Here is a 144,179-nt window from a genome sequence, read left to right as displayed (position 1 = left end):
TGAATTCTCCAAATATACTTATTCATCAGTGAAGCAAACCAGTCATGCCAAATACTGCTGATTAATTGGGGAATACTCATTTGATTTTTGTTCTGTCACTAATCTGAGCCTGGGTTCTCTGGAAAAAATATTTTTTAATTAAGTTACTTCTTATTTATTTTATTTATTTATTTTTAATATTTTTTAAAGACGGGATTTCACCATGTTGGTCAGGCTGATCTTGAACTCCCGACCTCAGGTGATCCGCCTGCCTTGGCCTCCAAAGTGCTTGGATTACAGGCGTGAGCCACTACACCCGGCCTATTTTATTTATTTTTAGACGGAGTCTCGCTCTGTTGCCCAGGCTGGAGTGCAATGGCCCAATCTTAGCTCACTGCAATCCACCTCCTGGGTTCAAGCAATTCTTCTGCCTCAGCCTCCTGAGTAGCTGGGACTACAGGTGCTTGCCACCATGCCCAGCTAATTTTTATATTTTTGGTAGAGATAGGGTTTCACCATGTTGGTCAGGCTGGTCTTGAACTCCAGACCTCATGATCCACCTGTCTCAGCCTCCCAAAGTGCTGGTATTACAAGTGTGAGCCACCCTGCCTGGCCTTAAGTTACTTTTTTTAAAAATAAAATATTTTAGAATTGAATCTTCTGAAATATACATGTATACATGTGTATAGCAGCCTAGTTGGTTCTGCTACTGGTCAAATATGAGAACAGTATGCACTGAAGTGTGCATACTGAGTGTGCATCACATTCTGCTGTCCCCTCACTGGGAGAAGCATTTCCGCCCCCTGTGGGGAGTGCAGCAGCATGACTCTGTAGCATAGTGGCCCATACCCCTCTCATTGCCAGTGTGTCGCCAGCTCCTTAGATTCCACTTCTATCTTTACTATTTTCTTTCCTTTTTTTTTTTTTTTTTTTTTTTTTTTCCGAGACAGAGTCTCACTCTGTCACCCAGGCTGGAGTGCAGTGGCACCATCTTGGCTCACTGTAACCTCCGCCTCCCATGTTCAAGCAATTCTCCTGCCTCAGCCTCCCAAGTAGCTGGGATTACAGGTCTGTCACCACACCTGGCTAATTTTTGTATTTTCAGTAAAAAAGGAGTTTTGCTGTGTTGGCCAGGCTGGTCTCAAACTCCTGGCCTCAAGTGATCCACCCGCCTCGGCCTCCCAAAGTGCTGGAGGATTACACGCATAAGCCGCCATGCCCAGCGCCATTTTCATTCTTTCTTTTTGAACGTATCAAATACAAAGCAGAAATTAAAGCGATAATCAGTTGCTCTCAGTGTACGGTACGTACGCCATGGGCAGAGAGAAAGACAGTTGCATCACACTCACCAGCTGCATTTGCCGTATGCCGCTTAGAAGGCTACTATGTGACAAAGTGCGTATTCAGGTGTAGGGTGACCACCAGTATCTGATTTTGTTCATATTTCTACATTCCCTCTAAGGGACTCTGAAATGTGAGCCCTGTTGGCCTGGGGGGATAGCTTTGTGCTATGGTCAAAGGAGGCTGATGTCAAAGGAGATTAATCTGTTGGGCTGTAAAATGCATAAAACAATTATTGTTAGCTGTTATATCTAAGGTACTTATAAACCATGATGAGTGTTTTCTACTTTTTAATAAACTTCACACACAAAGAAATATGTGTCTGCGTTACTCTAGATGTGAAGAATAATAATGTTTCTCGAGAAAGTTATATAATGAGTAATTGGACACTGATAACAAGGAGATATGTACGAACTGCCTTAGTTTGGATATGTGCTTCCATAAGGCTTTGAGAGCATGGTCTTAACATGGGATTGTTTTCGTTTTCCTAATGAATTTTTGCTAAAAGAGTTTTCAGCAGGTCACAGCTGACAGGCTTTGGTTATCATTTTTAGTTCATTCATCCTCACACTTCTCCTCAGCCATAATTAAACTAAGACAGTGAAGGAAAGTCACACTAAAGAATGTGGGTGAGAAACTGAATAAAGGTTTGTCTTCAGCCTAACAATGACCACGTTCTTCTCCTGCAGACGGACAAGGTTGGAAAGGCTTTTAAGTACCTGGAAGCCGTCTTGTCCTTGATTGAGTGTGGAATTGCCATGGAGTCTGAAAGCCAGGCATCTAAGTCGGCTTACTCCGTCTACTCAGAAACTGTAGACCTCATTAAGTAAGTGCCAAGTCATTGTGCTTTCCTCTTAAGTACTTTTCTTTCTTTCTTTCTTTCTTTTTTTTTTTTTTTTGAGACAAGAGTCTCACTCTGCCTCCCAGGCTGGAGTGAAATGGCATGATCTCGACTCACTGCAACCTCTGCCTCCTGAGTTCAAGCAGTTCCCCTGCCTCGGCCTCCTGAGTAGCTGGGATTACAGGTGCCCGCTACCATGCCCGGCTGATTTTTGTATTTTTAGTAGAGACAAGGTTTCACCATGTTGCCCAGTATGGTCTTGATCTGTTGACCTTGTGATCCTCCCACCTTGACCTCCCAAAGTGCTGGGATTACAGGTATGAGCCACTGTGCCCAGCCCCTCTTGAGTACTTTTCTTTCCTCACCTTTATTGTTTTAATCCATTTGAACCTTAGTGTGAAGATGGCTCAATAAAGGAAAGGGTAGCCTTTAAAAAGTTACTGGTCCAAGCCTTAAAAAAGTTACTTGTTCTAAACTAAAATTGTGTTCTAGATGAAGTGCTAGCTCAGAGTAACTGGATCTACCTACATCATTTTGCTAAGTGCACCAAGAAGTGCCAGAGCTTTCAGGGAGAGGTTGGTTTTTCCAGTTGAGCTTTCTTATCAGATGACCTCTCCTCTCAGGTGAAGCCACTACTTTGTTTACTTACCTACACTTCAGCAGGGACTCAGTAAGGACACAACCTCACTTGGTTTCAAGAGGTAGGCAAGCCACAGAAGAGACATGTCCACCCTCATTTTCTCAACGGCCTGGATAGTTGCTCTAAAATCTTGGTTTTTTAAAAATGTTTTTCTTGTGATGCTCTCATCTCTTTACATCTTCAGGAAAAGTCAATATAAAATGGAAACAAGCACAATAAGTTGTAATCTGTCCGCCTTTGTTTAAAACCTGATGCACTTATTTTCCTATAGATTCATAATGTCATTAAAATCCTTCTCAGATGTCACAGCGCCAATACAAGAGAAAATATTTGCTGTTTTATGGTATGTATTTTCCTTTGTCTAAATAGTACCAAATGTGTTTTTGCATCTGTTGATGTTACAAAAAGACTTTGAAATTTGTTTTCTTAATGTGAAAATTATGAAGTCAGTACTTAGTCAAAGGGTTAACTCCCCACTGAGAGTTAATTATTACAAAATGGTATCTGCTGCTGTTTGTCTGACGGCTTGGCAAATGCTTTGGTCTTGTGATATAAATTATATCCTTGTGTTTTCCGCCAGCATTTACTTTTGGGATAGTGTGAGCAAAGCAGTACGATTTTTTACATACTAACACATAGGTGAGGAAAAACCAGTGTGTTCATTAGGCTATAGAAAGTTAGATGGCTGCTTTTCTGTGGTATGATAGTCATGTGCACAGGGTAATATTTTCCTTCTGCCTTTGTTCATAGCATGCGTTGCCAGTCCATTTTGAATATGGCGATGTTTCGTTGTAAAAAAGACATAGCAATAAAGTATTCTCGTACTCTTAATAAACACTTCGAGAGTTCTTCCAAAGTTGCCCAGGCACCTTCTCCATGCATTGCAAGGTAACTGTAAGCCTAATATAAATAATTTCCAAAATAGAGTCATTTCTTTATTCTTGCTTTTTCAACACATATGCTTACGTATGTGACTTTGCCATTTCACCAAAAACTGTTGGCTTCATCTGTGTGCTGATTGCTCCTAAACTTAAATTATTAGCATATTTCTGCCTTTCTGAGAAACAGTTATAAATCAAAATTTTTGCTGAATGGAAAAGATAAAAAGGTAATTGCAAAGAATATAGAATTGAAATTTTTTGAGCTTTGAGGATTTTTTTTTTCTTTTGAGAGAAAGTCTTGTTTTGTCACCCAGGCTGGAGTGCAGTGCTGCCGTCTTGGCTCATTGCAACCTCCACCTCCCAGGTTCAACTGATTATCCTGCCGCAGCTTCCTGAGTAGCTAGGATTACCGGCATGTGCCACCATGTCTGGCTAATTTTTGTATTTTTAGTAGAGACAAGGTTTCACCAGGTTGGCCAGGCTGGTCTCGAACTCCTGACCTCAAGTGATCCACCTACCTCAGCCTCCTAAATTGCTGGCATGCCACAGGCATGAGCCACTGTGCCCGGCCGAGCTTTGAGGAGGATCTTTAGGTAAACCTCAGAACACAAAACAAGAGGCAGAGACAAGAGAATCAGAACTAGAGCCACAGTTCTTTCTTTTTCTGTATGTATGGCATAGCTTCCTGGCATTTCAGTAAACAAGAAACTTCCAGAGCCATATGCCCTTCATCTTCTCCAGGATCCACACCAGTGACAGTAAGAGTGAAAATGATTAGCAAAATTCTTTTCCCCACTTTGTGAACTAAAATTGTTTATGTATGTTGTAAGTTATTAGAAAAAAAGGAATCCTGTACAAGTGTTTTTAAAATGAAGTTGGAATTTTCTTCTCTGTAGTCCTTGCCTAGTATTTTTTAATTTGGTCATACTCCTTGTGAAGTTCCTAGTTCTGATAAGTTTTGCTATTTTAAGAATATCACTTACATGACTGCCCTATTTCTAGCACATTCAAAAGAAGAGACTCCCATATGGCCTCTTAAAAAAGAAAGTCCCGATTAAGAAGCAACTTCTTATTACCTCTGAAGATTTTCATGGCTGCTGCATCTGAGATATTATTTTAAGCTAATAGGTTGTCAGTCACATTTTTTTTAGATAACTCCTTCAGTCATTTGTCCATCCAGTATATACTGAGCACCTTCTTTATACTAAGCCTTGTTTTAGGTTCTGGGGATGCAGCAGAAAGAACCATTGCCCTCATCGAGCTTTCACTCTACTCCTTGCTAAGTCTGTGCAGCCCAAATGGCAGGTGTAACATCATGAGGCTATTGCTGCTGAGCCATCTTTCCATTTAATCCACATTGAGTCACATGTTAACTTGCAGGTCCAGATATTCAGCCAAGAGTGGAGTAAAGAGGAAATTGAGGCTTCTGATGCATGATGCTTACATTAGTTCATTCATTGGTTCAGCAAGTATTTATCAGGAGCCTCCTTTTAGCACCAATTTCGCTAAGTGCTAGTAATGTAAAGATGAATAAGACATAATTTTTGCCGTGGTTCAGGAAAAGGAATAAACAGTAGATACATGCAAGAAAAGAGAGATGTTCAAGTGGTGGCAGAAAGGAAGCTGTGATGTATTCAGGGTATCCACAGTGTCTTAAAGAATGCAAGGTGCAGAGCAGGTGCTCGTCAGTGTTTACTGAGTGGATGAAAGGATGAAGTACAGGTGTGTGCACACACATACGAACACACATATGCGTACGTTACATACGTATGGTATTGTCTTGCCGGGAGATTCCAGGCAGGGGATGTAGACTATGTAAATGGCATGGGAAAGCATATTTGGAATACAGATCAGCCCAGCAGGGTGTCTTGTTGACCTTGTAGGAGTGGTTTTAGCAGTGGTTATCACTTTTGCGGGCGTGTAGTGAAACTTTGTGTCTTGAACTGTAGTTCCAGACACATAAATCTGTGATCCGGGGTCTGCTAGTGACTGACCAGTTATCTCTTCTCTTCTGCCTCCCAGAAGCACAGGCACACCATCCCCTCTTTCCCCAATGCCTTCTCCTGCCAGCTCCGTAGGGTCCCAGTCGAGTGCTGGCAGTGTGGGGAGCAGTGGTGGGATGGCTGCCACCATCAGCACCCCAGTCACCATCCAGAATATGACATCTTCCTACGTCACCATCACGTCCCATGTCCTTACCGCCTTTGACCTTTGGGAACAGGCCGAAGCCCTCACAAGGAAGAATAAGGGTAAATCAATGGCTTTGTGGTGGTAGTTTCTGGGGTATGGGGATTGGGAGGAAATAACATGGGCTTATATTTTAAGTTCAGTTTCTTGGAGAGAAGGAAATATGTACCTGTTTTACTTTAATCATATTTTCTCCATTCTACCTCATAACCTAGTTGCATTTATTCCTTGAGCTCTGTGGCATGAAGCTGAATTTCTGTGGCTAGTTCTTAGCAAAACCAAAATAGAAGTGGCTGTAGCACCTTGCTTCTTCTGAAATTCTGCTGTCATTATTTCAGCCTGAACTAAAATGTTTAGCTGAAAGGCAAATGAAGAAGAGGAGTCACTGGCAGTTCCTAGGCTCAGCACATTGAGATATGAAGTAGCATAACCCAAATGCTGAGATGATTATTTGTTTTTAGTGTATCATAAGAAAGATAGTAGCTACAGTATGAGAGATAAAGCATTGTAAACATTCTTGAGGCTTGTTTGGGGAAGAAGACCTTTGGAGAAATGAAAGGTTTAGGAGAGTTGGAGCCAGCCGGCTATAACCACTTTCTTTCCAAAGCCTCTTAGGACCTTACCTGTCTTATCAAGCTAATAATGCTTTTAACATTTTGTTGTTGTTGTTAATGCATCCTGTGAGGCAAGGTATAAATTTGGTGTTTTCCAAGTGCCAGCCATTGTGCTAAGAGTTACGGATTCAGCTCTAAAGCAAACCTGGTTTGTAGTCTGCTGGAGAATTAGCAAGCGATTACAGTTGACTGTGATTTTTTTGCTGTGATAAATTGCAGAATATTGTGGGGACGTACCTTCTGGAACCTTAATTTTTGTTTCCATTTTAATTTTTGTGTGTGCTTGTGTGTTTACTTGGTTTTTGTTTTGTTTTTGCAGATTTCTTTGCTCAGCTCAGCACAAATGTGTGCACCTTGGCCCTCAACAGCAGTTTGGTGGACCTGGTGCGCTACACACGACAGGGTTTTCAGCAGCTGCAAGAATTAACCAAAACACCTTAATGGAGCCCCAGGTTGAGTCAATGCCTTGGGAACTATTTTTGCACATTGGAAGCCTCAGAAACAGTCCAGACATTTGTCTCATCAGGACACCAAACTCTAAAACAGAAGCACCATGAGATGGCCAGGACATTTGTCCACCTACTCTCAACAACTGTGTGATCATTGGTTGGACACTATGGTTATGCAGAAGCAGAGATGAGGAGGCCGGCCCCAGAGATGATCTTGCCCTTCCTAACTAAAGGACAGAAGTGCAATGTAGCTTAAATGGGTGTATGAATGGTCTAGAAACATTTCTGTTTTTTTTTTTTTTTTTTTTAAACCAGTAGGATCCAAGTTGCAAATGAAATGAGGAGAAGCAGTTTCAACTCTGAAAGTGAATTCACATCATCTCAGTAGCCACACTAGTCCATTCCCAGAAGGAAAATTTTTTTTTAACAATGACTTTTGGTGGAGGGTTTTGTGGATGATTTTTTTTTTTCTTTCAAGTTTTGGGAGAAGTGTTTGTTCAGTAACTTCGAATGGCCATCTGTCAATCATAAGTTGTGAAGGACTCCACTGTGCCCCACTTTCTGCCAGTGAACAGTGGCTTGATAATACCAAGTATTGTTGTAATTTATAAAATCGAAGGCAACCCCCGCTCCCGCCGCCCCACATCCCCCCATTGCCTAGAGTGCTGCACGTTCACCCCAGCTCTGACTTCTCTGTTTCTGTGCTGAAACTCAGCCCACGTCAGAGCGGCGAGGAGGAGCCACAGCACGTGGGGTGCTGCCTCGTGGTCTGCATGGGAGGACTTGGCGCTGCCATTTCCCACCCCTGCTTCAGCAAAAGGGACTCTCTAACAGGGCAGTCACTGTTGACTCTATCTGAATATCCTACCTTGGGGAAGAAGGGAACCAACATTTATACCTGACCAGATGGCTAAAGTGCTTTTAAAGTTTTAAGTAGAGCTGGAATTTGAGGTGCTGATCTGTGGTCTACAGTTATGTGGTACTCATGTTGTCCAACCAACTCAGAGTTTCGTCAGTGAACAAGAAAAATGAAATCTTCTTAGAGAGGCTATATTTTTCTGCTACAAATTATTTTATATTTATAGCAAAACTAAACTTTCAGAGTCCTTGACTGTCTAGGGGAAGTTAACTCCCTAAGAGGATGTAGAGATTTTGGGGTGGTTAATTAGACTTTTGAAAAAATCGTCACCACATGCCTTCACTCCAGAGTGTTCTCAGCTAGATTTGATTTGGTTGAGGAGGAACTGTGGCCCTTCGAAAGTTATTGCCATAGTGTATACATTAAACCAAGTCCATTTTGAATGACCTAAAATAGTCAGAAATCCCATGTGCCCATAGGCACAGTCTTTTTCATTGAAACTTTGAAGGATATTATTGGAAACATTATTTTGAGTGCAGTATTTTTAAAAGCCAATTCTTCTTTATCCCTTTTAGAGGTAGAATTTGCACATGTGTTACAATTGAGGAGCGTCATCTCTGTAACTAGCTTTTCTCCACCTTTGCCCCATTCTGCCCCTCTGCGTGTTTCCTATCAGGCGTGTTTCCCATTTTCCTATTGGTGGAGGAGGGAGAACCATCTTTATTTATAATGAAAACCTCTAAGATCCCTATGATGAATGCAGGAACTCTCTTGGTTGTTGGTAAATATACAAAGGGATATTTGTTTCGAGGGATGGGAGCAATGCTTATCTCACAGTATGAGTGGTCAGTGTGAGGCTGTTCCTTCAGTTTCTTCTCCAGACTGTTCTTTGGTTATCACTAAGTCAGGGGTCTGGTGCCTCATGTTTAGGTGAAAGCCAGAGAATGACAGCTCTAGCAGTATCTGAGCATAAGACCTTGATGTGTGATTCCTGATGACTGGTTTCATTTATTCATGTTCTAAAGCAAAGCCCCGGTCCTTTTTAAACTACTAGTTTAAAAAAACCTGTGTTAAATGAATAATTTCCTGGTAGGTTTTGTGTGTTTGTAGCATTGTGTGTCTATCTCTTATATGTAAGGGACAAGGCACCAGAATCAGGCTTTATTTCGATGTTGAAGATGTTATTTAACATGTTTCTTTTTTCCTTACTCCCTTAGCCATCCCCTCCCCTTTTGTCCCATCATTCCCTAGGACAAGCCACCTGTCAGTTGTGAAGGGTTGTGTTCTTTATGGCAGGTTCTGTCTATGCAGAGTGCGCCAGAGCATGTGCATGTTCTGTTGGCAGCCACAGTGCTCCCTTGACTGAAGACATTTCCAAGTGGATTTCTCAGCCAGCTCTGAAACAGATTGCTTTTTCAGTGGCCTTACTCTTTGTGGATTTTTTTTCCCTGAACTTGATATAAAGATTTTATTTGTCCCTTGAAAAAGTAACAAATGTGCATAGATCAGTTTGTACTACTTTGGTCATTGGATATTTCTGATCCTTTTTGCATTGTACCTAAAAGAGAATAACTAATGGTAACCTCTTTAATAGAGTATGTGAAAGGTAGTGGCTGATGAATCCTTAATGTTCATAGGGTCTTTTTCCTGTTACAATTATATAGAAGTCTAAAGGATTTTAAAAATCATTTGCACTTTTTCACTGCATGCTTACAATTCCCAAAGGCAGAATCTATACTGAGGTAGATCATTTGAAAGGGCTAGATTATAAAATTAAGCCTTTGAATATGCGAAGTTCTTATAACAGTAGTACACACTTCACAGTAAGACAAATGCAAAGCATCTTAAGGAGTGAAAACAGAGTGTAAATCTTGCCTTTGGCACTACAAGGGGGGGGTGTGTGTGTGTGTATGTGTGTGCGCGCGCGCGCGTGCGCGCACAGGTATGTTTTTGTGTCTTTAGTAGAAAATGGAAGAACACTTTTATTTTTTAAAGTGTTGAATGTTTTGTCCTTTCTGTGAATTACTGAACTTAAGAGCCCTGCTAAATAATGGAAAAACACTTTACTAAAATTTACCAAATTATACTGGGTTTGGATTGTGAAAACGTTGGCCACCTAGTAGCAGTGGTGAAGAGTGGGAGGGTCCAGCAAGCATTTATCAGAAATAGAATCACATTAGGAGGAGAATTTGTCCATTATAATTTGATCACAATATTGAATGGGAAAAACATCTAATATTTTGTAACAAAAAGACCTTTATATATCATTTGGACCAACACATGTAGCTATTTCCCCAAGGCATATTGGACCACACTTATTTCCCTTGTCCTGTATCCTTTAATATCAGATCTCAGGATATTTAGAAAGCTAAAGCCCTCTACCCCTTTCTGGCTGAAAATTTGCCTTATTTGGTACCTTACACGTTAATGTTACTAGCATCAGGAGCTTACTGTTTTATTATTCATCTTCAACAATTTTTAGAAGCAAAAAGAAAACCACTGTGTCCTCCACAATGAACAAAACTGTTATCTCTGATACACAAAGGGACACACACACTTAAACAGAAGCAGCAGCTGACTGAATTGTGCCTTTGACTGGATCTGGTTTTGAAATACTGCTGTTTGTTTCTTGCCGTGGCTTCAAGGGATGTTACATGGCTCCTGCACCTTTTACTCCTCTGCGTTAGGCAGTTTGAGTTGTATTTGTGCATCTTAAGGTAGATTAAATAAGGCTTGAGGCTGGCCTTTTGTTTTGTTTTGTTTTAATGTACTTTAAAAAAATCTGCTTGTTTCCTACCACAGATTCTTTATCTTTCCAAACACTACAAGAAAACTTCTAAAACTTTGCCGCTTCATCTATTTACACTCATTGCCACTGACTAGCAGTATTTAAATCTTGCAAGAATATTTTGTGCTTCCTTTAGAAACACAAGAGTATAGATTTTTCTCACTGAAAAGTGAGAGTTACGCATTGCAACCATGGAGGGATGGCAGCATTAATTATAGCAGTACCTTTTTTTCTCCTCCTGTTCTTGACCTGGTTGCCTCTTTTGTTTTGGGTCCCGCTTAGGATTAATGGATGTAAGGTATTTTGTGTCATTCTGTTGGAAGAAGGTGTAGTGGCAGAATAGCCTAGTGTTGGGGGTTTTCCTCCAAACATTGCAAGTGGTATTGCCACCATGTGAACCTCAAATATGCAATCCAGTTGTGTTGGTTTCTCACTGACTTAGAGTGTACATCTCTTTATGAATTGTGAGTGCACTGACCATGTTCTTTAGTTCTTATTTATGGTGAGTTGACAAGTACCAACTATTGCTTTTTAGGTGGCTATAAATTTCTTATTGTCGGGGAAAATCACACTATATTCTGTTCCATTGAGTGTCAGAGATCAGCAGGCATTGTGCTGGGTAGAGAAGTGCCTATACTCCTCCACCTAAGAGAGCAGGAGGGAAATCCTACAGCTCCTTGTGAGCCTGTATATTAATTATGTCGGCCTGGGGAGGACAAGGGAATAAGACCACTCAGTGAGGCTGGCCAAGCTGCACTGGTCGGACCAGGCAGTGGCTGGCCTAAGGAAGACAACTTGCTTTGCTTAAAAGTCAATGTTTAAGCAATGCTTAACACAGGCAGTATTAACTTTACCTTTTGTTCAGGCCATCAACATGTATTGTTAAAATTACTGCACATCCCCCCTCAAATATCAAGTATACACTGTTCGTGTTGGGGTGTCTGTGTGTCTATGTACACATGTGTCCCAAATCTTGTTTTAATTTTTTTTTTTTTTTTCTGAATGTGATCATGTTTTGGATGATACCTGAGCAGGGTTGCCTTTTTTTTATTTATTACCATTATATATTATATTATATTATATATTTTTTGCTTTCTTATAACTTTGGAGGAAAGTCAAATCTTGGTATTATTAGAACTGTTTTAAAAAAGTAAATTGTCCAGGTGATAAATGAAAATCACTGGTCTATCTTTAAAATAATGAGTTTTTCTTTAATTACTGTGGAATCATGTGCCAGCTATCATCAACACAATGATTTTGTACATAGGGTAGGGAAGCAGTGATGCTCTCAATGGGAAGATGTGCAACACAAATTAAGGGGAACTCCATATATTTTACCTACTTCAGCAATGGAACTGCAACTTGGGGCTTTGTGAATAAAATTTAGCTGCCTTGTATAGTCGTTTGAAAGAGAATATGTGATCTGTGAGAAAATTATAGTTTTTTTTAGAAGAAAAATATGCAAAAGATCTTTCCAAAGACAATGTGCCACAGATCTTTTGTTCTCTGTAATGAGGATTTATTGCTGTTTAAACAAAAATGTAATTCATCTTTAAATTCTTTCCTTTTCATAAGAGGATCAAGCTGTAAAAAAAAAAAAAAATAAAAATTTCGAGAAATCATTGTGGTTGAATCCATGCTTTCCCTTTACCTGAATACAGTAATTCTTATTACCGTTATCTATAGCCAAGGAGTTTCATGTTAACAGTATGCCTTTATTCACAATATTTATTGCTGAAATGGAGAAAGAACTGTGTTTGGAAGGCAGCTTATCCTTCTGTTCAGTTTCTCTCTTAAGATCATAATCAGATACAAATTGGCCTAACATCAACTGTATGGCTTCTTATCCTAACATCAACTGGAGCATGTAGCAGTGACCAAATTTGCCTATTTCCAAATTTGCTGGGTAGGCAGGTTTGTAGAATATTGGTATTGAAAGGAATCTAAAGGTTATCTGGCCTTTTCACCCTTTGCCACCATTAAAGAAAAAATACTCTTAGTGATTTCATGAAATCGGAAAGGACCTAGGTGCGGAAACCTGACTTCCTTGTGTTTGAAACTGATTCTCTGGTTTGCTAATTATGTGACTTTTGGTCAAATATCTAACCTCTCTGCGTTTCTCTCTCAGAACTGTTGATACGGTATCCACCCAGTAAGACTGCAAGGATCACATCAGATGATGTATTGAGAGTGCTTAGCATGGTGTCTTGCATAACGTAATCACTAAGAAACCAGTGGCTATTTCATTACGTCCCCTTACTGCACTGCCATATCCCAACTGCTGACCCTCCAGCTGGAACACTCATTGCCTACCTCTTCTTTTTAAATTTTTTGTCAGTCTCCACTTGTAAACAAACATGGACCCAACCCCTGTAAATTTATAGTAAAGTTGAAAAGTCAACAATAACTGTTGTACAAGGCATGCAATAGCAAGTGTGGGGAAAGGGAGTGTTTTAGATCTGATTGAGAAAAACTACAGGGAAAATAATCTAATTTGAACTAGGGCTTGAAAAATGGGTCTCAGTCATCAAGTTTCTTCTGGGTGTTAACCTTTTTCACAAAAACTTTCTATGTCATATCTTGTATAACTTAAAAATATCAGCCAGGTGTGGTGGCTCACGCCTGTAATCCCAGCACTTTGGGAGGCCGAGGCAGGAGGATCATGAGGTCAGGAGATCAAGACTATTCTGGCTAACACTTTGAAACCCCATCTCTATTTAAAAAATACAAAAAATTAGCCAGGTGTGGTGGCATGCGCCTGTAGTCCCAGCTACTCGGGAGGCGGAGGCAGGAGAATCACTTGAACCCGGGAGGCAGAGGTTGCAGTGAGCCAAGCTGCACTCCAGCTGGGTGACAAAGCGAGACTTTGTCTCCAAAGCAAAAAGTAGTAGCAGTAGTCCAGGTATGGTTGTGCCAATTCAAACAACTTCCTTGTTAAACACTGAGATTGTTTCTAATCTGAGGATATTATAAAGAATGTTTCTATGATCATCCCTGGAATAAAATACTTTGGGAAATTTAAATATTTTGAATTTGGGATATTGGAATAAATTCTAAGAAGTGGATTGTATGGTGAAAAGATTCATTTTTCTTTTTTAGGGGGGAAAATAAACATGTCCTGAAAAACAGGAAATACTATGTTTACATATATACCACCTAGATTCAACAATTAACATTTTACCATATTTTTATGTAAATGTGTAAGTGTGCACACTTATGCTGAACAGTGAGTTGCAGACATTTCACCCCTAAAAGTTTTAGCATGCATCTGTCAGGATACTTTCCAATGTAGTCACAGTACCATTACAGCATCTAAAGACACTTCTGAATGCTTAAAGTTCAGTCCATATTCAGATTTCTGCAGCTGCCTTCAAACTTACAACTTTTTTGAACATGGCCTCAGCTGTTTCATGCATTTCTTTTAGTGGTTATATCTCTTTAGTCTTGAGAACAATCCTCCTTTCACCTACCCCAAACTTTTTTTTTTTTTTTTTTTTTGAGGCAGGCTGTCACCCAGGCTGGAGTGCAGTGACACAATCACAGCTCACTCTAGCACTCATCAATCCTCCCACCTCAGCCTCCTGAGTAGTGGGGAGTACAGGCTAATATTTGTGTTTTTTATAGAGACACTTTCACCATGTTGCCCAGGTTGGTCTTCAACTCCTGGGCTGAAGTGATCTGCCCTGCCTAGGCCTCCCAAAATGCTGGGATTACAGGTATGAGCCACCACACCCAGACCCCCTCCCCTTTTTAATGTAATGTCCCCCATCCTCGATTTGTCTGTTTTCCCCCAAATGTTCATTAATTTGTTCCTCTATTGTATTTTCTATAAACCGGAAGTTCATTCTAGAGGTCTGATTATTTTGGGCAGGAATCCTTGGATTGCGTCAGGAGGTAATTAAAATGGTTTTTACTGTGATAATAAATTTGAGTCTTTGGTTAAGATATGATCACCAGAACTCTCCTTTATAAATATGAGCTTTTCCCTGTCTCCACAATCTTTCACTCAAGTGATTTTATTACAGCATGCATTGATGATCCTTGCTAAAAAGATGATTACTTCTTAGGGAGTTAAAAAATAGGAAGAGTACATTTTACAGGCTCTTGTTATTGTCAGATTACCCACAGAAAAGTTTATTACATGTTTTCAGAGTATCTATTTTCCTAATTCTTTACATAACCTGGGTATTATATCTGAAAAAGGGGAGGGGGAAAAATCAGCAAACTTGATAGGTGAGAAATGGTGTCCCTGGTTTGTGTTTATTTTTTATTCCATGGTAGAGTATTTTTCCCTTACATCAAGCTGCCATTTGCAGTGCATGGGCTATGTGACTAATACTGTAGACCCAGTTCAAATGCCCATCTTGGTAGATGTGGGGGAAGATGTTTTCACCAGACATATAGATTGAGTTCACCACTAGGAAGGCTTCTGTTAATAAGGGGATGCTGAGCAGTAAAGAACAGATGATCCACCAGGCTGAAAAATGCATCTTTTTCCTTTTGATTTATGTATCTAGAGGATTTTAACCTTTCGTTAAGTAGTTCTCTCCAAATTAGCTTTTTGATTTTCATTATGCTGGGCTTTAAAAATATATTAAGTAGGTAGACTTCTAGCAATGTCCTTGCAGTTTCTGCTTTTGATGTCTCCATAAGGTGCATAAAGACTGTTTCCCAGATGTTTGTACAAGTCAGTTTTACTACCACTGAATATTGAGGACTACTCTGTGAGGTTAAAGAGGTAATCTCCCTTTGTGTCCTGTTTTTTATTAGCAAGTGTCTAGGCACCTTTGGAGCCTGCATTATTTGAGTAGATTTTGGCTATTTGCCAGGGTTGTTAGGAATGTAAATTGTCACAATCCAGGCTACTTTTAAGTAAGTTATCTAGGTGGGTGCTTAGAACTCTCAAATACATTCCAAATAATTTTGAAGCCCAATGTGTCTTTACCAGAATATAATCGGAGGTTTATCTGCTGTTACTTAGGAAGTGATTAGATAATTGTACTGTCTAGTCTGTTTTGTCTGACGGACAGGACTCTTTCAGTGTTTGTGGTTTTCCAGTAGACCACACTCAGCTGAAAGCAAGACTGTACTGAGACACCAAGGCTCTGATAATAAGGGCCTTTGCCCTTCCAACAGACTGGAGGGCAGGCCTTGAAATACTCTTTGAACACACAATTCTATTTTAGCTTTAAAAAGACCATGTGCCTCCTCTGGGTAAGTGCTTTAAATCACCCTTCTCTATTACTGGGGCCTAGTCCTAACAGTTCATTTACCTTATTTCATGTGTAGGAGGAAGAAGCAATTATAGGTTTTGATATCTCCACTGCTAACTATTCCTGTAAATTATCCTCTAAGGAACACCTACACCCCTTCTCAAAAAAAGTTGCATGAACACATATTTTCTGAAGAGTATTCACACTATTGGATGTGGAAAACCAGTTGTACTCAACTGAATGAACTATAGAAAAATGCCTTTACTTTTCCATCTTTGAACTACAATCTTTGAAGAAACTCCTGTGCAGGTATAACTTGGTACCCAGGTTAGCAACTGAGGAATTCACAATCTCAAGGGAAGAAGCAAGTGATCCTGGTAGAGTGGTTTTAAAGAGGCTCCTAAGCTTACATATACATGGGAATGTAATTTTTTAAATCCTATTTTGAAGCTGATTTACAAACAGACTAGTAAAACAAATGATAGTCAACCCTCCATATCCATGGGTGCTGCATTGGAGTCAACCGGGGTAGAAAATACTCAAGGTGAAAAAGTCCCACGAGCTTCTAAAAGACAAAACGAATTTGCCGTGTGCTGAGTACTACGTTGCATGAACGTGAACGATGTGTAGTCATTGTATTGGGTATCAGAAGTAATGTAGAGATGATTTATAGTATATGGGAGGATGTGCACAGGTTATATGCAAATACTATGCCATTTTATACAGGGGACTTAAGCACCCGTGGATTTTGGTATTTGTGGGGCTCCTGGAACCAACCCTGCACTGATATCAAGGGACAACTATAGAGAAACATACAGAGCAGAAAGTGAAAGGGCAAGTGTACCTCCTCCCCAGGTTCAGCAGCTGGTAAGTTTGTGCATATCTTTCTACAACTTTTTTCTGCATCTTTTTTACACTGTGTATCGGTCCTTTTTCAATGCCCAGCATATTTTGGCTACAAAATACCATGTAACTTGATATACCACCATTTATTTAAACATTTTTTCATTATGGACACAAGTCACTCCTCCTCACAGTGTTCTGTGGTTACAAACAATGTATTGAAGGAATGGTAATACACAGCATCTTTGTGCATTCTTACAAGTATTTTATAGGATAAATTCCTGGAAGGGAAATGTCTGGGTCAAAGCGTAAGCTACATTTAAAATTTTTGATACCTTCCCCACCAACTGCAGACAAGCTTACATTTTTGCCAGTTGAGTGCAGGGTAAAAAACAATCTTACACTACTTCGGTTGCATTTATCTGACAAATGAAGTTAACCATTTTATCACAAGTTTATTGGTCATTTGTGTGACTTTATGGAATGTCTATTCCTGTACTTAGTTCACTTTCTATGAGACTGTCGTCTTTTGCCTACTAGTTTGTAGTGAGACGGTTGTACAAGGTTGATTACCTGGAAACGACTGCATGACTCTTCCTGAGTTTGCTCCACTGTCGAAACCTTGTGAGCTGCTTACAACAGTTCCCACCTTTACCTCTTTTTACAAACCCTACAGGAAAAATGATCAACCCCTGAGTGGGACTCTGTGTGTCACCAACTCAGGATCTTTGGCATTTGAAGCTCTACTAATCTTTTTACTACTTGTCCAAGCAAATGACATTTACTCTGGATGAAGCGGAAGCTGTTTAACAATGGCAGTGTGAAACCCACTGCACGAACATGCATTTCATCACGGATTGTCTTTATGGCCCAGCGAGATCAAATCTAAAATTGCTCGTCAAATGTCAGTTGTGAACTTCACTTTAGTCCTATTAGCCTGATATTTGCTTATCTTGAATGAAGTTTAAAAGAGGAGACTGGTTTCTTGTCCTTGTGAAATTTACTCATACCCAATCAATAGTTTCAGTGATTCCTTTGTGTAAAATTACATGCTTCCATATGTGTATAGGCATTAAAGCATAGGTTAGGGTACCCAGCTCCTGGATGACATGTCTCTTCTCTATCCAAGTTACAGGTAACTTCAGACCTTGTGTTTTTCCATTCAACTTGCCATTGTCTCTGCTTTCAGCCATTCCTCTTAACATAGATGTCACTATCCTAAAGCTAGCACCCTGTGGACACATTGTTCAGATTATTTCAAGCTTGAGAGCATAGCATAAGCCAATTTATCTGTTAGGTCGAAGACAGCACTCCTCTGTACCTTGTTCTGAATTCCCCACAGCAAAAGAGGCAACCAGCATTTTCTCCTTTCATTTCCTATATCCATGACACATTCCCATTCCTATAGCGCAAAACTGACCTAAAAAAGTAAAAATATGGAGAAACTATGTATGAAGCCACATGCACTATGTACTTTCCATTGCTCATATTTTGAAACCTTTCAAATTAGTCATTACGCTTTACAGATGACATGTGAGCCCAAGATAAGTATAGTCATCTGTTGGTATCCACAGGGGATTGGATCCTGGATTTTCCACCAAACCAAAATCCACAGATGCTCAAGTTATAGTATTTGTATATAATCTACACACATTCTCCCCTATACTTTAAATCATCTCTAGATTACTTATAATTCCTAATAAAATATAAATGCTGTAGTAAATTGTTTAGGGAATGACAATATAAAAGTCTGTACCTGTTCAGAACAGATGCAACACCATCCCTTTCGCCACCGCCATGTCCCCAATATTTGCAATCCACAGTGGGTTGAATCTGAATCCATAGATGTAGAACCCATGGACAGAGGGACAACTGTCATCTGTCCATGGTTAGGAAGCCTTGTAAAAGGTGAAGCTCAGATGATGATACAGGTTTGTCTGACTTCAAGTTAACAAGGCGTTTTGCTTGTGAGAATAAACTAGAGAAAACGTGGTTTTACAAACTGCTTTAATGCCATCTGCAGCCAGTCTTACACTGTTACCATTTAACCACTTTTGGATCATACCACAGACAATTAGACTGAGGTTAAAAACTGGATTGTTTTTGCTAGTAGGCCTTACAGGCTTTATAAACTGGAGCTTGAGAAAAAAGTCCTAAAAATCTGCAGTCACCAGCAGCTCTTCTAATAATGAGCACGGTGGAGGATCATCCCACCCAAGGCTGCTTTCCATGTTGCCCTGTGGATTTTCTCCATTTACCAGCACCAGCCAAGGCACTAGTGCACCTCTAGTGACAGCTAAAATTCACAGGTTTTTTTTAACTTATGTGCATGAGGACATGTATTATTTACTAAATAAAAGTTTAATAAAACACCAGAGTAAATGTTAGTGTAACAGACTTTTAAGAAATGAGCACAAAATAAATGTTTTTAAATCATGAATAATGTAAACTAAGCTTTAAAGGGTAAAATCCCAGGAAATAAGAAATGGTAACTGAAAAAGGCAACAGTATAAATAATTCCCCAGGGTCCTCCAAGTTTGAGAGTATAGAGGCAGAAGAATAAAACTTTAATTCTGAAGCTAGTGACCCTGAAAACTGAATGCCTTGGCCCCCTCACGTGCGTTACACTGTCTAAAACACATGGCACTGAATAACCATCCTCTACCTTGCCCAAGTTACGTGAATGTCTGATACTATATTTCTTCATCTGTAAGAAAAAAGGAAGGAGTTGAAATACATCCTAAAGTCTATGAGATAAAGATACTGGTAATCAAATATTTCCCTGTTAAACATGGTGTATTAAAATCTAAAGAGATACACATAACTTATTAAAAGGATCACTGTCCTTCAAAATCATCTTGGTGATCTCTTCACATTTATTACCACAGTTCAAAATAAGTAAGAACAAATTCTTTAAAACTGCCTTCAGAACTATGTGCAAGCACATGTACACCCTAGTTTATGGTTGCTTTTCTGGGAAGAGTTAAAACAATACTATCCACATAAATAATTCATCGGATGTGGCTCCAAAACACAAAAGGACAGGATAAAAATGTGTCCCTATTAGACAATGTCTGCGGATCCAAAAGACAGAGGATAAAAATGTGTCCCTATTAGATAATTTCAGTATCTGCCCCAAATTGTTTTCTTTGGGCAATGATGGCAGCACCATTGGAGTAAGTTTAAAATCTCCACATTAATTCTTTAAAAATCAGTATTCCTGGTGTCATTTTATAGGCTCTGATACATGTTTAAAAATTAGTTATCTTAATCCCCAAACATTTCAACTTTCCTTTCTCATATCCAAGCTTACCCCCTGGACTTGGCTAAATGTTCTCTTATCCTAATCTTTATATCCCCTCGTCCTCCTCTGAATGTGGAGTGGACCATACTTACTTACTAAGGAGTGGAATCACTGTGTATCCAATGTCACATGCACAAATGGCCTCTCCTCCGCCTTACCTCAAATTGACTAAAGCAGTAAGTTAACCATAGATAGTCCCATCCATCAGGCTCTACTATTCTGTGTTCAGGCATAAAATACACACATGTATACGTATGATTTTATAGACATGTTAGGACAGTAAAATGCATTTGTTAGGTAATCTGGAAATCTAAAGTCTAAGAGCTCAGGGAAATTTCACATATATACATTCTTTCCACTTTCTAAAAACTAAGTGACATCACCTGTGTGATAGCTTTAAAGCAAAAACTTCTTACATTAAATAATTAAATGTTTGGTTCTACTACCCTAATTTCCTGAAGCCACATCTTTTTTGACTTACCAAATAAACATTCCTTAAATAAGTAAGGAACCTGGCCAAGGATTTAGTTAGCTCAAGCTTTTTTTTTTTAAAAAAAAAAAAAAAAAAAAAAAACATGCACAGCGTTCTTTCCTTTCAGCAAAGCCCTAGGAGCCTGGGGGCAGCTGAGACCTGGTCTCCTAAAATTTTACGACTCTCCATAGGCATGTTTACAAGGTGTTACCTGAAAATACCAACAAGTCGCCAGACACTACATTTGTGTGCAATTCATTAAAAAGAATTTATATTCATTCCACTAGTAAAAATTATTTATTCCTCTGGCTCCGATTTGAAAGGATGTGGTAGGTTTGAGTAAACAATAACCATCGCTCGCCTTTTTTCCCTCCTTTGTAGGCGTTAGCCACTCTACAGGTCTAAACCCTTGTTATACCCAAAGATCTTAGTGCATAAAGTGGGTAAGATCTAAAGCACACAAATTTAGTTTTGACTATAATGTACCTCTCAGGATTATGTAAAAGCCACAGCCAGCCACCTCAGCTCCTGGGAATTATTAATAGTGGTAATGAGGTAAAACATTTTGGAACTGGACTCATTATGTTCAGTGTGCTAAACAATGCAGGCATGCTGTGAATGAATGTAAATTTTAACAAGCCATTTCTGAGCTTTAGACTTCTCATTAGTGTCCCTTTCCCAAGTGTAATGTGCAGAATGGGCCACTAGAGGGCAACCATTTCCTTTAGGAAAAATACGCGGTTTGAAAGCACTGTACATTCGTTTAACCACAATGACACCATGTCTTACACCCAGGAGAATGGATATAATAAAAGGAAAAGGCAATTATCAAGTGTTGGAGGCAACAAAGAGCAACTGGAAACCTTGTACCTTGCTGGTAGAAGTATATGCTACCGCCACTTTGGATAAGAGTGCAGTTTCCTAAAAAAGTTAAAATCATGTTACAACAAAACCTAGCAATTCCACGTATATGAAACTACCCAAGATAAAGCATATTGTCAATTAAGTCATGTTCATGAACATTCATGGCATCACAAATAGCCAAAAATTGGAAACAATCCAAACCAACATTATTGGTAAATGAATAAACATATGAATATGAGGGAATATTATTCAGCTATAAAAATTCTACACCATGGATGAAGAGAACTTCAAAAATATGCTAAGTGAGAGAAGCCAGATGCAAAAGACAAACTATAATGTTTGATTCAATTTATATGAAATACCCAGAAAAGACAAATTTATAAACAAAGCAGATTAGTGGCTACCTACAGTGAAGACAAAAGAGGGGAGGAGTGGGAACTGACTGCAGAAGGGCTCCTGAGAATTTCAGGGGGACAATGAAAGTGTTCCATATCTGGATTATTAAGATGCTGGTAAAATGCCTTAAGTTTACTAAATCACCATGTACATTTACAGTGGGTGCATTTAATATAAATCATACCTCAATAAAGCTAATTCAAAAAACACACTGATTTAGCACTGCAATAGAATATGTATTGGGAAATAAAACAAGTGAAAGAAAACTAGCACTGTGTATTAGAATGTAATGCAAATAGCCACTATGTCATTCAGTCCTGAGCTCTGGTTTTCAGACAGGAAAAAGGATCACTGCAAACGGACTAGGGACATTTTGGAATTTATGGTCAGGTAAGAATTTTATTACTTTTGGCCAAAGGCCATTACATTTGTTACATTAAACAGAAACATTTGTTTAAAAAGGAAGGTTGTAAAGTTTCAAGCAAAGAGCAATTATTTTCTGACTCTCCATCAGTATTTTGGAGTCATATTTACGAAGGGATTTATATCAATGTGCTAAGGGTCTGATGTTACATAAAATAACTGATAACTTGAGATATTCAGGGCAAACAGAGGCACTTGAAGTGACAGGCATATCTATACCAAGTAATTTTACATTTCCTGAATTATAAACTCCTAGTTTAAATTTACTTAAGAAACTATAGGTATAATAATATATGGGATCAAAAGGCCCATTCTGGCCTGTAATCCCAGCACTTTGGAAGGCTGAGACAGGAGGATTGCTTGAGCCCAGCAGTTCAATACCAGCCTGGGCAACTTAGCAAGACCCGTCTCTACAAAAATATCAAAATTTGCTGGGCAAAGTGGTGCGGGCCTGTAGTGCCTACTAGTCGATAGGCAGAGGTGGGAGAATCACTTGAGCCCGGGAGGTTAAGGCTGCAGTGAGTCATGTTGACGCCACTGCATTCTGACCTGGGCAACAAAGTAAGACCCTGACTCAAAAGGGAAACCTCTGTTAAGGTCTGTGGCAGCTGTCGCCAGCCTTTTTGGCACCAGGGACCAGCTTTGTGGAAGACAATTTTTCCTTGGTTGGGGCGGGGGTGGGGATAGGGGGTTTTGAGATGAAACTATTCCACCTCAGCCCATGAGGCATTAGATTTTCATAAGGAGCACACAATTTAGATCCCTCACATGCTCAGTTCACAATAAAGTTTGCTCCCCATGAGAATCTAATGCCGCCATTGATCTGACAGGATGCGGGCTCAGGCAGTAATGTTCACTGGCCTGCTGCTCACCTCCCGCTGTGCAATCCGGTTCCTAACAGGCCACGGACCACTATTGGTTTGCAGCCTGGGGGCTGGGGCCCCCTGGGTCTATGGAAAGTCTTCAACACATACATTTCAGAGGAGGCTAGTAGTACACAAGAGGAAAATTAGTGAATATCAATTAAGACAAATCTCTGTCTTTTCTTCGGCTTTTAGAATAGTAGTGGTTTGTGGGGTTATGAAAGACAAGATCATCTGAAGGGCTCTCCCATTACTATTAGTTCCTAATTCAGTTATAAACAATATACTTTTAAAAATGCTTTACCGGGCTCTCAAGAAAGCAGGGACACTGAAAGGCCAACATAAGAGATGGAACCTGAGCAGGAGTGGTAACTAAACAGGAAAACCAAAGATGCCCTGAGGACAAATGCCATTGTCAGCACTGGGATTGAGAAACCAAGTTCTGGACCGGAAGCAAAAGGAGGAGCCAAGAAGAAAGCTAAAATGTCCCAGGTCAGTTTTGTTCCCTAGCTTAGAGACGCAAATACAAACCTCTCTGAAGGAGCACATTCCCAATTAAAGAACATCTGGATTCTCACAGGTTGAAATTAAGTATATATTTACAAATAAAAATCACCAAACACAGGAAGAATGGCATACCATAAGAAAAAGTTCAACAGAGACAATAAAGAGATTTAGACCCTCAAAGGACTTAAGATATTGGAATTATTGGCTACAGGATATAAAAATAACTATGTATGAAATGTCCAAAGGGGTAAAAAAAAGATAGAAACCGAAGAAACAGAGGAAGTCTAGCCAGAGCAATTAGGCAAGAGAAATAAAAGGCTTCCAAACTGTCGCTCTCTGATAAGAATATAATCTTACATCTAGAAAAGCCTTGACTCCACCAAAAAAACTCTTAAGATTTGGTAAATGAATTCAATAAAGTTGCAGGACACAAAGTTAACATACAAAAATCAGTATTTCTATACACCAACAATGAACTAGTGGAAAAAGAAATCAAGAAAGCAATCCTATTTACAACAGCTCCCCACAAAAATAAAACACACAGGAATAAACTTAACTGAGGAGGTGAAAGATGTCCATAGGAAAACTGTAAACCACTGATGAAAGAAACTGCAGCGTTCATAAATAAATGGAAAGACATTCCATGTTTATGAATTGGAAAAATTACTATTGTGAAAATGACCATAATTTCAAAAACAATCTACAAATTCAGGGCAATTCCTATCAAAATACCAGTGTGAGTCTTCACAGAAATTAAAAAAAAAAATCTTAAAACACACATGAAAATACAAAAGACTCTGAATAGTCCACGCAATCCTGAGCAAAAAGAATAATGCTGGAGGGATCATACTACTGACTTCAAAAGATGCTATAAAGCTATAGAAACCCCAACAGCATGGTACTGGCATAATAACAGACACACAGACCAATGGAACAGAAAAAAGAACCTAGAAATAAATCCACATATTTATAATCAACTAATTTTCAACAAAGTGCCAAGCACATTCAGTGAGGAACAGATAGTCTCTTCAATAAATGGTGCTGGGAAAACTGGATATCCATATGCAGAAGAATGAAACTAGACCCTTATCTCTTACCATACACAAAAAGCAAATCAAAATGGAGTCAAGACTTAAATGTTCGCTTGAAGCTATGAAGCTACTAAAAAAAAAAAATATTGGGGAAATACTTAAGGACACTGTCGTGGTCAAAGATTTTTTGGGTAGGACTTCAAAAGCACCAGAAACAAATAGACAAATGGAATTACTTTAAGCTAACAAGCTTCTGCACAGCAAAGGAAACAATCAATTCAATGAGGAGACAACACACAGAATGGGAGAAATATGTGCAATCTCTCCAACTGACAAGGGATGAATATCCGGAATACACAAGAAATTCAAACAACTCAATAGCAAAACAAAAAACAAAACTCAGGTTTTATGGGACAATATAGGAAAAAAAAAACACACACACACACAATAATCCACTATAAAAATGGGCAAATGATCTGAATAGACAGTTCTCGAAAGACACACAAATTGCCAGCAGGTATATGAAAAAATGCTCTACATCACCAATCATCAGAGAAATACAAATCAAAACCACAACAATATCTTTCTCCAGTCAGAATGGCTAGTAAGATTAAAAATAACAGATACCGGCGAGGATGCTGAGAAAAAGAAACTCTTATGTATTGTTGGTGGGAATGTAAACTGGTACAGTCACTATGGAAAACAGTATGGCAAGTTCTCAAAAAATTCAAAACAGAAGTACCAATAGATTCAGCAATCTCAGTACTGGGTATCTATCCAAAGGAAAAGAAATCAATACCTCAGAGGGATACCTGCACTTGCCTGTTTACTGCAGCACTATTCACAACAGTGAAGATATAAAATCAACCTAAGTGTTCACCAGTGAATGAATGGATAAAGAAAATGTGGCATATATACACGATGGAAGACTATTCAGCCATAAAAAAAGAATGAAATCATGCCATTTGCAGCAATATAGATGGAACTGGAGGTCACTATGTGAGGTGAAATAAGCCAGGCACAAAAGACAAATATCGCATGTTCTTACTTATATGTAGGATTTAAAAATTTTGATCAAATGGAGGTAGAGAATGGAAAAAGAGAGACTGGGAAGAGTGAGAGTAGGGGAGGGGGAAGGATGAAGAAAAGTAAGTTAAAGAGTACAAACATATAGTTAAATAGAATTAAATTCAATGTTTGATAGCAGAGTCGGGTGACTATAGTTAACAAAAATGTAGTAGGGTGACTACAGTTAGCAAAAATCTAACACTCTAAATACTCTGACTTGATCACGACACATTATACACACGTAATAAAATTTTACGTGTAACCCATCAATTTGTACAAATTATTTTTTAAAGCTGAGCAAACTGGAACTTCCTTGCTCTGATAAGAGTAGCAAAACCAAGAAAGATTCAATATTGTAGCACTGTCAATACTCCCTAATTAATCATTAAATGTGATTCTAGTTGAAAGAGAGAGAAAAAGAGAAAGGGAGAGAAAGAAAGCTGGGCACATTGGCTCATACCTGTAATCCCAGCACTTTGTGAGGCTGAGGCAGGAGGACTGCTTGAGGCCAGGAGTTCAAGACCAGCCAGGCAGCATGGTGAGACTCTTGTCTCTACAAAAAATTTAAAAATTAGCTGGGCCTAATGGTGTGTGCACTTGTAGTCTCAGCTACTTGTGAGGCTGAGGTAGGAGGATCGCTTGAACCCAGGAGGTCAAGGCTGCAGTGAGCCATGTTTACACCACTGTACTCCAGCCTAGGTGACAGAGTGAAACCCTGTCTCAAAACACAAGAAAGAAAAGGAAATTTCCTAGAGCTGTTTGCTTTTTATCCCCAAGGAATTTTACAAACTGATTCTCATACTGAATTTAAAAAGCAGACCAGGCATGGTAGCTCATACTTGTAATGCCAGCACTTTGGGAGGCTGAGGCAGGAGGATTGCTTGAGGCCAGGAGTTCAAGACCAGCCAGGCAACATGGTGACACCCTGTCTCTACAAAAATTTTAAAAATTAGCTGGGCCTAATGGTGTGTACCTGTGATCTCAGCTACCTGGGAGGCTGAGGTGGAAGGACTGCTTGAGCCCAGGAGTTTGAGGCTGCAATGAGCCATGCTTGCACCACTGCACTCCAGCCTGGCTGACAGAGTGAAACCCTGTCTCAAAAAAAAAAAACAAAAAAACAAAAAAACAAAAACAAAAAAAAAAGAAAGGAAAATAAATTTCTTAGAACTGTTTGCTTTTTATCCCCAAGGAATTTTACAAACTGATTCTCATATTGAATTTAAAAGCAGGCCAGGCATGGTGGATCATACCTGTAATCCCAGCACTTTGGGAGGCTGAAGTGAGAGAACTGCTTGAACCTAAGAGTTTAAGACGAGCCTGGGCAACACAGGAAGGTGGGGTGGAAGAGTTAGGGGAGGGGGGCAGGGGGTGGTGAGGGTGGGGGATCACCTGAGTCCAGGGAGGTTGAGGCTGCAGTGAGCCATGATCATGCCACTGCACTCCAGCCTGGGCGAGAGAGCTAGACCCTGTCTCAGAACAACAACAACAAAAAACCAAAAGGCCAACAACATTCCTTAAGAAAAATACAAAGGTAAGAGACTTCCCCTGCCAGGTATCAAGACATATAATCAAGTTAAAGCAATTTAATGTGCTATTTGGCCCTTGCTTAGGCAAATTGACCAATGGAACAGAACAGGAAGTCCCAAAATAAACGTTTGGCTATAATGGCAAATTTCCATGTAAGCAAAGCCTCTGAAGAAAGGATATATTAATAAATGGTGCAGAGAAAACTGATTTTCTACATAGTAAAAAATGAAATTTTTAATCTATATCACACATGCACAAATCAATTCCAGGTGGACTAAAGAGTTAACTATGAGACACTTTTTTGATTTTCAGAAGTGACTCTAAGTAGCTATGACCCTAGGATAGGACAAAATGTAAAACATAAAAAGGACTCACATTTAAATATATTAAAATTAAGTTTTGTTTACAAAAAAACCCAAAGTGAAAAGCCACAAACTGGGTGAAGATATGTGCGAGAACAACAACAATAAACAACAACAAAAATATCGGTATCCTAAATATAAAGAACTCTTAAATTTAAGAGAAAAAATTGAAAAATAAACAAAAGACATCAAGAAATATTTCACAGACGAAAAAGGGATGACAAACATGAAAATGTTTTTAACTTATAATCAGGAAAATGCATTTTTTTCTATTATACTGAAGTGATATCACATTCATAAGGAAAACGCAATTTAAAGCCACAATAAAATGCCATTTTACACCTACCAGATTGGAAAGAATGGGGTCTTACGATAGCAAGTAAATAGGAAACCATACCGTAAAGTGGTGCAGCCAGTTCGGAAAACAACTTGGCATTATCTTGTAAAACTGTTATAAAGCTGATCAGGCACATGACTTATAAACCACCAACTTTGTTTCTAGATTTATACCTTAAAGAAATTTTTGGACATGAGCAGCAAGAAATTGGATATGAATGTTTGTTTCAGCATTGTTTGTAAAAGCAGGAAAAAAAAGTGAAAACGAGACCCAACAAAATAAATTGTGAAAATAAACCTGTTGAATAAAAACATCAAGTTATATAAGACTACATACAGGATACTTTCTTATAAAGCTCATAAAAGTAAACAATATACAGCCATGGGATATATGTATAAAAGCAAAAGGAAAAAAAAAGCAAATAAATGATAGATTCAAGGTAGCAGTTACCCCTAAAGAGTAGGCTGCAGATTGGTATTGAGAAGGAACACAAACGTAGGGTTAATAACAGAAAAGCTCTAGTTCTTAGTGGGTAGCTTCACGGGTATTTTATTGTTATGCCTTCAGGTTGCATATAGTTTTATGTATGTATCAAATATTACATACACAAATGTAGTGACCAGGCCGGGCACGGTGGCTCACACCTGTAATCCCAGCACTTTAGGAGGCCGAGGTGGGCAGATCATTTGAGGTTAGGAGTTTGAGACAAGCCTGGCCAACATGGTGAAACCCCATCTCTACCAAAAATACAAAAATTAGCCAGGTGTGGTTGCACATACCTGTAAACCCAGCTACTTGGGAGGCTGAAGCAAGAGAATCATGGGAACCCAGGAGGCGGAGGTTGCTGTGAGCCAAGATGGCACCACTGCACTCCAGCCTGGGCAACAGAGTGAGGCTCTGTCTCAAACATAAACAAACAAATAAATAAATAAATAAAAGAGGCTGAAGCAGGAGAATCACTTGAACCCGGGAGAAGGAGGTTGCAGTGAGCCGAGAACATGCCACTGCACTCCAGCCTGGGTGACAAAGTGAGATTCTGTCTCCAAAAAAAAAAAAAAAAGGAGAGAGAGAAATGTGGTGACCAGAAAACTTTCATACTGCTAAGAGACTATTAAAAAAAAAAAAGGAAATTATATATTCTTAATGTATGTAAACTGTATTACCTAGTGAAAGCAGAAGTATGTATAACGGATATAGGTGGAGCAGTTGAGTTTTTTAGTCACAAAGAATATTAGTCAATAACTAACTTAGTTGTAGATCTTGGACTAGTTATTTAATGTCTTTAAACCTATTTTTTTTTAACTTTTGAACCTTTTTTTAACTGTAAAGTACTGAATTACTGTAAACATCAGGAATATTATGAAGTGACTGGTACAGGTGATATATTTTTTAAATGATAGCTAATACTCCCCATGACTATTACTCAAATCTAAGAAACCCCTTATATTCTGAAGAGTTTTCCAGGTATACTGAACTTAGCCACAAACCATTAAGGTAATGAAAGAGTGACTTGTCAAAAAACAAACAAAAAAAACAAAACCAGAATTTCTGCATTCAAATAAGGTTACCCTCAAAGAGACTATATACATCTTTCACTAACCTTGCTATTGCTCAGGATGATTTTGAGAAACACTTAATTCAAACTGTTTAGTGTTGCAAACATTTTTACCAGTAGAGGAAAACCTTAACTCTTTGGAGGTGGATTTCACCTATGAAAATAGGAAATATTTTCAATCATGTTTGATGAATAATCAAGTTAAGATTTTGGTCAAAATTAACATATGACTATGATGAGACTAATTATTTTGTGTGATTTACAAATGAACTCTTCAGGCTATTTTCAAAGATGAGTTTCAAAAGAATTTTTAGCAATGGCAACGTTACTTTTAAAAAAAAAAAGCAACAACTTTGCAAAAGCTACAACTTTGCAAGGTTTCTACTTGGAAGGACAACAGTCATCCTAATGTGTAGTCTCATTTCTACATAGTACAAGTCTGAAATTACTGAAGAGACAACTGCTTATGATTAGTGAAACTACTTACCTCAGTTACCCTCAACCTTTAATTTTTCTAAGGGAAAATGAAAAGCTTTCTAAAATTTTCAGTTAAAGATAAAGATCTTTCATATAAGGAGAAAAATACAGCCAACCTACTCAATTTTGTATCTGAGGAATGGAGAATAAAAAATTATACAGTTCTGATAGGATTCCATAACGGCAATCAAATAATGAGAAGCAGTTACACAGATCTTATAGGAAGAAATTTGTGCTAATAGAGATATGCAATATATTTTAATTAAATAAACAGCACTGATGTGACCCCAACTTTTTGATGTCAATAGCTGGTGATATATATTGACCACTTATTACATTGATTTGCTGGAATATTATAACACAAATTTATAAATGGTTTTAAGAAAATATGAAAGATAAGTTTTACAAACACTTGGAATTTTACATGAAGGGGAAAGAGACATAGCCAACAGTATCCCAATAATAACTTTTTTACATATCTGATATGAGAAACCACAGAAACATTTGTAACTGATACAACATGAATTAGATTCTGAAGGCATTCTTTCTTTACCATATAAGACATAGAGAAAAAAAGAAGCAAAGAAAATTATCAAGTTTACCATTTACAAGAATAGTTTATGTAATTTCAAGAAGTCCTTAACAGCACTGTAAGTTCAAAGTTCATTTGGGAATTAAAAAAGAATGAATAAAATACTCCTTAGAGGGAGTACAATGTTTATTCAAACATTTTAGAAATAATTACATAAGAATATAGTGAAATTCGTCAAAAACAATGTCAGGTAACTTGTTTTAAAGTGGCAGTGCAATATCGTAAAGCAATGGCTTTAATGACTAAATGAAAGAATCACAAAGCACCTAGAAATATTTATTGAAGAAATAATACACAACTCATGGTTTCTTTTGTCCATTTACAATTTCAGTATTTTAGCTCTATTTCATATCACTTTTTGGTAGGTGCTTTTAACATATGAGGTTAAAGTGGTAAGTCTCACAATAAAGTAGGCATCTTTGAATATTTGAATATTTCATCTCTTCATTTCTATGAGTATAATAATCTTTCAACTGCATGATTCCTTCAGCCTGATTCTAATTTCACATTTCAATCAATGTGTTTTTGCCCGATAAAAGAGAACTGTGCATATTGACTCTGCTATTTATCTTTTTTTTTGAGATGGAATTTCACTCGTTTCCCTTGGCTGGAGTGCAATGGCATGACCTCAGCACATTGCAACTTCCATCTCCTGGGTTCAAGCAATTTTCCTGCCTCAGCTTCCCAAGTAGCTGGGATTACAGGCATGTGCCAACATGCCCGGCTAATTTCGTATTTTTAGTAGAGATGGGGTTTTGCCATGTTGGTCAGGCTCGTCTCAAACTCTTGACCTCAGGTGATCCGCCCACCTTGGCCTCCCAAAATGTTGGGATTACAGGTGTGAGCCACCGCACCCGGCTGTTTATCTTTTCATACTGCTGTCAGGTCCTTCAAGGCTGTGCTTCTGATTACGTATACACTTTAGTTCTCTTATGAGTATTTCATATTTTATGGATAGGTAGCATACCAACTCAGTATGTTAGATAACCACTGTATGGTAAAAACCAGAAATGAAAATATAATAACCCTTATGCCCTCTAAACTCCTTACATATAACAAAGACAGAAACATGTCAGAGAAAAAACATTTTAAATAATCTCAGGAAATAATAAGATCCTGCCCCCTGAAAATAAATACAACAAACCTATTAGTAACCATAGCTAAACAAGCACTGTAATATACACACTCCATTAGACATGAGAAATAGACAGCTGAAGCCAGGTTTTGACACTTATTCTCCACATCCAGCCAGTTGTCACCAGTCTAGTAAGTGCTACAGGGTTAACTGTCTCTGGACTGACAGAAATATGGTGGTACATACACAAGACAACACTGGTCTGATCAGATCCAGCAATGACATGAACTTGCTCACAGGTGACAGTAGAAAAACTAGCATTTTGGAAAACTTTTAAATCTGCTTCATGAGAGACTTTTACCTGCCAACCTAACCCCTCTTAAAACTTTTTCTTTTTTTGGTTTGCTACACTCAACAGGCACTGGCTTTTGTGATGTGGCTTTCCACCCTACTGTAAAAGTCCAGAATCCTATTTAATAAGACACATGAGCTATTAGTCAATGAACTTCAGGGCTGGATGAATCAAGGAAATATTTTGCATTGCCCCAGCTTCCTTATGAACCAGATAACTGACCAGCAGTGAACCACAATAAATTTGAAGACACAATTAAACAAAAACTTGGGAAGGCCTGGAAGAGAGGTGCCAAACTGCACTGCAAATACAAAATAAAATATTTTAATGTTCTTGATAAATATTTCTAAAAGAAATACATATAGTGAATAGGCCATTTTATAATGCTAGTTAAAACCTTGAAGAGCTGTTAAATCTGTAGGTCCATCAATATTCTGGCTCCAAATCAATATGTAGAAATGTTTTTAATTAAATTTCAATAAATACACCAGAGGGATTTAAATATAATGAGTAAAACAGTAATTTCAACCCCTGTTTTTACCAGCAATATGCTTAACTGGTTAATGATGGGCTTGAACTAATCAATAAACTACAGTCTACAAAAGGGTTTTTGTAAAAATGCATTCATTTCTGTTAATAAATAAATACAGATTCTGTATAGTCAGAGAAACCAGTATGGTGGCATATAGCAAAACAGAGAGATGATAAATCTTGGATTTTGAATCCAAGGTTTATCAAATGATTAAAGAAGAGCATTAGAGTCATGTAATCCGCATCATTCTTTCTCAAGGTCTGTCAACTGGGCACCAGAATAACATCAGATCAAAGCCCTGTTTAGTATTTCCTCTGGTTCACCTTTTGATTATGAAACAAACACTTTTTGCAAAAGATGAAAAAATAAAATTGGAGACTCATTTGGACAGAGTTAGCACAGCTAGGTCTTTTGGTGTCCTAACAATTCAAACTGAAACGAAAGGCTTCTTATAGCACTCCTATAAGCTTCTGAAAATGCAGCCAAGTGGCACTCAAAAAGACAGAACATGTTTTCTGCTTCTGTAAATATACAAGAAATGGAAAAATCACCACCTAGAAAAAAAAGCAAGGCATAAATTCATCAGCACCAAGTAAAAACAATCTTTAAAAGGAGCAAATTTCTTTTGTATCCTTGTGTTGATGAATAGGTACTAACCTCTCCTCTAGGAAAAATCCACTGCCTGAGGTTAACATAAAGATGTTAGGCAAAAGAAAAGGTAAAACTCAACAAATTACACTTTGATTCACCCAAATAAAAAGTATGAGAGAGATTTCAAGATTTTTGGCACTACTTTAAGCATTTTTCAGGATAGGTACGGTTTTAAGTTCTACTGTCTTCCTTCCGTACTCCATTATTTGGAAAAGCAGGAAGTCTCAAATATAACTCTATTACTAATAATTCTTCAGGTATTATTCCAAAAGTTGTACACTTTTGTGTCACAATAGTTAACATTTAATAAGACTCTAGTTGTAGTTAAATGTGTTGAAAGGTGTTCATATCAAAATCTTGGTTATCCTTCATACCTATCAGATATGACTAAATTGTTGGTGGCCAGAACACAAATCACATACAGTCAACCACATTATTGGATCCATGACCTACATCTCGAATTTGGCTAGTTAAACAGGAACACACAGCTACACCTGCTCCAGCTCTGCAGTGAGACACAGATCCAACAAGCTCCCACCTGAAAAGACAGAGAAGAAAAAATGTTATCTTAAAAAAAAGGATAATTTACTTTACTCAAATACTAACCAAAGATAAAAACTCCCTATGTGGGACTGGTTTTGAAGGATAGCAAGCTTCCAGTGGGAGATAAGAGATATCAAAGCATAGTATTAACTACAACTAGCAATATTTTAACATTCTGGAGTAATCTAGTATTATGCCAAAAGATACTGTAAAGCACAGGGACAACATGTAAATTACCTATTCAGCACTGGATCAAATGCTTCCACCGTATTTAAGTATGCGTTGCCATTATGACCGCCAACTGCAAAGATTTTGCCCATCACTGTTGCGATTCCCACTCCACCTCTGGGAGTGGTAAGTGCTGCCACATAATCCCATTTGTTGCTTCGGGGGTCATACCGTTCAACTGAACTCAGAGGAGAATTATCATCAAAACCGCCTATGTAAAGAAATAAGGAGAGAGGGTGGGAGCAATTTACCAATGCAGTTGTGTCCTAGCTAAATCAGAACTCGACTGGCCTTGTCTTCCTGCTCTAGGGTTCTTATGCTCAGAAGAAGGGCAGTGCCACAGCAAGCAGCACCACGTGCTGCAGATGGCTCATTCCTCCCATTGTCAGTGTACAGAGGATCCTTTGGATGTAGACAATTTTCTAAGACCAATGAGCTCCTGTAGAAGTCTAGTAAGAAGCCCACTGACTGGAAGGAGCTATGATTCTCAGCTGAGGAGAAGTCTGTCTCCATTGGTGGTTATTGAGAAGCTGTTGTTAAAGTATTTGTCACTTACAGAATCGAATTGAAAATTTCTCTATTAATTCTTAAACACTCTGCATAAGAGGTAAAGCTTCCATAAAGCAGCCATGAACCAGGTTGCCCAGAAATGGCAGCTTTATGTAGCCACACACAGCAAAGGCCACCCTTTGCCCAAATGTCTCTACAACATGGCTTCAGCCTAAAACATGCTAACTTCTCAGAAGACAGATGAGGTCAAATGCTCACTTGACTCTTTACCTCCCTTACCTTTATGGTTAAAGGGGGAAGATGTACACTTTTTAGGTAGAACCATAGTTTGGTGCCTGCTGTTAATTGGTTTTGCCTGGTTGAATTTCAATTACAAGGTGTTTTAGGGGGTGTTTTTGCTTAAAAAGGCCCCCTTTTCCTAGACAAGCAAGCATTCCGGTCTCTGCCAAGTACACTGCCCCCTTGATCTTTCAAGAGGCCTTGAAGAAAGCATGAGGGTTTTGCAGGTTTCTAGAAATCTGGCCCCAAAATTAGGGCTCAATTTTCTGATTGTAGTAGAGGTAAAGATTCCTAAGGAACAGTCCTTGGTGTTAGCCTTAACAGACAGACAAGGGCTGAGGGATGTGAACTGAGTCTTGTTATCCTTTGGGTGTTTCATGGAATAAGCAGTGAAATTTAGACAAGAAAACAGAAAAGGGAATTCTTCTTTAATGGGGGGAGGTGGTTTTCTCCTAGGGTTATCCCGAGTTGGTGTTTATAAGATAGCACAACTGCTACCCGCTGTTTTTTATGGACTGAATCATTTTGTGATATTTTTTCTGCAACACTGGAGTTTTAGTTTTTTAAAAGATATTTATGCATATGTATATATATTATATATTATATTTCACAATCCTTTTTTTTAAGACACAATCTCTATTGGGTCTGCACCTTCATCCTTGATCTCGTTAGCAATAACATTTTTTGCTGCTAGGTGGGTTAAAGAGTTAACCCTGCATGGGGTTTCATAATAAAAGATTATTAAATTAAAAAAAAAAGCAATATAAACATTGGCATAATCTTTATTTATATGAAATACCTAGGCTGGGCACAGTAGCTTATGCCTGTAATCCCAGCACTTTGGGAAGCCAAGGCAGGCAAATCACTTGAGGTCAGGAATTCAAGACCAGCCTAGCAAACATGATGAAATGCTGTCTTTACTAAAAATACAAAAAGTAGCTGGGCGTGGTGGTACATGCCTGTAATCCCACCTACTCATAGACTGAGGCAGGAGAATCCCTTGAACATGGGACGCAGAGGTTGCAGTGAGCTAAGATCATACCACTGTGCTCCAGCCTGGGTGACAGAGCAAAAATCTGTCTCAAAAAAAGAAAAAAAAAAGAAAGAAATACTGGCCAGGCATAGTGGCTCACACCTGTAATCCCAGCACTTTGGGAGGCTGAGGTGGATAGATAACCTGAGCTCAGGAGTTCAAGATCAGCCTAACCAACATGGAGAAACCCTGCCTCTACTAAAAATACAAAAAATTAGCCAGGCGTGGTGGCATATGCCTGTAATCCCAGCTACTTGAGAGGCTGAGGCAGGAGAATCCCTTGAACCCAGAAGGCAAAGGTTGTGGTGAGCTGAGATCATGCCATTACACTCCAACCTGGGCAACAAAAACAAAACTCTGCCTCCAAAAAAAAAAAACCAGAAATACCTATGGCTTACTTGAAGCATTCAATGTAATTTCCCTTGAAATAAGGTTGAGAAAAACAAATCTTACACTTTTAAAAAATTTTAGCAAAGCACATTCAATTTCTGTCCTTCCATTTACAAACATATACATCATTTAAATGTAATCCCTTACGTTAAATAAATTTGTTATTCCTAGAAAGATAAGGTTGTACATGTTTTAAACATGAAAGATGAAGATTTAAACAAAATTATAAATGTAACCTTAATAATCCAGCTGGGCATGGTGGCCTATGCCTGTAAGCCTAGCACTCTGGGAGGCCAAGGCAGGAGGCCAGTTGTTCATGACCAGCCTGGGCAACACAGCAGGGACCCATCTTTACAAAAAAAAAACAAAAAACAAAATAAAACTGGGTGTGGTAGCACGGGCTTTTAGTCCTAGCTACTTGAGAGGCTGAGGCAGGAAGATCATGTGAGCCCAGGAGTTCAAGGCTGCAGTGAGCTATGATTGTGCCACTGCACTCTAGCCTGGGCAACAGAAAGACACTGTCTCCCTTTAAAAAAAAAAAAAAAAATTCAAAAGCATCACACCAAACATATACAATTCTTATCTGTTAATTATAAACAAAATTTAATAGGAAAGAATTCAAAAGCATATCTTAGGACTGAGTCTACTTAAGGCTAAATGCAACATAATTTTTAGTTACTCTGTTATATGACAGTTGTCATTGTATATAATGATATATTAGAGAAATACCCATCTACTTACCAACTACGTATAAGCAACCATGAAGCTTGCTAACTCCATTGCCTGCTCTTCGTTGACCCATTTCTTTAACTTCTATCCACTTATCCAGATGTGGATCATATCTTTCCACGCTAGATAAAGAAGCCATTCCATCATTGCCACCTACTGCATAAACATGGTTCTGAAATGAAAAGAGTCAAACAAAAGACATGACATTAGATTTTGAATTTACTTCTACATTGTCCTAATGGTAAATTAGAATGTATAAGGCAGTATTTCATAAAATAATATGATATATAATATCTTCATACTGGTGGTAATATATTGGACCTTTCCTTAATGAATGTGATGCAGTGTAATTCAAGGGCAAGTTGCCATATAACTTACTATCAGAGCAACAGAGCCAACTCCTCCACGGGGAGTATTCATTGGTGCCACTGTACTCCATTGATCAGACTCTATGTCATATCTCTCCACATCATTGAAGCAAGTATTGTCATCTAACCCTCCAATTGCATAAATTGGGCCTCCTAAAGAAGCCAAGGCAATTCCTCGCCTGCAAAGACAATAAAACATACTTTAGCAACTGGGTTTGTTTCTAGGAAAAAAGTCACACAAAAAAACGGTGCTAATGCAAATCATTTATCATGTTAATCTTCAAATAGTATATAGTTTGTTTCCATTAAGATTTATCAAAGCTTTTCAATAGATGGCTACGGAATTGCTAAACTGTGCAACCCTACGTGAACACTGTCCCCTAAAGTTGTACAGTGCATAGCCCACACAGACTAAACTCAAAACAATAAAGTATAACCCAATAAAATAGTATAAAAGAGTCCAAAATAAGGCGGGCATAATGGCTCAAGCCTGTAATCCCAACACTTTGGGAGGTTGAGGTGGGCGGATCATGAGGTCAGGAGATCGAGACCATTCTGGCCAACATGGTGAAACCTTGTCTCTACTAAAATACAAAAAATTAGCCAGGCGTGATGGTACGCAACTGTAGTCCCAGCTACTCAGGAGGCTGAGGCAGGGGAATCTCTTGAACCCAGGAGGTGGAGGTTGCTGTGAGCCAAGACTGTGCCTTTCCACTCCAGACTGGTGACAGAGCAAGACTCAGTCTCAAAAAAAAATAGTCCAAAATATTCAATTAGCGCAACACACAGTTGTATAATTGAGAGGTTAATGAGTTGACAGAGAAGTTTTACACTGGAGGTCAGAGGCCAATCTCACTTATAAATCTATGCAATTACAGAGCTCATTTTGTTGCAAGGTTTCATTACACCACACAAAAGAATATCAAATTTTGTACTACAAGTTTTATACGACATTGCTTTATTTCTGAAGGGCATTTACTTTTCTTTGAAAATAAGAGACTTGGCCCATGTTAAAAGCTAATTTATTTAACAGCGATCACAAAAAAAAAATCTCAATTTCTTAAAAAACACACTGCAGCAATCAAAAAGTTGAACTATTATCAAACTATTATTTTGTCACTAGCTTGGATAATTTACAAACCTCTACTACCTTGTGTCTCATCTGAGACATAGCTGGCATTAATGAGTTAACACAGGAAAAGCACGAAGCAGAATGTCTGGCCCATATTTAGTGCTATGAAGTATTAGCTTTTGTTATTATTGGAGAAAGCAACTGCTTCACTGAGATTCTAACTCTAAATTTATCAGAAAGAATCCAACAAAATAATTCTTAAGGGTAAGAATTCATTTACTTCCAGTGTCCTTAACCTCTTTTCTCTTGGATATAAAGCTATGACTTACAAATACTGTGGTTATAAAAATTTTCAGGTGTGTGAAAACAAGTACACGTGTTCTCTAGAATGTAAGGATGTTAGGTCAGGAAAGTAAGTATGCCTAATAATTGTCCCTCTCCTCAAACCACAAAAGCAGACAACATTATTGGCTTATTTCCTACACCTCAAAACTCTCTTAATTTTCATGACAACACAAATTTTAGTCCATTCCTACATCTCTGGCTAGTGCTTTTCAGTTTCCTTTATCAGTGCCTTCTTCATTCCATCATTAAATTATAAAGTTCCCTAAGGATCACTCTACACTTTCTCTCCCTAAGCAATCCCATTATTTTCACAGATTTGTGATAATTCAAGTATTTATTTCCAGACATATACCCAATTTCTACTTCAAATCTGTCCTGCTGGCTCTTCAACCTTAACTTTAATCTGAAATGAAACTCACTGCCCACCTCCCTGTGGTAGGGAGAATTGTAAGATACTCCCTGTGCCTCATGACCTTCATCCCCTGGTGTTACTCTCATAATTATGCTACATTGTATGGCAAAAGGGAGGTGACCTTGCTGGGCCTAATGGAATCACACAAACCTTCGAAAGCAGAGAGTTTTCTCAAGCTGGTAGTCAGAAATTTAAAAAACCAGGTGAATGCAGTATGCTATTGCTTGTTTGAAGGTGGAGGGGAACATGTGGAAAGGATCTGAGAGTGACTTCTAGTCAACAGCCAGTAAAAATGAGAAACTCAGTCCTATAGCCACAAAAAACTGAACTGTATCAATAATCTAAATCGCCTTGAAAGTGGCTTCTTCCCCAGTGCCTTCAGATAAAAGCTTAGCCCAACCTCTTGATTCTGGCCTTGTGGGACCCTAATTAGAAAACCCAGCAAACCTGCATGACTTTTGAACTGTGAGCTAAAAAATGGGTGCTACTTTAAGCTTCTAAACTGGTGGCAATTTGTTACACAGACATAGAAAACTAATACAGCCCCATCACAAAACAAAAATTTTATTCCATTCACCACCTTGTTTTCCAAACTCAGAAATCATACCACTACCCATCCAGTTGCTTAAGGCAGAAACTGAAGAATCATCCTTGCCTCTATCTAATTGTTCTAATTATCATAAAGTCTTACTGACTATATACCTCTGAACTGTCTTTGAAATACATTCTCCTTTCTCTATATCAATTTCTATCAGTTTAGTCCAACCCACCATTATTTCTTTATACCAGGGGATGAAGAACTGAAATAACTCTTTTTGGTCTGTTAGACTGTTTTCACTCTGGTCATCCTCAAATTTCTCCTCCATTTTGTATGCGTAAATTCTCTAAAAAGAGAAATCTGATCCTATAATTCCCCTACTATTGAAATAAAAATATAAAATGTATATTTAATATACATGCATATTAAATATATGTTTAATTCAAAGTCGATCAGATAAAATATCCTTGGCAAACCTGAAAGGCCTTCATCCTTTACTTATTCTTTCTGCCTCATTTCTAGACACTCTTCCCCTTAATCTCTCAACCACACTGGACCTCTTTCATGTTCTTTGCTCTCTTTCATCTCCAGGTTTTTGAAGGCTCTTCATCTCCCTCCACTCACCACTCAGTCCACCTACAATAACTTAATCAGGCTAAATTCGGCAATTCCTTCAGATCTTAAATTAAATGGGACTTCATTAAGATGTTCTGCACTCCTCAAGCACCCTTTACTCACCCCGTGCTAATATTATCGCCCTTATATCATTATTTGTATCTTCTCTTCTACAGTGTAAGCTACACAGAGGCAGACATATAAAGATTAAAAATGTACTTTGGGATTTCATCCCCCATTTTAATCCATGCAGTTACCACGTGGTATAAATCACTCCCTATTAAAGTATTAAACTGTCATTTGTTAGCTTTTTTTCCCCCAGGATTCTTTCTCATGAGGTGAAAAAAAGCTTCAAATGTCTTCACATTTCTATTTAATCTTTCATATTTTAACACATGAAGAAAACCCAGTTGAAAATATTGTTATATTAATCAAAAATAGAAAATTAGAAGCACATATCCCCATGTGTGGCTTATTTTTTAACTGCTCATTTTGATAACAAGTTATTTTTAACTCTTACACAATGGTGCTAGTTTGCCAACCATATAAGCCACAATGTCTGAGGTATGGTTTTACTAGTTCAGGTTTCTTTCTTTCTTTTAATTAAACTGTGGGTGATATATTTATAAATAAATATATATATATAAAAATATAACCTGCAGTTTTTTGTTTTTATTTTTTGAGACAGAGTTTCACTCTTGTCATCTAGGCATGTTATTGGCTCACTGCAACCTCTATCTCCTGGGTTCAAGCAATTCTCATGCCTCAGCCTCTCTAGCAGCTGGGATTACAGGCACCCACCACCACGCCAGCTAATTTTTGTATTTTTAGTAGAGACACGGTTTTGCCATGTTGGGCAGGCTGGTCTCAAACTCCTGACCTCAGGCAATCCACTCACCTCAGTCTCCCAAAGTGCTTGGATTACAGGCATGAGCCACTCACTATGCCTGGCCCACTGGCAGTTTTATTAAAAGAAACTTCAGCAATATTTTCAATATTTACTCAGATAGCCTTCTTCTCTCTTCTTGAATTATATTTTCACTCTGACCCAGAGGCAGAATTATTCTAGTATTCTAGTTATTCTAATATCTAGTTGTATATAAATTATTAAGCTCAGTCTTTGAAATCCTTATGCTATTTACTGAACAATAAATTGAAAAAGAAAAATAATAGTCAATCAAATTTAATCTCCCGTTTGGTGCAAAATGTATGTGATCTTTCTGACATACAATTCCAGTCGCTGGGAGGAATTACAGTATGTTTCATTGCTATTATACTGAATCATAAACAAATATTTATTTGTTCCTACTAAAGCAACATACACCTCTTAAAATATCTAGTTACTCCTGTAAGTTTTCTTGTCTCCAGATCACAACCCTTCAACTATTTTTTCTAGATAACATGGTTTTCAGATGAATTACTAACCTGCTAGTTCTTACATGCATTCCAGATTATCATTCTCACATTTTTAATAATCAATTTTGTGCACCTATTTCTTATGTTCAAATTATAAACACATTACTGTACTAGTAAGTTATATTATAAAACATCCACCCAAAATAAATTTTTAAAAATGTACAGAGTCTAATCTTTTATTTCCATATCCCAACTGGTGTTATATATCCTACTTCAACACCACAGCTGCAGATTTGGAGATACCGGTGTCAAGAACAATACAACTATAAATTCCCTTAATCTAAGGCTTCACTTCTTTTAACGTAGGCAATATATTCACTTTTTTCCTTTCCTGAACTGTGTTTCATAATGGTTAAGGTACTTTTCTCCATAGGAAACAATCATAAGCCTGATTTCCCACCATGCTATGTTGTACTGGTGTAACTGAGTTTTTAAAATACCTAAGGCAGATTTTAACTTCTAACTCTAAGTTTAACATTTTTTAGGTTTTTGCCTAGAGTAGCCTACCCTGTCTTTAGAATCTTGATTTGGTCACACATCTTAGTGATCTTTCCACCTTAGGATACCTAAGTTTGGTATTCAAGTCAGTAATAAAAATGTCAAACAGGTTAGAGTAGCAAGTATGTTACTGAAAATCTCCTCTTTAGAGTGATATATTAATCAACATATATTTCAGTTTATGTTGATGAGAATACAAACATTAGAACACAAATATGTAAATGAGAACATAAATATGTAGATGAGAACTTAAAATATTAACGCTCATCAGGGTAAAAATCAGTGAAGAAAATAGAAATCGAGGACAATTTTCTTAACATGATAAAAATATAGATACCTTAGTTCTAAAGTCAGTATCTTATTTAATAGTGAAACACTACTTTTCTAACAAGATCAGAAACAAGACAACATCTACCATCTCTGCCACTATTCACCGGTATTAGATTATTAGGCAATAAAATCAGACAAGAAAAATCAATTAGAAGCATAAGAATGTATGGGAAATTTGCCCTAAAAAGTCTAAAGATTTATTAACAGTACTGTATCAATGGTAATTTTAATTACTACTATGGCTGTATAACATGTTAATGTTATGGGAAGCTGGGTGCAGGGCAGACGGCAAGGTTTTGCCATCTTGGCACTGGCATTTGGCATTATCTTTGCCACTGGCATTTGGGGTAGAAGATTCTTTATTGTGGGGGCTGTCCTGTGCATTATAGAGTCTTTAGCAGCATCCTTGACTTCTTCCCATAGATGCTAGCAGCAATCTTCCCATCTCCAAGCTGTGACAACCAAAAATATCTCCAGATACTGCCAAGTGTCCCACAGAGGGGACAAAATCATCTTCAGTTGAGAACCACTAGTACACAGGAACTTTACTATTTTTGCACTTCTCTGGATAAACTAAAATTATCTCAAAATAAAATGTTTTTAAAAAAATCAATGTTCGTGTATAAGTGAAAACTGACTACCATATGGTACTCTAAACCATTATTGCATTTTTAATTCTATAAAGAAAATAAAAAGTGGTAACAAAGCATCACCTTGGACATGCTAACAAAATGTGTTTGAGAAGGTATTTAAAGTTTCTAAAATAGAAAAAAAAGTTTAAAATAAGGCCTTTAAATTTTATGAAACTTTATTTCCACCATCAGTTCAAAATAACTTTCCATGCTGATCTACCTCTTTGTGTTCATTGATGCCTTCATCATCCATTTATTAGTGAGAGGATCAAACATCTCCATGCTACCTAAATGTTCATTTCCATCATGTCCACCTACTGCATACACTTTACCTGTCAAATAGAGAAGCATTTTCATTTGACTCCAAATAAATTAATAACATTAATGTTTTATATATATATATATATATATATATATATATATACACACACACACACACACATTATATAATTAAAATGTCACCATAAGTTAATTTTCAACAGCTGCTGCTTTGTCCAACGTTAGGATCAATGTCATTTCAGTAGCTGAATGAAAAATCAATGTAAGCTTGCACTAAACATGCTGTTCTACATGAAGTAATTTATTAGTAAATGCTCTAACACTATACCCCCACTTAGGTTTCCCAACTTTTTATTATTTGGTAGATGAAATCACTAATCTTGCCTTCAAAGAACACTTAATAAAATGGAAAAATGCTCTTTTTAGATTATACTTTAAAATATAAAACTGGTGGCCAGGCATGGTGGCTCACGCCTGTACTCCCAGCACTTTGGGAGGCTGAGGTGGGTGGACCACCTGAGGTCAGGAGTTTGAGACCAACTTGGTGAAACTCCATCTTGACTAAAAATACAAAATATTAGCCTGGCATGGTGGTGGGCACCTGTAATCCCAGCTACTCAGGAGGCTGAGGCAGGAAAATTCCTTGAACCCAGGAGGCAGAGGTTGTAGTGAGCTGAGATTGCACCACTGCCTTCTAGCTCGGGCAACAAGAGTGAAACTTCGCCTCAAAAAAAAAAAAATTATACACACACACAGATAGATAGATAGATAAACTGGTTTGTTGTTTGGTTTTTCTTTTTGAGACAGGGTCGTGCTCTGTGACCCAGGCTGGAGTGCAATGGCGTTATCACTGCTCAATGCAGCCTCAAACTCCTGGGCTCAGGTGATGCTTCTACCTCAGCCTCCCCAGTAGCTGAGACCACAGGCATGCACCATTGTGAATGGCTAAATTTTTAAATTTGTTTGTAGAGACAAGGTCTCCCTACCTTGCCCAGGCTGGTCTTGAACTCACAGGCTCAAATGATCTTCCCACCTCAACCTTCATAAAACTGTTAATATGATCAATTTTTTTACTCAATGAAACAAACAAAAATACACACAGAAAAAGAGGAGACATCATACACCAAAATGTTAACTGGGATTATTTCTGGGTGTTTGTATTACAAGCGGTTTTCAATTTTTATGAAAATGTTTTTATATTGTTAAAAATTCTTTTATACTTTTATAATAAAAAAGTGGCCATTTAGAGTTTTCTGACAATGTATCCATGGTTCTAGAATTAATTAATTTTCAGGAATGAGTAAAAAAATTTCAGTAATAATTATTAATTTTAGATGGGTATTAAAAAGGATGATATATAATTATAATTTTGGTTCAATAAACATTTTTTCTTGGTTTAATTTTTTGGTAAATATAACTGAGAATAATTTAACTCTTTATTTTCTTTCATATTTATCTCCATATCATGCACTTATATGCAACAGATTGCACACTGAGCATCTGTGGGTACAAGGCAAGTAAATAATCACTAACCAAACATTTTATTTAAGAATAATTTATAATTTTGTCATTTTCTTACATAAAAAATAAATTCTCAAAGTTCAGATATTTAAAAAAGAGCGCTGTGATCATGTGATATTTCAGACAAGCATGTACCCACCTTCCACAGAGATTACACCCACATGTCGCCTTCGGCTATTCATTTCTGGCCCAAAGAACCAACTGTTTTTGTTGATAGAATAGCATTCAATACTCCGAAAGGGGTCACCAGATCCACCTCGACCACCTACACAAAACAGCACACCTAAAGGTAAAGGCACAAATAGAGATAAATCATAGCGGCCAAACTAAAAAAACAAGCAAAAAAAAAAAAAAAAAAAGTATAGAAAAGCATTTAGAAAGTTCAAACTTTGGGTAAAAGCAAAGAGACAAAAAAAAATTATTTGGATAATAATCAGTGTTATCATGTTACTAGAAATCTAATGTAATTTTCTTCTTGTCCCCTCAGAGAATAGGGTATATCAGCTATCTCTGCTAGCTAATATTCCACTACAATATGTTGTATACCCTCAACCCACCTTCTAAAATTCCTCTTGCTAAGGTCATAACAAAACCAATCAACCCCTGAGTTAATTTCTTACTGAACAGAATTGCCACACTTGATATGTTGATCACTGACCATTTTTCAGGAAACATCTTACCTCCTTGATTTCTATAATATCAGTCTCCTTTTGTCGCCAACCATTTATTTCCTTCTTTCTACGTTTTCCATGTTCCATTCTGAGCCCACTTCTCACATAACTTTTTGCTCATTCAGGAAAACTTCATCCCTTTGTTTTAGATTCCACCTTTATTGTAATACCTTCCTATATACATTTCCAAGCCACATCTCCACGTGATATCCCACAGACACCTCAAACTCAACAAGTTCAAAAGGATCTCCCCTCCTTGCCTACCTAAACAACCTCTTCCTTCCTTGTGGTGTTCTATCTGTTCCTATTTCCAATGCCACTGGTAACAGTTCATACCCTCATCACCTATTAAACTAACTACTGCAAAATCCTGTCCTCTCTTAATAGTTAGCAGTCTTTTTGCTTTCAGATTCTTACCACTGTAAACTTACGAAAAAGCTCTTTTGATAGCCTTCTATTACCTACACCGGTACTTCTCAAAAACTTTAGAGAATGCCACTGAATTGTGCACTTGAAAAATGGGCAGGTGCAGTAGCTCATGCCTGTAATCCCAGCATTTTGGGAGGCTGCGGCAGGAGGATCATTTGAGGCCAGGAGTTGGAAACCAGCCTGGGCAAGAGAGCATCTCTACAAAAAAATTTGAAATTAGCCAGGTGTGGTGGTACCTGCCTGTGGTCCCAGCTACATGGGAGGCTGAGGCAGGAGGCTCACTTGAGCCCAGGATTTGAATGCTGCAGTAAGCTATGATTGCATCATTGCATTCCAGTCTGAGTAACAGAATGAGATCTTGTCTCTAAAAAGAAATAAGGCAAAAATGCTTAAAACGGCAAATTTTGTTATATATATTTTACCACAATTAAAAAACTTACACACACATACTATAGTGTAATTCTGAATCACCTGGAGGACATAAAATATGGATTGCTGGGCCTGACTTCAGAGTTTCTGATTCAGGAGGTTTGAAATAAGTCCAAGAATTTGCATTTCTTACAAATTCCCAATGCTACTGGTCCAGGGGCGACCACCTCCTTCACACTTTGAGCAACAAAGACTGCTTTACAAGGTAAAACCTTATCACAGCATAAAGGTCTTCCAGGATCTAACCCAATCTCCTCCCCGCTCTCTCTCTCTCTTAAACTTCATGCTCCTGCAACTATGCATATAGTACACATCTTTGGTGTTCCTATAGCACTTCTGGTAATAAGCATTCATTAAACACACAGTATTAAAATGATCTCTTATGCTGACATCTCTTACCAGAGTCTAAGGTAGTTTAAGACTGTGTATTAAACATTTATGCATTAACAAGGACTAGAACCGTACCTGCCATGTACTCGGCATTCAATAATTCCCTGAACTCCCTTTACCCTAACTAGCATTCAGAAGAACATTTATTTATTATTGAAAACTAAGGCTAAGGTTTACTTTCCTATAAAACCTTTTCTGACTCTTTCAAGATAAAAATAACTACTGTTTTCTTTTACATCCCACTATACCTTAAGATGATATAAAAGCACCTGTTAATTCTTTACTGCATTTATTTATTCAAAAGTCCATTTTCCTAGACAAGACAAGTTATTCCAAAATAAGTCTGGCTATCTTCTGTATGTGCCTGCATTTCTTATACCTAACCCACAGCCTTTCAGCAAAAATTAATAAATATTTGCTGAATGACTGCATAAATGAATGCCTGGTAGCTGCTTGTCCTATCTTTTTCAACTAATTCAATATTTTGTTAGATAAATTTAAAGCTGGAAGGGCCATTAGGTGTGGTAGCTCACACCCATAATACCAGCACTTCGGGAGGCTGAAATGGGTGAGTCAGTTCAGCCCAGGTGTTTAAGAACAGCCTGGGACCACAGGCACATGCCACTACATGTGAGACTCACTAAAATATAGTGAGACCTGAGTGGGTCTTAGCTGCTCAAGGGGGCTGAGATAGGAGGACTGCTTGAGCACAGGAGGTTCAAGGCTACAGTGAGCTATGATTGCACCACTGCACTGCAGCCTGGATGATAGAGGGAGACCCTGACTCAATTTTTTTTTTTTTTTTTTTTTTTTTTTTTTTTTGAGACAGAGTCTTGCTCTGTCGCCAGGCTGGAGTGCAATGGTGTGATCTTGGTTCCCTGCAAACTCTGCCTTCCAGGTTCAAGTGATTCCCCCGCCTCAGCCTCCAGAGTCACTGGGACTACAGGTGCGTGCCACCATGCCCGGCTAATATTTTTTGTATTTTAACGGACACGGGACTTCACCATGTTGGTCAGGATGGTCTTAATCTCCTGACCTCATGAGCTACCCACCTTGGTCTCCCAAAATGCTGCGATTACAGGCGTGAGCTACCACGCCCAGCCAAAATTTTTTTTAATAAAAAAATAAAAATAGGCCGGGCGCGGTGGCTCAAGCCTGTAATCCCAGCACTGTGGGAGGCCGAGGCGGGTGGATCACGAGGTCAAGAGATCGAGACCATCCTGGTCAACATGGTGAAATCCCGTCTCTACTAAAAAATACAAAAAATCAGCTGGGCATGGTGGCGCGTGCCTGTAATCCCAGCGACTCAGGAGGCTGGGGCAGGAGAATTGCCTGAACCTGGGAGGCAGAGGTTGCGGTGAGCCGAGATCGGGCCATTGCACTCCAGCCTGGGTAGCAAGAGCGAAACTCCGTCTCAAAAAAAATAAATAAATAAATAAATAAAGTTGGCAGAAACTGTAAAGATCATTTAGTCAAATTGTTTATAAGTAAACTGAGGCCTTAAGAAATGTGTTTATAAGTTAGGCTGGGTGCGGTGGGTCACACATGTAATCCAGCACTTTGGGAGGCTAAGGCGGGTGGATCACTTGCAGTCAGGAGTTCGAGACCAGCCTGGCTGACATGGTGAAACTCTGCCTCTACTAATAATACAAAAAAATTTAGTCTGGTGTAGTGGTGCACACAAGAAATCGCTTGAACCTGGGAGGCAGACGTTGCAGTGAGCCAAGATTGCACCACTGCACCCCAGTTTGGGTGACAGAGTGAGACTGTGTCTCAAAAAAAAAGAAAAAGAAATTTGTTTATAAGTAAACTGAGGCCTTGAGAAATTTGTCCAAAATTACGGATGTTCAATGGCACAGCTAGAATTATAACCCCAGAATGTAACACTAATCTTTGATTAGATTTTCTTTAAGTGAAAACTAGTATTTCATCTATATAGTTCATGTAGGAACACATCATGGAAGGAAAAGAAAATTAAGTAAAAAGACTAGGATGCATATCCTTTCTTTTCTATGTCTATGTGTGGCCTTGAGTATACTTTTAACCTAATTCTTAGTCTCTTCATCCTTAAAATGGAATAAAACTACCTATTTCACAATGAGGATCAAATCCTTTGCTAAAATATAATACATAAAGTTGCTTCAATCATGTAAGAGATCATTTATATGAGCATCTAGTACATTTTGGCATATAACCTAGGCTGTTAAGACATTGTTTGAATTCAATTCTGAATTTGAAATATTTCATCAAATACCTTGACTTTCTAAATTCACAACAAAAAAGCTACCCAACTAAAAAAACTAATTCTTTACATCAACCTATTAAAAATAAGAATAATTAGTTCTTCTTCTACTTCTTCATAAGCAGGTGTATGACTTTCAGCGTTTCTTTTTATTACCTAGATAAAATCTCATTCTACTCAATCAAGTATTGCCTTTTGCTGTTTTTCAGGCTATTTCAAAGACCTCATTATTTGATAATTGTATATTTAGATAGCACCACATAGCGAGGAAGTCTCTATTCAGAGCTCCTCTTCCTAAATTTCTGAACCTCATGTATTCCCTCATGTCTCAAATATATTACACTTTATAAATATTTAAAAGTGATACTTCTTATAGCATAATGTCTCAAGAAAAGAAGTGAACATGAACTATTTTCTTGGGAAAATGAATGCCTCCTAAAATATAAGGGCTTTAGATTCTAAGAGTTTAATATAACTCATTATACAAATATTAGCTATGTTTACTGCCCTTCTTTTTATTTGGTAAAATGAAAAACAAATATTTAGACACACAATGTATTTCAAGCTCCATGCTTGGCCCTAGGGATACAAACCTAAACAAGATGCTCAACTGTCTTTGAGAAACTTAAGACATGTCAAATGAATACATGACAATGCAACATAGTAAACCAGGTTCAGAATCTGGGACAATCTCAAAGGAAGAGATATTTTGGTAGGCTCTTCAGAGTATATAGAACTGATTATGGCTTTTTAAAAAATTGGCCTATTGGTAAAACTAAATAATGTACAATAAAAACTATAAATACATACATACAACTGTATTTGCCAATTATTACTTTAAGGCAATCAGACACTAATTATTTTACAACTACATTTGGGCACACACGAACAACCCTCAAATACAATAAAGATCTTTCCAGGAGAGTTTTTATCATTGTATTACATCAATAAGCAATTTGGTTACCAGCAGTATGCTTCCTTGGGGTAGTCCGAATAGAGTATTCAAAGTCAGGTACTGCTCTGCTACTCAAGTGAAGGTGGTAATTTCTTGCTTCATCCAGTAAATCTCTACATTTTAGATTTTGCTTGACAATCTGTTCTTTTGCCACAACACCCATAAGAAAATCAACCGGCAACAATGGCAGACGAACCTAAGATCATGAACAGTTGCAATATAAAATTTAAGTGAAAATAAGATGATTCATTCTCCACTTTCACTGCAGCATGTTCTCTTTTTAAAACTTACGTTGCTACTTTATGAAATCTAACATGTTCATGAAATTCAATGCGCCAAATTCTAAAGCAATTTCCAGTACTGGTCTACTTGAATGAAATCAGACTATACGTTAAATTACATCCACCCACTTTAAATATAGGTTTAAATAGGCTTTATAATTCAATTGTCTTCATTCAAATTACTTACTTCCAAAAATGGTACTGACATAATCACAAGGTCCTTCTGTTGATAAAGACATAATCAAAACAAAACTGCTGTGCTTTGTTCTTTTGCCTTTTTAAGCTAAGATTAAACATACGGAAATGTGATTTCTTATTTAAAAATGTAAACATTCATATCTGAAACAAGTGCTGTTTTCTTCAAATCAGTAATCTTGGAAGGGAAGACACTAACTCAGGGACTCATCCCCTCTTTCAGTAGAGGCATTCATCATTCCTCTATTAAAGATGCACTGATTTTCCAGTGGATTAAAGGGGATGATGAAACCAGGTAATGCTATTTTGAATAAAAAGCGCGCACACACACACACACACACACACACACACACACACACACACACGGGGTTGAGTCCAGTCACTCCCCAACTGCAAGACTTTGTTGCAGTAGTCCCTCTACCTATTGCCATGGTCCCCCTTGAATAAAGTCTGCCTTATATGTCTTAAAAAGTAACATATATACACAAATAAGATATAGCTGCAAGAAAATAAAACTTTCCATTTGCTTTTGCTGACAAATTTACTTTCAAAATAATTCTAAGAGAGAAGATCTAAATGTGTACTGAACTTTGACACTCATATGAATGCAAAAATATTGTGAGATGCACTTGAAAAATATGTTTTATCATAATCACACTTTGAATAGGTTTACTTCATCTGCCTATAAATATCTAAAATGAGAACACTGGTCATTTTAAGCACTTTCATTCTTCTATTTATTAAAGTTTCTTGTAATGCTACTGAGAAACTTTATGTTATTAAAAATTATGAGAATTATCATTGAGTGCTTTTATCAAGCACAAAGTTTTAAAGCATTTAATTTAGAAAAATAAGTAATAATTCCTCTTTTAAGTAACAAAACATCATTTTACTTCTCAGGAATAAATGGAGAAAGGAAAAAAGGGAGGAAGGAAAGGAGGGAAGAGAGAGAAAGGAAAAGGGAGGAAGACAAAAGAAAAGAAATATCACAAGGGCCTATAATCTTTTCATCCCAGTAACACCTATTAACAGTAAAAAATAATAACAGTAACAATAATCAGATACATTTCTGAGGTTTAAAAAAAAGTCAAAGTATGGTGAGAGAAGAAAATAGAAAGTGATGTCCTATGGCTCTTTGCATAATAAATCTACACACATTAGGACTAACTATACTTTTATTAGCAAAATAATTCATTAAAATTTAGAAACTTCATTATAAAACACTATAAATTATATTTAGAGCTGTTTCCTCAAACCATTTTCTATTAGCATACATAAAATACTCATCATTAGTATCCCAAAGGAATATTTTCAGGTTAAAAAGCAGAGAATGGTATTGCTAATTCAAATGTGACAAATTTAGATTCATCCTGAAACAGAACAGCAAGTTAATAGGAAAGTTAGAGAGCTAAAAGCCATTTTTATCATTGTATTTCATCAATAATTTCTTTTTTTTTTTTTTTTTTTTTGAGACGGAGTTTCGCTCTTGTTGCCCAGGCTGGAGTGCAATGGCGCGATCTCAGCTCATCGCAACCTCCGCCTCCTGGGTTCAGGCAATTCTCCTGCCTCAGCCTCCTGAGTAGCTGGGATTACAGGCACGCGCCACCATGCCCAGCTAATTTTTTGTAGTTTTAGTAGAGACGGGGTTTCACCGTGTTGACCAGGATGGTCTCGATCTCTTGACCTCGTGATCCACCCGCCTCGGCCTCCCAAAGTGCTGGGATTACAGGCGTGAGCCACCGCGCCCGGCTAATAATTTCTATATTCCTTCAAATAATCTACACTTTTCAAAATAAATGAAGCCTCTTGATTTGCTTCTGTATTTCATTTCTATGTGACATCTTATTTCAGCCCCTACCTGTGCAAGTGTTTCATCCAACCATTTGGAATGATGCTGAGGATTGGCAAGAAGCCACTTGATGGCAGCATTATAGACCTGCTTTTCATTTTCAATATTTAGATCACTGGAAGACAAAAGCTTATGGAGGTGCTGGGGTGATACACTTACAAAGTCTTCACACTCCACTACTTCAGTAAAATGCTCACAGGCATACTGATCTGCCATGTCCATTAAGTCTATTCGATTGTGACTTTCTGCAAAGGCTCTTACTGCCAGGCAATTGGAGGGATGAAAATGTAACTTCATGTATTCACAACAAGCTCTAGCCACCAGTTCAACCTGCAGAATACAGGCTGCATATAAGAGAGGTTGGACGTTGTCAACAGTCAAAGTGAGCCGTGAAGAATAGACAAACTTTACCAAGTCTTCTATTGCGTCACCATCAAAATCTCTAATCTCAATCAGCGTTTGCTTGGCTTCGGCCATTTCAGAAAGAAACATGGCTCTAAAGTAGGGAATAACACAAGCCAATACCAGCTTGTGACAAGAGATTAGCTTTGAACCAACCTGTTCAAAAGAAACCAAGAAAGACTCAGTTTAATATCAAAATCAGCTTCAGGTCATCATTGTGTTTGGAGCAGGAACAAAATTTCTAGACAAATTTAGAGTGTTTTTATAAGGCAATCCTTTGGTCATTTACTTTCAATCTAGGCCAATTTCTTAAAGTCAGGCAATTTTCATCTTCCAAATTAACCAAATATCTTTCATATATATACTACATATGTATATATGTGTACATATATACAATATATGTATAAATGTATATGAATATATGTATAAATGTATACAAAATGTATATGTATATACATATTAAATATGTATGTGTATAAAATATATGCATACATATATACATATATGTATAAATATATACATATAAAAATATATGTATATACATGTGTATATACCTATACAAAAAATACATATCTGTATACACATATATACGTGTGTGTGTGTGTGTGTGTGTGTGTGTGTGTGTGTGTGTGTGTGTGTATTTTTTTAGACAAGGTCTTGCTCTTGTCACCCAGGCTGGTGTGCAGTGGCGTGATCTCAGCTCACTGCAACCTCTGTCTCCCGGATTTAAGTGATTCTCCTGCCTTAGCCTATCAAGTAGCTGGGATTACAGGCATGCACCACCAAACCTAGCTAATATTTGTGGGTTTTGTTTTCTCAGTAGAGACAGGGTTTCACCATGTTGGCCAGGCTGGTCTCGAACTCCTGGCCTCAACTGATCCGCCTGCCTTGGCCTCCCAAAGTGCTGAGATTACCAGAGTGAGCCACTGCACTTGGCCTCTTTTATATACATATCTATAACATATATACAACAAATCATGATTTTTCTATATGATATTTCAGGGACATTTTGTAAATTAGTAATAGCAAACATCAGTCAGCACTCCTTACGTGTCAACCACTATTGTAAGAGCTTTTATTTTGGAGATAGGGTCTCATCATGTTGCCCAGGTTGGAGTGCAGTGGCATGATCATGGCTCATTGCAGCCTCAACCTGCTGGGCTCAAGCAATCCTCCAACTCAGCCTCCCATGCAGCTGGGACTACAGGCACGTGCCACCACACCCAGCTAATTTTTGCATCTTTCAGTAGGGACAGGGTTCCGCCATGCTGCCCAGGCTGGTCTCAAACTCCTGATCTCAAGTGATTCACCTACTTTGGCCACCCAAGGTCCTAGGATTACAGGCATGAACCACAGAGCCTGGCCTTCTAAGTGCTTTTCATATACTAACTTAACTGTCCCAACACCCCTATGAGTAAGTACTATTATTTTCCACAATTTATCAATCAGAAAACTGAAGCACAGAGTAAATATATAGTAGTATTTACTATGAGGTCAACTGAGGTTTTTTTTTTTTCATTTTCTATTCACATTATCTTGAAATGATATAGCTCATATACAAGCAATAAAAAAACTGCAATCTCATCATCTTAATTATTGAAAAATCAGATAGCTTCCAACAGTGTGTCATTACAAACAGCACAGTAGTGAACTTCTTTGTAACTCTTTACTCACATTTTCTATTATTCTGACAGATAAATTCTTGTAAGTAGAAATGCTGCTTCAAAGGATACAATGTGAATATATACTGTCAAACTGTCCATTTCTGAGCTTCTTAACAGTATTGGCACCGTATCTTGAGTGTTAAGAAACTTTTTTTTTTTTTTTTTTGTATAGACAGTCTATGTCGCCCAGGCTGGTCTCAAACTCCTGAGCTCATGCAATCCTCCCGCCTAGCCTCCAAAGTGCTTAGATTATGGGCGTGAGCCACTGTGCCTGGCCACAGTTGACAATTTGATGAATAAAAATATCTCATTATTTATCTTTTCTTTTGCTCATAAGATCGAATCATTCACAAATTTTGGGCTACTTGTATTTCTTCTATGAACTACATATTTTTTCTTATTCATTTGTAAGTATTCCTCATACAATCAAAGTGTTAGGCATTTGTCATATATATTTCAAACTTCTCTTTCACAGTTTGCTTTCAATTTTTATTCTCTCCCTATGGATTTTCACATAATTAAATCAAGTCTTCTTATTATTTAAGGTACCCTGCTATAAATGGGAATCATTCTAATATTCTACATTTACTTCACATATTTTTTCTACTACTTTTATGGTTTTATGTTTTACACAAGTTTTTATTTACATCTGGAAGTTTTTGGTACTGAGTGGGCAGATATCTTCTTTTTAATACAGTATTAATCCCATTTTCCCAGCAGCTTATAATAATCAAATACAAGTAACATTATAGTACCATTTTAGTAATTTTCCTGTTTTCATGTAGTGTTTTGATTATATAATAAACTTGTAGTTGTGTCTCATTATTTGAGAACTAATTTTAAAATGAGAATTTCTGGAGTGTTCAAATGTATAGTTTCGCTTATAAAAGTCCCTTGCTCAGTCTTTTTTCACTAATGTAGAGGAAGAACCAGTATCATTTATTTCAGCAAGTACACGATAATCATTTCTGTCTGTTATGCTGCATTAAATTTTTTCACAGAACTCACTAGGCAGGATTTAGATTCTAATGAGACTAAAGTTGTAAACTACAACATAAAGCTTGGCATGTTTTCAAATTCACATTAGCTCTAAAATGGGATCTGAAACCTGATACTAAATAATTTTTAAATAGCCTAAACAGACTCTTAAAAAAAATTATTTCCACATACCACCACTGGGATTCAGTTTCTATGCAAATATTTGCAAGTCTCACATGACTTAAACCTGATCCATTAAATAACTTGCCAACACTCTCTTACATAATAGTATCATAAAATAGGGTTCCACAATTTCTAGATAATCATTATTTTAACACTTGCCATCCAAGCTGTACAAATCAATGGACAGGAAGTTAATTTCACGATGTTCTTTATAAGATTCTGTCCCTTTACAATTCTATTTGAATCTTGATTCAAATAAACTAAAAGGTGGCTATTTAACATATATACCCCTATGTACCCTTTCAGAATAAATATCCATTTTTACTTGGAAAAGATCTTTGAGTCACATGTATAAACAGGAACAGCTAAAAGTTTAGCTTTTTAATGCACTGATTTTCCTTTGATGTTATATGGTTTCATCACATTCCTGAAAGTTTATTTGTACAATTTCTTTCCCTGGCACATAAAAATAATTACCAATTACAAAAATTATTTCATCAGAAATTTGAAAATGAAAGTAATCAAAATCTAAAGACCTGATTTTTAAAATTGGATAAAAATCTGCAAGCTACATAATATTAAACATTACTATACAATTTAGAATTATATAAATACTATATGTCCCTGATACTAGTTAATTTTCTAATTTATAGTCTTTGTTAGATCAGTGAACATGTGACTAATTCAAGATACTATTAAAAAAGAAAAACTTCAGACAATTAAATTTAACAGAGTTTAACTGAGCAAAGAAGGATTCAAGAATTGGGCAGTCCTGGAACCAGAATAGGTTTAAAGAGACTCTGGTGCTGCTGCACAATCAAAAATTATTTATGGACAGAAAAAGGAAGGAGACACACAGAAAATGGAAGTGAGGTACAGCAATAGATGGATCAGTTACAGCTCAGAGTCTGCCTTACTTGAATACAGGTTGAACAACTGGTTGCCTTTCATAGGGTGAAACTCAGTGATTGGCACAAGAGTAGGCTAAAGTCTATTTACACATCCAGTTAGGTTACAGTTTACTGTGTACAGAGAAACCTTTAGGCCAAAAATTATTTATGGGCAGAAAAAAGAAGGTGACACACAGAAAATGCAAGTGAGGTATAGAAACAGATGGATCAGTTACAGCTCAGAGTCTGCCTTACATGAACACAGGTTGAACAAATGGTTGCCTTTAATAGGATGATACTCAGTGACTGGCACAAGAGTAGGCTAAAGTCTGTTTACACATCCAGTTAGGTTACAGTTTACTGTGTACAGAGAAACCTTTAGGCCAAGCTTAAACTATGTAAGGTGGGAGCTTTAGGCTAAACTTAATTTAACAATACTCAGGGAAAAATCATGTCACACTTCAGTATTAAAATATACAGAATATTAACATTCATTCAATGATTCCTTAGGCATTTGTTTAAAAAGCTTAAATACCAACTATTAATCAAAACTTTGAGTAATTTTCCCTAGACTAGCCAATATAAATGAAAATACAATGAAACAAAGGCTTTTGGATTAGTAAAGCATTTGACTAGAAACATATAAAGCATTCCTGACTCCACTAGTGTGGAGTTCATCATGGCTCTTGAGCCACTTGCTTGAGCCCGCTCCCACTCTGTGGAGTATACTTTCATTTCAATAAATCTTTGCTTTTGTTGCTATTTAAAAAAAAAAAAAAAAAAGAATTCATCATGGTTAATATTTTGTAAACTATCTCCTCTTCATTTAAAAAAAAATTTAGTAGAGGGCTGGGCATGGTGGCTTACACCTGTAATCCCAGCACTTTTGGAGGCCGAGGTGAGCAGATCACCTGAGGTCAGGAGTTCAGGACCAGCCTGACCAACATGGAGAAATCCCATCTCTACCAAAAATACAAAAAACTAGCTGGGCGTGGTGGCACATGCCTGTAACCCCAGCTACTCGGGAGGCTGAGGTGGGAGAATCGCTTGAACCTGGGAGGCAGAGGTTGCGATGAGCCGAAATCGTGCCATTGCACTCCAGCCTGGACAACAAGAGCAAAATTCCATCTTAAATAAATAAATGAATAAATAAATTTAGTAGAAAAAGTAAAATTTTATCTTAATATTATTAAGCATTAATGAATACAACAAAATAAATATTATTAAGCACTATATATGCAGGAAAATTTTCCATAAATAGTTGAAAAATGCTCTTTTACTCTAATACACTTTAACACACTTTATAGCAACTTCTGCAAGCATCTTCTTTAATATTTTTTACTCTACATGTACATTATTCATTACCATTTGACATTTACATGCCTTTTTCATCACTGTAAACATTATTGTAGTGGATATGCATTTGCATAAATACTTTCTATTTTTGGATTATTTACTTAAGAGAGGTTCTCAGCACTGGACTTCATGGGTAAGAATAATCTTGATATTTGAAAATTAAAAATAGCCTAATGGCTGGGTGTAGTGGCTCATGCCTATAATCCCAGCACTTTGGGAGGCCAAGGAGGGCAGATCACCTGAGGTCAGGAGTTCAAGACCAGCCTGGTCAACATGGTGAAACCCCATCTCTACAAAAATACAAAAATTAACCAGGCATCATGGCGGCTGCTGGTAATAATTCCAGCTACTTGGGAGGCTGAGGTGGAAGAATCGTTTGAAACTGGGAGGCGGAGGTTGCAGTGAGCTGAGATTGTGCCATTGTACTCCAGCCTAAGTGACAGAGCGAGAGTCTATCTAAAAAAAACAAACAAAAAAGCCTACTGTCTTAGTTTGTTCAGGCTGCTATAACAAAATATCACAAACTGAGTGGCTTATAAACAATACAATTTATTTCTCATAGTTCTTGAGACTGGAAAGTTCAAGATCAAGGCACTGGCAAATCCATGTCTGGTAAGGACTTGCTCTAAGTTCACTGATGGCAACTTTTCTTTGTGTCCTCAGATGGTGGAAAGTGCAGGGCAGCTATCTGTGCCCTTTTTTTTTTTTTTTTTAAGGTCTAAATACAATTTGAATGAGGTACAGATACATGTCCAACTTGTGATCATGAGTTATAACAAATCATATTTAGTTATAATTATGAAAATAGTGAAATCACAATGTAAAGGAAAACTTTTATAAGTAACAACTTCTTCACCTTTAAAGACAGCTTAGGTTTCGATATATCTCAAGATCTGCTTTGTATTTAAAATGAATAGTGAGGCCAGGCACGGTGGCTTATGCCTGTAATCCCAGCACTTTGGGAGGCCAAGGTGGACGGATCACCTGAGGTTGTGAGTTCAAGACAAGCCTGACCAACAGGCAGAAACCCCGTCTCTACTAAAAATACAAAATTAGCCAGGCGTGGTGATGCATGCCCGTAATTCAAGCTACTTGAGAGACTGAGGCAGGAGAATCACTTGAACCTGGGAAGTGGAGGTTGCAGTGGGCCGAGAGCGTGCCACTGCTCTCCAGCCTGGGTAACAAGAGTGAAAGTCCATCTCAGAAAAAAAAAGGAATAGTAAAGAGTGTATATACAATATAAAAATAACATTGTACTTCTTAAAAGTTATATGTAAAGGGAAACATTTTTTAAATTACTAAAGGCCAGGCATCGTGGCTCATGCCTGTAATCCCAGCAGTTTGGAGACTGAGGCAGCAGAGAGATCGCTTGAGTCCAGGAGTTCAAGACCAGCCTTGGCCACATGGCCAAACGCCCCTCTACAAAAAAATGCAAAAATTAACTGCATGTGGTGGCATGCACCTATAGTCTCAGCTATTCAGGGGATGGGGTGGGGTTTGGGTCCAGGAAGTGGAGGCTACAGTGATCCATGATCACATCATTGTACTCCAGAGCAAGACCTTGTCTCAAAATGATAAAATAAAATAAGCCTATAATCTGTCCTTTCCTCTTATACAGGAAAAAAAAATTACTATTCCTTCATTCTTACACTTTTAATTTTATATTTTTCTTTTATTGTAAATATATATATTTTTTTGCTTTTTTCAACTTTTATTTTAGAATTAGGGGTACATGTATAGGGCTGTTACATGGATATACTGTGTCATGCTGAGGTTTGGAGTATGAATGAATCTATAACCCAGGTAGTGAGTTTAATACACAACATAAAATAAACAGTTTATTTCAATTCATACCCCCGCCGCCTTCCCTCCCTCCCTCATCTTGTATACCCCACTATTTTTCCTATTTTCATGACCATGTTTACTCAATGTTTAGTTCCCACTTGTAAGTGAGAAAATGTGGTATTTGGTTTTCTGTTTCATTAGTTCACTTAGGATAATGGTTTCCAGCTGCATGCATGTTGCTGCAAAGGATGTGATTTCTTTTTTATGGCTGTATTATTCTGTAGTGTATATATAACACATTTTCCTTATCCAGTCCACCACTGATGGGCACCTTGGCTGATTCCACGTCTTTGTTATTTGTGAACAGCACTGCAATGGACATACTATGTGTCTTTTTGATAGAATGATTTATTTTCCTCCGGGTATATACCAACTAGGAGGATTGCTAGGTTGAATGGTAATTCAGCTCTCAGTTCTTTGAGAAGTATCCAAACTGCTCTCCTCAGTGGCTGAACTAATTTACATTCCCACCAACAGTGTGTAAGTGTTCCCTTCTCTCCACAGCCTTGCCAACATCTGTTATTTTTTGACTTATTAATAAAAGTCATTCTGACTGATATGAGATGGTATCTCTTTGTGGCTCTGGTTTGCATTCCTCTAATGACTAGTGATGTTCAGTATTTTTTCATATATTTGTTGGCCACCTGTAGGTCTTCTTTTGAGAAGTGTCTGTTCATATCCTTTGCCCACTTTTTACTGTATCTTTTCGTTTAGATATGTTTAGATAAACAAACACTATTGTGTGACAACTGTCTACAATTTTCAGTATGGTAATAGGCTATGGAGATTTGTATTCCATGAACGACGGGCTACAACATGTAGCCGAGGTTATACTACACAAGTAGGTTGCAATAAGCAGCTCTCATATAGTCATGTGTTGCTGAAGGATCGGGATATGTTCTGAGAAATGTCTTAGGTGATTTTATCACTGTGTAAATGTCACAGAATGTACTCACACAAATCTAGATATTTGCTTAGATATATCTAAGGCAAAAACCTAGATATGGCTGCTCCCAGGCTACGAACCTGCATGGTGTGTTACTGTACTGCACACTGTGGGCAACTGCAACACAATGGTAACTATCTGTGTATCTAAACAAATAAACATAGGAAAGGTACAGTAAAAATACGGTGTACAAGATTTTTTCTAATTGTACGCTTGTATAAGGCATTTGCCATGAATGGGATTGCAGGGCTGGAGGTTGCTCTGGGTAAATTACTGAGTGGTGAGTAAATGGGAAAGCCTACGACTTTATTGTACACTACTGTAGACTTTATAAACACTGTACACTTAGGCTACCCTAAATTTAAAAAAAAAAATTTATAATTAACCTTAGCTTACTTGACGTTTTCCATAAACTTATAAATTTTTAAAAAACTTTTTGACTCTTTTGTAATAACAGCCTAAAACACACACATTGCACAGCTCTACAAAAATGTTTTTATATGCTTATTCCAAAAGCCTTTTTCTATTAAAATTTTCTCTTATTTTTAAAACTTTTTGTTAAAAACTAAGACACAAACTCAGACATTAGCCTGCATCTATACCAAGTCAGGATCATACATATCACTGTCTACTGCCTCCAGATCTTGTCCCACTGAAAGGTCTTCGGGGGTAATAATACACATGAAGCTGTCATATCCTGTAATAACAATGCCTTCCTCTTGAATACCTTCTGAAGGACCTGCGTAAGGCTGTTTTATAATGTTTTTTTCTTTTCTTGGTTTTGTTAAGAATCAATTTTCTGCAATTTTTTTCTTTTTTAATCTTTTTTTCTTTAGGAGTACAGGCTAATAAAAACAATAAAAAGTATAGTAAATACATAAACGTGTAACATAATCATTTATTAGCATGAATAAGTATTAGGTACTGTACATAACTATGTGCTATACCTTTTATACAACTGGCAATGTGGTAAGTTTGTTTACACCAGCATCACCACAGGCATGTGAGTAATGCATTGTACTAGAACATTATGATAGCTACAACATCACTAAGTGATAGGAATTTTTCAGCTCCATTATAATCTTATGGGACCACCATTGTATATGGAGTCCATCGTTGACCAAAATGTCCTTATGTGGCACATGACTATACCCCCGAGAAACATGAAAAAGTTAAAATACTGACTTACTAGCTGAGTGAAGGAAAGGATCTTCCTTAAACACAGAGTCTTAAAATGTCTTAATATAGAATGCTTAACTGTTAAATATAGATCACTTTCTCCATTATTATTTTTCTCTTCTATTAGATTATGTCTGTGCTATCTTCTAAATGCCCTCCAAAATAATGTATTGAAACTTAATCCCCACTGTGCTAATATTAAGAGGGGGAGCCTTTGGGAAATGATGAAATCAAAGGGCTCTGTGCTCATGAATGGATTAGTGCCTTAAGAGAGAACTGGAGGTAACTAGCTTAAGCCCATTTTGCCTATCTGCCTTCCATGTGAGAACATAATGTTTATCCCCTCTGAAGGATGCAGCAACAAGGTACCATCTTGAAAGCAGAAAGGGCAGCCCTCACCAGACACCAAGCTTGCTGGCACCTTGATTTTAGACTTCCCAACATTCAGAACTATGAGAAATAATTTTCTATCATGAGCACAGTGGCTCACACTTATAATCCCAGCTTTTTGGGAGGCCCAAGGCAGTAGGATTGTTTGCACCCAAGTTTGAGACCAGCTGGGGCAATATAGCAAGACCCTATCTCTACAAAATATTTTTAATTACTCAGGCATGGTGATACATGCATCTAGTCCCAGCTGTTCAGGCTGCTGTGTCAGCAGGATTGCTTAAGCCCAGGAATCCACCAAAAAATTTTAATACTTCACTGAGAGATAAGAAGAAAGTACTTTCAATTTGTAATGAGAAACAATCAGAACATAGGCTTTTCCATACTGCTTTATCACTTTTCCAATTTTATTAAAACTGGCTGTTAGAACAACATGATCCTATAGATGATGGGCAAAGGTCACTGTAGACTTTTTCATCCAAGGCTAAGTAGACTATATTTCACTATCAGGTGTAAACAGTCCCACTTAACAGATGATAACAATGAAGTAAATATTAAATTACTGGAATAGAGATATACTGTAAAACACTAGTATAGCTGAGTAAACAATCCAAATTCCTGACTTCTAACCTATATTCAGAGTCAGCAAATACATCAAGATATTTAAATTCACAAGTGAAAAGCTTATCTGGTCAACAGCAATTTATTAATTTCACTGATAATATTTGTTGTTGTTCTAGGGTTTCAGAACTCTGAGAAGTTAACTATGAAATAATTAGTATCAACATTAAATTAGTACAATAATTTTACCTTATGCTAGCTTCTCTTCATTTACCCTCTATGTCCTGTCTCCTATACTAAAAAAAGATTGAGACTAAAAGCATTCTGACTGTATCAAATATGTATACCAACAAAATTTGCCTTGTGTGGTTACAGAAACCCCCATTTTTCATAGTACACTGAAGGCGCTAAGAAAGGTAGAAAAAAGGTAAGCTCACCTTTAGTGTGACATCACAGAGTTCTCCATTCTCATAAAATCGAAGAAGAGAACTATGAAAATCTTTCCAAGCTTCATTTGCTTCAAAAGTAAAGGAATCTTCTCCATCACCATCACTAATTGAGGATCTGTTCTTTATTTGCTGATGCTGTTGTTGCCTTTTCCCCTTTGTAATGTGATTCCTAGCTTGTTTTCCATTCACAGAATCTGAAGCCATTTGCAATATTCCTCTTTTAATATAGCTCTCTTCTCAAACATTCCATTTATTCTTTTTCAAAGGGTAGGGAGAAGGCAGAAGGTAGATGTAGCCACTACAGTTCAGACGTTTTACAAAACCCACTCAACTGTCATTGTATAGTTTGCTGTGATTGAAAAATCAACAATAAAACACATAGAGACAAACCAAAAGGAAAAAATTATTGTCAATAACTATAACTTGTTAATACTATACATGCAAAATAACTATATCAATCATTTATAAAATAAAAAACTTTGTTTTTACACTAAATGTCACATAATTCACTTCTGCTAATTATTTTATATCAATAAAGGAACTCCTTTAAAATCCAACAACAATTGACTTTTGAGTGAAATATGATATCTTCAAATAGAAAGGCTGTGAACTAAAATTTTTCTATTTTTTAAATTTTTATTTTAAAGATGGGGTTTCTCCATGTTGCCCAGGCTGGTCTCAAACTCCTAGGCTCATGCAATCTGCCCACCTCAGCCTCCCAAAGTGCTGGGATTACAGGCTTGAGCCACCTCATGTGGCCATGAACTAAAAATGTTAAATTTTGAGGCTTAACTGTTTTTTTTGTTTGTTTGTTTGTTTTAGCAGAACAACATGATCCTATAGATGATAGGCAAAGTTCACTAAAGACTTCTTCATCCAAGGCTAAGTAGACTGTATTTTACTATCAATATAGATAAACAATCCTACTTAACAGATGACAACAATTAAGTAGAGATGAAATTACTGGAATAGATATACACAGTAAAACACTAGTATAGCTGCCTTCCAGCTATATGATTTAGTAATGCAAGGCCAAAACAGAAGGATACTTTGATTGAATTAGGTTCATCCTAGATTCTGAAGTCAGATCATGATTCTACCACATACCAACTGTATGAGCTTTATCAAATGACAACCTGCTTAGATCTCAAACTCTCCTATGAAACAGAGATACCACTTACAGAACTATTTTGAGGATTAGAAATAATGTACTGCCACACATAGAAAATGCTACACTCTTGCAAAGATCTCATTTTATTTCCATTTTCACATAGAACTTATTAGTATTTACACATAAAATCAAACTTTCCTCATCATCAAAGCATATTTGATGAATATCCACACCATCAATGTATCTATGCTACAATTCTACTCTGGTGGCAGGAACAAAGGATTTTAAGTTATTAATAAAACACCTATTCCATCACTTACTGGCCACGTAATATTTTTTAAGACTTTACTAATTCTCAGTTTCTTCATCTATAAACAGGGATACTTATCTATCTCATGGCACTATCCCGAGATTTACATCAAATACAATAATGAATTTACAAGTGCTTGTTTAAAATATTGGTATTAGATTGGAAAACTCTGCTTATTATGTAGTTTCAGAAAACTGTAAATATCCTAACCAGAACTTTAGCTATATTAGGTTCTTTATGGTTAGTCTCATCACTTCTAGCTTTTGAAAGGAAACAAAATGGTCAATGTAAGATTATATAGTTATTAATGCCTTCTTTTGGTTTCTGTGGCAGACATACATGACAGTGATTCTTAATGAGTCACGTCTTCATATAATCCTCTTGCATGCAGGAAGAACCTGTGACTTGCTTCTACTTGACAGAATGTGGGAAAGTGATGAGATGCCACTCTCTTGATTATGTTGCATTATAGAATACTGTGTGAGCAGACTGGAGTGAGAAGCTCTCCTGAAGGCCTTGAAAAGCAAACCACCATGGAGAGAGTCATGTAGCAGGGAACTACAGGCAATCCTTAGGACCTGAGAGGGGATTTCACCTGACAGTCAGTAAAAAGCCAGACCCTCAGTCATACAGCTGCAAGGAAATGAATTCTGCCAATGACCTGAATAAGTATGGAAGCAGATTTCTCCATAATTGAGCCTCTACATAATACAGCCTGGCCAACGGCTTGATTGCAGCCTTATGAGATTCTAAGCAAAGGACCCAACTATGCCGTACCCAGGCTCCTGATGAACAGAAATTGTGAGATAATAAATGCATGTTATTTTAAGCCACTAAATTGTGGTAATTTGTTACATAGAATAAAAAGCAAATACAGACACCTTCTGTCAGGTCTAAAATTTTATCTGAGGAAAGTTTCTATAGATATTCTAACAGGCACCAACCACTGTAACAGCTCTTTTAAATTCACATTCCTGCTGCAAAATCAACAAAGAACAAATGGGACAAATGGAAAACAAATAGCATAATCATGACTTAAAAACTTTTTCTGTCAAGGGCCATAGAGTAGATATTTTTGGCTTTGTGGGCCATAGTCTCTATCACAACTACCGAACTGTATCGTTGTAACACAAAAGCAGTCACAGACAATAGTAAATAAATAAACATAGCCATGTCCCAATAAAACTTTAATTATAAAAAGAAAAACACCTGGTGGCCAGGCGAGGTGGCTCACACCTATAATCCCAGCACAGGTGAGTGGATCACCTGAGGTCAGGAGTTCAAGACCAGCCTGGCCAACGTGGCAAAGCCTTGTCTCTACTAAAAGTACAAAAAATAGCCAGGCATGGTCGTGCATTCCTGTAAACCCAGCTGCCTGGGAGGCTGAGGCATAAGAATCATGTGAACCTGGGAGGCAGATGTTGCAGTGAGCAGAGATCGCGCTACAGCACTCTAGCCTGTCAACAGAGTGAGACTCTGTCTCCAGAAACTAAATTAAATTAAAATTTAAAAAGTAAAAAAACACTTGGTGAGTGTGATTTAATCCCCAAGCTCATAGTTTGCTGATCCTTGAGTAAGATGGTTGATTTAAACTCAACAATATCAATAATCACATTAATATAAATGAACTAATCATTTCCAATTAAAGGTAGAGACTCAGGAATACTACTCAGCAATACAGACAAACTATGGAAACATGTACAACCTGGATAGATCTCAAAGTATGCTCAATTTTAAAAACCTATACAGTATGATTGATCTGTATAACATTCTCAAAATAACAAAATTACAGAGGTAGAGAACAGATTGTTTGCCAGAGGTCAGGGAAGGATGAGAGGGGAGGAGTAGCTGTGGCTATAAATGAGTAGCACAAGAGATACTTGTGATGGAGCTATGCTGTATCTTGTCTGTAGTAGTGATCATATGAATCTACATGTGATAACATACACATACGAATGCATGTAAAACAGGTGAAATTTGAATAGCATAGGCAGAATGTATCAAAGTCAATTTCCTAGTACAAAAGTTATACAACATATTATCATTGAGGGAAAGTGGGTGAAGGATACATAAGGTCTATTATTTCTTACCATTGCCAAGTGAATCTACAATGGTCTCAAATAAACAGTTTTTTAAAAAGAAAGGTTTTCAGATTGGATTTTAAAAAACCCAACTATCAACTGCATACAAGAAAAAAAACCTACTTTAAGTATAAAGACACAAATAGGTTAAAGTAATTGGATGGAAAGAAGATACACCATGCCAACAGTAACAACAACAACAAAATCCTAAAGAATTTTTAAAAACTGAAGAGTAGGCCAGATGTGGTGGCTCATGTCTGTAATCTCAGCACTTTGGGAGCCCGAGGCAGGTGGATCACAAGGTCAGGAGCTCAAGACCAGCCTGGCCAACATGGTGAAACCCCATCTCTACTAAAAATACAAAAATTAGCTGGGCATGGTGACATGTGCCTGTAATCTCAGCTATTCAAGAGGCTGAGGCAGGAGAATTGCTTGAAATGGGACCCAGAGGCGGAGGTTGCAGTGAGCTTAGATTGCATCACTTCACTCCAGCTTGGGCTACAGAGAGAGACTCCATCTCAAAAAAAAAAAAAAAAAAAGAAAAAAAGAAAGAAAGAAAAGGAAAAGAAAATATATCAAACACATAAAACTGCTAGTGATAAAAAAACACTACATAAAAATATCATGTACAAAAGAAAGAAGTTGGACCCTTACTTTACACCATATACAAAAATTAACTTAAAATGGATTAAAGGCCTCAATGTAGCCCTGAAATCATAAACTGACTAGACTTGAAACCGCAAAGCTACTGGAGGAAAACACAGGGGGAAAAGGCTTCACAGCATTGAATTTATCAATGATTTCTTGTATATGACATAAAAGCACAAGCAATAAAAGCAAACACACACAAATGAGACATTAAATTTTAAAACTTTTGTGCAGCAAAACAATCAATCAATAGAGAAGAAAAGGGAACCTACAGAATGGAAGAAAACAGTATTTGCAAATATATACATGATAAGGGGTTAATATCCAGATATACATAGAACTTCTACAACTCAATAATAATAATAAAAAAAAAAGGAACCCAATTTAAAAATGGGCAAAAGGCTGGGTGCAATGGCTGGTGAATGACTGTAGTCCCAGCTACTTGGGAGGCTGAAGTAGGAGGATCACTTGAGCCCAGGAGTTCAAGGTCAGCCTGGGCAACACAGCAAGCACCTGTCTCAAAACAAAAATAACAAAAACCAAAAACAGGCCAGGTGTAGTGGCTCATGCCTGTAATCCCAACATTGGTAGGCTGAGGCTAAAGGATTGTTTGAGCCCAGGAGTTCGAGATCAGCTTGGGCAACACAGACCCTGTCTCTACAAAAAATACAAATATTAGCTGGATGTGGTGGCATGCACCTACAGTCCCAGCTTCTCAGGAGGCTAAGGTGGGAGGATCACTTGAACCCAGGAATTCAAGGCTGCAGTGAGCTGTAATCATGCCACTAAACTCCAGCCTGGGTGAGACTCTGTCTCAAAAAAAAAAAAAAAAAAAAAAAAAAGGCAAATGACTTTAATAGACATTTCTCCAAAGATGATAAACGGCCAAGAAGTACAGCCCTTCTTCAGTATCCTCAGGGGACTGGTTGCAGGATGCCTGCAGATACCAAAATCCATGTATCCTTAAGTCCCATATATAAATTGGTATGCATATAACCTATGTACATCTTCCTACATACTTTAAATTATCCCTGGATTACTTATGATATGTAGGAGATCCATCAGGGCAGTGGAAAATTACAGAAAGATGCAAGCCTTCTTGGAAGGCTGGAAGGTTTTGCAAAAGCCTTGGGAAAAGGTTTATGGCTGAAGGCAGCCTAATCCTCTTACCTTGAGTTAACAACATAGAGCAGATAACAAGGGAATGTAGAGGAGTTTATCTAAATAGCTTGTTTACTCATGTGGTCCTAAGATAGATCTTTGATCATTCTTGGGCACATGACTCTGGCAGAGGTCCCCTGGCCGCACTGACTGGCAAGTCTGTGTCAGTGTACATTTTTCATCCATTGCTTGGTCAAGTCTGCCGGCTGGATTCAACAGTGATACCTAAGACCATGTAAATGCTATGTAAATAGTTGTTATATTGTATTTTTAAAATACGTATTATTTTTATTGGGTTTACAAAACATTTTCAATCCATGTTTGGTTGAATCTGGGGATGCATAACCTGCAGATACTGACTGTAAACTGTATATAAAAAGATGTTCAATATCATTAATCATCAGGGAAATGTATATCAAAATCATGACATATCACCTTACACTTGTTGGGATGGGGAAAGCAAGCAAAGAAAGAAGTGTTGGCAAGGACTTGGAGAAACTGGAAACCCTTTTAACTGTTGGTGGGAATGTAAAATAGCTTCCATAGCTGCTATGGAAACAGTATGGATAGTCCTCAAAAAGTTAGAAACAGAACTACTATAAAATCCAGCAATTCTGCTTCTCGGTATACAGCCAAAAGAAATGAGAACAGGACATCAAAGACATATTTGCACATCTATGGTTACTGTGGCATTATTACAACAACCAAGAGGTAGAAGCAGCCTAAATGTCCATCATCAGATAAATGAAAAAATAAAATGTGGTTTATACATACAATGAAAAACCATTCAGATTCCAAAAAGAAGAAAATCCTCTCATATGCTACAACATGGATGAATCTTAAGGACATTATACAAAGTAAAACAAGCCAGACACAAAAAGACAAGTTCCACTGATTCCACTTATATTAGGTGTCTAAAGCAGTCAAATTCATAGAAAGTAAAATGGTGGTTGCCAAGAGAGGTGGAGAGAAGAGTTACTGTTCAATGGGTATCATTTCAGTTTTGCAAGATAAAGTTCTAGAGCTCTGTTGGACAACAATGTGCATATAGTTAACACTACTGAACTGTACATTTAAAAATTGTTAAGATAGTAAATTTTACATTGTTTTTTTTCACCACAATAAAAAAAGACACTGCATAATGACAGAAGTGTCAATTCACAAAGACACAGTCTAAATGTGCATACACCTAACTTCAAATCTTCAAAATACACAAAGCAAAACCAAAAATAACTAAAGGGAAAAACAGACGAATCCACGATTATAACTGAAGAGATTTCAACATTTCTCTCCAGTTACAGAACTAGTTAACGGAGCATTAGCAATGATATAAAAGAACAGAATATCTTCAACCAAATGGATTTCATGGGTGTTTACAGAATACTTCTTCCAACAACAGCAGAATACACATTCTTTTCAAGTGCACATGAACCAATATAAGCCATATCCTGAGTCAATAAATAACCCTAAACAAATTTAAAAGAAATTACATTGTATACAATGTAGTCTCTGACCATAATGGAATTAAACTAGAAGCAAGTAACAAAGACAACAGAAACCTCTCCAAATGCTTGCAAATTAAATGTACACATCTAAATAATCCATGGAGCAAAGAGAAAGTCTTAAGAAAAATTAGAAATTTCTTTGTTATGTTAGTTCTTAACAAAAATGAAAATATAAAATTTCAAAAATCTGTAGGCTACAGGTGAACATGTGGCTTAGGGAAATATTTAGAAAATTAAGTGCTTACATTAAAAAAAAAGTATTAAATCAATATTCTAAGCCTTTACTTTCAGAAACCAGAACCTAGAAAAAGAAGAACAAAATAAACTCAAAGCAAGCATAAGGAAAAAGGGTGCAAACAAAATAAAATTGCAAACAACAACAACAACAACAAAAATAGATAAAAATCAAAACCAAGAAATATTTTTAAAAGATCAACAGGCTGGGTGCAGGGGCTCACCCCTGCAATCCCACCACATTGGGAGGTCAAGGTGGGTGGATCACCTGAGGTCAGGAGTTCAAGACCAGCCTCGCCAACATAGCAAAACCCTGTCTCTACTAAAATATACAAAAACTATCTAGGCATGGTAGTGGACGTCTGTAATCCCAGCTACTCAGGAGACTCAGGCAGGGAGAACTGCCTGAACCTGGGAGGCGAAAGTTGCAGTGAGTCAAGATCATGCCACTGCACTCCAGCCTGTGCAACAGAGCGAGACTCCATTTCGGGGGGGGGGGGGGGGAAGGTGGAAGATCAACAGAATTGATAAACATCTGGCAAAAAAGTGGGGAGGGGGAGACACACATTACCAAAATCTGGAATATCAGAGACTATCATTACAAACCCCACTGGCATTAAAAAGGTAAATAAGATGAATGCTATGAAAAATTCTACACAAATGTGACAGCTTAGATGAAATGGACCAATTCCTCAAAACCCACAAACTACCAAAACTCACCCAAAAGACAACCTGAGCATTGTTATAACTATTATAGAATTTAAATCAGTTTGAAAAGCAATCCTCGAGCCGAGATGGTTTCACTAAATTCTACCAAACATTTAAAGAAGAAATAATCTCAACTCTATAAAATTTCTTTCAGAAAACAGAAGAGGAGAAAACACTTCTCAACTCATTTTATGACATGATCTGTTACTGTACCAAAAGCAAAGCTAGTACAGAAAAAGAAAACTATAAATCAATATCACTCATAAATACAGAATCAAAAATCCCCAACAATTAGCAAATATAATTAGAAAATATAGAGAATGATCATGACCAAGTAGAATTTATCCTAAGAGTTTATGCAAGGCTGCTTCAATATTCAAAAAAATAGTTTACCATACATATTACCATCATATTAAACCATCACAACAACATACTAAAGAAGAAAAACAACAAAGTATAAGTTATCTCCAGTGTAATAAAGCAATAAAAAGAAATAAAAGGCAAAGTCTAGAAAGAAATAAAACTGTCCCTATCAGCAGGCATAATTGTCTATGTAAACCATTCCCAAAGAACAGCTGTAACTAGTAAGTTGAGCAAGGTCACTAAAAACAAAGTGAACACCCAAAAAATTAATATTTCTACATACTAGCAATGTACAACTGGAAACTGAAACTTTAAAAAGCAAGACCATTTACAGTAACTTAAAATGAAATACGTATAAATCTAACAAAACATGTACAAAATCTGTATGCTGAGAAATGTTGATGAAAGAAATCAAAGAAAACCTAAATAAATGAAGAGATAAAAGAATCATGGGCTGTACGACTCAACATAGTAAACAGGTTGATTCCCTATAAATTGATGTCCAGATTTAAAGCAATTCCAATCAAAATCACAGCAACATTTTTTGTAGGTATAGGCAAGCTAAGTGTAAAATTTATATGAAAAAAAGACACTAAGGAAATCAGAATAAAGTATGAGCTTTCGTTAACACTACTGTACCAATATTAGTTCACTAATTGGAACAAATTACCATACTAATGTAAAATGTACATAATAGGGAAAGAGGATAAGAAAGTATATGGGAATTTTTCTGTAACTCTAAAAGGCCTATTTTTAAAAATTGACAAGATGGTAATAGTGAATGGAGAGGCATCAACAGAAAAGAACAAAGAGTTCAGAAGTAGACCCACACAAATATGACCAATTGTTTTTTGACAAAGTACAAAAGCAATTTAATAGAGAAAAGACAGTTTTTTCAACAGATGATGTTAGAACTGGACATCTACACACACAGAAAAAATGAATCCTTATAGCCGGACTATAAGGATTATAATGGATTATAAGCTATAATCCATTATAAGGACTATAGTTTATATAAACTATAATCCATTATAATGACTGTAAGGATTATATAAACAATAAAATGGTTTGTGCCCAGGAGACTAAGGGAAAAAGATCACCAGAGTTCAAGTCCAGCTGGGCAACACAGCAATACCCTGTGTCTAAAACAAAAAAGAATCTTGTCCTAAGGCTCACATATAATATAAAAATTAACTAAAACATGGATGAGACTATAAGTAAATATAGACAAATACATACACACACACACACACACACACACACACACAAACACACACACGCACATGGCTTTATAAGGTTTTTAAAAAATTTTTTTCAGAGGTGGGGTCTCACTATGTTGCCTAGGCTAGAGTGCAGTGGCTATTTACATGCACAACCATTGCACACTGTAGCCTTAAACTTTGAGACCACTGCCCCTGGCTATAGTTTTACATAGTTTCTGATCCATTTTATACAATATGTAAAATATGTTTTATACTATATACATGTATAACTTACATATAAAACAATAAAACTTTTGAAGAAAACATAGGAGAAAAACTTTATGACTCAGGGTCAGGCTACTAGTTGTTAAATATGAAAGAAAAAATTGCTAAAAGGGACTGTATCAAAATTAAAACCTTTTGCTATGAGAAAGACACCATAAGAAAATAAAAAGACAAGCTCCAAACCAGGAGAAAAATGTTGGCAAATCACACATTTGACAAAAAAAAAAATTGCATCCCAAATATATAAAGAACTTTCAAACTTAGCAGTAAGAAAAATAACTCAACTAAAATATGGACTAAAGACTTTAAGTCACGTCGCCAATGAAGATATGTGGATGGCAAATAAGCACACAAAAAGATGTTCAACATCACTGTCATTAGGGAAATGAAAATTAAAATAATGAATCAGGTGCAGTGGTGTGTGCTTATCGTCTTAGCTATGCAGGATGATTGCTTAACCCCAAGAGTTCGAAGCTGTTCATCTGATCATGCCTGTAAACAGCCACTACGCTCCAGCCTAAGCAACACAGCAAGACCCTGTCACCACCACCCCCCCCCACACACACCCCACAATCATAATGAAATACCACTATACATCTATTAGAATGGCTAAAATAAACAATACTAACAATTCCAAGTACTGGTGAGGATACGAAACACTTGGAATTTCCATATATTGCTGGTGGGAATGCAAAACAGCACCACTGCTCAAATGAATGAATGAATGAATGAATGCACGTGGCAGTTTCTCACATAGTTAAACATACTCTCATACTATGACCCAGAAATCTGACTCCTGGTAATTTAACCTAGAGAAATGAAAGCTCATGTTTGCACAAAAACTTGCACCTGAAAACGTATAGCAGCTCTAGTTACAATTGCTAAAAACTGAAAATAATCCAAATAACCTTCAACAACTGAATGAATAAACAAAATTGTGGGTACAACCATACCATAGAACACTACCCCACAATAAAAAGGAACAAACGTGGTACATGCAACAACTTGGATGAATCTCAACGGATGCTTAGTCTCAAAAGGTTACTACATAGTCTATGATTCCATTCATGTGATATTCTCAAAAGGACAAAATCAATGTGATGAAAAACAGATCAGTGGTTGCCAGGGATGAGGGGCAGGCAGAGTATGACAAAAAGGAGATGGCAAAAAGAGAGTTTTATGGGATGATGAAACTATTTTGCATCTATTTTAAATGTTAATTTAAAATTGATTTGGGTGGTGATTAGACAAATCTACACATTTGTTAAAATTCATGGACTTGTACCCCCAAAATGTCAATTTTGCTATATGATAAAAAATAAAATGGAAAAAAGAAAGTTGCATTCCAATATACTCATGATAAAATTCAAAAGACACAAAGCAATATAATCACAAGCTACTCTATTGCTTAAGAGATAAATCAAGTCCACAAAATAAAATGTAAAGGCAGGCCAGGCACAATGGCATTTGCCTGTAATCCCAGCACTTTGAGAGGACGAGCTGGGAATATCACTTGGGCCCAGCCTTGGCAACACAGTAAGATTCAGTCTCTACAACAAATTTTAAAATTAGGCAGGTGTGGTGTAGTCCCAGCTACCTGCAAGGCTGAAATGGGAGGATCGCTTGAGCCCAGGAGGTTGAGGCTACAGTGAGTTGTGATCATGCCTCTGCATCCCATGCTGGGTGACAGAACAAGATTCTAACTCAAGATAACAAACAAAACACACACACACACGCACACACACACACACACACAAACACTATAGAAAGCAGACACCATCATCAGCATTATGATAGAAAACAATCTGCCAGCCACTATTCTAATTGCAAGTGAATTAAATCATTTAGTCCTCACTACAACTCTACGAAGCAGCTACTTTTATTTTGCCCTTTTCCTCCCACCTCAGCCCCACTGCCCAAGTAGCTGAAACTATAGAGGTGCACCACCATACAAGGCTAATTTTTGTATTTTTTGTAGAGATGGGGTTTTGCCATGTTGCCCAGGCTGGTCTTGAACTTCTAAACTCAAGTCATCTGCCCACTTAGGCCTCCCAAAATGCTGGGACTATAGGCCTGAGCCACTGTGCTCAGGAATCTTCCTTCACTTTTTTTGTCATGCCATATTTTGTGCCCTAACTATCTGAGAAAACTGAGGCACAGTGAGATGGAGTAAAGCCCAAGTAAGTGGTGGAGCCAGTATGTCAACCTAGGCAGCAGGGCTCCCCAGCCTGTGCTATTAACTACCAGACTACTGTTCAGAGCACTTTATAAGTGAAATATAATTACAGAACAAAATATATGAAAAACCAAGGTCCTTATCTTCTCTCTCACTATACTTTTAAATTACCCTACTTTCACAAGTAGCAACACCATTTTTTTCAGTTATCCTACTTCAAAACTTGAGCCATATTTGACTTCTCTCGACTTTCACAACCTATCCACTTCAATTCTCCTGGATTCTATTTGGAAAAATCTCTCCTATTCACCCATCCCTTTTTTCCTATTATTATAGAACTCTATTCTCTTCATTGTACTCTAGTTCAGATGCACATCATGTATTAACCTGGATTACAATGACTTCCCCTAACCAATCACCACATTCCCTCCTTCCCATCACTAAACACCTATCAAAGATTGGATGCTGGTAGATTTATCTAGCTCTAATTATCCTTTCGAAACTGCTTAATATGTAGTTCAGCTTATCCTGGCATTCAAGGTCCTCACTGCTCTGGCTCTAGTCTAACTTTCAGTCTTTTTCTCCATTCAATTTTTTTATATAAGGTATGGAAAGGGGGAAAGAAGATGGAAAAACTACTTACAAAACCACTGTACACTATCTATTTTGCCAGAAATCTTAAATATACTCTCGTCTAAACATCACATTATAGATGGTCCTAGCATCCCTGACTTGCCCAAGGCCACACAGCTAAAAATGTTGGGAGATGGGGTTTCAATCTAGCTGTGATTAAGTCCATTATTTTTCCACCATATCACAGACTTCATTATTCAGTTTTCCTCAAATATATTTGCAAGTGCTCAAGCTATTCCTTGTGAGGGAATGATGTCAAGGCCCAGCTTAAATAATACTTCTTTTATGAAGTCTTCTCTAACTCTCCCAATGGGGTGTGATCTTTCTTGTGAAGCCCCATAGTACTCTGTATTTCTCCAACTTGTTCACTTTCTTCCTTTTGTATTTTAGACTTGCCTGCTTAACACAGTGTACTCTTTTTAAAAGACTGTGTCTTAACAATATCAATGTGTTTGCCTACAATGAGCCAGAGTTCTGAGAGACTGAATTAACATGATCTCTATGAGCTGGTTTTTCCCCCCACAATGTGAAAAACTGGGTCAACTCAGCTCTGTGCTCCTCCCATTTGACAGACAGCTGCATGTACTCATGCATCTTTGGCCACATCCCTGAGATACCAAGTGAAGGTGAAGGCCAGAGTCAATGGATTTGGCCATATTGGGTTCCTGGTCACCAACGTTGCTTTTAACTCTGGAAAAGTAGATATTGTCACCATCAATAAACTCTTCATTGATCTCAATTACATGGTCTACGTGTTCCAGTATGATTCCACCCATGGCAAATTTCATGGCACTGTCAAGGCTAAGAATGGGAAGCTTGTCATCAATGGAAATCCCAGCACCATCTTCCAGGAGCAAGATCCCTCCAAAATCCAATGGGGCAATGCTAATGCTGAGTATGTTATGGAGTCTACTGGTGTCTTCACCACCATGGAAAAGGCTGAGGCTCACTTGCAGAGAGGAGCCAAAACTTCATGATCTCTGTCCCCTCTGCTGATGCCCCTGTGTTCGTGATGGGCATGACCCATGGGAAGTATGACAACAGCCTCAAAATTGTCAATAATGCCTCCTAAACCACCAACTGCTTAGTGCCCCTGGCCAAAGTCAACCATGACAACTTTGGTATCATGGAAGGACACATAACTACAGTCCATGCCATCACTGCCCCCCAGAAGACTGTGGACTGCCCCTCTCCAGACCATTATCCCTGCCTCTACTGGCACTGCCAAGGCTGTGGGCAAGGCCATCTCTGAGCTGAATGGGAAGCTCACTGGCATGGTCTTCCGTGTCACCACTGCCAACGTGTCGGTCGTGGACCTGACCTGCTATCTGGAAAAACCTGCCAAATATGATGACATCAAGAAGGTGGTGAAGCAGATGTGGGAGGGCCCCTCAAGGGCATCCTGGGCTACACTGTGCACCAGGTTGTCTCCTCCAACTTCAACAGCAACACCCACTCTTCCACCTTCAATGTTGGGGCTGGCATTGCCCTTAACAACCACTTTGTCAAGGTCATTTCCTGGTATAACAATTAATTTGGCTACAGTAACAGGGTGATGGACCACATGGCCCACATGGCCTCCAAGGAGTAAGACCCCCAAACCACCAGCCCCAGTGAGAGCATAAGAGGAAGAGAGAGGCCCTCACTGCTGGGAAGTCCTTGCCACACTCCAGCCCCCACTACACTTCGAGTCTCCCCCTTCACAGTTTCCATGCAGACCCCCTGAAGACAGAGGGGTCTAGGGAGCCCCACCTTGTCATGTACCATCAATAAAGTCCCCTGTGCTTGGCCAAAAAATAAAAACAAAAACAAAAAAACCTGGGTCAACTCTTTTTAGTCTAGTGAGTCTTTTTTTTTTTTTTTTTTTTTGAGGCAGGGTTTCACTCTGCCACTCAGGCTGGAGTGCAGTGGTGCAATCTTGGCTTATCACAGCCTTGATCTCCCAGGCTCCAGCAATCCTACAGGCATGTACCACTATGCTGGGCTAATTTTTGTATTTTTTGTAGAGATGGGGTTTTGCCATGTTGCCCAGGCTACTCTCCAACTTTTGGACTCAAGCCATCTTCCCACTTGGGCCTCCCAAAATGCTGAGACTACAGGCCTGAACCATTGCGCCCAGTAGTCTTCTTTTACTTACTTTGTCATACCATATTTTGTACCCTAACTATTTGAGTATTATGACAGTGGGTATCACTAATATCTTATTTTTTAACTTTACTAAGTTAAAGTACATACAATTCAAAATGACCGTCATGTACTTTTTTCCCTTACAACAACCTACTCTAGCTCTATCTAGTGAAAGTTTTGTTACTATTGTCACAAAATGTTTTCCTTTGTCAGAGTACTACTTCTATGAAAAGGGCTTTTCTTTTTTTTAGATGGAGTCTCGCTCTATTGCCCATGCTGAAGTGCAGTGACATGACCTCGGCTCACTGCAACCTCCGCCTCCAGGGTTTAAGCTGCCTCAGCCTCTGGAGTAGCTGGGACTACAGACACGTGCCACCACACCCGGCTAATTTTTTTTTTTTTTTCTTTTTTTGTATTTTTAGTAGAGACAGGGTTTGGCTATGTTGGCCAGGCTGTTCTCGAACTCCTGACCTCAAGTGATCCACCCACCTCAGCCTCCCAAAGTGCTGGGATTACAGGCATGAGCCACCACCCCCAGCGGAAAAGGGCTTTAATAAATATTCATTTTTATAAAATTATTTTTAACATTTTAATTTTTATAAAATTATTTTTACAGATTTGGGTAAGATATAACAGCTTAAAAACTGTCTATACCAAATTCTCTTAAAATGGCCTGTTTAAAGAATGCAATGTTCTCAACTTTTAAAAATTTATTATATATGATAGAATAGGAAGACAGGAGCAGCAAAAGCTCCTTCTTCAAATACTATTCACTCTGCCTAAGGAACTCAGCAGACTTTAGGACTTATAGACTGTATATTAGTATCAAGTAAAAATGTAATTCAGCCTAAACTCCAGAATTTAAACAGCCAGAATTAAAATATATATATGTCTAAGATTCTGATTCTTGGGGAGAAAAATAAATGATATACTTCTCCTTCTTCAAATATATTAAAAGACTAAAAACACAAAACGAGAGAGAAATGGACATCCGTGGCATGTCATTGTCATAACATGCCACGGATGTCCATTTCAGTCACATGCTGGCATGTTATGACAATGAAACAGACAGGAAGTTGATTCCTTTTTTTTTTTTTTTTTTTTTTTTTTTTTTTGCTCCTCTAAGTGCCAGCGAAGTCATATCGATCAACAAAAGAGGAAGTTACGAAGAAAAATACTTCAAACAGAAGCAAACAGGTTTATGGTTCAATGAGAGCGTATGTAACAAAACTAATATATTTTTATATGTAAACATCATTTACAATGAATTACAGAAAACAGGACTGATAGCAAAAGCTTAAAGATACTATTATGCTAAGCCAGACCACCTTATTCTCTTTCTCTAGCTTCCTTTGTACTTATAATCTCTAACATATTTTAGCATGTAATATCAACATGTAATATCATTACACTGAATACTGTACTAACTCACTTTACACTGTGTTATCCTCACAACTCTTTGCAGCACAGTGACTGTGTTTTCACACTACACATTAATCAAAAGACTACTAAACAGAAAGAGGAACTCCACATGGCATTTGTTGTTCCGTTTTGGGTTTTGCTTTGTTTTTTTCGATACAAGGCCTGGCTCTATTGCCCAAGCTAGAGTGCAGTGGCGCAATCTCAGCTCACTGCAACCTCTGATTTCTGGCCTCAAGCCATCCTCCCACCTCAGCCTTCTGAGTAGCTGGGACTACAGGCACGCACCTCCACACTGGGTTAATTTTTGTATTTTTGGTAGAGATGGAGTTTCACCATGTTGCCCAGGCTAGTGGTGAACTCATGAGCTCCAGCAATTGGCCCACTTCAGACTCCCCAAGTGCTGGGATTACAGGGCCACCACATCCAGCCCCAAATGGCACTCTGAAGGCACCTTTAAAAAAACTCAATGCCAGCTGGGCATGGTAGCTCATGCCTGTAATCCCAGCATTTTGAGAGGCCAAGACGGGTAGATCACCTGAGATCAGGAGTTTGAGACCAGCCTGGCCAACATGGGGAACATCGTCTCTACTAAAAATACAAAAATTGCTGGGCCTGGTGGTGGGCAATCCCAGCTACTTGGGAGTCTGAGGCAAGAAAATTGCTTAAACCTGGGAGGCGGAGGTTGCAGTGAGCCAAGATCACGCCACTGCACTCCAGCCTGGGCAACAGAACAAGACTTTGTCTCAAAACAAACAAAAAAATCCTCAATGTCATAATATAATTACTGCTGTAGTGCTCTATTTGACACAATCCTCTTTAAAATAACTTTAAAGAAATTATTTTATAATTCAGCTGGATGAAGAATTTAAATAATACAAAAGATATTTTATAGCAGGATCTGATTAATTTTAGAGCTACATCTGAAAGCTGACTGAGGCTGTGTGTGCATTTACCAAAATCCAACTCTTACATATCTGTGAAATAATTAAAGTTATTTTATAATTCAGTTAAAGATTTTAAATAGAAAAGATATTTTATAGCACCATGTGATTAATTTTAGAGCTACACCGGAAAGTTGATAACCCTGCATATTTGTGAAATAACAAAATGGCAAACTCTATCTCTCATGTTCTATAGAGCAAAACCTGAATGTGTTTAATTTTCCTCATGCTGTAGGCTATTTCACACCTCTCTGCCTCCCTTCAGGTTTTCCACTCTTTCAGAAATGCCCTTTACCACCACTCTCCCCTTATTGGCTAACTCTTGCTCATCTTCTAAGACTCAGCTCAGGTTCATCTGCTTAAGGCCATCCCTAAAAATATTCCCTATTCCTAGTACTTCCTCTGTGTTCCCACAAAAATCTGAAGTCTTTTTCATTGCACTTATCATAAAGTGTATCACATACTCAACTTTTGGTCAAATTTTAAATACTTACTACTTATAATAAGTACCTATTCACTACCAGTCTTCCCTGTAACACTATATAAGCCTGTAAAATATAGGCACCATCTCTCTTCACTGCTATCACTACCATGTTCAGTCAACACATGTAACATAATAAATAAACAGAAGTACTTAAAATATTTTTTGTAATGAATGAACAGATTATGAACACTAGAGATTATTTTTCTACTACAATCCAAATCAATATATGCTTAAATGATTTTCACTACACTGTGCATAAGACATTTACTTCAATCTTTGAATCACTTTATTTCAAAGGTAATACTCTTCTTAAAATTTCCATTTTTACTTTTAAGTCAGGGAAAAAGTAGGCTATACTCATTATTTCCTTTTTATATACAAAAGAATAAACTTGTAAAATTTTGAGTCAAACAATTCAAAATATATCAAAAATTAAAAGAGAATCTGCTGGTTTGAAAAACTGTATAATAGCTTCAATAGTTCCTAATCAAAGTATACATGACTTCCAACAAGTTACTACTGTGACTTTAAAAAAACGTTTTTCTTGGCCAAGCTCAGTGGCTCAAGCCTGTAATCCCAGCACTTTGGGAGGCCAAGGCAGGCAGATCACTTGACCCAGGAGTTCAAGAAGACCAGCTTGGACAACAAGGCAAAACCCCATCATAACAAAAAAAATACAAAAATTAGCCAGGCATGGTGACACACACCTGAGGTCCCAGCTATCTGGAAGGCTGAGGTGGGAGGATCACTTGAGCCTGGGAGGTAGAGGTTGCAGTGAGCTGAGATCACTGAGGTGGAAGGAATAATTTCCTAACTGGAAGTCAGGGCATGCTGAAATTTGATACTGATAGGAAAGCCAATGGAGAGATCTAGTAGTCTAACTGGAAAGACTGATAAGAGAGGTCACTGGTGCTAAAGTCAAAGTCACAGTTAAACGTAAGTGTGAATTAGATGCCTGAAGCAGCTCGATGTCAGAGTCCTCTTTTAGACAGATGTGCTCTTCAAGGAAGAATAACCAACTAGAGATCAACAATAACATGGCCTTCAGTTAGTAGCACAGCAACACTGTCTGCCTAAAACTGTCCTTATGTAAAGAAAAAAGGTAGATGATAATAAAAGGAAAAGTGATCAATGAGAATATTAAAAAGTTAATCTTCAATCAATGAAATAAATATTGGCAAAGACAAAAAATAAAACTGGTAAACGTGTCAGGAAATAATCTCACACACTGCTGTTCATATAAGCCTTTCCAGGTTCCATTTAACTAAGGTACCAAAAATCCTTTTAATTTAGTGCCCTCTGATGTAGCAGTTCCACTTCTTAAGAAATATCTTGATACTTAGGCTGCGAGTTATACAACATAGAAATTTTATTTTGAAAACTGAAAAGCTAAAAACAACCAGTTACCAATGAGCTGAGAGGATTGCTTGAGCCCAGTAGTTCAAGACCAGCCTGGGCAACATAGTGAGAGACAGTCTCGACAAAAAATTTAAAAATTAGCCAGGTATGGTGGCTTGTACCTGTAGTGCCAGCTACTCACGGGACTGAGGTAGAAGGATCATCTAAGCCCAGGGAGGTTGAGGCTGTAGTAGCCATGATCTTGCCACTGGACTCCAGCCTAAGCAACACAGTGAGACCCTATCTCAAAAAAAGAGGTGGGAAAAAAAGGTTTTCTTAATAATAGCATTTACAGTATTTACAGTCATGTGCTGCCTATCAGTGTTTTGGTCAGCAACAGATGATGACAGTAACCAATGCATAGATGATGGTAGTCTCCTAAGATTGTAACACTTTATTTTTTCTGTATTTTTTTTTTTTTTTTTTTTTTTTTTAGAGAGAGAGTCTCTCTCTCTCTCAGGCTGGAGGGCAGTGGCGGAATCTCAGCTCACTGCAACCTCTGCCTCCCAGGTTCAAGCAATTCTCTGCCTCAGCCTCCAGAGTAGCTGAGATTATAGGCACCTGCTACCACACCCTGCTAATTTTTTTTTGTATTTTTAGTAGAGATGCGGTTTCACCATCTTAGCCAGGTTGGTATTAAACTACTGACCTTGTGATTCACCGACCTTGTGATCCACCCACCTCAGCCTCCCAAAGTGCTAGGATTACAGGCATGAGCCACTGTGCCCAGACTGCTGTACCTTTTCCATGTTTACACACAAATACGTAACCACTGTGTTATAGTATTGCCTATGGTATTCAGTACAGTAACATGCTATACAGGTTTGTAACCCAGGAGTGACAGGCTATACAACATAGCCTAGATGTGTAAGTATACTCTAGACATTCACACAATGACAAAATTGCCTATTAACATGCTTAAGAGTATATCCCCATCCTTAAACGACATATGCAATATTAGATGCTACTATTACTAAAGCCTGCTTGTTAAATACTAATGTCATTTCCAGGGTCTATAAACAATATTTTCACTACACTGAATACTTTGTAAAATGTTTCCATTTGGAATGTGTTTTATTAAAAAGGAATTCCATTGACACCTTACAGTAATCATTTCCTTGTTTGAACTGGGTCACTTAGTTTATCACAGTCATAGTGGTCTAAAAGTCTAGTATCAAGTAGTAAAAGAAAGATCCTGAATTTTACCTAAATATGTGAACTACATGCGTGAACCTTAAGAAGGGCCCATATTACTCATTATTTGAGAATGTCAGAGAAGTAACAAGGTTGAACTTAAGATAACACCTACTAAAAACTTAATTTATCAATAATTTGTTACCAAGTATCAAATTATGTGATATTTCCCACTGGATGTTTGAAACAAAATGAAAAGCATAACGCTGAAATTATTACTTACTGAAGGGATAGCTATGCCAACCAGGCACAGTCCCTCTGAATACAGCACACTGCTGATCTTACATAGAGTTTAGTGGGTAGCATGGGATTCGGAGATTGGCAGACTTTCAGAGGCTCATTAACATAGTTACTGACATTGGATTACTACTAGCTACATTACTGGGAAGTTACCTAATCTGGCGTCTTCATTTTTAAAAAGAAGCTCTGTTTACAAAAACAGGCAGCAAGCTTGGTTTAGCCTGCAGGCAGCAATTTGCTGACCCTGGGTTTAGATAATCAGTTTCCTTCTAGTTCTAAATTACAGTAGCACAGTTTGCTATTTAAAATTACAGAAGCTGTCGTCTTACTTTTGAGAGAAATCTGTCAGCCATATGTGACACAAGGCAGATAAACTGGTGGTTGGCAGCAGAGACTTTAGAGCTAGACAGTTTTGGGATTCCATATTAATTATGTAGCCCTGGGCAAGTCACTTAAAATTACTCTGAGCATCAGCTCTAAGGTTGTTGTGAGGGGTAAATGAAGTAATTTATATAAAGTATTTAGCTCTATATCTAGCACATGGTAAGCATTCAATAAATGTTATTACTTTTGTTTTGTTACTCCTTTTATAAATTATGTGATCCTCAGTACTTGGTCAGGAACAGTCCTGCAATCAACATTTTTTCCAGCAAAGAAAGAAAATATGCTTTATAATGCTCTACATGAGACCGCTATTAGGAACTCATTATAGAAAAGATGAGGATCCTCCTGCCTCTGCCTCTCAAGTAGCTTGGATTACACACTGTCTCTGCCTCTCAAGTGCCACCATGCCCAGCCAAGTTTTGTATTTTTAGTAGAGACGGGGTTTCACCATGTTGACCAGGCTGGTCTTGAACTCCTGGTCTCAAGTGATCCGCCTGCCTTGACCTCCCACAGTGCTGGAATTACAGGCATGAGCCACCATGCCCAGACAGAATTTTAAAGGTTTAAGTGTAGGAGAATACGCATAAAAATCACTGATCTTCTTAAAATGATAGGATTCCCTTAGATAAAATGTTTGCTGAAATTATTCCCTTTTGTTTTCCATATCTAATTAATTTAATTCAAACTTTCATTATTAAAGTAAGTTAAGCAATCCTCTGCATTAAAATAACTACAGATTGAGCATAGTGACTTACCTTTTATATATAAAGTATGCTGCAATATTGGCATTTATCTCTACTACTTATCTTTAAGGTTTATTTAAGACTTCTCAGACTATTTTTAAAAAGAACCACACTTCTGCTACTTTATTCTATAAATTCCCAAGTATTGGTTTAGAACCTTGAACTTTGAAAAACATTTCAATTTTAAATGAAAATATGAAAGGAAAAAAGATCTCAAGGATAAAGACAATATTACTTAATGGACAGTTTCATTCATAAGTTTGTATAGCATCACTTGATTCACCTCATACTCTCCCAGTCTTGTGTATGCTACTGGTAACTGATCCAGAAACAGAACTTGGTTTCACACTGTAAAGCCTTATAGCCCAGCAATCAGTATACAAAGAAAACAGGGCAAAATTCCAAACTCTTATAAGAATAAACTCAGATTTAGAACTATATGTGATTCAGAAATTCCAAAAAGGCAAATAAGTTTTAAATGTTACAAATTAAAATCAAAATTATAATAATCTACAAAAGCAAACTGTAAATTTCTTGAAAACATACATGTCCATATCCATTCCAAACTAGCAATAAGTCAGTGATCAATTAGGATTTTATACTCTTATGATATACATGAAATATTATACAACAGATTGTGTACATATCATCTAGTTTGAAAGATTAAATACTTAATTTTCTTTAGCATTGGGTGTTTTGTTGCGAAAACAGATCATCCAAATTTTAGAATAAACAAGCCAAATTAACTTTTGGCATTTTAAACAATATTCTGACACACTGGATTGTATTAAAGTGCCATTCTCTGCCACCATTCTATTGCCCATCAAGGCTGGGGGTGGCGAAGAAGAAAGGAGTAGACGATATCTGCCTAATTATAAGTAATCAATCAATGGTATCACTTCCAGGTAGAAGTAGCAGCACTATTATTCACATGAAGGTAGTGCATCATGAATATCAACTTCTAACCTTGGAAGAAAAACAGGCACTCAGTGCTTCAAAAATGACCCGTTCTCTTTCCTTCCTCCCAACCCCCGCCACACACACGAAAAAACCAAAAGCTAATTTTAAAAATAATTTCTGGCCGGGTATGGTGGCTTACACCTATAATCCAAGCACTTTGGAGGCCAAGGCGGGTGGATCACCTGAGGTCAGGAGTTCAAGACTAGCCTGACCAACATGGTGAAACCCCATCTTAAAAAAAAAAAAAAAAAAAAAAAGAAAGAAAGAAAGAAAAAAAAATAATAATCTCTAACATTGTTACTAAAGAAATCTGCCTAGATCAATGAAACTAGTGGTTTTCTAAACCTTTAGTGGGAACAATGTTATGATGCTCTTTTAATTTATCACCAGAAAAGTACAAATTTTCATTTAATTTCTCCCCAGAAAAGTATAAATATACAGAGTGCACAGACCCTTGGAAGACCATTTATGGGCACACTCACAGATGCAGGTTAGCAACTAGAGAGATGAAGTAGAAAATTTCCTTAGGTCCCTACAACCCTCTTCCATAATTCTCTCTCTGATTCTCAAGAACCAACCAAATAATTCATAACCAAACCAAACAACACACTTTCTTGCATGGTCAACCCACTTAAAAAAAAAAAAGAAAGAAAGAAAGAAACTGACAGTATCTACATAGCAATATCCACCAGTAAATAAATTATACTGACATTTTAACATATAACATGTGACTAGTAATATCAATGAATATTATAGTTGATTGCAGTTTACAAAGTGCTTTCACATACAATACCAAGTAATCCTCACAACAATTCTGGTAAGATAGAAGTATCATTTTTATCCCCCTTCCACAGCTAAGGAAAGAGAGAAAATAACTTGCCATGCTCACACAACCAGCAAGTGGAAGGCTGGGATTCTAATAAAGAACTGTGTAGTTCCAGAAGTAAGCTCAGAACATTATTATAATCTGATGCTTCCATAAAAGCCCCTCAGGGAGGCCGAGGCGGGTGGATCACGAGGTCAAGAGATCGAGACCATCCTGGTCAACATGGTGAAACCCCGTCTCTACTAAAAGTACAAAAAATTAGCTGGGCATGGTGGCGCGTGCCTGTAATCCCAGCTACTCAGGAGGCTGAGGCAGGAGAATTGCCTAAACCCAGGAGGCGGAGGTTGCGGTGAGCCGAGATCGCGCCATTGCACTCCAGCCTGGTTAACATGAGTGAAACTCCGTCTCAAAAAAAAAAAAAAAAAAAAAAAAAGCCCCTCAAAACAGAGAAAACAGAATTTAAAAAAATAGACTAATGGGTGACATTTTTATTGTAGACATATCTTGACATGAGTAAACAAAAATTAATTTATTTAAAGGGCTCAACTCCCTCTTGCTTCACTGATTAACATAAAACATTTTGTTCAGAAAAAAACACATGGTCAAATGAATTTTAGGGATTGAAAACAACATTTTGTTATTTTACAAAGCATTTATCCTCCCTCATCTCTTTTTTTTTTTTTCCAGGGTCTGACTCTGTCACCCAAGCTGGAGTGCAGTAGTGCAATCATGGCTCAGTGCAGCCTCAACCTCCCTGGACTCCGGTGATCCTCCCACCTCAGCCTCCTGAGTAGCTGCGACCACAGGTGTACATCACCATGTCTGGCTAATTTTTGTATTTTTTTTGTACAGACAGGGTTTTGCCATGTTGTGCAGGCTGGTCTCAAACTCCTGGGCTCAAGCAATCGGCCTGCTTTGGCCTCCCAAAGTGCTAGATTACAGGGATGAGGCACCGAGCCTGGTCTCTCTTTTTTTTTGGAATATAGAGACAGAGTCTCACTTTGTTGCCCAGGATGGTCTCACACTCCTGGGTTCAAGTGATCTGCCTCCCTTGACCTCCCAAATTGCTGGGATTACAGGTGTGAGTCACCATGTGGGGCCCTTTAGTTCTTAATATACAAATAAAAATGTGACTCTTTTGAGAATTTCAATATAAGTAACCAAAAATTTAAACATCCAATTTACACAACACAAAAACTTCTGAAATTAATGTTTAAGATGTCTGCAACAGTCTTTTTAATCTTTTTAAAATGACAATAACCATTTCAGTTCTCTACAACTCTCAAAAGTTCTTGATAAAACAAAAGGGTTATTTGTCCAAACCCACAGAATGTTTAACACCAAGACTGAACCCTAACTGTGGATGTGATATTGGTACGTCAATATTGGCTCATCAATTGTAATATATAGATCACTCTGATGAGGGATTTTGGCTATGTAGGGGTAGGAGATATATGGCAAATCTCCGTATCTTCCACTCGGTTTTGCTGTGAACTTAAAACTGCTCTAAAAAAATAGAAAGTAGGTGAGATCAAATTTTACCGAACTTTCTTATTTGTTTCTTCTTTTAATTTTTATGAGACGGAGTCTCACTCTGCTGCCAGGCTGGAGTGCAGTGGCTCGATCCCCGCTCACTGCAACCTCAGCCTCCCGGGTTTAAGCCATTCTCCTGCCTCAGGCTCCCGAGTAGCTGGGACTAAAAGCATGTGCCACTACTCTCAGCTAGTGTTTGTATTTTTAGTAGAGACGGGGTTTCACCATGTTGGCCAGACTAGTCTCGAACTCCTGATCTCAAGTAATCCGCCTGCCTTTGCCTCCCAAAGTGCTGGGATTACAGGCGTGAGCCACTGCACCTGGCCCGAGACACTTCTTTTCATATTTAGGCTTTGGCAATTTGGTATCTTAAAAGCAATTTTTTTAAGTGACTAAATAAATAAAGTGACTAAAGTTTGAAGTTTGAAGTGGGTCAGTCAGCTTGAATGACAAGTTAAGTTCTTCTTTAGAAAGAAAGAAGAAAAAAAAAAAAAAAAAAAAAGAATGACAAATTAAGGAGGGCACCAGGAGGAAGTCTGAGGAAAAGCCCCAGCTTAAAGCCACCACCATCTCCAAGCAGCTTTCCAGGCTACAGCAGTGTTTAGCAGCAGTCCTCTGCGTGCCCAAGAGTACCGCTGGGCCAGAACACGAGAAAGATGCGGGAAGAGGATTTCCTTCTAGGGAGAGAATCAAGAACACTGAGTCTAACAATTACCACCTGGTAGGACAAAAACAATGCAAAGGAAAAAACGTGCAACCAGCAGATAAAATACTTCCGTCAACTCAGGTTCTAAGGACCTTTTCCCAAAGTATCCCTCTAAACTGGTAACATTAGCTCAGGGCAAAGAGTCAAAAATAAAGTTATGTCATTAACACAGATGAAAAAATACTCAACATTTTCTATGAAAAACCACCCGATTCAACACTGCCAAGAGGGAAAAACAGCGCAAGTCCAGTAAAGCACGAGGCACGTAGAAAATGCAAGCTATGTAGCCAAATCGCTCTCTCTGAAGAAACCAGCAAGCCAGCTGAGCCCAGCACCGAGTGGAAGGCGTGAAGAGCTGTCATCCCGGCGGCAACAACTCAACCCGGCGGCTGCGCGGCTGGAAAGAGGCTGCGGTTCCCGGTTCCACACCAAGAGGCACTCTCCACGAAGTCCACACCGCCGCGCCCGGGAAGGCACCCCCAGCGTGGCCAGCAAGCCCCCCTAGTGGGGACAGGCAATGCCTTCCTCGCCTAGTCCCCGTGCGGCGTGGCCCACTCGCCCCGCCCCCCACAGGCCGCGGCTCCTGGGGGCGTCCGGCCACCCTCCCGGGGTCCCGAACCCGCGCCAGCCTCACCGCGCCTGCCCTCTCCCTGGATCCCGCGAAGCATCTGCCTGGGCCCCACTTCGAAAGACCGGGAGGAGGGAGCCAAGGAGCAGCCGGCGAGGCTGACAGAGCCAGAGGCAGGGGCTCCCCTACAGGAGCCGGGAGCATAACCCTGCTTCTCCCGCCAACGGGGGCGGCAGAAGCGGTGCAAGGGAGCTCGGGGACTGGAGCTTTCCCTGTCCGGGCCCCAAGCCCTCGCAGCTGTGGAGTTTCGGTTGCTGCACGAGGGCTCGAGTTTCCTTCCGCACGCCGGTGACCCGAGCCGGGACCGTGTTGCGACTTGGGGCTGGGGTGAGGGAAGGCTCGGCGTGAGCGGACGGCACTGCACAAAGAAAAAGGGGACTGAGGGGAGACAAGCGTCCCGTTACCTCGATCCTCGACCCTCCACTCGGTTCTTCCTGGTGTCGCTAAGGCTGCAGCCGCGTCACCCGGCCGCCCTCAGCGGCACCTCAACAGAACCGCTCGAGCACCGGGCAGACGCGCGCTATCCTGCGCGACCCCACGGAGCCCTGGCGGGCGACTGGCGTCCTCTCACCAAAGCCCCAGCAATCGGCGGCCTCCGGGGGCGGGGCGGGGCGGGGCGGGGAGGGGCTGCGCACGGCACTCTGGGAAGTGTGGTTCTCGGGACCTCCTCCCGGAGTCCACTCCCACGGCCTCGCCCCCGCGGCTCCGTAGTGGGCGGCCGGGTCTCAGGGACTGGGCCCTGTTGCCCGGTCTGGTGAAGGTGGACCAGCGCGTAGCTGACGTCCCCGAAACAAATCTTGAAATAGAACACTGCATAAATTCCTTTGAGCTTATTTATCCATGCTTCATTTCTGTGGCAGTTTGTATGTCCGCCAAATCCCCTTCTGCGGCTCTGAGTGTTCCTGGGTTTATGTCTTTGAAAAAAGAAGGGGAAAAAAGGTTTGCTTTTATTTCTGCGTCACTTTCACCACGTGCTCTACAAAGGATGTACAAAACAACTTGTGTTTATAAATATGTTCCTATGCAACAATTTTGCATGTTCTTCACATGTACCCCAAAACCTAAAATTTAAAAAAAAAAAAAAAAGAAAAAAAAAGAATAAATACATACCCAGTTTGTAAACCCAAGGAAGCAGTTGATTGACCTGAGCGCTCACTGCTAAGAAGCAGTGCAAGTAAAAATGCTGTTGAAATGAATCAATTTTTTTCTATAATGTCAATAAAGTGGGATGTGTGAGGCGGGAGATCAAGAGACAGCAAAAAAACAAAAATTTTTAAAATAAAGATATTCCCCTAAATGTGTCTTTTGCCAGACTCACCACAAACTTTCACAATCCTAGGAGTCTATTTCAGAATAAATTTAATCCTAGGAACTTTGTTAATATTAACACATATGAACATTAGCACATCGATGTTAATAGAAATGAACATATCTATCTATCTATATATCTGTATATATATCTGTATATATATGCATCTTATATAAAACCCCAAAACAACTACTCGAATTTAAAATTTAATTTCTAAAAAAAAAATCACTTTTTTTACATTTAAATACAAATAATGTTTTTCGGCCGGGCGCAGTGGCTCGCCTGTAATCCCAGCACTTTGGAAGGCCGAGGCGGGTGGTTCATGAGGTCAGGAGATCGAGACCATCCTGGCTAACACGCTGAAACCTTGTCTCTACTATAAAATACAAAAAATTAGCTGGGCATGGTGGCACGCGCCTGTAGTCCCAGCTACTCGGGAGGCTGAGGCAGGAGAATCACTTGAACCCAGGAGACGGAGGTTGAGGTGAGCAGAGATCGCGCCATTGCACTCCAGTCTGGGCAACAAGAGCGAAAAGCTGTCTTAAAAAATAAATAAATAAATAAAAATATTTTTTTTTGAGAAGGAGTCTTGCTCTGTCACCCAGGCTGGAGTGCAGTGGCATAATCTCGGCTCACTGCAACCTCCGACTCCTGGCTTCAGGCAATTCCCCGCCTTAGCCCTCTGAGTAACTGGGATTACAGGCACCTGCCACCATGCCTGGTTAATTTTTGTATTTTTAGTAGAAACGAGGTTTCAGCATCTTAGCCAGGCTGGCCTTGAACTCCTGACCTTGTGATCCACATGCCTCGGCCTCCCAAAGTGCTGGGATTCCAGGCGTGAGCCACTGCGCCTGGCCAAATAATTCTCAATATTTCAAAATATTCCTCTTTACAGCATTAGTATTTTTCACACTGAATGCAAATACCTTTAGAAAAATAGAGTAAGATGAGTTTTTTAAAAGTGTGCAGTGAAGAAAAGTCATAAAATGTGTCTGGAACATGATGTCATTGTTGGGGTTCAGAAATCAATACCCCCAAAATATGGGGCTTTGCCAAGTTGAACTGAGGAAGCAGCCTCAAGATCTCTCTTACCTCCCCCACTACCCCTCCCGCCTCTCAATTCTTTGCCTCTCCCAAAGCACAGAATGAAGTCGTTCTCTGAACTGCTCTTATCTGTCTAGCCCTGCCGGGTCTGTCCCGCAGACCCTGGCCAGTGGATGAAATGAGTACTCAAACACAGGTATGCAGTGTAAGAGCAGTAGGTGACTGCCTGGTTCTAGCGGTCAGAGAGCAGGCCGCAGAAGCTGGAGCTGCTTGCTTTTATTCAGTCCAGGCACAATGCCGAAAACCTGGAGCAAATGCAACCTGTAGGTAACTGACATTTTTTGTTCCCCTTTCAAAGAAGGTCAGGTGTGTGGATTATCAAAGGTCGTTCCTGGTCAATATAAGCAAACAAGCCTGTTTTAAGATAAATTCCATGACACTCTCTTGTACCTACTCCTTGCTGTTTAAGATAAATTCCCCATCCGGGCGCAGTGGCTCACACCTGTAATCCAAGCACTTTGGAGGTCAAGGCGGGTGGATCACCTGAGGTCGGGAGTTCAAGACCAGCCTGACCAACATGGTGATACCCCCGTCTTTAAAATTAAAAAAAATAAAAAAGGTAAATTCCCTTACACTCTCTTGTACCTACTCCTTGCCCTCTGCCTCGGGGTTATAGAACAGCTGCCTTCAGCTATTCTCCCCGGGAGCTCTGCAAAACTTTCTGACCTTCAGGTTTGCATCCTTTCCCTATAGTTTTTCCCACCACTCTGACCAATCCCCCACAACCTAGAAACTGGACCTGTCAAAGAAGAATGCAATTGCCTTACCGGAGTTTTCATTAACTTAACTCATATTGGAGGGACAAAGACAAGTCCGTCAGCACTCTTGGACAGACTTTCGTCACAAACTATTGTCTGCTCTGTGGGCCCAACAGTTTTTCTCAGGCCATTGTATGATCCCCATTTTCCCCTAAAAGTCATTTACTATACCTTAAGTTTCCACATTTTCCCAATCTCCCTTTTCCCTATAAAGAAGGGTATATAAATGTCTCTACCCCACTGAGTTATTGGGTAATCATTCTGCAATCTCCCTGTGTTATGCGCGTTAAAATAAATTTTGTATGTCTTTTTTCCTATTAATCTGCCATGTGACAGTTGATTTTTCAGTGAAACTTCTAAGGGAAAAGGGAAAGCTTCCCTTTATTCCCTTTATTAAACATAAAATACAATACATATTAGTTTTATTTATTAATTTTTTTGAGATGAAGTTTTGCTCTTTTCACTGAGGCTGGAGTGCAGTGGTGCAGTCTCGGCTCACTGCAACCTCCGTCTCGTAGGTTCAAGTGATTCTCCTGCCTCAGCCTCCCCAGTAGCTGCGATTAGAGGCACCCACCACCATGCCCAGCCAATTTTTTTTTTTATTTTTAGTACAGACAGGGCTTCACCATATTGGCCAGGCTGTTCTCAAACTCCTGACCTGAAGTGATTCGCCCGCCTCAGCCTCCCAAAGGGATTACAGGCGTGAGCCACCACACCCAGGCTTACAGTATGTATTTAATAAGACCATGTTAATAGAAATTTTATTTTTATAGCCTAACTTTTATTTTTATTTTATTTTATTTTATTTTTGAGACAGAGTCTCACTCTGTTGCCTAGGCTAGATTGCAGTGAGTGGCACAATCATGGCTCACTGCAGTCACGACTTCCCCGGCTCAGGTGATTCTCCCCACTCAGCCACCCAAGTAACTGGGAATACAGGCCCACGCCACCACACCTGGCTAATTTTTTATGTTTTTTTGTAGAGATGGGGTTTCTCCATGTTGCCCAGGCTGGTTGTTGAACTCCTGGGCTCAAGGGATCTGCCTTTCTCAGCCTCCCAAAGTGCTGGGATTACAGGTGTAAGCCACCAAGTCTGGCCACTTTTCTTATAATAAGGTGCACAGTAACTCCTAAAAAATGCTTATGGAGAGCAGAACTGCTCTTTATTCTCTGCTAATTGACATGCACACCGTAAACTACTTGTAGTTACTAACTAATCAAAGAAATATACACAATGTTTCAATATTATTATCATCTATTTATTAAAGAACATTTTTTGAGCACCAGACACTGAGCTAGGAACTGGGAAGTACACAGTGAACAAAACTCAATAGTCCCTGCTCTCATGGAGACTTAGGATCTAGACCGGGAGAAGCCTGCATGGGGTGGCCAGGAGTTTGGGGAGCACCTAAGATACACCTAATCTAGAGCTTTGTGTTGGGGTAGAGGAGTCTGGCACAAATTCTGAAAATTAAATGAAATGTTTAAACCAAATAGCTATAAACTGGGGGAAAAAACGTTTTTCCATAAAAAGTGATATAGCAATGCTCTCTAATAATTATTTTAAAAATATTGCCGGGTACAGTAGCTCATGCCATAATCCTCGCACTTTGGGAGGCTGTGGTGGGTGGATCACGAGGTCAGGAGTTCCAGACCAGCCCGGCCAATATGGCAAGACCTGTCTCTACTAAAAATACAAAAATTAGCCAGGCATGGTGGCACTCACCTGTAGTCCCAGCTACTCGGGAGGCTGAGGTAGAAGAATTGCTTGAACCCCGGAGGCAGAGGTTGCAGTGAGCCGAGATCGTGCCACTGCACTCCAGCCTGGGCAACAGATTGAGTCTCCATCTCAAAATAAACAAACAGTATCTTATAAAACCGGATATACACTTCAAGTAAAACAAAACACACATTTTATAAATTGGACAAAGTATCTTCTTAGCTTTTACCCATTCTTAGCTTAGCTCCATTTGAGCAGGAGCTAAGCAAGCCTAGCCTGTAATAAGAAAGGATCTAAGAAATTGCTTCCCTTCCCTCAAAGTCCCATAAATTAAAAATGGAAAGGATCTAATTTCTGTTTGTTCATTTTATGATTATAGTCAGGATAAATTGTGATATTTTAACCTCAATCAACGTTTGATTTTTTTTTTTTTTTTGAGATTGAGTCTTGTCTTGTTGCCCACGCTGGAGTGCAATGTTGCGATCTCGGCTCATTGCAACCTCCGCCTTCCAGGTTCAAGTGCTTCTCCTGCCTCAGCCTCCTGAGTAGCTGGGATAACAGGCATTTGCTGCCATGCTCAGTGAATTTTTTGTATTTTTAGTAGAGATGAGGTTTCACCATGTTGGACAGGCTGATCTTAAACTCCTGACCTCAGGTGATCCACCTGCTCCGCCTCCTGAAGTGCTGGGATTACAGCCCTGAGCCACTGCAGCCGGCCAACATTTGCATTTTAAGTCTTTATCTTTAATCCTGGGATAAAAGGCTTTATAACCATCAAAAGAATTTTAGATGTGGATGGGATATGGTGGCTCATCCCCTGGATGACAGAGCCAGACAATTTTCTTTCTCTTAAAGAAAAAAAGAAAAAAAAGAATTTCAGATGTGGCTTGCAGAGGAATTTGGAAAGATTAATAAAGAAGGTTTTGTTTTTTTTTTTTTGAAAGTGATTTATTTAGAGAGAGAGAGAGAGAGAGAGAGAAACAGGAGGAGAGAGAAAGAAACAGCTAACTCTCACGCTGAGTGAGAGAATCCAGAAAGATGGAATCCAGGAGAGGAAAGCAGTTTCCACACTGAGTGGAAGGGAATAGAGAGAGAGGGAGTTTAGGAGGGGAAGACAGGCTTCCACGAGAGAGTGTGGAAGGAGACTCCAGAGGAGAAACCCAGGGAAGAGAAAGATGGCTTCCACGAGAGTGTTCCCGGAAGGGGACCCAAACATGGAGTCCTGAAGAAGGTTATTTTATCTTCATTCACTACGGAGGCAAAATTTGCAACCAGAGAGCAGTCCTGGAAGAGTTGCCGAGGTTCTTTGTCCACGGAAACATCCTTAAAGAGCCTGAACACCACCAGTAAGACCACCACCTCCCTGCCCAGGTCAGGGTTACTGGCTTGCTGTTTATTTCATCCCAACCTCTTGACTCCTATCCTAACCGTCTCCTACAAAACCAGCCTTTACTGTGGCACTTCAGCTTCCCTCAACAATCATTTCCTGCCTTTTATCCTAAGACACATGTGTGAATGGCTGCGTTTTCTGACCTTAGACTGGTTGCTCACCCTGTGCTATTTTAATGAATTAATGACACTTCTTCCATCCATTACCCATGCAATCAATCTGACATAGGTAGCTCTAAACCTTTGCTGACTATTTTCTGATGTATTTCTTTGATATATATTGTTGTTTTGTTTCTGTTATTATTTTGTTAACGAAATGGGTGGGATGGAGTTTGGTGGGGTGCAGAGATGGGGGTGGGGGGATTTTGCTATGTTGCCATGACTGGTCTTGAACTCCTAGCCTAGAGGGACCCTCCTGCCTTGGCTTCCTGCCTTAGCCTTCTGAGTGGCTGGGATTACAAGGCTCAAGTCACAGCACCCACCATCTCTGAAATGTTTAAAGTTCCCAATTTTTCTGTGGGTCTTTGTAATTGCTGTTCCTTATACCCCTTTGTCTAGGGAACTCCTTCTAATTATCTAGTATTAATATAGACAACTTTTTAATCAGGAAGCCTTTCCTGGTTACAGTCCCCCTTCTCCGGTTTAAGTTAGTGCCTCCTGTATATGCTCATCTTACAACTTGTTTTTGCCCTTAAAGTAGCACTTAGTGAGCATTTTAAGTAGTTATCTGTATCTTTCATTTGTCTGGGATCTCCTTAAATAGAAAATAACAGCATAGTACTTGATGTATAGATATGAATAAATACTTGGATTATAAATGAATGTATATCAACTTTGCACAGTAAACAAGCATTCAGTAAATACTCCTTGTCAAGGGCCAGGCAGTAAATATTTTAAGGTTTGGGGTCATAAGATCTCTGTTGCTTCTTTTTTTGTTGTTGCTTTTTAATTTTAAAGACAGGGTTTCACTATGTTGGCTAGGCTGGTCTTGAACTCCTAACCTCAGGTGCTCCACCTGCTTTGGCCTCCCAAAGTGCTGAGATTACAGGCTTAAGCCACCATGCCCAGCCTCTGTCCTAAAGGACAATAGCCAGGTCTCACTGCTGGCTCTAAAATATCTATCTAAGACAGAATTTGAGTTAAAACTTGGAATGAAAGGAGCAGTGGTGCAGCTCTGGGTTAGAGGACATTACTTGAAGATACATTTACATGGCAGGCACACAGTTATTGTTTCCACTGAATATCTATTTTAGGTAGCTTGGGGGTGGGTCTGTGGGTGAAGCTAAAACAGAAAGCCTCATCCTTGCTGTGACCACTGCTAGATCCATTTGTGCACTAAATTATTTCTTTTGAAAATTACTAGTGTTGGTGAGTTTTAAAATCCGGTGTTGTTGTTTTGTTTTGTTTTCATTTTTAGCATTTTACTTTTGTTATTACATCATACCCAAGTCTAATCAGTTTCAATTTCCCATGAACCTAACTAGAGAGGGTTGAATTCTCAGAGTGAATATGTTAGGGGAACTGTGAAATTCTCTCCGGAGCTATATGAGAAATGACAGAATGAGAGCAATTTGCTTCCATCCCTACCACACTCAAGAATTGTGACTTTCGTTACCAGAAAAAACATTTAGAGAAACTTTATTTTTCAATAACCATTTTTGAAACATGTGCCACATACTTCTGAGCAAAATTGTATCCATATGTATAGCAGAAATTGGCACCGTGAAACTAACCTAATTGTGTTTCCATTCCAATTTGTATTCCAAATGTATGATCTCTATGAAAAGTACTTCTTTCATGAAGATATAGTTCTATATTAGGCCAGGCGCAATGGCTCATGCCTATAATCCCAGCACTTTGGGAGGCCGAGGAGGGTGGATTACTTGAGGTCAGGGGTTCCAGACCAGCCTGGCCAACATGGTGAAACCCAGTCTCTACTAAAAATACAAAAATTAGCTGGACATGGTGGTGTATGCCTGTAGTCCCAGCTACTTGGGGGAGCTGAGGAAGGAGAATTGCTTGAACCTGGGAGGTGGAGGTTGCAGTAGCAGCTCTATATTATATTCGCTTTCTGATATCATCTTCACATTCCCATAGTAGACTCAATCTGAAATTTATTTTTTGAAAAGAAAATAAATGCAACATAGCAGACACTCCTAGCTGCTTAAATAGCATATTTTTGCCTTCTTTAGTAGGAGAACTCCAATATTTTGAATGGGATGGTGTAAGCCCAGCTAAAAGTGCAACTATTGCACCGGACTTTGGGGATGGCTGCTTAAAAAAAACTAATCTAGTTTTAGAATATCTCTCTTATTCTTTTTTTTTTTTTTTCCTGGAAGTGATAGCTTAAGTTTTAGTAGCCATCTTGAACTATAGAGCTATTTGACATTGGAGACCAGGCACCATGGCTCATGCCTGTAATCTCAGCACTTTGCAAGGCCGTGACAAATGATTGCCTGAGTCCAGGAGTTCGAGACCAGCCTGGGAAACATAGCAAGACTGTGTCTCTACTAAAATTTAAAAAAAAAAAAAAAATCAGCCAGGAGTGTTAATGTGTGCCTATAGTCCCTGCTACTTGGGAGGCTGAGGTGGGAGGATTCCTCGAGCCCAGGAATTGGAGGGTGTAGTGAGCTATGACCAGGCCACTATACTCCAGCTGAAGCGACAAATCCAGACCTTGTGTCTAAATGATAAATAAATAAACAGTGATTTGGCTTTGGAAGTCATGTATAGGTTGATGGAAGAATGACAGAAGGAGCCTTAGTCCCTGATGACAATTAAACCATCATTTCAGTCCAGGATTGCCTACCTTTGTGTAATGAAAATAAGTTTTTATCTTGCTTAAGCCACTGTGTCAGGGCTTTTTGTTTTATATAGCCAGACCTAACCTTGATTTAAGAGCATACAGAATTGCATGTGTATTACATTACGATAAATTATGCAACCCTCTATATTCTGTGCCATTTGATATTAGGCTGATCTCCTGATCTCTGAGGTGGGTAGGAGGCTGGAGTTTGGGTTCAGTCACAAGGTCAATGATTCAATCATGGCCACATAAATGAAACTCAAAACAAAAAACAACCAACAAAACCCCCTGGATGCCAAAGCTCAGTGGAACTTCCTGGTTGGTGAACACATTGATGTGTCAGGAAGGAAACACATCCTGACTGTATGAGGAAAGGGCATGGAAGTTCTGCATGTGGGACCCTCTCAGATCTCACCCTATGTTTGTCTTCATTTGGTTGTTACTGATTTGTATCTATTATGACAAAACTATTATCACATATGTAGTGCTTTCCTGCATTCTGTGAGTCATTCTAATGAATTATTGAACTTGTGGGGGCCATGGGAGCCCCTGAATTAGTAGCCATTGGTTCAGAAGTGACGGTGGTCTGAGGACCCCCAAACTTGCTGCTTGCATCTGAAAAAAATGCAGTCTTCTCAGGGACTATGCCCTTAACCTGTGGAGTTGGCCCTAACTTCGGATGGTTAGTATCGAATTACACAGCAGTATTATACTCGATTGGTGGCTTCTACCAAGACAGTCTCACTAAAGACCTGGAGGCTTTGGAAGTTCCAGTTGTGTAAAGGATAATATTTGCACTGGAACAAATATGGCTTCTCTAAAATTACCAAGTGTCCTGCTCAGCCTTTCAGGCTTTCTTTACTTTTTAATCAGCAATTAGGCCTATTCTTTTATTGGGTCAGTGAAAAAAGAAGGTAAAAAGTCAGGAGTCATGAAGAGATCAGCAGGTGAAAACCAGCCATTGCGAGATAAACTAAGATTGAATAATCAGACAGCGTACGTAAATCTACTTCCCTAGACCTTGACCATTTTTCATAGAAACTTCAAGATAATACTTTGAGGTTATATCGCAACCTTTTGTAGATGATGTAACTCCTTCACCTAAATGGTTGCTACCAGTCATGAAGCCACAATCTACCACTCATGTACCCATAATCTTGGCACAGATGATACAGAAAGAAGCTCAAATTCGCAGATCCTCTGGCTAAGTGATTCCCTTTGGGAGTTTATAAGCCAACATTGAACATGAAAAATTACATTTAAAAAAAATCAGAACTGCATTTTTTTTTTCAAAGAAGCAGAACCAGAAGAAAAACTTTCAGCCTATTTCCTTACAGGTGAAACTAGACTATTAGAATAAAATAGCCTGTTCAACCTATTTGGAAGGTTTCAGTTGCTCCTTTTATCATCAGTTAAGACGTGAATTGTAGAAGGCCAGAGAGTAATTAAGATACCTGCCTACCTGGTAGAGGTACCACACAAAGACTCTTCCTTTATGTTCACAACTGTTGAATGGAAAACAGACGAAGCCAAGCAGAACTCAGGACAGATGTTATGTGATCACCTTTGCTGCATGGTCATTGATAGGCAGCCGTTTACACAACAGCCTGGACTTTTAAAACTTCCCTCAGAACATGGTTCTCAAATCTGGAATACCCTTTCCCTTCCTTTTTTTTTAGACAGGGTCTCACTCTGTCACCTGGACTGGAGTGCAGTGGTACAGTCTTGGCTCACTGCAACCTCCGCCTCCAGGGTTCAAGCGATTCTCCTGCCTCAGCCTCCCGAGTAGCTGGGACTACAGGCGCATGCCACCACGCCCAGCTAATTTTTGTAATTTTTGATAGAGACGGGTTTCACCGTGTTGGCCAGGCTGGTCTCCAACTCCTGACCTCAACTGATCCACCCGCCTCAGCCTCCCAAATTGCTGGGATTACAGGCGTGAGCCACTGCACCTGGCCTACCATTTTTCTTTAAACAAAAATTAAAAGAATATTCATTTTACCTCCCACCCTTCTCAACATGAGCCCTTTACTCGAGTTTTACCAAACATTTCCCTCCTCCCTCCTCTCAAGTTCATTCCCACCCTCTCAGGCCACTGGCAGAAACTCATGGCACACTTCGGCAATTTGAGGAGAGTTTAATAAAGGTGTGGACAGATTCTAGAGGCAGCTGCAAGGAATAACGCAATACCCCTGAGCTAGAAACAGAGCGGTTCCTGGAACCTGGAGAGAGGAAGTGTGTGCAGAGCCCCTCTTGACTAAGGCCTTGATAAAGGAAAGTAGCTAACTCATGACGACCATTTAAGAAGGGAGCTGAAAGAGGAAACACCCTAATCTCCTTGTCCTTCCCTTTGACCTTCTCAGGTGACACTTCCACCCTCAATATAACTGACGGAAGCCAGAGGAAGGACAAGCATTTGTGGTAACTTAATCCATAACATCCAGCTTTTCTGGCACCAATCAAGGTGGAGAAGGATGAAGATGAATCTACAAATATGGAGAGACAAATAGCACCCCAGCTATTACGTTTTTGTTTAGGCTGGGATTATCACCTAGATCATCTCATTCCAACTGTCATGTAATCCTCTGGCCCGGTCAAGAATTCCGCTTATGACCTACTTTTAAACGTAGAAAGACCTCTCAGTTAGCATTTTTATCTGTTATCACTCACACTGACAATCTATAAATCTTTTATCACCACTTAAATGTTTCATGTGTATATAAAGTATCCATTACATTGTTAGCTCTGGGGACTACAGTTTAAGAGTTACAAATCGATTTCCAGCATCAAACACAGTGTTAAGCACAGACCAGGTGAAGAGAATTGTAATCTTCTCAATTCCTGCCGCTCACTTTTTACCCACTCCCTAGCTGCTCCAGGACAGGCTTACACCTTTACATTATTATGGAAAGAATCATTTAAAATCAGTATTAGAAAGAACCAGAAGCCTAGATATTAGGATTTTTGCATAGTATTTTTGCTTAGTATTTTGCACACGTGTCAATATGTGTGTTCCGGACCTCGGGGCTGTGGAGCATGCGTGTGGAATGTGGACTTCCATCTGCAGAAATCTGCAACCCTTACCTGAGGGATTTTTCTCTCTGTCTAGGTAGCCCTGGCCAGCAGGGCAGGCTAGAAGTGCTGGGAAGTTCATCCTCTTTCCCCTTCCTCAAAGCGGATTTCAACCAGTGACTGAAGGGAGTTGGTGTCTGAAAATCACAGTGGCCTCACCTGCTCGGTGGGGGCAACTCTGAGGTGCCTTCTGCCTGGTTTCCCAGTTTCCCAGGGAAGTAAGCCTGGTCGCCCCTGTGGAATCTGTGTGATAACACACACTTCACTGGTTTCCTTCCCTTTCTTTCTCTCTTCCCACCTCTCCTCGCAGTGCCTTTTGGGATCCTTTTCCAAATGAAATACCCTGACCTAATTATTAATAAATCTAAATCCTTACGTTTGGGTTTGCTTCTAGGGTAGCCCAACCTAAGACAGGCAGGTACTGAGTGCCAGCCTTCTGCCTCAATATGCCCGTGTGGAAGAACGTCAGTGGGAGAATGATGTGATAACACAGTAATGTGCACCCCACCTGTGACTTTGCACTTTGCTTGATATAACTCCTATGTCCCAGTATTTTCCTTGTTCTTTGTTTTCATGATATCTCAACATATTTTTGATCCATCTGGGGAAAATCACAAATTTTTTTTTTTTTTTTGAGACAGTCTCACTCTGTCATCCAGGCTGGAGTGTAGTGGTGCGATCTCTGCTCACTGCAACCTCCGCCGCCCAGGTTCAAGTGATTCTCCTGTCTCAGCCTCCCGAGTGGCTAGGACCACAGGCATGCACCACCATGCCCAGCCAATATTATTTTTTGGTAGAAACGGGGTTTCACCATATTGACCAGGCTGGTACTGAACCCCTAACCTCAAGTGATCCGCCTGCCTCAGCCTCCTAAATTGCTGAAATTACAGGCGCGAGCTGCTGTGCCCAGCCAATTATGCAAATTTATTGTTCACACTGTCTCACAAATTTTCTCCTAATGCTTTATTTTTGTAACCATGACTCTAACATAAACATACCACATTCTATCAGGATAACATATCTCTTTCAAAGCTAATGAACTTTTAAGCATATAATTTCTAATATTTAAAAATAATTATACATTTCCTGTACTTACTGGTGTATGGTTATATATAAGGTTAGTATATGTGTATGTAAAGGATAATTAAGTAAAACTGTGCTCTTACCTCTGTCTGCTCCTCTCCAAACACTTCTTTCTCCCATAGGAGTAAACACTATCTGAATGCGATATTTATTTTACTCACGTATTTCTTTGTAGTTTTATGTTATTTGTATTTAGTTTGCATGTGTTTGAAATTTAAATGAACAGAATCATACTTTAAGTATCTTTCTCCAGTCTGCTTTTCTTCTTTTGAGACGGAGTCTCACTCTGTCGCCCAGGCTGGAGTGCAGTGGCGAGGTCTCTGCTCACGGCAACCTCTGCCTCCCAGGTTTAAGCAATTCTCTGCCTGAGTCTCCTGAGTAGCTGGGATTACAGGCACCTGCCAGCACACCCAGCTAATTTTTTGTATTTTTAGTAGAGATGGGGTTTCAGCATCTTGGCCAGGCTAGTCTTGAATTCCTGACCTCATGATCTACCCGCCTCGGCCTCCCAAAATGCTGGGATTACAGGTGTGAGCTACCGTGCCCAGCCCTCCAATCTGCTTTTCTTACTCAATATTATGCTTGTGAGATTCATCCCTGTTGCTACACATGGCTGTGGTTTCTTCATTTTTCACTGCTATATACTATTGTATCATATGAATATATCATAATTTACTTAGCTTGTTGATGGATATTTGGGTTACTTCCAGGTTTTTACTATTACAGATAGTGCTGCTGTGGACACTTTTGTATATGTATAAGGGTACATAGCAAATACAAGAGTTTCTCTAGAAGTGGAATTGCTGGTTTTATAATATGCATGACTCTGATGTCCCTAAAAAATGCCAAATTGTCTTCCAAGATTCTCATATCAATGCACACTTGTAACAAAGTTTTCTGAGGATTCCAGTGATCCTACATCCTGGCCAAGATTTGGTTTTACCAGACTTCTTAATTTATACCAATGGTAGACATAAAATAGTATCTTGTGGTTTTAATTTTTTCCCTAATCTTGTGATCATAATTTGCACTTATCTAGTTATGAATGAGGTTTTAATATGTTTAATATATTTATTACCAATTCAGATTCCCTTTTTTGTAAAATCCATGTTCAATTTTTTGGTCCATTGTTCTATTAAATTTTTGTTCTTTTTTTCAATTAGTTTTTTAGGAGTAATTTTTAAATATTCTGAATAGTAATCCTCTGCACATTATGTGAGTATTAAATATCTTCTTCCAGTTTGTGGCTTGTCAGCTTACTTTTTAATGATATCTTTTGATAATCTTGCTTTCCAATGGTATTTTTTGTGTGTGTTTTTTGAGATGGAGTCTCACTTTGTCATCAGGGCTGTAGTGCAGTGGCATGATCTTGGCTCACTACAACCTCCACCTTCCAGGTTCAAGCCATTTTCCTTGTCTTCACCTCCTGAGTAGCTGGGATCACAGGCACGAGCCACCATGCCTGGCTAATTTTTTTGTATTTTTAGTAGAGATGGGATTTCACCATGTTGCCCAGACTGATCTCAAACTCCAAAGGTAGGTATCTTTTGATGAGAATGTAATCAGACTGGTTGGGTGCATGGCTCATGCCTGTATTACCAGCACTTTGGGAGGCCCAGGCAGGCGGGTCACAAAAATTAGCTGGGGGTAGTGGCGAGCGCCTGTAGTCACAGCTACTCGGAAGGTGGAGGCACAAGAATGGCCTAAATCCAGGAGACAAAGGTTGCAGTGAGCTGAGATTGTGCACTGCACTCTGGCCTGGGTGACAGAGCAAGACTCTGACTCAAAAAATAAAAAAAAGAATGTAATCAAACTGATCAGATTTTACCTATTTACCTAGTGGGCTGTGTTTTTTCTCAAATGTCCTTTGAGAAACATTTCCTATTTCTGGGACATAAAGGTATTTTCTTCTAAAATTTTGAATTTTACATTGTATATTTAAATCTTTGGTCAACCCAGGTTTTTTTTGTTTTGTTTTGTTTTTTTGCCCCCCACCCACACCCCCAGATGGAGTTTCACTCTTGTTGCCCAGGCTCTAGTGAAATGAGGTAATCTCAGCTCATCACAACCTCCACCTCCTGGATTCAAGCGATTCTCCTGCCTCACCCTCCTGAGTAGTTGGGATTACAGGCATGTACCACCATATCTGGCTAATTTTGTATTTTTAGTAGAGACAGGGTTTTTCCATGTTGGTTAGGCTGGTCTCAAACTCCCGATATCAGGTGATTTGCCCGCCTTGGCATCCCAAAGTTCTGGGATTACGGGTGTGAGGCAATGTGCCCACCCTAGTCTGCCTAGATATTTTTATAAAAGAAATTTTTATCATGTTATCATTTATGCCTACAACATCTTGATTGAAGGTATTTGATACTTTTTTCTATTTTCTTTTTTTATTCTTTGATTTTCTATTTTAAACAATATTAAAAAAATACTAATTTCAGGCTAAATGTATCTTTTAGAAGTACTCGACAATGTTCTTTGTCATTATTTAGACATTATATAAACCACCAAAATCAAGCAAGCCAAGTATTTGTCACAATCAACATTCAATTATTGGATGAAGAACTACATTTAGAGTAGAATGAGTTCTGGGTCCATACTGTAGATGTAGAGACACTTTAAAGTCCAATTATAAACCACATAAAAATGTTTTGTTCAGCAAAGGACTGCATGTATGGGTGGTCCCATAAGCTTACAGTGGAGCTGAAAAATTCCTTCCTCTTAGTGATGTCACAGCCAACATAATGTCCTAGCACAAAGCATGACTCATGCTCATATGTTCATAGTGATGTTGGTGTAAACAAACCTGCTGGGCCGCCAGTGGTATAAAAGTACAGCACATACAATTACGTACATTCTGTAAGACTTGATAATAAATCACTGTTACTGCTTTATTTACTATACTTTTTATTGCTATTTTAGAGTATATTCCTACTTATTTCAAAAAAAGTTAGCTGTAAAACAGCCTGGGGAAGGTCCTTCAGGAGGTATTCCAGAAGGTATTATTGTCACAGAGATGACATCTGCATGCGGGTTATTGCCCCGGACGACCTTCCCAGTGGCGCAAGACGTGGAGGTGGAAGACAGTGATACCAGCGATCCTGATGCTGTGTAGGCCGAGGCTAATGTGTGTTAGTGTCTTTGTTTTTAACCAAAACTTTAAAAGGAAAAAGTAGTAGAAAAAAGCTTATAGAATACAGATATAAAGAAAGAAAATATTTTTGAACAGCTGTACAGTGTGTTTGTATTGAAAGCTGTGATATTAAAGAAGAATCTAAAAGTTGAAAAAGTTTTAAAGTGTATAAAGTAAAACAATCACAGTAAGCTAGGGTTAGTTTATTGCCAGAGAAAGAAAAAATATTTGAATAAATAAATAAATTTTATTTATAGTGTAGCCTGACTGTATGGTGTTTATAAAGTCTGCGTAGCGTGCAGGGATGTCCTAAGCCTTCACATTCACTCACCACTCACTCACTGACTCACCCAGAGCAGCTTTCAGTCCTGCAAGTTCCATTGAGGGTAAAGTGTCCGAAACATGTACCATTTTGTATCTTTTATACCATATTTTTACTGTACCTTTCCTATGTTTAGATACACAAATATCATTGTATTCTAGTTGCCTACAGGTGTTCAGTACAGTAACATGCCATGTGGGTTTGTAGCCTAGGAGCAATAGGCTAGACCATGTAGCCCAGGTGTGTAGCAGGCTATCCCATCTAGGCTCATATAAGCACACTCCCTGATATTCACAAGATAAAGTGATGCATTTCTCAGAATCATGTTCAGTGACACATGACTACATTTGAGCTGCCAAATGAAGAAAGTATAAAAATATCCCTTTGTCATCATTTGAGATGAATTCAGTAAACTACACCTTTGGGAGCAGGGTGGGGAAACCATAATTGTTATCCTTTAATTATCACCTAGCATGGTCTCTATAGCAAATTAAAAATTAAAATTATCTTCTGTATTTCATATTTAAATATGACCTACTGAATGGAGAGGTGTGATAAAATGCAGAATATCTCTCAAACCCTACCAGCTCCTAATACACCCCAAGGGGCAAACAGGACCTTGCAATGACTTGGCACCAGAAGAATTAGGCCAAAACGTAAGTCTTTGGGATGGGAGCTGGGACATTGAGGGATCGAAGGCGCCATAGGAAATGTTGTAAAATGCTTGGAGCGCCCTCTGCTGGGAAATATTGGTAAAATAACAGTAGTGACGAAGTGCTCTGTCTCCAAGTTCGTAGAAATAGAAACCAAAAAAAAAAAAAAAACCGAAGCCTTGACACCAGGTTCAAACAACAGTAGCTTTTCTTCTAGAGTTTTATGTAAGATTTGTCACTTTTCCTTCTACCTTAAAACATCTGCCTTATACCAGGAAAAAGCATGAATTCGATTTCTTTTTTTTTTTTTTTTTTGAATTTGACTTCTTAATAGACACCTTAAGGGAGGCAACCTCAAGGAAGGGCATAACATCACTTTATAGCACTGAGAACTGAAAATGTCGTTACAGCCCAGACTTTTATTCATTGTGTACCTTTTGAAAAGTCATTTAATTCCTCTGTACTGTGTCACCCAGGCTGGAGTGCGGTGGTGCAATCTCCGCCCACTGCAACCTCCACTTCCTGGGTTCAAGCAATTCTCCTGTCTCAGCCTCTCAAGGAGCTGAAATTACAGGCATGTGCCACCACACCCAGCTAATTTTGTATTTTTAGTAGTAACGGGGTTTCTCCATGTTGGTCAGGCTGGTCTCAAACGCCAGACCTCAGGTGATCCACTCGCTTTGGCCTCCCAAAGTCCTGGGATTGCAGGCGTGAGCCACCATGCTTGGCTTGTACTGTGTCTAATTTTAAAGTCAAGATGACAATAACAATCCTAAACACTTTGATAGTGGGAGGGCAACAGGAAGATAACAGATGTGAAGCAAACTTCCCAAGTGCCATGTGTCCTTCTCATTGCTAAAAATCCCAGAACTGGCTGGCAGCTATGTTCTTAGATGACACAGTATTGAGTCCCAGTCACTGTGACAGGCCTGAGAATATGGTTCTCATCCTTCCAGAACTCCCAATCCAACTGCCTACTGGGGAAGACACTATGATAATGCAAATAACAGTAATAAAACATGGAAAGAAGAATGTATTGGAAGATTATAAAGGCACATAATTTTCTAGATAATCAGGAAGTCTTCAGAGAAAAGCTGTATTTGAGCTGGGTTTTAAATAATGAGATATTTGCCAATACAATACATATATTTTTTTTTTCTTAAAATTGTTTAACTGGAAAAGGGGATTCCCAAGATGGCTGACTAAGAGGCAGCTCCAGAAAGCAACTCCCGGTGAGAGAGACCCAGAAGCCGAGTGGTCTCCACAATTCCAAATGAGGTACCAGGTTCATTTTGTGGGTCTGGTTAGATAGTGGGTATAAGCCAAACAGGGCAAGTTGTGGCAAGGAAGGGCACTGCCCCACCCAGGAGGAGTAGAGGACTGGGGAATCTCCCCCTCTGGGACTTCGGTTTGGATACAGTGCTCTACCCATGCCCTTTACAATCTACAGAACAGGAGGTCTTCGCTGGGCTGAAAAGCCTTATCGAGCTGCCTGAACAGGGCAGAACAGCAACTTTGGCCCTGGGGCTGTCAGCATAGACCTATGTGGAAGCATTGGCTGAGGCCGTGAAAGCAAAAAAGACAGTAGGATGGAGCTACCCGCCCCCCAGTAAGAAGGGGAACAGAATGCAGGGAAACAGCCCAAACGGCAGGAGGGGTCCCCCCACTGCACAAAGCCCAGCAGGCCAAAAAACTGTCACTCCAGAGTTAGGCACCCATAAAGTCGGTTAAATAGCGACCAGGAACGCTCCAGCTCGGCAGGCAGAAGGGAAGCTGCCATTCCAGAAACTGGCCTAATTTTCCTGAGTAAAGAAAAGATGCAGCAGTTCCACTGAATCGGTGACAGCCCAGCAGCACCTCCACAGACAGATAAAAGAACTCCCTGAGCAGCGCAAGAAGAATGAATCCATCAAAAACCAGAACTCTCTCCCTCACCAAGAGATCACGACTCCTCACCAGCAAGGGAACAAAGCAGGATGAAGAAAGAATTTGACGAATTGACAGAAGCAGGCTTCAGAATGTGGGTAATAACAAACATCTCTGAGTTAAAGGAACATATTCTATCCCAATGCAAATTAACTAAAAATCTTGAAAAACGGTTAGATGAAATGCTAACTAGAATAACCAGCTCAGAGAAGAACATAAACTACTCGATGGAGCTGAAAAACACAGCACAAGAACTTTGTGAAGCATACGCAAGTTTCAATAGCTGAATAGATCAAGCAGAAGAAAGGATAACAGAGATTGAAGATCAAATCAATGAAATAAAACGAGAAAGCAAGAAAAAAGAACAGAGAGTGAAAAGAAATGAACAAAGCCTTCAAGAAATATGGGGTTACATGAAAAGACCTAATCTATGCCTGATTGGTGTACCGGAAGGTGACGGGGAGAATGACTCCAACCTGGAAAACACTCTTCAGGATATTATCCAGGAGAGCTTCCCCAACCTAGCAAGGCAGGCCAACATTCAAATACAGGAAATGCAGAGAACACCACAATGATACTCCTCTAGGAGAACAATCCCAAGGCACATAATTGTCAGGTTCACCAGGGTTGAAATGAAGGAAAAAATACTAAGGGCAGCCAGAGAGAAAGGTCAGGTCACCCACAAAGGGAAGCACATCAGATTCACAGCGGATCTCTCGGCAGAAACCCTACAAGCCAGAAGAGAGTGGGGGCCAAGATTCAATAACCTTAAAGAAAAGAACTTTCAACCTAGAATTTCATATCCAGCCAAACAAGCTTCATAAGTGAAGGAGAAATGAAATCTTTTATGGACAAGCAATTTGATGAGGGATTTTGTCCCCACCAGACCTGCCCTGCAAGAGCTCCTGAAGGAAGCACTAAACACAGAAAGGAAAAACCAGTACCAGCAACTGCAAAAAAGAACCAAATGGTAAAGACCAATGATGCAATGAAGAAATTACACCAACCAAAGGGCAAAACAAACAGTAATAAAATGGCAGGATCAAATTCACACATAACAATATTAACATTAAATGTAAATGGACTAAATGCCCCAATCAAAAGACACAGACTGGCAAATTGGATAAAAAGCCAAGAACCTTCAGTGTGCTGTATTCAGGAAACCCATGTCATGTGCAAAAACACACATAGACTCAAAATAAATGGATGGAAGAAGATTTACCAAGCAAATGGAGAGCAAAAAAAAAAAAAAAAAAAAAAAGCAGGGGTGGCAATCCTAGTCTCTGATAAAACAGACTTTAAACCAACAAAGAAGGGTATTATATAGTGGTAAAAGGATCAATACAACAAGAAGAGCTAATGATCCTAAATATATATGCACCCAATACAGGAGCACCTAGACACATAAGGCAAGTCCTTAATGACCTACAAAGAGACTTAGACTCCCACACAATCATAGTGGGAGATTTTAACACTCCGCTGTCAATATTAGATGATTAACGAGACAGAAAATTAACAGGGAAATCCAGGACTTGAATGCAGATCTGGACCAAGCAAACTTAATGGACATTTACAGAACTCTTAGCGCCAAATCCACAGATTATACTTTCTTCTCAGCACCACACTGCACTTACTCTAAAATCAACCACATAATTGGAAGTAAATCACTCCTCAGCAAATGCAAAAGAACGGAAATTATAACAAACAGCCTCTCATACCACAGTGTAATCAAATTAGAACTCAGGATTAAGAAACTAACTCAAAACCACACAACTTCATGGAAAATGAACAACTGGCTCCTGAATGTAGACTGGATAAATAATGAAGTGAAGGCAGAAATAAAGATGTTCTTTGAAATCAACAAGAACGAAGACACAACATACCAGAATCTCTGGGACACATTCAAAGCAGTGTCTAGAGGGAAATTCATGGCAATAAATGCCCAAATGACGAGCAAGGAAAGGTCTAAAATCGACACCCTATCATCGAAATTGAAAGAGTTAGAGGAGCAAGATCAAAAAAACTCAAAAGCTAGCAGAAGACAAGAAATAACTAAGATCAGAGCGTAACTGAAGGAGATAGAGGTACAAAAAGCCCTTCAAAAAATCAACAAATCGAGGAGCTGGTTTTTTGAAAAGATCAACAAAATAGATGGCTATCCAGACTAATACAAATGAAAAGAGATAAGAATCAAATAGATGCAATAAAAAAAGATAAAGGGGACATCACCACGATTCCACAGAAATACAAACTACCATCAGAGATTACTGCAAACAACTCTATGCACACAAACCAATAAATATGGAAGAAATGGATAAATTCTTGGAAACTTACTCTCTCCCAAGACTAAACCAGGAAGAAGGTGAATCCCTGGATAGACCAATAACAAGGGCTAAAGTTGAGGCAGCAATTAATAGCCTACCAACTTAAAAAAGGCCAGGTCCAGATGGTTTTACAGCCGAATTCTACCAGACTTACAAAGAGGAGCTGGTAGCATTCATTGTGAAACTATTGCAAACAATACAAGAACAGGGAGTCCTCCCCAACTCATTTTATGAGACCGACGTCATCCTTATACTAAAACTGGGCAGAGACGCAACTAAAAAAGAAAACTTCAGGCTAATATCCATGATGAACATTGACGCAAAAATCATCATTAAAATACTGGCAAACAGAATGCCAACAGCAAATCAAAAAGCTTATTTATCATGATCAAGTAGGTTTCACACGGGGGATACAAGTCTGGTTCAACATACGCAAATCTATCAATGTAATCCATCACATAAACAGAACCAAAGACAAAAACCACATGATTGTCTTAATAGATGCAGAAAAGGCCTTCAACAAAATTCAACAGCTCTTTATGCTAAAAAACCTCAATAAACTAGGCATCGATGATATATATCACAAAATAATAAAAGCTATTTATGACAAACCCACAGCCAGTGTCATACTGAATGGGCAAAAACTGGAAGCATTCCCTTTGAAATCTGGCACAAGACAAGGATGCCCTCTCTCACCACTCCTATTCATATAGTATTCGAAGTTGTAGCCAGGGCAATCAGGCAAGAGAAAGAAATAAAGTGTATTCAAATAGGAAGAGAGGAAGTCAAATTGTCTCTATTTGTAGATGACATGATTGTATATTTAGAAGATCCCATCATCTCAGCCCCAAATCTCCTGAAACTGACAAGCAAATCCAGCAAAGTCTCAGAACAAAAATTAAATGTGCAGAAATCACAAGCATTTCTATACACCAATAACAAACTTAAAGAGAGCCAAATCAAGAACGAGCTGCCATTCACAACTGCTACAAAGAGAATAAAATACCTAGGAATATAACTAACAAAGGATGTAAAGGACCTCTTCAAGGAGAACTACAAACCACTGCTCAATGAAATAAGAGAGGACACAAACAGATGGAAAAACATCCCATGCTCATGGTTGGGAAGAATCAACATGGTGAAAATGGCCATGCTGCCTAAAGTAATTTATAGATTCAACACTATCCCCATCAAGCTACCTAAGACCTTCTTCACAGAACTCAAAAAAAGCACTTCAAATTTCATATGGAACCAAAAGAGAGCCCACATAGCCAAAACAATCCTAAGCAAAAAGAACAAAGCTGGAGGCATCATGCTGCCTGACTTCAAACTATACTACAAGGCCACAGTAATCAAAACAGCATGGTACTGGTACCAAAACAGAGACATAAACCAATGGAACAGAACAGAGGCCTCAGAAGCAATACCACACATCTACAGTCATCTGATCTTTGGCAAACCTGACAAAAACAAACAGTGGGGAAAGGATTCCCTGTTTAATAAATGGTGCTGGGAAAACTGGCTAGCCATGTGCAGAAAGCAGAAACTGGACCCCTTCCTGATACCTTACACTAAAATTAACTCCAGATAGATTAAAGATCTAAACATAAGACCTAACATCATAAAAAAAAAAACCTAGAAGGAAACCTAGGCAAAACCATTCAGGACGTAGGCATAGGCAAGGACTTCATGGCTAAAACACCAAAAGCAATGACAACAAAAGCCAAAATAGGCAAATGGGATCTAATTAAACTCCAGAGCTTCTGTACAGCAAAGGAAACCATCATTAGAGTGAACCGGCAACCAACAGAATGGGAAAAAATTTTTTGCAATCTACCCATCTGACAAAGGACTAATATCCAGAATCTACAAAGAACTAAAATAGATTTATAAGAAAAAAACAAACCCATTCAAAAGTGGGCAAAAGATATGAACAGATATTTTACAAAAGAAGACATACATGAGGCCAACAAACATATGAAAAAATGTTCATCATCACTGGTCATTAGAGAAATGCAAATCAAAACCACATTGAGATACCATCTCACACCAGTTAGAATAGCGATCATTAAAAAATCTGGAGACAACAGATGCTAGAGAGGATGTGGAGAAATAGGAACACTTTTACAGTATTGGTGGGAGTGTAAATTAGTTCAACCACTGTGGAAGACAGTGTGGCGATTTCTCAAGGACCTAGAAATAGAAATTCCATTTGGCCCAGTAATCCCATTACTGGGTATATACCCAAAGAATTATAAATTGTTCTATTATAAAGACACATACACATGTATGTTCATTGTGGCACTGTTTACAAAAGCAAAGACCTGGAACCAACCCAAATGTCCATCACTGATAGACTGGAAAGAGAAAATATATACACCATGGAATACTATGCAGCCATAAAAAATGATGAGTTTGTGTCCTTCATAGAGACATGGATTAATATGGAAACCATCATTCTCAGCAAATTGACACAAGAACAGAAAACCAAACACCATATGTTATCATTCATATGCAAGTGTGGAACAATTAGAACATGTGGACACAGGGAGGGGAGCATCACACACTGCTGTCAGTGGTGGGGGCTAGTGGAGGGACAGCAGGAGTGGGGAGGGTGGGGAGGGATAATGAGAGGAGAAATAGCAGATATAGGTGCTGGGGGGATGAAGGCAGCAAACCACCTTGCCATGTATGTGCCTATGCAACAATCCTGCTTGATCTGCACACGTACCCCAGAACCTAAATTATGAAAAAAAGAAAAGAAAAAAAATTGTTTAACTGTTGGTCTGGTGAGGTGGCTTACACCTGTAATCCCAGCACTTTGGGAGGCAGAAGCAGGCAGATCATGAGGTCAGGAGTTCGAGACCAGCCTGGCCAGCATAGTGAAACCCCGTCTCTACTAAAAATACAGAAAATTAGCATGGTGGTAGGCGCCTGTAATCTCAGCTACTCGGGAGGCTGAGGCAGGAGAATTCCTTGAACCCGAGAAGTGGAGGTTGTACTGAGCCAAGATCATGCCATTGCGCCCCAGCCCAGGTGACAGTGTGAGACTCTGTCTCAAAAAAAAAAAAAAAAAAAATTGTTTAACTGTTATCAGTAGGAACTAAAAACAAAAAAAACGTGTTTTTTGTTTTTTGTTTTAACATAATGAAGAACAGAAAGCCTGGTTCTAGTTTGTTTCATTGGAAGTCTTAGCAAACAACATACTGAAGCAGTCATTAATTAAATAAACAAATCATAGCCAGGCACAGTGGCTCACACCCGTAATCCCAGCACTTTGGGAGGCTGAGCAGGCAGATTGTGTGGGCCCAGGAGTTAGAGACCAGTTTGGCAACATGGTGAAACTCGGTCTCTACTAAAAATACAAATATTAGCCCGGTATGGTGGTGTGCTCCTATGGTCTCAGCTACTCAGGAGGCTGAGGTGAGAGGATCACTTGAGCCTGGGAGGCAGAGGTTACAGTGGCACAGTATTGGCTCACTGCACTTCAGTTTGGGCAACAGAGTGAGACCCTGTCTCTAGTAATAATAATATAGATTTAATACTGATAATAATAATGAGTTCTGCTTTTGCTCTCCCTTCAGAAAAACATACCTAAACATATCTGTATCCTGTTAATGTTTTTTAGTGTTAAATCTTTTTTTTTTTTTGAGATGGAGTCTTGCTCTGTCACCCAGGCAAGAGTACAATGGTGCAAACTCCGCCTCCCAGGTTCAAGTGGTTCTCCTGCCTCAGCCTCCTGAGTAGCTGGGATTATACGTGCATGAAATCATACCCGGCTACTTTTTGTATTTTTAGTAGAGACAGAGTTTCACCATGTTGACCAGGCTGGTCTCGAACTTCTGACCTTGTGATCTACCCACCTTGGCCTCCCAAAGTGCTGGGATTACAGGCATGAGCCACCACACCCAGCCTACATCTTATATTCCATGCATTTCTTATATTCCCTGGATTTCTCAACAAGCGTATTTACAGAGAAGGGGAAAAAAAAGAGAAAATCATTTTTGAAAATATTTGTTATATATTTTCATAAAGCATTTAAGTCATCACTGTGTAACAGAACTTTCTGTGATAATGAAAATGTTCTGTGGTGCTGGCTCATAACTATAATCCTAACACTTTGGTAGATTCTAGTTGGAAGACTGCTTGAGCCCAGGAATTCGAGACCAGCCTGAGCAACATAGCAAGACCCTGTTACACACACACAAAAGTTCTATATCTGTTCTTTTTAATGAGGTAGTCATTTGCCACTCAATGTGACTATTGAGCACTTGAAATGGGACTAGTTTAACACTGAGAAAGAAAATTGTAAATTTTATTTAATACAAATTGTCACATGTGGCTAGTAGCTACCAAAATAGACAGCAGAAAATTAATCACTGGAAAAATAAAAAATGCATTGGACTTCCTTATATATATTTTAATGAAAGTTTAATATTATTTTGATCTGGAAATACATATGAAAGAAGGAATCATGACATTTTTAGTGCTCAAGCTTCCACAATTTTTAACCTGGTTCTGTATAAATTGGCTCAATGAGATAATGTAATTTTTCACGCTATCTGCCTATATTTTATCATTAAGTTATGGTGAACTGTGATAATTAACTTAGCAATCAAGTTTACCATTCCATTTGGTTTCTCTAGAGACTTTTTCCCATGTAAATATTGTTTCAAGGCATCTATTTTAAATTTAACACATTCTATTATATTAAAAAACTGCAGATTCCCCGGAGCTCTGGATTCTCTTGCTTTCAAGACAATATATACCCTTTTCTCACTCAATAAGGTTCTTCTCTAAGTAGTAGTGTTTAACAAATTTTTGCGATTAAATATGTGAAATTTAGCTTATTTTAAGGTAAATGGAGAGTATAGCAGATAGAGGAGTTCTCCCAAAAGAGGCTCTAATGTTTCTTTAAAAGCCTGGAAGATATCGTAGGTGCTCAATAAATATTTGTTTGCTTGATGAATGAATGAAGTTTGGACTCTTTAAAGATATTTAAGTGGAAAATGGAGCAGGGCTTGGAAAGGAGACCCCAGGGAGAGGCTCTAAGTGCTTCTATTAAGAATCTGACTCCATCCAATGTGTAATACAGACTTGGTAGGAGCAAAGCTCCATTATGTCCCATTACCTGTCTCCCAGCTCGGCTGTTTATTGAATCATATGAATTAAAGAGCATGTGTACTTCTAATAATTGAAAGTTCACTAGGTCCTCTCTGCTTGGTAAGAGATCAGAGAAAAGGTGACAAGGTAGATTGGGCCAAGCTTTACCTCTGGGTACCTTTTTCTCAGTTCCCTTTCATCCTCCTTCAAATAACCCAGAACATAGGCAAGAGGAGGCAGGTGTCTCAGCAGCACTAACAATACATCCTCAGAGGATGAATGTGAGAACCTTGGGCCAAAACTACCCACATGTCTTCTTCAAAGTCAGATTTATTTGAGAAACATGGTTTGTAAAACCTCCTTGCCAGGTTGGTATTATTATTTACAGTGATTTTAAAAATAAGGAAAAAGGAGAAAATCCCATCAGGTCCAGTACTACTTCTCTATTACCAGCCTCCAGATTCTTCCCTCTTTTCCCATTCCCTTTTCATAGGAATTTTGTCCAAGAACAAACATTTGAGTTTCCATGATCCTAACCCCCTCACCTGGTAGGCACTGACAGAATTTTAAATGTTTTCTGAAAGTCCTAATAATTTATTATCTAATATTCCACATAAGTGAATCACAATGGTTTCTTCTCCCCACAGCCCTTTGATTACACCTCCTCCAACCAGCTTGGAGAGGGAAAAGGTACATGCTGCCTCGAAAAGCAGCACCTAGAGTCTCCGTCTTCTAATTCCATAGACAAAAAAGGTCTGTATGCTACCTCACAGTCTTACTGCAATACTAGATTAAGGGATTGTTAAATAAACCAAGGCAACATAACTCACCTGAGTTTCAGTTTGCAGAGTGATTTACATCAACTTCTCCTGAAAATGACAGCATCTAAAGAGGAATTGCCAGAAAAGCAATGGCAGCTCTGTCTTCGAAACACCACTTCATACTTAGAAAGTGCCTTTACCATTTGCTGCTCTTTATAGTCTTGTATCTTTCATTTATTTGCCTAGTTGTTAGGCTCTTCAGTAGTTTCAGCTGTTCCAGTTCATAAGATCCTCATTATGGCGTGCGTTATCTTTTTGTTTACTCTGCTTGCTTCTGTGTTGGTAATAAATGAGCTGAAACAAAATCATCCAGGAAACACATATCCTGGATCACGTGTACCTGACAACACTCTCTCCAGGGTGCTCTGAAGTTGAATTGTTTAAAGGTTTATAAGGTTCTCTGAGATAATTAAATAAAAGATGATTTAATAGTAAAAATTCATATTAATTGTGTTTTCCCAGTATTTCCTGTCATAGACTGAAATAGCTCTTCAGCAGGAAGTCTTATGTAAGATTCACAGATAACAATCCAAAACTTAAAAAAAAAAAAAGAAAGAAAGAAAAGCCTTCCCTTGTTTTTAAATGGCTAATCTTTTCAAAAATTTCTCTTCCAGAAATTTCTCTAAATCCATTAATCAAAATGATAATAGTATACACGTATATTCTTTTTTCTTTTCTTTTTTTTTTGCTTTCTGATCTATGTCTGAATTAGTATACAACTTTATTTATTATAGCTTTACATTTTTTCCCTTTCCTCTGCTAACAGCCAAACAGCCAATATATACAGTAGCAATAAGTTTTTAGGCAAATCTGTGTGACTCTCTCCTCAGGTATAGCCCTGTACTTGAGAGACATTCAATAATTACTGGTCAAAAAGGGAATCATGTTAGCCATTTCCAAATGGTGGAGTGAAGACCTCCTCCATAAAAATCTGCTCCTTCAAAAAAACAGCAAGAAGATTGGCAAAAAATGGTCAAAATCAATATTTTCAGAACTCTGGAAATTCACCAAAGGTTTATAGCAATCTAAGAAGTATATATTTTTAAAAATGACTAAATATTGTTAAAACAGTGAGATTTGTGGCATTTTAACTTGCCATATTCCCATTTCTCTCTCTCCAGCTCCCCAGTAGCCTTGAAAATTAACAACCTTGCTATCAAGAGAGCCATGAAAACTAGCAGCCTAGCAGTCTCTGAAGATGGTCAGAATGGATTTGGAATTCTCAAAATCCCCAAGCTCAGAGAACTGTCATTATCTGACTTATCCGGCAGCTTTCTGGAAGCCCTATTTGCAAGGCTTGCCTTATCTGATCTGACTCAGAGCTCACTGACTGTGAACAGCCTCTTCCCTGGGGCGACTATTGAAAACAACCAGCAAAAATTGTTTAATAGCGCAGCTGCCTAATGTGGTGATAACAGTTGGGGCAAACAAGAAGCTGGCCAAGAATCTGAAAGAAAAAGGTGAGAAATGGGATGTCCACAGGGGTCTTTAAAAAGATCTGACACAACCTGTTGGGTACAATGTTCCAACAGGTGATGGGTACGCAAAAGCCTAGGCTTCACCATTACACAATATATGCATGTAAAAAATCACATACTTTTACTCCCTAAATCCATAAAAATAATTTTTAAAAATTTAAAAAGAAGCTCTGATATATTCCAGAAATCTAGAAGGCCAAGTACATATATGGTGCAGTATGCGAGATAACCAGGGAAGACCTGAGGAGGCCCTAATTTCCCATCTCTGGTTAACTTGAATCTCTGCACAAGTAGAAAGTGAAGACTACAGGCAGAGTTGTAGACTGCCTGCCAGAGCACCAAAAGCATGTCTCAATACACTTGCAGAATTCCCTGGCAAAGGCTGGAAGACTTATTCATTCAAGACATTGAAAAAAATTTTTTTGTCCAATTATGATCTGTTGACTAAGCTACCCAACTGTAGACTTTGGTGCCCACACATTACAAACAATACAGATTTTATATAATTAGTTCAATAAATTCACTAAATAAACAAACAGCAACAACAAACAGCAATAATAACTAACCTTGTATGTGTTGGGAGAGACATCCGATTTCCAGAGTTGCCACATCACATTGTTGGAAATGTCCAGTTTTCAACAAAAAAATCACAAAAAAGGTATGTGAAGAAAGAGGAAAATACAGTGAATACACAAGATAAAAAGCAATAAATAGAAAATGCTCCTAAAAAAACTCAGACATTGGATTTTCTTGGCAAAGTCTTCACATCTGCTATTATAAAAATATGGAAAGAACTAAAGGAAACTATGTCAAAAGAACCAAAGGAAAGTATGAAAACAATTTCTCACCAAATACAGGTTATCAATGAAGAGATAGAAATTACAAAAACAGGCTGAGGCAGGAGAATTGCTTGAACCTGGAAGGCAGAGATTTCAGTGAGCTGAGATTGCACCACTGTACTCCAGCCTGGTGACAGAACAAGACTCCATCTCAAAAAAAAAAAAAAAGAAAGAAAGAAAGAAAGAGAGAAAGAAAGAAAAAAGAAAAGAAACTACAAAAACAAAAAGTTCTGAAGTTGAAAAGTACAGTAACTGAAATTTAAAAATTCACTGGAGCTCAGAAGCAGATTTTAGAAGGCAGAAAGAAGAATCCGCAAACTTGAAGATAGATCATTTGAGATTATCCAGTCTGAGGAACGAAGAGGCAAAAGAAAGCAAAAAGTGAACAAAGCCTCAAAGACCTGCAGGACCTTGTTAAGTGTACCAACATATATAAAATGAGAATCCCAGAAGGGTAGGAGAAAGAGAAAGGGGCAGAAAGAATATTTGAAGAAATAATAAACACCTCAAATTTAACTAAAAAAAATTAATATATACATTCAAGAAACGCAATGTGCTTCTTTATAAAAACAAAGATAAGCCAGGTGTGGTGGTTCACACCTATAATCCCAGCACTTTGGGACACTGATGTGGGAGAGGATTGTTTGAGGGTAGGAGTTTGAGACCAGCCTGGGTAACATAATGAGAATGTCTCGAATGTCTCTCAAAAAAACCCCAAAAAACAAAACAAAACAAAACAAACCAGAAAGAAAGAAATAGAGAGAGAAAGAAAGAAAGAGAAAAGGAAAGATTAAACAAAATTTTTTGAGATAGGGTCTTACTCTGTCACCCAGGCTGAGTGCAGTGGTATGATCATGGCTTACTGCAGCCTCAACCTCCCAGGCTCAAGTGATCTTCCTACCTCAGCCTCCTGAGTAGCTGGAACTACAGGCATATGCCACTATGCCTGTCTAATTTTTGAATTTTTGTAGAAATGGTGTCTCAATATGTCACCCAGGCTGGTCTTGAACTCCTGGACTCAAGTGATCCTCCCTGCTTGGCCTCCCAAAGTGCTGGAATTACAGGGATGAGCTGCTGCACCTAACCTGCAAAAATAAATTTAAAGAGATTCACACTGAAACACATTATAATCAAGTTGCCAAAAGCCAAAGATATAGAGAATCTTGAAAGCAACAAGAGAAAATAAAATCTCATTACATACAGGTTTCCTCAATAACATTAACAGCCACTTTTTCATCTAAACCATGGAAGCCAGAAAGGAGTGGGATGGCATTCAAAGTGTTGAAAGATAAAAAACTGTCAACCAAGAATGTTATATCCAACAAAGCTAACGTTTAAAAATGGAGGACAAATTGAGACATTCCCAGATAAACAAAAATGAAAAGAATTCATCATTAGGAGTCTTCCCTATAAGAAATGTTAAAGGGAGTCCTTCAGGCTGAAAAAAAAGGTTAGTAGATAGCAATTCAAACCCACATGAAGAAATAACAACATAGGTAAATTTAAAAGAAAATACAAATATAGTTTTATTTGTAATTCTATATTTGCTCGTATCCAGTTTAAAAGATCACTAGATAAAGCAATAAAACTGTCTTGACAGGCTTATAATGTATAAAGATGTAAATTGTATGACAAAAATATCATAAAGGAGAGGAGAGGGAATAAAAGTATACAGGAGCAAAGTTTTGTATATAACTGAAATTAATTTGGCATTAATCTGAACTCAGTTTTTATAAATTTAAGATGTTAATTATAACTCTCAGGGCAAGAACAAAGAAATCAACTAAAAAAATAGTTAAATGAACAAGAAGGAAACTAAACTTGTTCACTTGAAAAAAGAAGGGAATAATAGAAGAATAGAGGAAGAAATGAGGACATCAGACATATGGAAAATAAACAGCAAAATGCAGATACAAATTTTACCTTATAAGTAGTTATACAGTATGTATATAGATTAAGCACTGTCATCAAAAAGCAGAGATTGGCAGAATGAACACAAAAACATTATCCAACTATTTGCTGTATACAATAAATACACTTTAGAACAAAGACAGAAATAGATTGAAAGTTTAAAAAAATGGAAAAAGATACACAATGGACAGTAAGCAAAAGAGAGCTGGAATGCAACTCCTAATAACAGACAAAATGGACTTTAAGACAAAATTATTACTAGAGGCAAAAAAAAAATTCATAATGATAGAAGACATAGAAGACAGAACAATGATAAACATACATGCACCTAAAAAGAGAGCATCAAAATACATGAAGCAAAAACTGACAGAACCGTAGGGACAAATAGACAATTCTACAACAGTTGGAGACTTCAGTAATCCACTTTCAATAATGTGTAGAACTATCAGACAGAAGTTCAACAATAAAATAGAGATTTAAAGAATACTATACATCAACTAGATCTAACAGACTTCTATAGAACATTCTACCCAACCACAGTAGAATATACATCCTTCTCACATGTATATGGAACACATGTACTAATTCTCTAGGAAAGACCATACATTAGCTGATAAATCTCAATACATTTAAAAATATTAAGATCATACAAAATATATTATTTTACCACAGTGTAATAAAATTTGAAATCATTAACAGAAGGAAAAATGAGAAATTCATGAAAAAGTAAAAATTAAACAACACAATTCTAAATAACCAATGGGTTAAAGAAAAATCACAAGGAAAATTAGAAAATACTTTGTGATGAGTGAAAATGAAACCACAACATACCAAAACTTATGGGATGCAGCTGAGGTAGAGCATAGAGGAAAGTTTATAAGTGCAAATGTCTATATTAGAAAAGAAGAAAGTGTCTAAATCAATAACCTAATTGTACATGTTAAGCAACTAGAGGCCAGGAATGGTAGCTCATGACTGTAATCCCAGCACCATGGGAGGCCAAGACAGGTGGATCATTTGAACCCAGGAGTTCAAGACCAGTCTGGGCAATATGGCAAAGCCCTGTAGCTACTGAAAATACAGAAAATTAGTCAGGTGTGGTGGTATGTGCCTATAGTCCCAGCTACTTGGGAGGCTGAAGCAGGAGGATCACTTGAGCTGGGGAGGCAGAGGTCGCATGCAGTAAGCTGAGATCATGCCACTGCACTCCAGCCTGTGTGACAAAGTGAGACCATGTCTCAAAAAAAAAAAAAAAAAAAAAAGAAAAAAAAAGAAAGGAAAGAAATTAGAAAAAGAAGAGAAAACAAAACTTGAAAAAAGCAGAAGGAAGAAATAATAAATGAGTAGAAATACATGAAATAAAGACTACAAAACAAAATAGAAAATCAGCCAGGCACGGTAGCTCACACCTGTAATCCCAGCACTTTGGGAGGCTGAGGCAGGCAAATCACAAGGTCAAGAGATCGAGACCATCCTGGCCAACATGGTGAAACCCTGTCTCTATTAAAAATACAAAAAATTAGCTGGATGTGGTGGGGCCTGCCTGTAGTCCCAGCTACTTGGGAGGCTGAGCAGAAGAATCGCTTGAACTTGGGAGGCAGGGGTTGCAGTGAGCCGAGATCGCGCCACTGCACTCCAGTCTGGCAACAGAGCAAGACTCTGTCAAACAACAACAACAACAAACAAACAAAACAAAAAACACAGAGAAAATTTAAAAAACCTAAAGTTGTTTTCTTGAAGAAAAAAAACAACAAAGATTTAACAAGACTCACCAGGAACAAAAGATCTAAGACTCAAATTACTAACATTGAAAATGATAGTGGGGACATTACTACCGACCTTACATAAATAAAAATGATTATAAGGGAATGCTATGAACAATTATATGCCAATTATAGGTCTAGACAACCTACATAAAATAGATGGACCTGTCCCAACTTCTCAACTCATTCTATGAAATCAGCATTACTCTGATGCCAACAAAGACATCACAAAAGAAGAAAACTATGGACCAATATTTTTCATAAATGTAGATACAAAAATCTTCAGCAAATATTAGTGAACTGAATCCAGAATCATATGAAAGGAATTATACACCATGGTCAAGTGGGCTTTATCTCAGGAATGCAAGGGAAGTTTCACATATGAAACCCAATCAGTTTATTACACCATTAATAGAATGAAGGGGTAAATCCTGACACAATTTTATCAATAGATGTAGAAAAAGCATTGACAAAATTAAACACCTTTAATGATAAAAACACAACAAACTAGGAATAGAAAGAACTTCCTCATCCTAATAAAGCATATCTAGGGAAAAACAACAGCTGACATACTTAATGGTGACACTAAATAATTTCCCCTAAGATCAGGGACAAGAGAAGGATTTTTTTTGGTCTTGCAACTTTTATTTAATATTGCACTAGACATCTGCCCAGGGAAATTAGGCAAGAAAAATATATTAAAGGCATCCAGATTGGAAAGGAAAAAGGAAACATTTCTCTACTTACAGATGACATAGTTTTACATATAGATAATCCTAAGAAATCCATAAAAGAACTATTAGAGCTAATAAATGAAATCAACAAGTTTACAGGATACAAAAATGAATATACAAAACTCAATTTGTATTTCTATAAACTACCAATGAAAAACAAGAAATGAAATTAAGAAAACAATTCCATTTACAACAGCATCCAAAGACATACAAGATTTATACACCGAAGACTATAAAACATTGTTTAAGTAAATGAAAGAAGACTTAAATAAATGAAACAATATCTTGTGTTCATAGATCAGAGGACTTACTATTGTTAAGATGGCAGTGCTTCCCAAATTGATCTAGAGATTTAACATATTTCCTGTCACAATCCCAGCTGGTTTTTTTTTTTTTTTTGTGGAAAACGACAAGCTGGCCCTAAAATTAATGTGGAAATACAAGACACACAGAACAACCAAAATAATCTTGATACATGAACAAAGTTGGAGGACTTGTACTTTCTATTTTCAAAGCTTACTACAACGCTATAGTACTCAAGACAGTGTGGAACTGGTAGAAGGATAAACATACAGCATATGCACATGCAAATGAATAAATTTGAAACCCTATCTCACACAATATACAAAAATTAACTCAAAATGAATGAAAGGCCTAATTGTAAAACTTAAAACTATAAAACTCTTGGAAGGGTCTGGGCATGGTGGCTCACACCTGTAATCCCAGCACTCTGGAAGGCCGAGCTGGTGGATCATTTGAGGTCAGGGGTTTGAGAGCAGCCTGACTAACATGGTGCTCTACTAAAAAAAAAACTGTATCTACTAAAAAAAAAAAAAAAAAAAAAAAAAAAAAAAAAAAAAAAAAAAAAAAAGCCTGGTATGGTGGCCGATGCCTGTAATCCCAGCTACTCCAGAGGCTGAGGCAGGGGAATCTCTTGTACCTGGGAGGCGGAGGTTGCAGTGAGACAAGATTGTTCCACTGAACTCCAACCTGCATTTCAGTGAGATTCCAGAAACAAAACAAAACAACATCCAGAAGGAAACCTAGGTAAAAGTATCTGTGGTCTTGGATTAAGCAATGGTTTCTGGATATGACATCCAAAGCACAAGCGACACAACATAAAATTTAAAAATTCAGTTTCCTCAGGAAAAAAAAAAAAACCTTTTGTGCTTCAAAGGACACTGTCAAGAAAGTGAAAAGGCAACTCAATTCACAGAATAGGAGAAAATATCTGCAAATCATATACTTGATTAAGGACTTATATCCAGAATGTATAAAGAACACTTACATCCCACAAAACAAAGAAATAATCCAATTTTTAAATGGGCAAAGGACTTGAACAGACATTTCTCCAAAGAAGATATACAAATGGCCAATAAGCACATGAGAAGATGTTTAACATCATTAGTCATTAGCGAAATACAAATCAAAACCACAATGAGATACCACCTGACACCCAATAGGTTGGCATTGATTAAAAAGACAAATAATTATGAGTGTTGACAAAAATGTGGAGAAATTGGAACCTTCATACATTGTTGGTGGGAATATAAAACAGTGCAAACACTTTGGAAAACAGTTTGGCAGCAAATAATTAAAAATACAGTTACTACATGACCCAGCAATTTCACTCTTGGTTCTTTACTCAAGAGAATTGAAAACTATGTCCATATAAAAACTTGTATATGAATATTCACAGTGGCATTATTCACAATAGCCCAAAAATGGAAACATTCCAAATGTCCATCATCTGATGATTGGATAAATAAATGTGATATCCATGCAATGGAATATTATTGAGCCATTAAAAGGAATAAAATACTGATACATGCTACAACATAAATGAACCTTGAAAACACTATGCTTAGTGAAAGAAGTCAGACACAAAATGCCACATATTTTAAGATTCCATTTATATGTAATGTCTATAATAGGCAAATCCATAGAAACTGAAAGTAGATTAGTGGTTGCCAAGGGCTGAGGGGAGAGAAGAATGGGAGTTACCACCAATGTGTATGAAATCCTTCAGCAGTGATGCAAATGCTCTGGAATTAGATAGTGGTGATGCTTGCACACAACTTTGTGAGTATACCAAAAATCAAACTAAACCATATAAAAAAGTAGCCTCACCAACATTTTAAAACTTTGGAGGTAGCTAATAACAATATCTAATACTTTACGGCACTTAGGTGCCAGACTGTGTTCAAAATCCATCAGATTTTAACCTATTTAATCCTCACTGCAAGTTTATGACATACTGTAGTTTTATTGAAACTGACCCAATAGTCCCATGGACTGTTCTTTTGGATAAACATAGAAATTGACCTTTCTCATCTTACAGCTTGAAACTTATATTTGTTTTATCCGAGTTCCTTTCTCAGGAAAGGCCCTTCAGACCTCTCCAAATAATAATAATAATAAATAAAATAAAATTATCAAAAAACTGAAATTCACCAGATCAGTGCATCAGATGCCAGACCCCTCATGATTGCCTTCTTGCTCCTCCCTAGTTTCTGTTTCCTTCCACATTGTTACATTTCTTCCTTGCTGTATAAACCCCTGGCTTTAGTCTATCAGACAGATAGATTTGAGACTGATCTCCCATCTCCTCAGCTAAAGCATCCTTTTAAACCCTTCTCTCTTATCAATAGTTGTCGTCTCAGTGACTGGCTTTCTGTGAAGCAATCAGTGGGACCTAGACTCAACCTCTGGTGTTTTGGTAACACTATTCCTATTCTGATTTTTCAGAGGAGGAAACCCGAACTCAGAGAGGTTGAGCAACTTTAGGGCCGGGCATGGTGGCTCACACCTGTAATCCTAGCACTTTGGGAGGCCAAGGGGGGTGGATCACCTGAGGTCAGGAGTTCAAGACCAGCCTGGCCATCATGGTGAAACCCCATCTTTAAAAAAAAAAAAAGAGAGAGGTTGAGCAGCTTTCATAATGTTACAAAAGTAAGGGACAGAGTTGGGATTCACATCTAAGTGGTCTGATACAAAAGTCCATTGAATCAATACATTATTTAGTTTGTCACTGTGACTGTGTAACAAAGGCCAAACGAATGCTAAACAAGAAATATCTTAAAACAAAACAAAAAACAAACAAAAAAACCAGGGTCTTGCTCTGTCACCCAGGATAGAGTGTAGTGGCATAATCATGGCTCACTGAAGCCTCAACCTCCCAAGCTCAAGCTGTCCTCCCACCTCAGCCTCCCAAGTAGCTGGAATCACAGGCGCACACCACTATGCCAGGTTAATTTTTTGTATTTTTAGTAGAGACAGAGTTTTGCCATGTTGGCCAGGCTGGTCTTGAACTCCTGGGCTCAAGTGATCTGCCCACTTCAGCCTCTCAAACTGCTTGGATTACTGGTGTGAGACCCTGCGCCTAGCCAGCAAATAATTTAAAAGATAATTCATAGTGACAAGAAATTATTGTGCTTTCTGGAGGATATTAGAAAAATACTATCTTTTAAAACAGGAGAGTAAAACAATTTATTATTAATTTTCCTGGGTTAAAAAAGGTATTTGCTGGAACTTACATTTCAGCATGCAACTCCCAAATCTTCCATATTATTCTTTTTGAAAAGTGGATTTTATTAAATCTCTGAATTTCTATCTGCAGTGCTTAATAAAATTAGAAATATTCACTTTATTTTGAAGTGGAAGCTGGACAAAACAGGATGGGGCACTTGGCTCTGATAATTCATCAGGGCCGAGTTTCTTTGAATGCTGCCAACTCAAGCAGACTCAGTGAGAACGGCTGCAAACAGTGGGATTCAGTTCATAATGGCAAGTTTGTCTAGGCTCCACTTTGTCTCTGCACAGTGGGGAGCTCTTCAGAGCAAGTGAAGGCTATTTTCTGCCATGCCAAAATTAATCTCCACGGTGCTCACTCATGTTCATTACCTAGAATTTTGAAGAGAAGACTGTTTCTTGTCCCAAAGAGGGCTGTTTAGTAGGAAGCATCTACTTCCAAGGTAGTTATTGATTATTTTGAGAATAGGAATGTCTTCATGTAAAGTGATAACTGAGGGACCACATGGTTCAGGGCAGTGCCTATGTGCCGGAGATGGCAATCACTCTGCTTGTTTCCACCCTTGCCCACTGCAATCCATTTCTACACAGTAGCCGGAATGAGCATAAGGCTAGAAAAAAACTAATAATATTTTACTTTTAAAATTGTTTTCCATTGAGCTTGACACCAAAGTCCTTATGGTGGCCTATCAAGGCCTACAAAATCTGACCCCTGACTATTTATCTGACCTTGATCTCCTACTTCTAGTGCTCTTAGACAACAAACTGCACAGAAAGAAAGACTTGGATAGAGAGCTATAGGTTTAAAAAACGTAAGAGATCGTTATCGATCTCTTTATACTGCATGCAACATGTGGATCCTTGTTGGCTTCTAAACTGAAAAAAACAACTATAAACATTAGAGTGACTTGAATATGGATTTTATATTTGTGTTAATAATTATAGTTAATTTTAGGTGTAATAATGGTAATATAATTAGCATATTTTAAAGGGTCCTTATCTTTTAGAAATACATACCAAAATACTAAAATACAAATGAAATAATAAAATATGGGATTTGCTTCAAAATAATCTAGTGGGTAGAGGAAGAATTGGGGAGGTATAAGTGAAACAGGATTAGCTATGAGAAGATAGTTATTCAAAATGGATGGTAAGCTTATTATACTATTTACACTGGGAGTTTATTATATTATTATACTATTTATACTGGGAGTTTATTATACAGGGAATTTATTATATTATTCCCTCTACTTCCCCTTGGGTCCTTGAAAGGACTTTGCTGAAATAAGAAATCATTTGGCTAATTGACTCTGGAAGAACTCAGTAAGAGAACAAAGTCAGTTTACACAAAGGGGAAGAATCTTTGAATTTAAGCTTTATTGTAAATCCATTTACACATTGATTTAATTTTTTTTTTTCTTGAGATGGAGTCTCACTCTGTTACCCAGGCTGGAGTGAAGTGGTGTGGTTTCAGCTCACTGCAATCTCTGCCTTCTGGGTTCAATCAATTTTCCTGCCTCAGCCTCCTGAGTAGCTGGGATTATAGGCATGTGACACCACGCCCAAGTAATTTTTTTTGTATTTTCAGTAGACATAGGGTTTCATTATGTTGGCCAGGCTGGTCTCTATCTCCTCACCTCGTGATCCACCTGCCTCAGCCTCCCAAAGTGCTGGGATTATAGGAGTGAGTGTCCTCACCTGGCCCCATTGGTTTAATTTTTGATTTAGCAATCCTTTTTCCATTCCAGTTAGATATTTTAACATTTCTGTAAGCATCTAAAACAACTGTCCTTTTTCTATTGAAAGAAGAGGGAAGTAAGGCTGTAGCTTGTCTTATATTCCCCTTCGTATCACCAATGCTTAGCATGTACTAGATGGAAAAAAAGTATTTACTGAATTAATATGTGACAAACTAAAACACTTACTACCTTCTCCTTTATTCATTTCAAAGATATTTATAAATATCCTACCACATTGCCTCATGCCCACCTAGGGGCAGTGTTGGAGCCAGAGGGAAATGTATATTTATTTATTTAATTTTTTTGAGAAGTCTTTCACTGTGTCACCCAGGCTGGAGTGCAGTGGCACCATCTCGGCTCACTGCAACCTCCACCTCCCAGATTCAAGTGATTCTCCTGCCTCAGCCTCTCAAGTAGCTGGGATTACAGGCGTGTGCCACTATGCCCGGCTACATTTTGTATTTTTAGTAGAGATGGGGGGTTTCATCATGTTAGTTGGCCAGGCTGGTCTCAAACTCCTAACCTCAGGTGATCCACCCACCTTGGCCTCCCAATGTGCTGGGATTACAGGTGTGAGCCACCACGCCCGGCCTTTTTATTTATTTATAGTGGTAGGGTCTTGCTCTGTCACTCAGGCTGGAGTGCAGTGGCACAATCACAACTCACTGCAACCTGGATATCCTGGACTCAGGGGATCCTCCTGGCTCAGCCTCCCTAGTACCTGGGACTGCAGGTGCATGCCACCATGCCTAGCTAATTTTTAAAAATTTTTTGTAGAAAGGTCTCATTAAGTTGCCCAGGCTGATCTCAATCTCCTGAGCTCAAGTAATTCTCCCACCATGGCCTCCCAAAGCGCTGAGATTATACACGTGAGCCACCATGCCAGGCAAAATGTGCATTTAAAGGCCCAGCGTAAAGAAACTTGCTGTGGCAATTGTGGCTGAAACTCAGTGTCAAAGCTGATCAAAATAATTGTGTAATTCTTGTCATACCCAGGCTTAATCACAGTCCAGTGGAAGAAAGCACTCAAGGCACATAGCAACAGATCTAAAAATGGAATTTTCTGCAAGCCCAGCCTGCAGTAACCCTAGGATCCATTTTACCTAGTAACTGCTGAAGCAACCTGCTTTGACTCTGAGGCTGGTTTTACCTCCCACTGCTACTCCTCATCCAGAGCTTGCCAGCTCCCAAAAGTTTCTCTAGTGATAATGAGATTTCTTTCAAAACAATACGTAACATTTCTCTTTCTAATAAAATTCCCAGCCTTCTCTTGGTTCTTCCAACATACCAAAGACTACAACCGCCTGAGTTTATGCCCAGATGGCAATTCTGTGATTTTCAAATAAAGCGTTTAATAGAGAGGTCCATCTCTATATTTTATTTGACTTTCACAATGACAGAATGGGAGAGAAGTTGGAGAGGGGATCAGATATATGTATCCAGGGGCCAGATCCTATTGGGCTTTGTAGACCATTGTAAGGAATTTTGTTTTAAGTGCAATAGAAAGCCATTAGGAAAGCAAAAATGCCATCTTTTTTTTCTAGCCTCATTTTCATTCTCTATATGATGCAGATGGATTATAGTTGGGGCAAGAGTATATGAATATACATTTAAATTTGCGTGGATGTTGTCTCTTCTCAATGAAGCTCACTCTGGATTCCCTGTTTAATATTGCACCTATTCAGCTTGCACTGCCAGGCCCTCCTCCCTCTTTTACTTGGTCTTCCAAAGTAAAAACGTTTTAATATACTACACCTTCTAATATACTACATAACTTATATACTTATTATTTGTTGCCTTCCTTTCTCCTGGTAGAATATAAACTCTATAAGAACAAGGATCAGCCAGGCACGGTGGCTCATGCCTATAATCCCAGCATTTTGGGAGGCCGAGGCGGTAGGATCATCTGAGGTCAGGAGTTTAAAACCATCCTGGCCAACATGATGAAACCCCATCTCTACTAAAAATACAAAAATTAGCTGGGCACAGTGGTGGGTGCCTGTAATCACAGCCACTCAGGAGGCTAAGGCAAGAGAATTGCTTGAACCCGGGAGGCAGAAGTTGCAGTGAGCCAAGATCACGTCATTGCACTCCTGCCTGGGTAACAGAGAGAGACTCCATCTCAAACAAAAACAAAAACAAAAACAAGGATCTTTGTCTCTTTTGTTCATGAATTGTCCAAGAATCTAGGAAGGACACTGCCTGACACGTAATAGGCATTCAACAAATATCTGCTGAATAACAAATAAATGAGTGGAAGGATTCAAGGTAATAGAATTAAAGGAGGGGCTGTCCCTTTATGCCTCATACATTTTTTAATTACTGGAATTTTTTAACAATTTTGTTTTATTTTTGTTATTTTTAAAATTTTTATTATACTTTCAGTTCTGGGTTACGTTTGCAGATCATGCAGGATTGTCACATAGGTATACACGTGCCGTGGTGGTTTGCTGCATCCATCCCCCTATCATCTACACTAGGTATTTCTCCTAATGTTACCCCTCCCTAGTCCCCCCATTAAAAGTGATGTGCAGCAGAATTACAAATTCTGTATATGGGTTTTGAAAAGATGTCCATAATGATATAGTGTCACTGGTCATTTGAATTTTGAAAACCCTAGTTTTTACTTCATAGTAAAATGAAGGATGTGTTTAATATGAGTCATAGCTATCAATGAACATCTTGCCAAGGCCAAATATGTCTCATTACAGAAGTGTAGAACACATGTTTTGGTAATGTAAAGGAAATTTTAGTTAAATTCTAAATGGCTTTATCCTGTATAAATGTCCATTGATTTGGGTCTTTCTCTCTTATTAGACCATTAGCTCCTTGAGTGCAAAAGTTGAATCTTACTTAATTTTAGATCCCTCTAGGCAAGGGTCAAATCTCATCCCTTTAATAAAATTTCTCTGCCTTCCTAATCTTTCATTTTCTATGCATGTACAGTAAATAAAGAGCGTAAATTTTCCTGAATATGAAACCAACCCAATAGTCCTATAGTCTGTTCTTTTTGATAAACGTAGAAATTGACCCTTCTGGTCTTAAAGCTTGAAACTTATGTTTATTTGATCTGAGTTTCTTCCTCAAGAAAGGATCTTCAGGCCTCTCGAAAAAATATTAAAGACTGAAACTCATCAGATCTCCACACCAGATCCCTCCTTGCCCCTCCCCAGTTCTTTTTTTTCTTTATTTTTACACACTGTTACATTTCTTCCCCTAGTTTTAGTCAGTCAAGGAAATAGATTTGAGTCTGAGATCCTATCTTCTCAGCTGCAGCACCTGATTAAAGCCTTCTTCCTCCTTGGCAATACTAGTTGTCTCAGTGATTAGCTTTCTGTGCAGCGAGCAGCAGGACCTAGACTGAACCACTGGTGTTTTGTTAACAATAGTTTAGATTGCAAATTCTTAGATCATTTTTCTTTTTATACAATTCTCAAAATGACCTAGTATTTTCAATTTCATTATTTAAGCTCTAACTCCTAAACTTCCCTGTAGTTCTGAGAAGGGGCACAAACATACGTTATCAATTTTAAAAACAGTAGACAGCCTGGTATCTTAGAAAGACTATAATCTTTCAAGTCAGATACCTGTGATTCTAACTCTGTCCTTTGCTAATGGCATCACCTTGGATAAACTCCCTGAGTATCTGTTTTCTTTTCTTCAAAACCAGGGATTACAAAACCTAATTTGAAGCAAAGCTGTGAGAACTAAATGAAATAATATACATGGCTGGGTGCAGTGGCTCACGCCTGCAATCCCCGAACTTTAGGAGGCCAAGGTGGGTGGATCACAAGGTCAGGAGTTCAAGACCAGCCTGGCCAAGATGGTGAAACCCCATCTCCACTAAAAATAGAAAAATTAGCTGGGTGTGGTGGCAGGTGCCAATAATCCCACCTACTTGGGAGGCTGAGGCAGGAGAATCGCTTGAATTCAGAGGGTGGAGGTTGCAGTGAGCCAAGATTGTACCACTGCACTCCAGCCTGGGAGACAGAGTGAGACTCCATCTCAAAAAATTAAAAAATAAATAAATAAATAAATATACACAAATCACCAACCATAGTGTCAGATACATAGAAGATGCTTAATAACTAGCATGTTTTACCATTTATCAATAAACAGTAATAGAAATATCAAAGTTTACTGTTATTAGTCATTCAGTTATTTAGTTGTATTTTTATTGAACACTTTTGTATCTGTGCATTTTTTTTCTTGGAGACCAAAATGTAAGCTGTTCAGGGAAATTTCCATTTTTGTGTTTTGTTTATTGTGACTGGAACGGTGATGGGTATAATAAATGAGTATTGATTGAATTAAGCAAAACATGATGTTTAGCCTCTGAGTTTAGGCATCAAGAACTAATGTTGAATCTCTAACATGAACAATGCCTATGGAACATCAATGGATGTGTGGTTCTTTACTAGAGTTATTAAACATATGTATTGAGTACCCAATATGTGGCAAGCCCTGTACTTGGTACAGGAGGGTAGTGCAAGTTGGAAAGGATAAAATTTTCAAAAGTTGGTTTATCACTATGAGATTAATTTGTATATGTATATTTTCTGTTATTTTTGTTAATGTACATAGGAGCACTTTAATCCATTTGCTGCAGTTCTGTCATGTTTTGTATTAAGACCAATTTACTTGACATTGTATGTGCTTGGCATTAAAAACAGGGTAAGAATTCTGTTTTCAAAAGGGGCACAGTTAACTGTTGGACTCTCTGCCAAAGTAATTTTCCCTCCCTTCCTTTAACCTCCCAAGGAGACAATTAGTTACATTCTAAGCAGATGCTTGCTCAGAGAGTGGGCAGCAACCCGTGGGCACCCTGCTCATTTAATTTTAAGCAAGATCTTTGTGTTTTTTATTATATTAATTAGTGTATTGGCAAGGTTGAATGGGATTTTTAAAGCAGCAGGGGATTTGTTGATCCCTTAATTTGCAGTTTGTGATGGCTCTTTTGTTTTTGTTTTTGTTTAATTTTTTTTACTCATGAAACACTCAAATCTAGCATTAGCTGTGACTCCCAGTAATTCTGGATCTTTAGGGGATGATGTATAAAGACAGTTGGTGGCTATGATGAGGAGGGCAAAATGCACTTTCTCTTTGGTACTACCTTGAAAGTGGGACACTACCCTACTTTTTGCATGTAGACAGATATTTAACTATAGTAATGAGCCCTGAGAGAGAAGATGCCACACTATAGGTACTTTTAGTGATTTTTAAAAACTCTTCAAGGTTTTATTCAACCTTTAGATTTTGCAAATAAAAAACACCTGTTTTAGACATCTTGGCCTGGTGAAGAGAAGACTGGAAGAAATGCATCGGGAAAGGATTTATTTGTATAATTCAATGTTGAGGGAGATTTTCCTGTTGTCTATGAATTAACTACTTGTTTTCTCACAGCTGTTGAGGGCAAAGATATTTCACATGTTACCTCATTTAATCCTCACCATAACCATCTTAATTAATAAATCTCAGTCCAGTCCAGTTTAATGCTTCATTCTCAAATTCAACATAAATCTTATTTCTTTCTCTACTCTCAGTGCAAGCTTGACCCACAGCTTTGAGGAGAAACTACATTGGCAACTCTTGTATCCCTCTGTCCAGCACTTATAAAGTAAATTGTCTATAACCTAAAAATAAATTATGTTACATATTCAGAAATTTTAATACCTAGGGCTTGGAGTTGGTGGTGGGGTAGGGTTGGAAAATGCAAAGGAGTTCTTACTGAGGAAAACTTGAGAATTAAGGAATGAGGAATTAGTGAATAGATGCTGCTCTAGTTTGAATGTATCCTCCAAAGTTCATGTGTTGGAAACTTAGTTTCCAATGCAACAGTGTTGAAAGAGAAAATCTTTAAAAGGATTAATGCTGTTATCACAGAAGTAAGTTGGTCATCATGGAGGTAGGTTCTTGATAAAATAATGAGTTCGCCTCCCGCCCTCCCTCCCTCCCTCTCTCCCTCATCTCTCTCTCTTTCCCTGGCCCTTCTGCATTTCACCATGGGACGATGTAGCAAGAAGGCCCTTGCCAGATGCAGCCCCTCAATCTTGGAGTTCCCAGACTCTAGAACTGTAAGAAATAGACCTCTGTGTTTCATGAAATTACCCAATCTGTGGTATTCTGTAGTGGCCACAAAAAACCAACTAAGCCTTATGGTAACTGATTAGCCTTATGGTTAATTTGGCAATATAATAAAATATCCCATTTTCAAACAGGTTTCTTGCATATATATATGTTTTGTTTTGTTTTGCTTTTGAGACAGGGTCTTGCTATGTTGCCCAGGCTGGAGTGCAGTGGCTAGTCACAGGTGCAATCATAGGGCTCTATAGCTTCTAACTCCTAGACTGAAACAGTCTTCCTGCCTCAGCTTCCTAAGTAGCTGGGAGTAAGCTGGGACTATAGGCATGCACTAGTTCCATATGTTTTGATAAATTCTCAATGGAACAGGTAAAGTTCAGTGGAACAGGTAAAATTCATGTAAAAAGATCGTAACTGAACAAGCTGTCTCAAAATGAATGGAACTTTTACTTTTCAAAAGTTACTACTCCATTTGTTTGATCACTTTGTAACTGCTGAGGAGGGAATAAGATAAAATAGGCAATCCTATTTTCCTCCCTCCACCATAAGACCATATGAGTTGCTTGGGAACCACTGAGATTCTAAAAAAAATACAAAATCTATGCCTGAAGCATTTTTTTCCTTTTTTTTTTTTAGTTTTAGTCAGTCAGGGAGATGGATTTAAGATTGAGCTCCTATCTCCTCAGCTGCAGCACCTAATTAAAGCCTTCTTCCTTGGCAATACTTGTTGTCTCAGTGATTGGCTTTCTGTGCTGTGAACAGCAGAACTTAGACCAAACCTCTTGTGTTTTGGTAATAGTGGCTCACACTTATAATCCCAGCACTTTGAGAGGTTGAGGTGGGAAGATCACTTGAGCCCAGGAGTTTGAGACCCGCCTGGGCAACAAAGTGAGAGCTCATCTCTACAAAAATAAAAAATAAAAACTTAGCCAGGTGTGGTGGCGCATGCCTGTAGTTCCAGCTACTTAGAAGGTTGAGGTGGGAGGATCACCTTTAGCTTAGGAGGCTGAAGCTGCAGTGAGCCGTAATGGTGCCACTGCACTCCACCCTGGGAAACAGAGAGAGACCCTGTCTTAAAAAAAAAAAAAAACCACGAGACTGTCTTATTGTTAGTTATGAATGTATAAGGAAATTTAAAAATAGTAAAACTGGTATTTATTTAGTACATTGTAATTTGAAACATTAGATAGCTTGAGAATTAAAATGCTTTAGTTATAAATTAAACTTATCATAAGTAGTTTAAATATGTTTTCCTTCTTCTCATCACATAATTTATGATATGGAGAGAGTATCTTTTCTTTTCTTTTTTTTTTTTTTTTAGAGACAGTGTCTAGCTCTGTCACCCAGGTTGATGTGCAGTGGCTTGTTCATAGCTCACTGTAGCCTTGAACTCCTGTGCTTAAGCAGTCCTCCTGCCTCAGCCTTCCAAGTAGCTGGAACTACAAGTGTTATATCATGCCCAGGTAATTAAAATATGTTTTTTTTTTTTTTTTTTTTTTGGTAGGGACAGGGTTTTACTTTATTGCCCATGCTGGTCTTGAATTCCTGGCTTCAAGCAATCCTCCTGCCTCTGCCTCCTGATACTGTTAGAATTACAGGAGCAAGCCACTGCATCTGGCCAAGGAAGCATCTTTTCAATGGCTTGGCTAATTCTCATACTCTTCTAAGTTTTGATCAGCTTACCACATTTTCTCTTTTGTGCTTTCAATGTTGTGAGACATCTCTGAGAGTTGTTTTACTGTCAAGATTTTTGCCATTGTAATTTCCCCTGGGACATCTTCATCCTGTTCATTGTATCTACTTTCCTCATTTGTGCTGAAAGTTTGCCTTATACTTGTCATAGCTTTGAATAGTACTGATTTTTGAAACTGATTTCTTTAGGAAAACTGAAATCTTTCACCCTGCAGTTTCAATTCATCAGACCTAGTTTTACTTAGACATAAATAAAATGATTGAAACCTCTCTTCCACATGGATGTTCTTTTTTTTTTTTTTGGACAGAGTTTCGCTCTTGTTACCCAGGCTGGAGTGCAATGGCACGATCTCAGCTCACCGCAACCTCCGCCTCCTGGGTTCAGGCAATTCTCCTGCCTCAGCCTCCTGAGTAGCTGGGATTACAGGCACGCGCCACCATGCCCAGCTAATTTTTTGTATTTTTAGTAGAGATGGGGTTTCACTGTGTTGACCAGGATGGTCTTGATCTCTTGACCTCGTGATCCACCCGCCTCAGCCTCCCAAAGTGCTGGGATTGCAGGCTTAAGTCACGGCACCCGGCCCCACATGGATGTTCTTCAAATACTTGGAGACAACAGTCAGCAATCTTGTGTTGCATGTGTCCTTACTTCTTCATGATGAACATGTCTAATTCTCACATGTAGCTTTGTCCCAAGATGTTTGTCATTTTCACTTCACCACCAAATTTCTCCCCATTGGTCAGAGTTTACCATGCAGTAGCAATTTCCCTGGTCACATCCTCTATGTAATAAAACTGAAAACTGTCAGGCAAATCAGGAAATTTTCAGAGCACTGCTTTGTAGCTGATTTTGTAATTTGCTTATGAAGGCACCTTCCATTTTCCCCCTTCCATCTGACCAGCACTTAGCAGGGATCCTTTGGAAATGATCCTGAAACTATTTCAAAAACAGAAAAAAATTAGAAGAGGCTAGGATTCAAGTAATTATACTTGCCAGGCACATATTGCGACTATTCTAGAATATTTAGTAACCTGTATTCTTGTTTGAGGTATACTTCTTGGATTTTTTTCCTTTCAGATGTTGAAACTTCAGAGAAAGACCTGTCATGCCTTGCATATTGCTTATATTTATTTAATGTTGCTATTTGGGTCTTTAAGGCCATATATATTTGGATAAACATCTGGATGTTCTGTCTGTGTGTCTTGGGTCTAGGAGCAAGAGTATGGAGTCTCCACCTAAGGCAATAGGAACTGCTTCTGCCAGAGAGCTGTGCAAAGTAAGCAATGTCCTGGTTCCAGGACTGAGGGCCAGAATAGAAACTAGAACTAGGGACCACAGTTTGCCCAATATATAGAGAGAGTTAAGAATCAAATTTGGGTCGTGACCAGCCTAACCAATATGGTGAAACACTGTCTCTATTAAAAAAAAAAATCAAATTTGGGAAGATGTGGGGTTTGCCTTGTGTACCAGAACACCATGTAGATTGAGACATTTGTTGGTCAGAAAGACATTAATTCATGGATGGGGAATTAGTCATTAGGGTCCAGGGTGTACTAGGGAGAGAAAGTTAATCCTGCATTTGCTTTGAAGTCTAAAATGATACAAGTTTTCACTGCAGGGAAGAGTGGTGGGAGGCCTTTGAACTTGACTTTTAACAGTAATCTTTCTTCTTAAATTGTTATGAAAGCAACATCCTCTAGTGGTTTTATTTTCCAAATTGTGTTCCTTGTTGCTTTTCTGATGGCAAAAGTCCTTTGAATATTAACACATATGTGGAGGTCTTTTTAAATTCCCATTTGGGCACAGCCAAAACATTGGCATACGAGTTGCGGCAATTTACTTTTGAGCCCTGGTAAGCATTTTGCTACGAAGACAAATACACTGGTGCCTTTGAGGCCATGCCAATTCCCAGCACCAGACCCTGCACAATTTATATTCATTGCCATCCTTTCTCTATGTCAGTGATATGTTCTACTCACAACCTCAAATCCTCTTCTCTTATACCTGCTCTTTCCAAATGTGTCTCTAGTTACTGAGGATATGCAGTCTATACAAGGGTTCCCTATATCTGCATGATCAACAGCCCCACAGAAGCCATTTAGTCATTACAGAACCATTTTTAGATAGGTAAAGTAAAATAAGGGCTGGGCTGAAGATCGATGTCCAGACTGCTGGATCATCAGGAGTTTCTTGGATTTTTTGCATTCTGGGAAGCATCTTTATCCTCCAACACTGAGTATGATTGGCTCAGAGAACATTTAAGGAAATATTCTCTCTTAAATTGCATCTCCCTTAACTCCATCTCTCCACTTTCAGGTCTATAATCACTATCTCAAGTTTCCCTAATTTCCCTGTGACATTGATGTTGAATTTCATAGGCCCTTACGGATCATGCCATGCTAGTCTATTCGCCTTCTTTCACCAGGAGTCAGACAGCTTTTGTAGCAGAGGTGGAAAAACAGCAACAGTGATTAAATAGCATTAAATTAATAAAGTCAGGGGTCTACCTAGCTCTAGAATGATAGTTCCATCTGAGATCTACTAAGATGGAATTTACTTCCTAAACTTTTCCATCTTAGTTCAAATCAACCCAGATAAGTTTAGAAACAAAATCACAAAACAGGATACTTGTTACCTAAATGTCATTTGTGCACCACGTCCCTCAAATAATTGGCTAAACTTGGCTCAAAATCCTAAAACCAGCCAGGCGCAGTGGCTCATGCCTGTAATCCTAGCACTTTGGGAGGCCAAGGTGGGTGGATCTCCTGAGGTCATGAGTTTGTGACTAGCCTGGCCAACATAGTGAAACCCCGTCTATATTAAAAACACAAAAATTAGTCGGGCCTGGTGGTGCATGCCTGTAATTACAGCTACTCAGGAGGCTAAGGCAAGAAAATTACTTGAACCAGGGAGGTGGAGGTTGCAGTGAGCTGAGGCAGAGCCATTGCACTCCAGCCTGGAAACAGAGCGAGACTCTGTCTCAAAAAAAACAAAAACAAAAAACTCTCTAAAACCATGTGAGGGCTTTGATGTCCTCCTGATTCCTCATGCTTCTCTGCCTTCACCACTTTCCTTCCTTTCAGACGATTTCTGATCAACCTCATGATATCCTGGGGATGAAATATGTGTGTTTATCATTTTCTACTCACTGAGTCCAAACCATTTGTAATTTTTCCCCATAGATCATGAAGAACGGTTCTGGCAGTCTCAGGGAGGCGTCACATTGTAAGGCTTTTATTATCCTACTTCCATCATGCCATTCTCTTTATTCCTCTCTCTCTCTACCGCTTCTGAAACTATCTGAAAACCCATCCTCTTGCCTGCCTGCATTCACACCCTATCAGTTTCTCAGCTTCTAACACATACGTGCTTGACAAGGCATGTCCTCTGTAAAATACAGCACTCTCCCTGAAGGGAATTCTGGCTAACTCAATTATCCCACTTTGTTACACTAGAAAAACAGATTATGAAAGATCCTGCTATGGCAGGAACTACTAAGTGCCATATTTGGGGCAGAAGTAATATTTCATCTTTACTTTTGTACTCTTTCATTTTTAGTTGATTTTGCCAAATAGCTTCAAATAGCACAAACTAGAATAATTTTACAGGCCCCTGAAACAGAGGAATATTTTATCCTTGACCCAAATAATGCTGAATTGGTAATGCTTTCTATTTGCATCTCCTTTCTTTAAGATGAATTTGATGAAGAATCTCAGCTCTAGTAATTAACTGCTTTTTCTTTATTGCAGTGTAAACCAAAGCTGACATACTCCCAGGCTTCTTTCCTCTCCATCTCCCTCCTCCACATTTTTTTTTTTTTTTTTTTTTTTGAGACAGAGTCTCACTCTGTTGCCCAGGCTAGGGTGCAATGGCGCAATCTCGGCTTACTGCAACATCCACCTCCTGGGTTCACGCAATTCTCCTGCCTCAGCCTCTTGAGTAGCTGGGATTACAGGTTCTTGCCAACACACCCAGCTAATTTTTGTATTTTTATTAGAGATGGGGTTTCACCGTGTTTTGGCTTCCCAAAGTACTGGGATTACAGGTGTGAGCCACCATGCCTGGCCTTCCCTCCTTCTTATTCCTGCTTATCTACTTATCCTTTGCTTAAGGAGATTGAACAGAAAGAGGAGGCCAGGCGCAGTGGCTCATGCCTGTAATCTCAGCACTTTGGGAGGCTGGGGCTGAAGGATCACTTAAGGCCAGGAGTTTAAGACCAGCCTGGACAACATGGCAAGACCCTGTCTCTCAAAAAATGAAAAGAAAGAAAAGAAGGAGGAGGAAGAAAAAGAAAAGGAGAAGGAAGAGGAGGAAGCAGAAGAAGGAGAAAGTCTACTTAATCACTGTTGCTGTTTTTCCTTCTTTGCCGCCAAGGCAGTTGGAAGCTCTGAAGGTCTCACATGCTCCATTAGAGGACATTGTGTGTCCTTTGAAAGAAAATTTCCATTCGATACACATTATTAAGCATGATTTTAGTAAATGAAAAGAGAACAGACCATTAATGGAGTGCACAGCCAAGAATGGAATATAAGGTAATAATTTTTTTTCATCTTTATTGTGTTGTTAATCTTTGAGGGCGGCAAAGGAGGTTCTGTTCTTTTGTTTATCCCGTTATTTCTTTCTTGGAGAATCATTGTGTTTTACTAATTTTGTGAAGATTTAAATGAAGGGATTTAAAGAATACTTTTTACTTCCAAATGCTTAGAGAATTTACTGAGCGATTTTCCTGGTCTGGTATTAAATCTGTCCCAGATGGGACTTCACATTTGCCCAAGGTTTATATAATAATACAATAAAAATGATCACATCAAAGACATCCTGTTTAGTGCTTGTACACATACACACATGCTCTGTTTTCAGTACTTTACAAATAATTAACATTGTTTCCTTTTACTTTCTTTGACACTGAATTTTGTATTACTTCAAAATAGGAAGGAAAAAGGATATGACTAGGAATCCTACTTCTACAGGATTCCCTTCTGAGAGTTTCTTGTTAAGAGTTCCCTTCCAAACATGACTTCCAAGAAAGTTAGAAATGGTAAACCGGAGGCAGATCAGAACGCTTAGTCTATTTAATGATTGACTGTAGATTCACTGCCCAAATTGCTTTAGGCACTTCCTGATTTCTTTTTGTTTTAGGGTCATGGACTAGTATTTCTTTTCATGGGTGACTTCTTTATTTCTTCCTCCTTCAGATTCAGCTTTAGAAGGGTGCCTGCAGTGACCAGAACAGTCGCCCACCTGCTCCTCCTCTTCCTTTGTCTTTGTTGAATAAAACAGATGTGGTGAGCAATTCTTTTGGTATTTTTTTTTTTTTTTTTGAGACGGAGTTTCTCTCTTGTTACCCAGGCTGGAGTGCAGTGGCGCCATCTCGGCTCACCGCAACCTCCGTCTCCTGGGTTCAGGCAATTCTCCTGCCTCAGCCTCCTGAGTAGCTGGGATTACAGGCACGCGCCACCATGCCCAGCTAATTTTTTGTATTTTTAGTAGAGATGGGGTTTCACCATGTTGACCAGGATGGTCTCGATCTCTTGACCTCGTGATCCACCCACCTCGGCCTCCCAAAGTGCTGGGATTACAGGCTTGAGCCACCGCGCCCGGCCTTCTTTTGGTATTTTTATACTTTCTATTTGACAAATGCATTAAGTAGCCTCAATTTCTAACCATCTATCTTTTAATAGTTTAATTTAAACTTTTATCAGATAATTACATGAATTCAGATTAAAAAGTCGTAAATACATAATAAGGCTTTTAATGAAAACCAGTATCCTCTGCCACATTCATCCCCTCTATTGTTCTTCTCAGAATAAACATTTACTTGCTTCCACTAGGTCTTCAGGTACCTACTTCCAAATGTCTAATACCATCTTCATACTATTTCTTATTGTTTTGAATTTTACGTATTCCACATTGCTTCCTGTAATTTAACCATCTTACACTTCCAAAGGCTCCTCTCCAAACTTGCTGTCTTCTACCCTCTATCCTCCCAATGTAGCTACATGATTTATTTTACTTAAATAAGTGCTCACAGTTTACATTGAGCTATATATTGTACTATATTTTATTTTCTGTACAATTTTTTCCAGAGTTAATGGTCTTTTTAAAAGCTTATTCTTTTTGATCTGCTGATTCTTTATTCATTCATAACTCTTTTTTTCTTTCCTTTTCTGTTCTTTCTTTCCTTCTTCTTCTTTCCCTTTCTTTCTTTCTTTTTTCTTTCTTTCTTCTTTTGTGACAGATTCTCTCTCTCTTGCCAAGGCTGGGGTACAGTGGCATGATCATAGCTCACTGCAGCCTTTACTTCCTGGGGTTCAAGCAATCCTCCTTCTTTACCCTACATGTAGCTGGGACCACAAGTACATTCTGTCACAGCTGCTACTATTTTTTAACTTTTAACTTTTGTAGAGACGAAGTCTCTTTATGTTGCCCAGGCTGATCTCAAACTCCTGGCCTTGATACTCCCACCTTGGCCTCCCAGAGTGCTGGGATTACAGGAATGAGTCACGGCATAAGTCTTAAGAGCAGGGTAAACGTCTTCTTAAGTTATTACTTAAGTTATTACCTATGTATCAGGTAAGCTATCAGCTTCTCTCTCTCTCTTTCTCTGTTGCTCTTCTGCAGTCACTCTGCTATAGACTTTTTTTTCCAATCCTATGACTTTATACCTTTTAAAGTTTCCTTCATTAATATTTTAGAGGAGTTATGAGAGGAATGGTGGTAAGTTTTATGTTTTAATATATCAATTTACAAGAATTGCCCACTCCATTTTAAATGAAAAATTTAAAGGATTTAGGATTAGATTGCTTTTTCATAAAGATATGAGCACAGCATAGAAAATATTCTTCAACTATCATGAACTAGGTGATTAGTACTATTTTCACTTTAAGATATTAAAATATAATGTCTCAGTGAGCTGTCCTAGCTTATAAAACATTTGTTGAAAGTGTGAAAAGGTACCCTCCTAGATTTTGCTTAAAAGTTTCTTTTGAAATTTTTGAGAATTTAAACCACTTTGATGGCAGCATTTGCAAAAATCTCCCAAGACAAAGTAATCCTAGGGGCTTGTCTCCCTGAGGTGAAAACAAGAGGAGGGGAAAAAAAAAACAACATCTCTAACAATTATTCTTCTACATATATTAAGCATAGAAATAACAGCTCAAAGGCAGCATCAGTAATACTTTCATCGGAATGGGTGCTTAGATGGCAGATCATTTTGCTCCCTCTGGGAGGAGCTGTCTGCAAGAAGTTTCATGAATCAGCCTGTTAAGACTGATCCTAAGTAAGAAAAAGAAAGGAGTCATTGTGTAAACCAATTGTCTGCTAGAATACAGATGATAAACTTTAGATAAAACTTGATTTTTCTTGATAATCTAAAGCGGCCAATGTCTAAGGCAGCGGTCTTTCACTTTTTAAACAATTTATTTTAAATATTGTTAATGTTGCCACAGAAATGCAAATTATAAAGGTGAGGTCAAAAAAACACATCATCAAATACTTATTGCACTTTCTATGTGGAAACTAGCTAGTTGATCACTAATCTCTCTCTTCTTTGGGGAAGGCTGTATTTTCCAAAGAAGACCATAACATTCCCCATCCACATATTCTTATAATATAGCTTTAGCTTCCATCTATCAAGAGATGGGGCTCTGTCTCCTTCCCTTGAAAGTAAGCAGGCTTTGGGGACAGTTTCAGCCAGTAGAGTATGGCAGAAATGATGCTACATGACTTCCCGGGGTAGGTTAAAAAAAAGTGACACAACTTTCATCTTGTCCGATGAAACATTTGCTGGACTCCTAAGTCACCCTGTAAGCAGTGTGATTGCCCTGAGGTGCTATGTTGCAA

At 38.5% G+C, this 144,179-nt stretch overlaps 2 protein-coding genes, 1 long non-coding RNA gene and 1 pseudogene across 11 annotated transcripts in view; 2 read left to right on the top strand and 2 right to left on the bottom strand.

The window, feature by feature from the left end:
* AFF1 (AF4/FMR2 family member 1) overlaps nucleotides 1-12,201 on the top strand; it is a 188,872-nt gene extending 176,671 nt beyond the window's left edge. For all 4 annotated transcript variants that reach the window (XM_032239681.1, XM_032239680.1, XM_032239684.1 and 1 more), the window contains 5 exons: nucleotides 2,010-2,146; nucleotides 3,073-3,144; nucleotides 3,552-3,689; nucleotides 5,705-5,931; nucleotides 6,803-12,201. In XM_032239681.1, the coding sequence (XP_032095572.1) occupies nucleotides 2,010-2,146; nucleotides 3,073-3,144; nucleotides 3,552-3,689; nucleotides 5,705-5,931; nucleotides 6,803-6,924 (696 nt within the window). In that variant the 3' untranslated portion in view covers nucleotides 6,925-12,201. The remainder of the gene's footprint in view (nucleotides 1-2,009; nucleotides 2,147-3,072; nucleotides 3,145-3,551; nucleotides 3,690-5,704; nucleotides 5,932-6,802) is intronic.
* Nucleotides 12,202-30,064: 17,863 nt separating this feature from the next.
* On the bottom strand, nucleotides 30,065-116,822 carry KLHL8 (kelch like family member 8). 6 transcript variants are annotated; one of them, XM_032239675.1, is made up of 11 exons: nucleotides 89,450-89,627; nucleotides 68,363-68,578; nucleotides 63,031-63,391; nucleotides 52,212-52,760; nucleotides 49,887-50,073; nucleotides 44,901-45,044; nucleotides 43,182-43,293; nucleotides 37,114-37,282; nucleotides 36,748-36,907; nucleotides 33,804-34,005; nucleotides 30,065-33,561 (listed from the first exon to the last, which is right to left on the bottom strand). In XM_032239675.1, the coding sequence occupies exons 3-11, from the start codon at nucleotides 63,244-63,246 to the stop codon at nucleotides 33,438-33,440; spliced, it is 1,863 nt and encodes a 620-aa protein (XP_032095566.1). In that variant the 5' UTR covers nucleotides 63,247-63,391; nucleotides 68,363-68,578; nucleotides 89,450-89,627; the 3' UTR covers nucleotides 30,065-33,437. The 6 variants fall into 6 exon arrangements, with proteins under 6 accessions (XP_032095566.1, XP_032095567.1, XP_032095565.1 ...); XM_032239676.1 differs by lacking the exons at nucleotides 68,363-68,578; nucleotides 89,450-89,627 and adding an exon at nucleotides 116,578-116,822; XM_032239674.1 differs by lacking the exon at nucleotides 68,363-68,578.
* On the bottom strand, nucleotides 54,741-57,125 carry LOC116524431. Its single transcript, XR_004257326.1, has 2 exons — nucleotides 56,696-57,125; nucleotides 54,741-56,467 (listed from the first exon to the last, which is right to left on the bottom strand). It is a non-coding gene; the product is annotated as an uncharacterized LOC116524431 (long non-coding RNA).
* LOC116524371 lies at nucleotides 68,691-76,450 on the top strand (annotated as a pseudogene).
* Nucleotides 116,823-144,179: the final 27,357 nt, after the last annotated feature.

The sequence above is a fragment of the Sapajus apella genome, unplaced genomic scaffold (assembly GCF_009761245.1).
Source record: "Sapajus apella isolate SASKATOON/1434 unplaced genomic scaffold, GSC_monkey_1.0 scaffold45, whole genome shotgun sequence".
NCBI lineage: Eukaryota > Metazoa > Chordata > Mammalia > Primates > Cebidae > Sapajus > Sapajus apella.
The sequence above is the reverse complement of the archived record's forward strand: the minus strand, read 5'-3'. Positions and strand labels throughout refer to the sequence as shown.

Coding starts and splice junctions, on each gene's coding strand:
- KLHL8 (XM_032239676.1), bottom strand. CDS start 63,246: ATGGCTTCAGATTCTGTGAATGGAAAACAAGCTAGGAATCACATTACA. Junction 50,074..52,211: donor TGGATGAAACACTTGCACAG/GTAGGGGCTGAA, acceptor TCATGATCTTAG/GTTCGTCTGCCATTGTTGCC. Junction 33,562..33,803: donor TTTGATCCAGTGCTGAATAG/GTAATTTACATG, acceptor CTGTCTTTTCAG/GTGGGAGCTTGTTGGATCTG.